The 144179-nt window shown below is 27.2% G+C and overlaps 3 protein-coding genes and 1 non-coding gene across 4 annotated transcripts; 2 read left to right on the forward strand and 2 right to left on the reverse strand.

Moving 5' to 3' along the window:
• The first annotated feature begins 13817 nt into the window (after positions 1 to 13817).
• Positions 13818 to 65121, forward strand: LOC136981349 (lon protease homolog 2, peroxisomal-like). Its single transcript, XM_067277667.1, has 19 exons — positions 13818 to 14077; positions 22998 to 23091; positions 26903 to 27098; positions 27182 to 27294; positions 34536 to 34688; positions 35649 to 35806; positions 38520 to 38571; positions 41251 to 41297; positions 48198 to 48272; positions 52244 to 52429; positions 52499 to 52646; positions 52721 to 52800; positions 57023 to 57119; positions 57189 to 57324; positions 57390 to 57601; positions 62091 to 62303; positions 62552 to 62755; positions 62836 to 62946; positions 64582 to 65121. Exons 1-19 carry the CDS (start codon positions 13920 to 13922, stop codon positions 64690 to 64692), a joined length of 2544 nt encoding a protein of 847 aa, XP_067133768.1. The 5' UTR covers positions 13818 to 13919; the 3' UTR covers positions 64693 to 65121.
• On the forward strand, positions 65115 to 97916 carry LOC136981352 (hepatocyte nuclear factor 4-gamma-like). The gene is made up of 7 exons (XM_067277673.1): positions 65115 to 65477; positions 88414 to 88662; positions 88923 to 89026; positions 90717 to 90863; positions 90937 to 91177; positions 95963 to 96199; positions 97504 to 97916. The coding sequence occupies exons 1-7, from the start codon at positions 65225 to 65227 to the stop codon at positions 97752 to 97754; spliced, it is 1482 nt and encodes a 493-aa protein (XP_067133774.1). The 5' UTR covers positions 65115 to 65224; the 3' UTR covers positions 97755 to 97916.
• TRNAR-UCG (transfer RNA arginine (anticodon UCG)) lies at positions 80174 to 80246 on the reverse strand. The gene has a single exon. It is a non-coding gene; the product is annotated as a tRNA-Arg (tRNA).
• Positions 97917 to 130151: 32235 nt separating the features above from the next.
• On the reverse strand, positions 130152 to 141777 carry LOC136981350 (breast cancer anti-estrogen resistance protein 1-like). Its single transcript, XM_067277668.1, has 4 exons — positions 141214 to 141777; positions 136692 to 136949; positions 132338 to 132461; positions 130152 to 132237 (listed from the first exon to the last, which is right to left on the reverse strand). The coding sequence occupies exons 1-4, from the start codon at positions 141277 to 141279 to the stop codon at positions 130205 to 130207; spliced, it is 2481 nt and encodes an 826-aa protein (XP_067133769.1). The 5' UTR covers positions 141280 to 141777; the 3' UTR covers positions 130152 to 130204.
• Between the last annotated feature and the right edge of the window lie 2402 nt (positions 141778 to 144179).

A 144179-nucleotide genomic window follows, 5' to 3' on the forward strand; every position in this document is an offset into this window, starting at 1 on the left:
ACATAGTTTTAATTTTTGAAAAAAAAAAAAAAATACAGCTTTGTAATAAATAAACAAAATAATTATGTCTTGAAATGTGTATATTTACACAAAATAAAGATTATATATGCATATAATAACTAAAAAATGACAATTAAAAGTACAGTACGTACAGTACAGTACATAAAATAACAATTAAATTAAATTAAATTACAAGTATATGATGTGCGCTTGCGTGACTACGGTTCTAGAGGGCGCGTTTTCGACCTCTGAAATAAATCCACGTCTAGAATGTTATTACAAAATAATTTTGACTAATTAGAAAATTATTTGATATTTGTAATACTTTACACGTATGCTAATTAAAATATCTGCTTACAACATTTTTCTTTAAATAAGCTTAGGGCAAGGTTAAAATTAACGAAAAAAATGTTTGTCTTTCAATAAATTCAAGTACGCAATAACATAATATAGGCTAAGTTAATTATATTTGAGTAATTGAATGAAAATGTTATGAAGGATTTTTAAAGTACTGTATGTGGAATTAACATTTTATATACAGTAATTTATTAATTTTTTTTTCTTTCTGTAGATTTAACCATAATTCTTTACCACTTTAACAATTATAAATTTTACAACTTCATAAACTTCTCCAATTTAAGCCTTTAACAGATTGCTATTATATCAGAGGGAAAGAAATGTATTAATGCTTAATGAAGAAGTATTATGTTTATAATGAAAAGGAACAATTTTATTGAATATAATAAATTTTTAATTCATTAAAAATTATTACGAGTAAATATTTATTCTCGTAAAATTATTACGAGTAAATAAATTAAAAATATATGATCTCCACCTCAAATTAGTATAGAATAGTCATGCCAGTCATCTATCTAGCTCCTTTCAGAGGAAAATTTTTGAATTGAAATAACATGACTTCTGGATTGCTTTAGATGTTCATATATAGTTAATCGGAGCCTCCTTGCCACTAAACTTTCCGACAGACAGACGGACGGACGGACGACAGTGGGAATTTATAGGTCTACAATTTTTTCAAATTGCAACCCAATTAGGTCAATTGTAATCATAGTAAGAATGTAATAGTTCTCACTCTACTATTAAAAAATAAAAATAGTTAATTTGTAAATAAACATTTAAAGTTATTTACAAGTACTACCTTTCAAGCTACATAGCTCGTGCATAACGATATAAAATCTACGTTAGAAGAATGATCTTGTCACGTGGACTATAGTTACTTCAATTCTTAAAATAAATTACCTTACAAAGTACCTTTGATTTATAAAATTTTGTTCCGAAAAAACAAAGAAGAAAAAAGAATAATAAAGTAAATCTCAGAAGAGGCAATTGCCCCTGATGGCCCCTCGCTATGGATGTCCTTAATTCAAAACAAAGTGGAAATTTATATTATTTGAAGTAAATGCGTTATGGGTCATTGAAAATGTTATTCTTTTTCATGATATAAATCATCTTTATTGAAATTTATGATTTCATATATTTTACATTTAATCTATTTTTAAAATATTAAATAGTGTTTTTTATTTAGCAGTACGATAAAATTTCTATTTAACATAATATGTAATAAATACTGCAATAATTTATTTACATTTGTTTCAAAATACTTTTTTAATTGGTTTGACTTATAAATCGTTTAAAAATAAACCTTACCTTATTCTTTCTATTAAAATTGAGAGTAAACCTTTATAAAATGCATTCGTTTTGAAAAAATTTAGCCTATTTATTTAGTTTATAATGTAAAAAATGAAAAATGAAAATGATGATAAATTTAGAACTATCAGGAAAATCATCTGAAGAGCTGTTATTATTATATATATATATAAGGAAATAATTTGACAAAATTATAATTGCCTCGTTACTTCCGGGGATTCTTCATAATAATTTGACGTCAGAATATCCAGAAAGACCGGTGCCGTTCTTAAAATATATAAGATAAAACTGTGTATATAAATAAAATTAGGTTAATAAACAAGGAAACTATCTCATTCACACAGCAGAAACTTTTTGTATTTTCTATTGGAGTATTAAAACAATTTTTAATGTATGTAGGTTTTTCTTTTATTATTTTGGCTCTTGCCTCTCTGTGGACCTTAAGAAGATCATTTTTAATCAGTCTCATCGTGGGTTTCGCAGGTTCACAATGGTGTCAGGATTGGGTTCTCACCGTTGCACGGTGAGAACCCAATCCTGGCGAGCTAGCCCCGGAATATTTGATGGGGCAAGTCCGAATATAGGGCTTGTTCCTCGCCATCTGGTCGTCCTCTGTGGGTCTGACCGGAAATAGGAAAATAGGTTCTCCATGTGCCCATAGACTGAGCCGAACGAGCAAAGATAAAATAAAATAGAGTAAACTAAAACCGTCTCGTGTCTATATAAGTTTATGTCTATTGAAAAATTGAATATTAAAGCAAAATGAAAAAGTAATGGGTCAATGAACGTTAAATTCGGTTTAAAACGAATAATACACTAATAATAATCACATATTGAGTTTTTATTTCGCACCATTAAACATAGCATAACAAATGCTTAAATTTTACTACATTTAGAGACGTTTAGATTCGGAAGAAAACAATTTCAGTTCTGGAAAAGTATGTGAAATAATGTAGTTTAGTTTAGAGAAAAATTTAATTTAGTTTCCATTAATGATAACTCTAAATGTTTCGTGTTAAATTTATACAGAAATATTTCATTTTCAAAAATTTAGTTAAATTTTAAAAGCTTTATATTCTTCTAGATCAGTTCCCAACCTTTTTTCATTAACGTACCCCGTGACATGTGATTTCTCTAGATTGTACCCCTCATTTGAGAAATTTAGTGAGTAACCGTATTGTTAATTTTACATGTTGTAACTTTAAATTTAAAAAAAAAAAGCTAGCTAATTTATAATGTTGATAAAGAGAATTTATTTATGTTCATACATTTAAAAATCAATACATTTACAATACAAATATAATAACAAATATAAAAATTATAATAAAAATAAAATTGCACAAAAAACTAACTTGAAAGTATTTAATTTCGTATTAAAAGAGTTCAGTGTGAGCCTTGTCCTTGTTTTTTGTCGCATAATTTTTTTTATGTTAGGTTCGACTGATGCGAGACATAATCTCAAATCTGGAACTGCCTTCAGCTTATTGCGATACTTATTTTTAATATATAGATAGAAGAAAAAGCTCTTTCCTTTTAACCTCGCTAATAAAAAATACTTTTTTCAAACAACACGTGGGAATACTGTTGAGAGATAATAACACACTCCACCATCAAAAGTCCGTAGCATAATCACTAATCTCGCATAATGGTATCCTCACTACTATTGACCGACTGCGCAACATTTATTGATCTGTTGCATTGTACAATCGGCAGCATAAGATTTTATTTCTATTTTTGCATTTTGAAATGTATAATAAAGTTTGTGGTTGTTGCAAGCAGAGCCGTAACTAGGGTATGGCCAACGTGGCTCCTGCTATAGGCGCCGATTTAATAAAACACAAAAAAACTTTTATAATTATATTTATATAGTGTTTATTATCTATAATTTCTATGAACATATATTTTAGAAATAAACCATCATTTTTATTTTTATTTAATAGCAAAAATTAAAAAGGCGCGCCATTTTTATTCTTTGCCATAGGCGTCCAAAATCCTAGTTACGGCACAGGTTGCAAGGAACATTTTTACCTAATAATTTTTTAATACTATTAATTTGTGATACATAATATATTATTTTTTCTTCCATAATAACTAACTTTTTTCTGTACCCCTAAACAACCTATCGCGTACCCTTAGGGGTACGCGTACCCCGGGTTGGAAACCGCTGTTCTAAATGATAAAATACTTCAATGTATAATTATATTCTTCAATAAAACACATATTTGAATATTATAGTAACAATTGATCATTCATTAATTAAGTATACATAGAGTTAGAAAAATATAATTTGTAAAAACTAAATTTTGGAGTTACCAAACAAAAATATTAACTTTTATATATTATATTATTAACTTTTAACTACGCAAGAATATAAAAATAATTTAGAACAATATATTGCATTGCAACCGGTTGTATTTTTATGTATTATATCGAGATTTAAATGCATGTGCTCTAACTGACTGCTGATAATTTTAAGATTAATTTATTGAATTTCTTTTATTTCATATAACTTTAATTTTAAAAAAATAATTAAATTTTTGCAATAGAACGAAGCAATTGATTGGAAGACTAAATTATTCTTAAGAATTCCGAAAACGTTTGGAAATAATTATTCCTGCAAATTTAGTCAGTTTACATTACATAAATTTCTGAATCTATTTTTAAAATGTTGTTTTTTTTCCTTCTTCTTTCTTTCTTTCTTTCTAAATTGCCACATTAAAACTTTACAGAAATTCGACGATTTCTTTAATAGAATTTCTTAAATTTTTTAAATTTGAAATTTAAAACTTGTTAATATTACATTTCATTACTAATTCCTTCTTTAGATTACTTAAATTTTGTTAAACCATTAAATGAACGAATATATTATATTACAATAAAAAGAATATAAATATTCGAGCTACAATTTTCAAATTACGGACCTATACATTCCCACTGTCGTACGCCTGTTTGTCCTTCGTTAATATCGATAACGAAGTTATATAGCTGAAAATCGAGACCGGATATGAAAAGCTTAGGAGTCGGATTTAATTAGAAGTTAGCCTATTATTTTATTCATTATATACTGAATTTTTAAAATTCCTTAGTAAATTTAAGAATTATAATTGTATTTTGTTTTTTTATAACAAAAATTTGAAGAAATTTCCTTTAATATTGTAATAACAAATTACGAAATGAAAAACAATTAAGGTAATTAATGTTAAAAGGTAGTTAATAATTTTATATTTATTGACACAGAAATTAAAAATAACTCTTTAATTGGAGGAAAACAACATCTACATTCTTATTTTGCAATAATTTCACGTTAAATTATCATTTATTTTAATTTTTAAATGTCTTACGTAAAACTAAGATCTTTATAAATTAAAAATTTGCGTATTTCGATGTATTGTTTAATCTATAAACATAAATTAATTTATTGATATGAGAGATAACTTATAAAATTTTTAATCTTAAGTAAATAATAATATCGTAATTTTAAATTTAAATTTCTAATAACAAGGACAAAATAAATAGGAAAAGTGAATTAAAATATCCTTGATTAAATAGGACACAAATTGAAGATTTTGATGAAAAATTCTAAATTTATTAATAAATTTAAAGTATTTATAAGTTTTTAACTTAAAAAATAAAATATTTTATCCAATTTTTTTTATTAAAGTATTAATTATTTTGAAGTGAAGTGGTGAGTTGAACAGGAAGTTTAAAATTTTAATTTTAGAATCTAATGCCTATTTTTTAAAGGCGATTTAAGATGAAGTGATAGGAAATACATTAGAACTGGTCCTCTTTTGTAAATGTTTAAACTTTAAATTAAACATTTACAGAAGCGCTGATAAAGATTAATCTGTAAATTAATCTTTATCAACGCTTAATACATTATTATTTAAGCTAATATTTGACTTGTTAATTGTAGTCCTCTGGAAAAGAAACAGCATCTCTTTTAAGTGAACGTAAGTTAATTGCTACTTCAACAACTAATTAACTTATTCTTCTTGATCAGTTGAATATACTGATTGACAAAGTCGTCAATTCATTTAGCATAATCAATGCATCAATAGGCCTATAATTTGAGTCACATGTTTTAACAAAGATTACTTATTTCAAATAAACAGCAAAATAGGTAATTATTAGTCTTCTAATTATGTCTTACTTGTTAGTCAATATTATTACAAATTACAAAACTAAAATGATAATATTAAATAAACTAATAATATTTTTTTTTAAATTTTAACTCTTTTCGCTCTGTAAGAAGAAAGAGGGCCTTTTTCCATATCCATCATGTCGGTAAGGCAGACAACGGAAACGGCTTGGTGATATGAGATAGACCTGACATATCGGGGATAGTCCACTCACGGATATTTCTTATGGTATGCTAATGTCTTAACGGTTTTCGTCATCCGGCTTAAATTTGAGGGGTGGTCTGTCTCGGATATGTCGGACCCCGTCCCTTGTCATCTTATAACCCCTATTGCGGACCTGGCCATAATAGCTACGATTAAAACGACCTTCAAAAGTCTCCATTGAGGGGAAAGAGGAAAAAAAGGAATGAAAAAAAAAGATAAAAAAAGACAAGCGACAAAAAATACCTATAGATAAGAATTGAAAGTATTACTAGAGAAGGTACGATGAGAGCAAGAGGGTAGCCAAGGGAAAAAGAGCTAAACTTACTGATTTTACTGATATAGACCATTATTAAATTTTTCCTGAAAAATTCTAACAAATGTACTGTGCTATCCTGCAAGAAAAGAGTTTATTATCCTATTTAAGTCAAGACTGAAAAGTGTTTTGACAATTTGGCGGTCGAGGTTACTACCCGTATTATCCTTCTCAAGCTCTGTCGACAATATTTTCAATAGTGATCGAGTAGAGAGATAAGAAAAGAGTACTTTATTATTCCTTTATATAAATCTGTCAATGAGGACGTATTACAAGTAGTGTCATTATTGTTATTTTTGATGCTTAAATATGTCATATTAATTAAAGAAATTCTTATCTTGAATCATATTGTCATAATGTATTAACTAACTTTTATTTGCAATTATAGAGAAAGTTTTTTTGATTTTAATTTCATAATCACAAATCATTTCTTATACATAATTATATATTTATGATTTATTAATGTATAATTTTAATGATCCTATAGAAAAGACTGGCATTAAGCATGTGAGAGCCCCGAGCCCTGATGACATCATGACCCTCAAAGAAATAAAATAAATATAATAGAATAATAAACATTAAATAAATTAATTTAAATAAGAGCATAATATATAGCACATTATGAAATGATATTTGAGATTTTCAATCGTTATTTGAATATATTTTTAATCTTAACAATAAAACTGCAATATGTGACAATTTCGCTTAAACCCTAACAATACAGAGTACCTGCATTTCGGGAAAATGCCAAAAGAGATACACTTTATAAATCTTAGAAAAAAGAATGTAAATTTGAAATAAAGTGTGAAAAATTTCATATAGATTTATTATTATTGAGTTCGTTTTCATTATATTTTTACGTAAAACGGTGATTTTTTTAACAGAATTATATTATTACTGAATAAATTACTTAATAAAATTTTATGCAATAAATTCTAAAAATACGTAATTTTATTTTAATTTATTAACAGAAATATTTTTTTTAAAAAAGGTATAATTAATATAATTAATATTATAAACATCGTTAAGTATATAACAATTCTTTTACAGTTGACTAAAATTATAGATCTAACAGTAAAATGTTAGATTGATATTTTCTTGTTAGTGTAATAATAAAATATAAAATAATGATAATTTATTATTATATTGGTCTAATTTTAAAATATATATTATTGAAAATTATTTATAACTGACAGTCTTTTAAGCGGTGGTTCTAAATTCTAATGCAGTCAGTCCCTCTCCACCTATCTCCTTTTAAAGGACAGGACTTGTATTTCCCAAAAATGCCTTCAGCCCTTGACTGAGGAAAAAAAAACTCCTCCTCTTATGATCAATAATTATATTTAAAGATCCAATATATTATATTAATCCAATTAATTATATTCAATTTTATATAAAGATTAAATAACGTTAAACAAAAAGATCCATGATCAAAACAATTGTTAAACTGGCGTTAAAATATACGTAATTATACTCATAATTGATATAAAAATATGTAGTTTTTAACTTTAATAAAATTAGAAAATAATTATTTCCTGTTTTTAACATTGGCTTTATTTTAAAGGCATTTATTATTAAAGATTTATTAGAAGTCTTAGCTGTGACATTTTTCATTTAGATTTATATTGTAAGGAAACTAACTTAACTGCTACAATTAATAATGTTTTAGCATTTTCCTGGCAATATATTATATTTTTTGAAGAATTTTCCTAATAATTTTAGTAATATTTAAAAAGGAGCATAAATAACAAGTTTTAAAAAAATCATCCTAAAACAGAAAATATTTACGTTATTTTTATTTAGTTAAATAATAAAATTAATCAAATCAAAAATATTAAATATAATTTTATGAAAACAATGATATATAGCTTTTTCTTTAAGATAACTAATTATATTATTAAATATTTTTCATGCAATAATAAAATCGATGAATTAATTTTAAGAATTAATTTAAATATTTTAAACTAGTAAAATATATACAGTGGACACATTTTATAGCGACTTTCTGGAGAGATTTATAATTTCCGTAAATTACATAACGTTATGTTTATACTTCTCAACTACCATCTCACTCCCCGCTTTCGCACGTATCCACCCCCAAAATTACGTCACGCATAACTTCGATCAACTCTCTTAACTGTACTAAGGAATTATACATAACACAACGTACTGAACGTTACATTATTTTATTAATTAGTTTACTTGTATAACGTACAAAGCGGTGGTATAAACAGTACAGTTCGCTCTGCAACACTTCAGAAACAGAAATGCATCCTTCTATTATCCAAGGGTTGAGACCAGTGCCGTAACTAGGCAGGTGCAACAGGTGCACCCGCCCAGGGCCCACTTGAAAGGAGGGTCCAAAATGCATATATTTGTTTTATTTTCTCAAATCTAATTAATTAAGAGGCCTAAATGCAAATTCTTGCACAGGGCACAGGAATGGAAAGTTACGGTACTGCTCGAGGACTGCTCTAAATTCAGAAAATTTACAAGCATCCATGCTAAAATAACATTATGTTTACGAGAGAACAGTTGAGATCTTTATAGGTCGTTATACCGCGATGAGTCACTAAATCGGGGGTCATAACAAGGTAAATCTATTGTAAGGTTATGTATTTTTTATACGGGTAATAAATATATAATCTACAGTATTAAAATAGATTAGACGGTAAATTTAGATAATGTAAAGTTAAAACAATTAAAATGTTTCTATTAATAAAATATTAAATATTTTCGAATAACTTCATCTAATCAGCTTTTATTTTGTACTAACAATGATTATTTTACATTACATTTTGTTTTCGATAACTTAATAATAGTAAAATGCATGTTAAATTAACTGAATCATGCCAAATATATTCTAATCACAACAAAAATCTCTACAAATTATAACTTATTATATCGATGAATCAAAATATTCGATCTTTATCATCATCGAAAAATATTTTGCTTATCGATGATGATGAAGATAAGGATAATGTTTACCTGGATTGCTAAATCTAACGAGTAACGATACAATTTTATATAAAATTTTTTACTTATTACGAATGATAAGTACTGTTCTTAACTAATTATAGAAATTATTATTATTATTATTATTATTATTTATTTTTGAAGATGACTAAACCAAATATGTTTGGTTTGCTTTGGTTTGATGGACTACGACAACACGACACAATGGCAATCTGTCAATCTGTCAAGGGCGAGTGCCTCCAGGAAAGACTTTCTACGGGAAGCTGGCCCTAATTTAGGTGTTATGTATTAGACACACGAAGAAAACCCGGAAATCAACACGTTGGTCAGGCGCGAACCTGCGATCAACTACCAGTGTTCAGTGGTTTTACTAAAACAATAAGATTTATCAAATAAATTTCATTTCTGTAATTAAACAACTCACCGATTTAAAAAAAAAACAATACCGAAATTAACATTAAACATAGGCTATATAATTTATTATTATGATCAATTAATTTTACTTTTTATAATATTTTTCCTGACTTGTATGTTGACTACTTTCTTCTACAATTGACCTTCTAACGTAAGTAAAATTTCGTGTAATGTTCTAATTTCTTTTCCTCGTTTGAGCGTGCCACTTTTGCGTTCTTTCAAGCGTTATTTTTATTTTTTTTATTTTTTGTAAGTTAGATAAAAATAAGTTCCAGCTATTTAACTAAGAAAACGTATTTTCAGTAGGCTTTTTTCTGTAATAAAAATCACCGTAGGGTTTTTTAAATTAAACTTTTAATACTCGACATCTTACTTAACGATAATTTTTTTTTAAATAAATGAAAACTTCAATTAATTTTAAAGCGTTATAAAAAATTATACCAGCTTTTGCTAAGAATGTTTTAAATAATACCTCGTATTAAATTAATCGAAGCTTTATTTGACAAAACATATCCTATTATCAAATATAATTATTACGTATAGTTTACTCAAAATAATAGAAATAATCAATGAAGTATTATAATTTAATCCTCGATTTACAAAATTAAATTCATTTTCTTAATTTATAATTTATTAGATTTTTATAATCTCGAATTATATATCAAACGTCAATAATGTAATTTACTAGGGTGTGAATAATATACAGCTTCTGTATTAAAAGAAACGTCAAACCTTTTTATTCTAAATATTTTTCTTTCCTTTACTGTAGATTTTACATGCAATATCACGATTAATTTTCGACAAAATCATATAAAGAAAAAGAAAAACACTTTAACTTTGTATTGTAGTTGTGATTTAATTACTTTTAAGTTGAGAATAGAAACCGTTTAATAAAAAGTTACATTAATTTAAGTAAATCAAAATATACTGTAAAATATGTGTAAAATGAAACGAATGCTAATTATCCGGTAAGAAACAAGTGGGTCATATATACTTCTCTTGTCCCTTCCTTGACATGAATTTGAATTAGACTTGGAATTAAAGGATACTCCCTTGACTTGGATTAATCAATTTATTGCAGACTTACATTAAAACCCAGGAAGGGAGGAAAAGTTTGTTTTGCATTTATTGAATGAATGCTTAGTAATTGTTCTTTATTCTTTATTAAATAACAATAATAATTTTTTGAAGTAAAAAGATGAAAAATCCGTATTTGGAGGAATCTTTGTTAAATATACATCTTGCTAAATATAAATAAATGTTTAAAAATGTAGAATATAGTTTTGTTTCATTTACATCCGAAAAATTGTTTTCCTAAGCCCACGATACTCAACCTGAGGCTCGCTGACCTTTTGTGAGTGGCTCGGACGTGAACCGTAAATAATGCAGCAAAAAATAAATTCGGTGACTTCGCCCACACTGCTAAGTCCCTTTTATCCTTTCTGTAAAAAAATGTGTTCAAATTTTACGTTGTTCGCATCAACGTATCTGCGTGAAACGTCATACTCAAAAATGAAATATGCAAAGAACATATATATAGAAATCGGCTTACTGATTCACACCTGGATGCCGTTTTACGAGTAGCATGCAGCAGTTACAAGCCTAATTTAAACAGTCACACTAAATTTCTAGGGTGAGTGAGAAATTATAAAAGTTTTTATTATAATCGTTATGTTGCGGCCCGCGTGTAATAGCTATCATGTGTATGTGGCCCGAGAAAAAAAAAAAGGTTGAGTAACACTGGCCTAAACTCTTAATTTCTATTGTAGAAAAATTATCCATTTGATATTTATATTTTTCTGATATATTTATAATGTTAATTTATATTTTCATAATTTTTTTATTATAAGAAAATACACAAATACTGAATTTAGTATATACTTAATTTTTTTCTCAAATTTTCCTGGCTTATCAAAATTAAACTTCGTCACTTTAAATTAATTCTATAAATACTTTGGCATTTTTCATACGTTTTTTTATTTTTAAATATTAATAAAACTATCACGTTGAATGCTAAGACCGTTATCCATTAACTATTTTAAGTACAATGCCTAGAGCTTAAAAAAAAGAATAAGAATTATGAAAATTATAATTCAAATACAAAAGGCTATAACTCAAAAATTTATTTCAGTGAAGCTAATTTTAGCTTATTATACATTGGCTTATTGAATAAGCCAATGCATAATAAGCTAATATTTTTAAGATAAATTCTTTACTTAGCATTTCTTTGAATTACTACAATTATTAATGTCATCGCATTATTAATTAACAATATGCTTCATAAGTTTTCTCAAATTTTTATGTACATATATATTTTTAATAAATTTATTTTAATGTACACATTATAAAATATATGGCCTTAATCAATATATTATAAGGAGTTAACCAAGAAGATAAACCTATATATATTCTAACTTTCTGTTTATTTAAAGTTTTAGTTATTATATAAATATATATATATATATATATATAGTGTATATATAGTGTATATACAATATTTTTACGAGTCTTTCTATATACATATATATGTAAGAAGACTCCTAAAAATATTGATGGGTTTGGCATGGCAAGTTTATTAGTAATTTAAAAAATTATATGTAATATAAGAGAAATATGAAAATTAAAAATCATTAATAAAAATAAATTTGAGTTTAAGAAAAGCTTAAGATGATCCTGCACGAAACTTTTATCGATAAAAATTCTAGGCAAAATAAAATTATAAAATAAAAGTACGTTTATAAGTAGATATGTATTACTGTACTGTACAGCTCTATAATAACGAATATGTAGCATACAAAATAAAGTAATTAAACAAAAAATATTTTAAAATATTTATATAAAAAAATATATTTTAATAAAAAAAATATTTGCTGAAATCGTCTTATGTACTAAAACAGTAATTTTGTGAATTTAAAAAAGTATTAAACATTCTCAAATCTATTTAAACATGTCTAAGTACACTTCTTGTATATATGATGACATTATTATTATAAAATAATGTAAATCAATTAAAAAACGCTTTAAATAGAAGCTATTTTATCTTGTAGTGATCTTTAAAATGTATTTTTAAAAGTCTTTCTAAGTGGTATAGGTATAATTTAATATGTTATTAAAATAAAATGATAAGAGAATGAGATAAAATTTGAAAAGAAGTCTAACTAGTTCTAGAAGTTCTATAATACACATTACATAGATTAAATATTAGCTTTATTTAACCTAAATATATTAAATTATGACTTCTTTTGTGTTGTTTATCAAAAAATAAATTATAAATTATAATTATATATTGTAAAAATTATTATTATTTTTGTTACATTAACAATATTGTCTATCAAAATACTGAACTTTAAACTATGAAGTTATTTTATTATTAAATTTTTTAAAAAAATATACAATTATCAACACAGTTTAAATACCAGTTTTATTAAATTATCTATCTATTATCTATTTTATTAAATTATCTATCTATAGATTTAAATTAAATATATTTTTTAAAAATAATAAAACTACAATATAATTAATCCTGTAAGATTATTTATTTTAAATCAAGTATTTAATGTGTACACATTTTGTATGTATATTTGTCATAACGCTATTTGAAAAAATAAATAAACAAATAAATAAAACTCCTTAATTCGACAATAAAAGCACCAACTATCATCTAATACAGTTCTATTTAATTTAATTTATTTTATTTTTTTGTGTAAAATTCCATAATCTGAAGATGGCTACTAAAACAGATGAAAACGTTTGTTCTTATAATAAATAAATTTGTCCATTTTAACTTGATTACAGGTGCTTTTATTGTAATCTCATTCAGTTTTGAGGTATCCTTTAACCCTTAATTCGACATTAAGAATAATGGAAACTTTTGTAATGATGTGTTGATTACAAAAATGAATTAACGAAGGTAATAAAAATCAGAGAAACGGAGAAGAAAGAGCCAATAGAACAGTCGCTTTCACTCCAGTCACTTTTTAAATGGGTCAGCACATTCTCTCTTTCTTTATTTCTGTTCCGTTCATTCCAGTTTCGATTCACAGATTTTATAAAGGAATATTCATGTGCCAAAACGGATATTTATTTAAAAATTCCATTTATTTTATAACACAGCAAAAAACTTTATAAAATGGTTTAATGTTTATATCTACAGTGCGTTCAGATATCGGTCATCCGCTCGATCCAGGACATCATAGAACACCGTTATGTTTCTGTGGCCGACGTTAGAGGGCATCGGTGATGTGTTTTTATCGAAGATGGCGATGTCGGAAATTAAACTCCCAAGACGTTTACCCTTACTCGTTATCGAAGGCGTGCTTTTTCCCGGGGCATCTATAAGGATACCCGTTAATTCGTATAAAAAGTAAGTTTATAAGCGATGTTAACGTTGTATGCGTTATGAGAAAAGAAGAAAGGTTTCTTCTGTTACTGTGATCTAAACATGTTCTACGAGGAAGTTTGTGATGATAATAAATCATTTTTATCAAACTACGTAAAAGAAACGTCTTATTGTTGAGTGATTTCGCTGTTAAGAGGATAAACTAGAAAATAACATGGGGCATACACAGTGGCGTTTATGAAAATTTGAATTAGGGAGCCCCATGTACAGTGTTGACTTCAGATATTTCGGGTGAAAGTATTGTCTTATAAAAAATTGATTTATCCTATGGGCTAAAAGGGCAATTGCCTGGGGCCCCCTGTTGGCAGGGACCCAAGGCAATTGCCCTTTTAGCTCATAAAGCACCACTGGGTATACCTAATCATGGGTTTGTTTTTGTATTTTTTTTACAGTGTTTAAACATAGAAAATTGCTACTGAATGATTTATTAGTAAACAGTTTATAAAAATACTACCTTCACTTATAACAGTTTGTATGTTTTATTTATTAAATTAATTATCTAAGTTATAATTTTTTTTTTAAATGAAGTTTATTGACCATTTTCCATTTAAAAATAATGGGTTTGTTTGTAATCTGCATTTAATTAATTGGATGAATCAAACTCTAGTGTTCTACCAGTTTAAAAAATTTTATATTCAATTTAGAACAAAAATGTGTTTTGCCTGATTATTTAAGATCTTTTAAAGGTTAATGTTGCCTATGGTAGCGAACATGGCGGCTTGTCTCTGAAGCAGTGGGGACGCACATTCTAACCTAACCTAACCTATTCTAATAATTTAATTGGCAATAATTATGGTAATTCATTAGAATAGGTTAGGTTAAAACGTGCGTTTTCAGAGACGAGCCACCATGTTTGCTACCATAGGTAACATAAATTGCATTTTATTTTTTAAAAGGGTTAATGTCTTATTTTTCTAAATCACTTATAAATTCACAACTTATATAGATACAGGTAACCCCCATATAACATGGCACTTCTATAGCATGGATTCACTCTAACATGGTTCAAGAATTGAGAACATCCCCTGTATAATACGGTGCTTTTAAAACTCAGGTTCACTCTAACACGGTTCAGAAATTAGGTAAAACCCTCATACAATATGAAATGTAATAAAAACTGTTACCAGTTGATGATGCTCATGCTGAGATTGTCATATAGGATGAATAATCCTCTGGTAAAATATTTACTTAAATAATAAATAAGTATTTTGCCCATGAAAAAAATCTACTATATAAAGCTGAAAAACCGGATTTTATCATGGTATGCCAAAAATGGCCACTAGGGACGCCCCTAGCTATTATTTAAATTAATTTAAATTAACAATATAAATTATTTTATATTTTTACAGTATACTATTCAGTATATTATTACTTTTATTTGTAATCTTGTATGCTCCGATGCCTGCATCGGGCCTTTCAACTTGTGAATAATAAATCCGATTTAAAGAAGGATTTAACAGCATACATTTTTTTTAATTTTTGGAACCTAACCCCCCTTTTCGCACTAGTTCTTTGTTTCGTATAACACGGCAATTTTTTGGAACATAACTCCCATGTTACCTGTAATATAAATAGATAGTTAATATAATAATGTGTTTGTATGAAAAAAGTAGTAACCACTAAAAAGTTTGCCAAGTTTTAAGGTTATAAATATCTAGTCTTGTATTAAAGGATTAAAAAAATGTGGAAATAGACAAGTTAATATATATATATATTTAACTTATATTTCTGTGACCAGTTATTCTATTTTATTAACTATTTAAAAAAATGAATTACACTATAATATATATTTGGAGTTAGAAGTTAGTACAGTAGAAAATAAATTATCTAAAATAATTGGGGCAGGACAATTTTGGATATCTGATCATATTTTATAGGGGAAAGAATAAAAAGATAAATACCTTAAAGTAAAAATATTAATTTTAATTCAAGTACACTACATTAGTATAAAAAAAAATGGTTAAGGCATCGAACTTTGACATGTATAAATGATAAGAAATAAAAGAAATTGTTTAATTATTAAAAACAAACATTAGTCTTTCATTACAGTCTACAATGTACTGATGAAAATTTGAATTCAAAATAAAAGTTACAAAATAGTGTAGTAAAATTAATATTACAAGTACAGTCAAACCTGTTTTTATGCGCTCTTTTTATGTGCGATTTTTATTTGTGCGATTTTTTTAATGTGAATTTTTAATTTGTGCGGTTTTTTTTGTGCGATTTTTTATTTGTGCGGTATAGTTGGCGACTAGTCTCGTGCGATTCGTCATGTCTCACGTTGACTTATTATAGCTAAATAAACTTATTATAGCATAAATGCACTTATTATAGTAATATTATTGCATGAATATGCGAAAAATGAAATAATTTACTTTTTAAGTCAACAAAACACCACCTGGACAAAAATATGTAAAACAGACGATAGACGAGACGATGCAGTCAAGTGCTGACATCTGTTGTCAATAAATTCTATTTCGTATGGTTTTGAGTTATTTTCTATGTGAGACTTTTTTTATGTGGTCCCTGTTGACCGCATAAAAAAAATATTTTTTTAATTGTGTTGCGAAAACTATTTTTTACAGCCATTCGTGAAGTTTCGTGCGATTTTTTTATGCGTTTTTTTTAATGCGGTCCCTATCCACCACATAAAAACAGGTTTGACTGTACAGTAATCATGTAAAAATTATTTATTGCAGAATTTTATATTTGTTTTGCTTTATTTTACACTAGTGTCGATAATGAGATAGCTTAATAATAGAAGATTGTGGACAATCATTATGTAAAAACTTACAAGTACAGGTACATTCTGAAGTCAGTTTCAGTTAATTGATTTTTTAGATAATAGACATTCTACTGTATTATGATTTTATTATTTAAGAGAAATGGATATTTAATGCATTTATGAATTTATTGATTTATAATTAATGAGGAAAATTAATGAAAAAAGCTAATAGCAATAATATTAATTTTATTTATATAAATTTCAATTCCAAGTAAATTCATATATTGATAATTAAAAAAATATATAGTTTCTCTTACTTGGTTCATTCTCTTTACTTTACTTAAAGGAAGTAGAGAGCTATCTGACCTTTATGTCAGACTTTTGCCCTAAAGAAACGGAAAGAAGAAATTAGCAAAGAGAAGAAGTTAGGTGGAAGAGGAAGTAAGGAAGATAGGAAAGTGTGAAGGATAAGAGCAATTGTGGGGCCCCATGGAACCCCACGGGCATTTGCATCGCTTAAGATAATCATTAGAAAAACAGTATAGAGTGATGGAAGCTTTTCCAATAAAATATACAGTAATAATTAGGAAGACTTTCCCGATAACAAAATTGTAGATGATTGCTTTCCATTGTTGGCCATTTGACCTAAAATTACAGAGGTAAACACACATTCTGGTACTTTTGGTTATAGCTGAGAATTGGAACCACTTGTTCCTTACAGAGAAGAGAGTTCTAAGGGTAATACAAACTGAGGCTAAACATTGCTGGGTAAAATAGTAAACAGAATTTTAAATTACAGTAAAATAAAATTATGTACAGAGTGGCAGTACGTTTGTACTGCAATAAAGTTGCAGTTACAACACGGTTGCAGATATGAAAAAATTGGAACAGGAGTCAGCGGAACGTTGCTTATCGTTGACGCGAACTGACAATGGTTACAGAGAATGAACTTAGTTGAAAACACCGAAGAAGGACTATCGTGGGGTCGGGGTCGAAGTCTGGATTTCCCCGAACATTTTCCTGATTTCTTATTGGAAACATAGGCATCTTTTATCCATCGTATTATGGTTCTGGGTTGTACGGTTTCCTCCCACACAATTTACACAGATGGGTTCTTCTTCCTTCTGACATTCCTTAAAAAGGTGTGCCTCACTGCATTGACTACAGATATTGTTTGGTGCCGAACAATCCCTTGCAAAATGTCCAAACCCTAGACATTTGAAACACCTCTTTACTGGGATGTGATCAAATACTGGACATCTCGTCCACTCAATATTAATTTTTTCCTCTTTTCTCAATATCTCTCTCATTACTGGAGACATGTCCATCACCCAGGTTACCACTTTGTTTTTTTGGGGAATACTATATTTAATGTTTATCTGTTCTTTGACGGTTGTCCTGACATATATTCTGAGAAGCAATAATTCTGATCGTAGATTTTGAAGTTTTTCTCTTTTAATTGATTTGGGGACTAAAGCAATCTTTATCATTGGTTCACTTTTTTTCCTAGGTTTTGCTTCTAATTCCTTAATATCCTGAATCGCTTCTGGTTAATGTAATCATATTGTTTGTTGAACATGTATCAATTGCAATTCCTCCACTCTTTAATTTATGTATTCTCTTTACTCCTATTCATTCTCTTTACAAAAATATTTTTGTGGATTTAAGATTTTAATAAATTAATGAAGTAAATGTAAATTTTTAATGATTCAGTAATAAAAATTAAAAACAGGTAAAATACTTTGAAAATTTTATTTTGGTTGCTAATATAATATTTAATCTAAGATTTCTGAAAATATCTTTAAAAAAAATATCAGATATTTAACAGTGGATGAAATTGAAAGAGTATTAACTTTTTTGACTTTGTAATGACAGATGAAAGCAGAATGCCAGTTTCAGTTAGGAATGAAGATGGGATAAAGTCTCTAGAGATAACTCTATTTTATCTTACTTCCTAACTGAAACTGGTATTCCACTTTCATTTGTCCATGCCTGAAAATAGTGTGTAACCAGGTTGAAAACATTAATGATTCTTTAGTTTCACCCATTGTTAAAGGTGCATTGATTAATTTAGCAGAATAACTACAATAGCTAGTTTATAAGAGATAAAACATTCTGACAAATATTAATGTTTCTTAGTCTATATTTAAACTAAATTTATTCATATCTACTGAAGTTCTGTTTAAAATTAAATATATTCTAGAACTTTCTGTAATATTTTTAACTTTTATTCTGTAATTTGCAGATTTTTATTCTAAGCTTTAAGCTGTAATAAACTTGTTTTATAGTTAAAAATATTTAAATTTGTTGTTTATTTAATTGAAGAGTATTAATATTTTTTCAAAATTATTCTTTTTGTGAGCTTTTTCTGGGCATAATTATAGCAATTTGTTTTCTGCTATGTAATATGATTTCCTTGATACTACTACTAGATAACAGTATAGTTTTTACATTTAAAACATATTATATAAGTATAGTAAGTATTTCAATATATTTTGGATAAACTAGATAATGAGAAAACATTAACACATGTAGAAGAAATTTTCAATTATAGATTATGGATTGTATCAAACAGACAGGATGATTATCATAATTAAGACAACCAACATTGAACATATGTTGGAAAGATATTTGGCCAGAATGCATTAAAAGCAAAGATTCTATGCTCTCAAATTAAATTGAATATTCTGACATCACTTTGGTACATGGCATGATGGAGAAGAATTTGATGAATTATTGTTTGCGGATATCAATGAATAGCTGGTCGACAAAATTCTAAGTGAAGATGAAATAATAGTATGTGATGAATGTTTTGAAACTATCATATAAACACAGGATTAAATGAATGAATTAAAAATTTCATTTATTTTTATTAATAAAATACAAAGAAGTGATATTTTAATTATATATAATATATTTTCTTAACATTAGCCTAGTTTATTTACATTTCAAAAATATTAGTTTTTAAAAAATAAACTAATTTCTTAAAACAGTGAATTATTGTTTAAAGTACTAACTGCAGTTTAGTTTTAAATCTGTTACAAAATAATAATAATAAATCTTACCTTATACATCAATTATGATGACTGAATTTACTATGTATATGTTTATGAAAATATACATTAAATACTGTATTTTGTGTATATGCCTTGGGTTATTCGTGTTTAAAAGATAATTTTGAAAGAGATGTGGCTTATGCAGCAGGTGGCTATATACCAATTTTAAATTGCAAATACAAACTTGCATCTATGGAGCAATGACTGCTCCCACAGGTGCAAGGTGTATGGTGGATGGGTTATGCAAAGGTTTTATTTTTGTTCTAGCATTTTTCTGCAGGATAGGTGCTACTTTGAGTTATATGCATCAAAATATTGTAATTAGTCAAGTCAATTAAAAAGAAATGGTATTCAAAAAATTTTTCATTGGCTTAATAAATCATAAATCAAACATTATTAATGAAATTGACATTATCAACAAATTAAATGGTGAGAACATAAGTTTACATTTCAATTTCTTTGAAATACTGAAAACTTTTGATTTTTTTTTTGCTACACAAATACTGTTTTTGATATGTTGTCAAAGTTTACATTTATAAAGTTATATTATTTCTTTAAATTAAAAATTGAACATCTTTATACAAGTTTTATGCTTTATTAACATTATTACAAAATCTGCAATTAGAGTTTTAATTGTAACCACTGTATTATATTTGAAAAAAGTAATAAGATCCAATGATTATTAAAGTTTCATAAAAAGTTTATAGTTGTAAAAAAGTAAAATTTTACGAATATTTATTTTAGACATGTTCAATCATCAGAAATTGAACATTTAGTCAGCCAAGAAGTATTTTAAAATATGAATAGGAAAAAATAATTTTAAATGTTATTTTCCTCATTTTCAGTAGCATGTTTTATTTATTAGTAGCTAATCTTTAAATCAATGTAAAATTACTGAGTAGCAGTAAAATATTATTGGTACTCAGTAATATTTTACTTTAACTTAAATTCAACATATATTATAATGAAATCTATAATATTACAAAAAAATACTGAAAACACTAATATTCTTTGCATCCTTAATGTTATTCTCAGGCCTCTCTATTTTATTCATTTGATTTAATTGATTTTGATCAGTTGATGATAATTTTTAGAATAAATTATATAATGTGAAGTAACGAGACTAAATTTTGTGAAAACTAAATAAATCTTATAATAAGAACATTTTTCAAATTTTACCAAACAACTGATATGATATGAATCACCTGATCAATGATGCAATATACATTATTTTTCAATTTTGTTTTTTTTTTATAACAAATTCAAACTTTTTTCCTGCTTTGCTTATTATATTTTAAATTGAGTGCTTACATATTACTTAAGAATTAAAATAAAATGTAGAGTAAGCATCTAGTAGATTTAATAATCTTAAAACTGTTATTATGTGCCAATTTCTATTTAATCAAATTGGATAATTTAATTTATAATTTTTGAATAAAATCTGTATTTGAAAATCTCTTTATTAAATGGATTATAGATTAATGTTTTAATATAAAGTATTTGTAAGCTATTAAGATTTGTGTGTTAGAGAGAAATATTCTATGAATTTTTTTCATATTTTAAACTCCTTTTTATAAATATATTTTATATATATAAGCTTATCAGCTTAGTTTTAATTTTTATTCTTTATGTCATTGAAGTTTTTTATATATTTATAAAACAAATTTAATTATTATACTGTATTTACTCGCATATAAGATGACCTTGCATATAGGACGAGGTGTGACTTTAAAGATCAAAATAAAGAAAATTAGATTTATTAATACAATTCTAATTTTATTTCATTTAGTCACAAGTAAATTATCAAATGAACATAAATGCACACATTGTCCCGCAAAAATTACTGGCATTTTAAACTTTAAGGAAAAGTCTTGTAAAATTGACAGCATAATTTGTTCATGTAAAGCTGGACAATCGGGAACCCTTTTATGCCAATTCTTAATAGTGAAATCCACTCTCTGTCAATTACACTTATGAGTTTCTCTGAATTCTGATTTCCAAATAATCATCTGTTTTCATGTGGGAATGGATTAAAACTTATATTGCGCTCCTGTGTGATTTTGGAATTTCAATCTGGAATTCAATTCAAAAGCTTTGCTTTTCCTATTGCTATTCATCTTTACTTCTGACAATATACAAGAACAATTGAAATGACCCAGATAATATACTTATGTTTCTAAATACAAGAGGGTGAGCATCTGATAAAAAATGCAAATACATGGTTCAAAAAAATTATTTGCATAAATGCAAAGAATCTTTCGCTCATGCATATAGGACAACCTAGGAATTTGAAGCTGTGATAAATGAATGAAAACCTCATCTTATATGCAAGTAAATTTCTAAATCCCTTCTTAGTGTGCATTCTCATGACATACCTTAACTTTAAGTTTGTACCAAATTTCACCTCTTTAGGTTCAGTGGTTTGCTCCAGGCGATGATGAATCAGTCAGTCAGTCAGGACATGTAATTTTATATATAGCTGGAATAATTGGTAATATATATATATATTACCAATTATTCCAGCTGCCATGTTTTTGTGTCATTTTTACAGTTGTCAAGATTTTATGCATATTTATGAATTTTTTTTTTTTTTTCAGTTGTCAGGTTTTTGTTAAATGTGGGTGGAGGTCCATAGCCAGCCAGCCAAATCTATTTTCGTTGAAATAAATAAATTATTGTTAGTATAATACTGTTTAAAGCACTAGTTATCATTTTAATCATTACTCATTTTAATCCCAGTATAGTAGTTTAAATTGCTGGCATTTCTTCCATTATATACTTGCTGTTTTTAAAGATGGTACTGCAAAAAACAACAAGAAAACAACACTTTATGAGTAACTGTTAATTAATAATTGTAATTAATTAATAAATCTTTATTATTAAGTTAGACTTATTGAAAGAATTAAATGTGTATTTTTTTTTTAATTTGTTTATTGTTATCAATTGGTTATAATCATAAGTATAGGCAAATCCTAAATTGATTATAATAAGCTGATTCTATTGTATATATGTGATTATATTTATGATAATATTTTGAATGTTTAACTATTTTTAAATATTTAACTATTATATATTAAATGTTTGTGTATATATATTTTTGTAGTATGAATATGGTAAAAACTCACCTTCTAAGTAGGAGTACCTTAGCAAGTGCAATTATTGGAGTAGTACCTAGAGAACCAGGATCATCTGGAGAAGTAAGTTATTTAATTAATTAGTTATAAATAACTATGAGCCTTGTTGGCCTTATTGTTATAAGTACAAATTCATCACATACCTTTTAGATTTTTATTTATTATCGCACGATGTCCAAGAATACATTTCAGCTTATTCAAAAGCCCTCTTCTGCTGGGTTACATATATACTTTCAACATCATGGTGTTATAATTAAAACACCTATGAAAAAAAACTAATAAATAAAAACACAATATTCATATAAACCAACAATTACTATAAAACTAACCATGTTCATTATAACCATAACTATTAAAAACATTCATAAAAATTGATGTTAAATCTGTAAACACCAGTTTATGTGAATATTGTATTTTTATTTATTAGATTCTTTTATAGGTGTTTTAATTATAACATTATGATGTTGAAAGTATATATGTAACCCAGCAGAAGAGGGCTATTGAATAAGCTGAAATGCATTCTTGGATATTATGCGTTAATGAATAAAAATCGAAAAGGTGTGTGATGAATATGTACGTATAACAATAAGGCCAATGAGGTTCATAGTTATTTATTACTAATTAATTGATAATACAGATTAGAGGCTTATATCAAATAAGTTATTTAAATGTATGTAATGTAATAAATAGTTTCTATTTTTAAAAATGTTTACAATATTAGATCTATGAATGAAATTCATGAATGAAAAGCATGGAATAGTAAAAAGTAATTAATTACTATTCAATCATACCTATGAGAGTAAAAAGGAATAGTTTTACAACACACCTAAAAAACAATAATAAATAAGATAAAAAATTAAAATAAGAGAATTATTAAAGATCTTTATGTTGAATGAATATTTGAAAAATATTTAATAAATGGATAAAAGATTATAAAGAAAATAATAAATGAAAAATGGATAACTGATTACAGAAACAGACATAAAAAATAGATATGTACCCAATAGTTCATCATCAATGTTTATTTGAAAAAATTTAAAAAATTTTAATATGACAATTATCCTAGAAGGAAAACATAAATTAAAATGAATATAAAAACTAAAAAATCAATACACAAATTATTAACAAAGAAAAATTTAGTTATTCTATTCCTTGTACTGTACATGCCAAGAGACATATTATTACATAGGTGAAACCAGAACTTTGCAAACAAGGTTAAAAGAGCAATAAAGCTAAAATACAAAAATTAGCAATAGAAGAACATTGTAATAACAATAATTGTGATATTGATAAAGAAAATATTAAAATATGAAGATAATATGTTTAAACATAAGATTAAAGATCACATACAAATACTAAATACCAAGAAAAAAATGAATTTAAATGACGGCACAGAGGTCAACACATCTGATAAGAGTATTTAATAATTGGTAATAGAATGGATAAGTGTTTCTCAAGTAAATGGAACAGAAAAAAAGATACTAATTATAACAATTAACCTGTCAATGATATGGGCATTTGTGATGTTAAAAGTTAGTGCTTTAATTATTTATGTTAAAATTTTAATATACTGGGAAACTGAAGAGGAATGTTCCAAAAACATTGGAGTAACATTCAAAATGCATTTTTCTTTAACTGGGTGGTTTTAACACGGATTACATGGATAATTTTAACTAAGAAAACTTGTTTGTTTTTAAATAGAAGATTCCCATTTTGTTGAAAGGTTTTTAATAAATAAACTTAGGTATAATTGAGATTGTAATATCTCATATAACTATGTTTGATTTCAATGATTTATATTTTTCTGTGAAACTCCAGCCATGCTTCTGCACCCTTAGATATCTATTGTTACGAAACTTAAAGATCTATACACCACCAATAGATGTTAGAATTAGTTCATATGATATGCTATTCATCCATTTTTTAGTTTAATAACATTACACATTTACAAAAACATGAACAGATTCTTTTCAAGAGATCTTTGTGAAATGATAATTCATCAGTTAGAACTAAAGGTCTTATGAGAATAGTTACAAGAGGTATGTAGATGACATCCTTATCATCTGGATAACTAAACTTGATATGTTTTTGCATCATATGAACAGTAACGTTTTTAGGCTAATCCTAAAGGGTTACTTGACCAGTTGAGTGAATCTAGAGCCTGTTTCTTAGATCTCAATATTATCTTTCATATAACTGCATACTGATTAGTATATATCACAAACCACTGTTGACACTGGCTAACTCTAATGTCCCTTATTACTATAATATCTTTTCTTTCAAAGCACTCACAAAAAAGGGGCATTATAACACTGTATGAGCTTTGATAATACTTATAAAGAATTGAAACATTTAGAAGCTGTTTTGGTAAAACATGATTATCTGAACAATTTAATCTATCATTTAGAATGCACCTTTAACAATAGACAAAAAAATATCTCCAAAACATCCTGGATAACACTTCCAATTCCAGACACAGGATTGTAGAACACAACCAAGACCTAAATGCTGTATACAAAGAAATAGCTAGTGACAGAAAAGTCAAATTAGCATTCAAGCACACATCTACTATATACAAGTTACTATGCAATGGAAAGGACCCCACCAACAAGTATATGGCTTAAAGTATATATAAGGTTCTGGTAATGGACAATAGATTCAATAAAAACCTAGTGTAAATAGGATCAACTAAAAGGTTTCTCCAAAAAAGACTACAAGAACACCAATATGACATTATAAGTAAAAAACTGAACACCACCTAGTCTGTTTATGCAACCAACAACAACATTCAAGCTGACCTATAGCATGCCACCCTTATAAGATATTCCATGCAAACTGACTTCCTTGAGATCCTATAAATCCTGGAAATCTTCAAGGCCAATCTTAAAGAACAGTATATTAATTTTAAGGACAAATTATATATCTCGTATGCCTGGCTACTCTTTACAATATACAAAGGCCTGAGAACACATCATAAAGCTTCTGTTCCATTTTTTTCTCAACTGTTTGTTTATGTCATTGCTTTGTGAACTCACCCATGTATTGTCATATTTTCTTATTTTATAACCTCATATGTGCTTATCCCATGTATTTTTCTATAATACAGCATTTTTAAGATATTTCCGTACGTTTATTTTTGTTTATTATTTATCTTTATCCATTTTAAAATTCATAATATATCATGTTCCATGATACATTCCATAATGGAATACTGACCTGATTCAGATCTTGAGTAAGATCAAAAACATTTGTTCAATTTAATGTTTTTATTAAAACCTTTTACTGGAATTTCAAGGTTTTTTAGTTGAGTGGTGTTACAAGATAAATGGTTTTAAAATAGACATAATATTAAATCAATGTTAAATATTAGATTCCAAAAGTTTTATTTTAATAGGAATGTTTCCAAAATTCTCAATGTTTTAACTACAGAATCAGTTACAATTGAATAACTTGTAGTAATTGATTTTCTAAAGCTCATTTAACTGCTAAAGAGAGAACATTTATTATAGTTAAAATTAGGAGAACTGCAAGGTGAGGTATTGCATCTAACTAAAATGCATGTGAGTGATTCTTTAAAGATAACTATTAAAATTTTTTCTGTAAAGTATGCCTGTTTTGTGATTTTGGTAAAAATTAATAAAATAATTAAAATAATAGTAAATATAAATCTCTCATTTCAAAAAGTTTTGAATTTTTTTATTACAGAGTAAATCTTAAATTATTTTATTTCATTACTATCAAAAATCAAGTTACACACAATATTTTTTAACAATTGAACATTCCTAAAATTGACTTATTTATCTTTAATGTTTGAATATCTTAATATTTGCTGTTGTTAAGATATTTCCTTTAAAAATATGAAAAATTCTTTCAGGATGATATCAGTGCCATGCATCAAATTGGAACTGCAGGAATTGTTGTTCAAGTTACTGGTACAAATTGGCCACGACCAGCATATACACTACTAGTTACTGGTCTATGTCGCTTTAGATTAGAAGGTCTAGTAAAAGAATCTCCTTATCTTATTGGAAGTGTAAGACAGTTAGATAAACTTTCAGGAGAAGAAACAGGTAAATGAAATTTTTAACTAGAAGGTATTTGAAATTAAAATTATTTTTGTAATTCTTTTATATTTTATATTGTTTCTAAATAGAAAGTATTGAAGTTGAAGCAGAATTAAATGATTTGATGGAACAATTTAGAGAGCAAGCTATTAAATTGATTGATATGCTTGATTTATCAGTTCCTGCTGTAGTTCGACTAAAAGTAAGAACATTTATTTTTACTTTAAATAAATTTGAAGGTAAATATTTTTATTTTTTACAAAATTGCTTTATTTTTGATAATATTAAAGACAATACTAAAAAAGAGATTTTGGTATTAGGGGATATTTAGTAAAAATGTTTAACTTAATTAAATTATAAAAATTACTTTAAATGACTTAATTGTAAATTATTTTAATTTTTTAAATTATATATAAAATATTTATTAATATTTAATAAAACATTATATTATTAATTAGATTGTAAATTGTTTTTCTTAGTTCATTATTAAAATTTAAATTTTCAAAAGATAAATCTTTCCTTTTGAACTAAAACACAAAAAAAATTGCAAGGAAACTGAATTCACTTTATATCATTGTGACATAATGCAAATGGAATTTATTTTATGACTATGCAGTTATTTATGTGTCATCGTCATAATGCCAGGCAGCAATTTTTAATTATATTTTTAATTTAATATATATGCCCCCACCTCAAATTGGTAATGGCTTGCCCCTGTACATCATACTTCTCCTGTTAGCAACAATCATGCCATTCATTATGTAACCCCTTTCAGGGAAAAATTTTTTTAATTGAAATAATATGACTTCCAATTTGCACCAGATGTTCATACATAGTTAATCAGGGCCTCCTACCTCTAAGCTTTCCATATCTGCTCTCGTCTTTTATCTGTTTAATTCCGTTCTCGAGATTAAGGAAGGACAGACTGATAGATAGATGACTGAGAATTTATAGATCTATAATTTTTTCAAATTGCAGCACAATAAATATAATGTCAGTTAGATGAGGAATAATAAATTTTAGTTTTTTTAAATGAAATAATATAAAATAGGACATGTACAGAATAACTGAGATTTAAGTAGAAATTTGTGATGAAAGTTTTCAAATCAAATTGCTGTTGAAATTTACAAAAATATTACTTAAAAAGAACCATTAAAAATATATTTATGATAAGATTTCACAAATTTTATTATACTGTTTCAAGATGCAAAAATAAATTTCTTTCCAGAATTAAACATTATTTCTAAATATTTTCAGAGGTTTTCTTTCAATTCTCTGAATATCTACAGAAAGAAGAAAAATATACCAGAAAATTTTATATGTAGTACAAAATCATCACTAGAATATTATTAAAACATTAAAAGCAAACACATACAGATTTTGAATGGACTTACATTGTTTTCTTAAAAAAGAATTAAAATTTGTGAATTTTATTCAATATTAAGTTGTTTTTTAAATGGGTTTGTTTAACATAAACAATATTTAAATACAGGTAACCCTCGTATAACATGGGAGTTACGTTCAAAAAAATTGCCGTGTTATGCGAATCCGTGTTATACGAAACAAAGAACTAGTACGAAAAGGGGGGTTACGTTCCAAAAATTAAAAAAACATGCTATTATATTTTCATAATTAAGATAAATATCTTTATTAAAATTTTCTTAAGTGATACATAATAATATAAATTAAACAATGTTTTCTTTGTCATCACTAAGCACTTTTAACCAAGAGCATTTTCTTTTTGGGCAAGTTATCCTTATCCTCTGATCATTTTTCTGCATTATCTTCAGATCTGTGCTTTACCTTTTGCAAAAAGTATGTAATTTTAGTTTGCTTGCTTTTAGTTAAAAGATCTTTATAAATTTGTTTATATGGTGCTAAGCACTTATGAAGAAGAAAGCAAGTTTGGAATAAGGGAAAAACATCTGGCAACATGAAAAGCAGAAGCGTCGAGATCTGGCAACATTGAAACAAGTTTCAAGAAGGACCATGTGTATCGACAGAAGGCGAGAAAAGAAAATTTACATACTTAAGTACTAATAGTTTACGAAAATAATAATTTTCGTGAACTATTAGTACTTAAGTATGTAAAAATTTATTATATTTCATGTTGTACGAGGGTTTTACCTAGAGTACCTGATATCTAGGTACTCTAGTTTTACCCAATTCTCTAACCATGTCAGAGTGAATCTGTGCTATAAAAGTACCATGTTATACAGGGGTTACCTGTATAGAGAAAAACTATTAAGTTATCAATATAAATGCCACAAACTTCAGTGTATAAACTGATTTTTCAAAACTACAATTCAATGTATATGTTATGAACTAAGTGATTAATATGGGCATTATGAATAATAATAAGTTTTAGATTTTTTATCATAATTTATCTGATCAGTCACTATGAATACTGCTATCACCTAGTCGGGCAAAGTGATGATAATATCTTGAGGAATGATCATCCAACATACGCTAGCCAATTAGCACTCGTGTCTGACTTGCGCATGCATATTGCATTTAGTATAAAATTTTAAAGTCATACGACCAGTAGTTAATCTTGTGCAACATTTTAGTTTTACTTTTGCCTCTTAAAATAGTGTTTTCTTTTTTAAAAAAGTAATAATTGTGGATCAATCATTAAGTGATATGAATAACCACTTCAACAACTGATTAAACAAGCTAATAGCAGCAAAAGGTCAAAACAGTCGAACTTTTACAAAATTAACATATTTGACAATAATACAAAAAGTGAAAGAGTCAAAAATCAGAGTGACTTCGAAGTTACCAGAAGAATATCAGCATTTACATAGATATGATGTATTTATTATAGAAATAGAAAAATTAATTGTGCCTGTAAAAAAAGGTAATTTGATTACATATTACATTCCCACTGAAGTTATATTTCAGATATTGCATGATGACCATATTGCTATTGACCATGGTGGCAGAAACTGTATGGAAAAAGAATTAAGTATGAAATATAAAAATATTACAAGGGATGTGAGTTATGATCATAATTTACTTAAACTTATATGAAATTTGTCAGAAAAAACAGAATGTTGTTAAGACTTGGTAGTTAAACTAATTTTAATTAACAAAATGAACTTGAGATGTCAGGTTGATCTTATAGATATGCAGTTGTAAGCCAATGAGCAATATAAATTTATACTGGTGTACCAAGACCACCTGACTAAATTTGTTCAACTACGACCATTATAAACCAAAAGGGCTAAAGATGTAGCCTATGTTCTTTTAGACATTTTTACAATTTTTGGTGCACCAAGTATTCTACAAAGTGATAACAGCAAGGAATTTGTCAAATAATGTCATCAAAGAACTGTGTAATATGTGGCCTGAGTTAAAACTGGTGCTTGGAAAACCCAAGCACTCACAAAGTCAGGGTTCAGCAGAAAGATGTAATCAAGATATAGAAAATATGCTTAGTTCTTGGTTGGAGACTAACAACACTAACAAATGGTCAGAACGATTATGTTTTGTACAACTGATGAAAAATCAAGTACATCATACTGGTATAAATTGCATCTCCTATGAGATTATATTTGGAGCAAAGTTAAAAGTTGGACTAAAGGATTTTATATCTGACATCATTGATCAACATTAATACAAATGGTGATTTAGAGACTCTTCTTAAAACTAACAACAATAAACTTTTTTATATAATTTATAGCAAAATAACATTTCAGAAGTTTCCTTTAAGTTGATTTTTTGATTGAAGTATAAATTTTAATAATACTTTTTGTTAATTAACTGTATTAATAACATTACTGTTATTAATACAGTTAATAATACCTACTTTTACAAGACTCGTGTTATTTTTAAAATACTTTGAAATAATTCACAAAATCTCCACTTTTTTCATTAACAATTGTTTGAGTTTTTTTTTTTAAATCAAATTGTCCAAAGGAAATGTAGCCGTATTCATAATGTCTGGTCAATTTGATAAATTAGTCAATATTTATCAGGCTATGTAGCCATTTTAGTCCTCATTCATAATGGCTGGGCATTATAAATAATGCCCTATTAATCACTTGATCCATAGCATATATACTGAGTACAGAATGCTAATGTTTATCAAAGAATGGTAAACAAATGGAATAGCATATTGGATAATTATTATTTACCACTTGATTTCATTAGAATACCACAAGTATTGCCAACTAAGACTCGTGTTTGATGAATTTATTTAACAAAGAGATTAATATAATAAAGTAGATTTTATATAGTTCATACCAGGACTATGGAATCAATACACACAAGCTTCAATTCAGACTGACTTCTCAGTTTATGGTACCATCCACTGACTCTAACTCCTTTATTTATAAATCTATATAAGAAATAAATATATTAATTAAATAGCTTTTATACTGATTGAAAGCATGTACATGGAATTTCATCACTGTCAAAGTGAATCATCAGACTATTTTTTATAACTCCACTAGACTCTCCAAAATCTGAACTACTGTGGATGGAAGTGATCCAGGTACTAGAAAAATCTGGTTAAAAGAGAGTAATTCACTGTGGAATCATCTTAAGTGTCACATGTGTGTCGGTTAGACAGGTTGACTGACTGCTGATAGATGGCACTTAGTTTATTCTACTGTACTATATCATGTACAATATATATCCTTTGTCTCTTTTCCAGCCATGACCACCAAGAATTTTTAAATAAGGCTGTTACATATTTGTCTATTGTATGTATAAAAAAATGTTTATTATAATTTTGACACTTATTTTTGACAATTACAATTATAATTAATTCTGAAAGTATTGTATTGAAGTTGTTTGTTTTGTTTTTCTGGATTCACTGATGAGCTGCTTTATCATTATCACATCAGCACTGAGTGATGTGTTGTGCTCTTCTATAGACTTCAAGGCAACCTTAATAAATAAATAAAAATTAAAAATGACATACTGCAGTGTGGAAAGGTAATATTTGGAGCATGTACAATATCTTTAAAAACTTTTGATTACCTTTGATCAATCCAGATAAAAGAGAGTCCACATATGGAATGACCAGATGTGTGAGAGTTATTGTATAACCTGTTAGTTATGCCATTGTGGCTTTTTTAGTTTAGTTATTAAAGAGATTACAATTATTTAGTAACCTTAAAGCTTAAAGAAAAAATAAAACTTAGAAAATAAAAACAATGAAGTTATATTTTGTTATTAAAACAATATAAAGTAAAATGATATAATAGAAAGAAGCTGTGAAAAAATTGGAAACTTCTGTCTCTACCAGTTCTATATGTTTTTACTATAATTTTATTTTTTTTTGCTTGTTATGGTGGTGTTGGCTACTCCTTTTCTTCTGGTACTAGTACTACATACTTTATGCACTTCAGTTATAGCCTGACACATGTTTGGCAATTGATTTAAATGATGAATATAGATAGACCTGAATCAGGATCAGCTAATAATTTTGAGGTCACTTTATAGCACCAAACTTTTTTGCAGAAGCTCACTGTGTTTCAGATTATCAATGCACCTATTGTTTTAATGTCTTCAAATGCTAGGCATGTCTTTGTGACACAGCCAAAAGACATTATATATAGCTGACAGAATTTGAGAAAGTCCACAGGATGGCTGCTTTGCTGAATTGCCTATCATCTGGGTCATTTTGACCTGAATATGAGGAGATGTTGGGAGCAGTGGTAAAGGAAAGCACATGTACTGTACAGTACATGGCAGATATTTTTGTATGCCCTGGGCAGACCACTAGAGAGATGATCATCTGATTGTGAAATAAGCATTAACAGTTGCAACAGTTTTTGTCTCTCATCTAGAGATGTCATCCAGATCATCTTTCACTACATTGTGGTGTTCTATAAAAGTGAGGCAGTACGGTCCGCAAATGAAACATACAGAAAGGACTCTGCAATGACTACAATAATAGACAATGTCCGTTTATTCCACTTAGAACAAATAAGGTTTTTGTTGTTAAGGAATCCCAACTGACTTACAATTTAGGTGTTTCACACAGGGGACTCTGTCCCTAAACAAAGCACAATGGTGTGTTATTTTTCTAGCGCGTAACAATCAGTCCCTCGTAATCACGTGACTAACCTAGCTTAAATCTAGCTTAAATCTAACTTAATATTAAGGAAAAATAAGAAAGATAGGATAGCGGGAAGGTATAAGAAATGAAGGGATGATTCACCCGAGGTTTTCTCTTTCTTCAGCAGATATGTACTTTCTGTAGGATCTGGGTTCGACGATAGTGGTTTTCTTCACTATCCTTTCTTCTCTCAATTATCGGGGTTCTCCAATATGCCGGTCTCTATATTTCAGTTCCTCACTAGACTATTGCAAACTTCTTTCCTCTCTCAGAAATCATGATTGAGCCTCTCTCTTTTCGTCCGACTCTCTTCGTGTCTAGTCGAAAAGTGACCCCTCTCTTAGCCACTTTTTCTCCAGGCCACACTACCTGCTATTGTCTCTACTGATTCTCAGAACAGCTAATCCAGCCCCACGGCGATAACGGTCATCTTGGAAAGTTTAAGAAAAAATAGACAAAGGAAAAAAGAGGAAATTGCAAAATTAACATAGGATTATAACTATATACAATAAAATATATATATACAATATGGCCGACGGTCACAACATAACCTGTCTCTTTCTGTACCATTGACAGCTAGTTAGAGGCAAATTTTCCTGCACAGCAACTTGCATACAATGTTGGCCTTATTTGTAATGGTGCTATGATAGAGAAGCATAGACTGCTAAGGACTATCAACATATTGACCTTAGTTATAAATCTCAGTTTTCTGTTTAAGAACAAATGACCAACTTGTTAGAGTATGGAGGACCACTGGTGAGAGTTTCAATCCCACCTTTACTGTTGAATAGTGTATTGCCCTCGTTGTTGACATGCTGGTCTGGAGAGTCATCTTGTATGACAGTCTGTCATCTCTGGAAGTAGTATGAGGAGAATTGATGGAACAGCAGTATAATCAGGAAATCCTGCACTCTCACAAGTTGTCTTATATGGCAGAGCTGAAAACAGCCCTCATCTATCATGAAGCTTGATTGCACACAGGTATGGTTTTCCCAGAATGTCTCCATCATGTTGTCACACTTGTCCTACGTTGTCTCCAGATTTGTTGTCTGTCAAGCATTTTTAGGACAAGATGGGATATCAGCTTTGGCTATCTACAAGTGTGAGGGATCTGAAGTGGAGTTGCAACATATAACCAGGGAAGAGGATGTCATACAAGGTTCTCAAAGGCCCTTTAAATTGTATTAGTGTTATACAGGAAATTGTCCCTTTGCTTTGATACTGTAATCAGTTATTACCATTGTCATTACATTTGCACTAATAAAGTTTCATTCCAACTCCCTTTCTTGGTGCATAACTTTTCAATGATTATATATAAATTTACATTGGCAAACATTTTAATAAAACATTATTATTTTTTTCTTCTCTAGAGGTTATTAAATTCTCTACCTATTCAAAGTTTACCTGATGTTTGTGCAGCAATAATTAGAGCATCTCATGCGGAACGTCTTCAGGTATTAGATGCTGTTGATTTAGCCGAAAGGTTAAAAAAAACTTTGCCTCTTTTAGTTAGACAAATTGAGGTAAGCTTTATTTATTAAATAGTTATTCAAATAAAATGAAATATATATTTTAATTAGTGTATTTTATCTTTAATTCAGATTTATGATTAATGTGAAACTAAAATTTCATTAATTATTGGCATTTGTCATTCATTATTTATTTGTCAAAAGCAGCAAGATGCCAGAAAGTGGCCTACCCCAATGCAACAAAACAAAAATTCAAATAAAAAATTATTACCTAAGGCATCCTAACATAATTACTTAATTTTACTGTTAGTTGTCAATATCAGTAGAAAGAATAAAGAATTATCTGCCCAGAATAATTTTTATTAATATATACACTTCACTTAAAAATGATTTTTTATTTTATATTAAATGAATGATAGTGCTGATACCAATCTATTTGAAATAAAATATAGATAGATATAGATATATATACACATATATACAGTGTCGTCTTTAGGGGGCCTACGGGGCTCGGGCCCAGGGCCCCGAGGTTGTAGGGGCCCCTGAATCCGAAAGTAATAGTTACAAAGAAAACAAATAGGTTACTTGAAATGAAGAAACCATTAATAATATGATTGAAATTACTCCTCCAACATGTAGTGTGAAGTGTTGAGTACAGGGTGAAAAACCTCACTGGCTAAAAAAAAAGTCAACAGATTTTCTGGGATATGTTAAAAGGGTGATAGCACGATATCCGCACCGGCGAGACCGGTGCTAGCTACACCAGCGACCCCTAGGTCTGTAATCTAGTATTGATTCTGTTTCTTCATGGGGGCCCCCAACATTCTTCTGGCCCAGGGCCCCTTATGTTCTAAAGACGGCACTGTATATATATAATATCTACACTAAAAAGAAAAATTTTTTGCTTTTTAAAATTTCACTTAGTTTTACTAATATTATTTCCACTTAGTTTTACTAATATTATTTCCACTAATATAAAAATTTTCATAGTTTTGTATTTTTTATTTGAAATAGGGTTTACAGTTATTACAAAAAGCTAGAAAAGATGGAGATATTTCTAGACCTGTTACTTTGGAAAAAATAACACCAAGCAGAGGAAGACAAAGATTAGATATAGATGATGATGATTTTGAAGGTGGTGATGAAATTGCTATTTTAGAAAAAAAAGTCAGGTAAACAGATTTTTGTTTATTGTATTAAATATATATGAATAATAAATATAATTATTTTATATTGAATGCATGCTACAAGATTTAAGCTATATTTTAAAAGTTAAATTATTTAAAAAAAATAATAATAATAATAAATTATTTGTTTTAATGATTTTTTTCTCATCAGAAGAATAAAAGTCAAAACATATAAAATTCAGTTGAACATATAAAATTCAAAAAGTTAATACAGAACAGAACATCAAAAAAAATTTTGTTAATTTTGAATTCTTCTAAAGATGAATCTAAAATACACTATTTCAAAATTCAAAAACAAAGCAATGAATATTTTTAATATATAAAATACTATATAGTCTGAATTATAAGTAATTGAAGTCACTTCATGTTTTAAATTTTTATTTCTTCATACATATCCAACAAATTTATATGAATAAGATGTCAAAATAAAGAGTAATAATTGTCATTTTAGTATATAAAATGCTATATACTGTGCTCATGTTTACATTATTCCATGGCACATGCTATAGAACAGCGGTTCCCAACCAGTTGTCCACAAGAGCTAAAATATGGTCCACGAAAGATTTAAAACTTTTATTCATTTAAATTATTATTCCCACATTGATACAAACTGAATTTAATTTTTACTAAAAATGTTAAAAGTTTTGATCATATTAATTCACCACACTACACCTTTATTTGTTGCTGAGATGGTTTTATTGAAAGAACATTGTTGAGAGACATGCATAAACGCGAGGGACGCAGACAGCCTACCGACAGCTTGGAAATTTGTAGTCAAGAAATTTAGCACTGTAAAGTACTATTTTTTTTTAGTAGCTTAGGAAACCGACTATAATTGCGGTCGGTAAAACTTCCGTTAACCTAACGGGTACTTTACGCGGATTCGAGATTAGTTTGCCAGGCCTGGGCTTTTAAGCGTGCACCGAAAAATTAGTAATAATAACGATAAATATCAAGTCAGATCAAAAGTTCAAATATATTTAATTAGCAACTAGAATGTACTACGTACAAATGTCAATAATCCAAACAAAATTTATTAACGAAAATCAACAAGTCAACCCGACAATAAACTCAGCTACTTAGCTTAACTTAATATTAATTCCCCTTTGAAATTCGACAATCAAATACTTAGAAACTATGAACAAATTCTCTTACTAATTAAACGTCTATCCGTCACCTCACTATACGAAGAAACTATTTCCTCAATCCTTTTGATATCATCAAATCGTCAATCGAACTCCTCTTTAACACCTTGGATCGTCCAATTATCAATCTGGACTTCTATCAGAAAATACTTTGCTTTCGAATTAACCTCGCTCTCAAAGTTGCCTCGATTTGGAATTCACTTCTCCTTCCTCGGTTAACATACGGGTTTTATACTGTGAGGTGACGTCACACTTGAGCTGGGTTACTCCCCTTATTTACATACTTAGTTGCTAACATTAACTTTCTTTTCTGGCAGCTTTAAGTTTCCGACAAAGCTTATAAACTGTTTACAAAATATTTATCATAATTTTCTGGGATGTTTAAGACGGTTTATCAAGTATTTCTCTACTAGTGATTGTGGGGACTCCCCCCTCCATTTTTTTTTCCTGTGGACTGTTACTTCCACCAGGCAGCGCAAGTGCGCAAGATGTTTCCTATGGCGCTTATTTCTCCGTGAGTTGTTTTATCTTCATTTTTTCATTACTAACAAGAGAGTGGTGGGGAACCTTCGTCCTAAATAAACATAAACCCCAAACAAAAGATAATAAAACGGAAATAATAATAAAATAAAAATAACGTTCGGACTCAGTTCCTTACAGCATGACCTCGTAGGCTTGCCTTGGTTTATATTTACATTTTTTATCAATTATTCCTTAACAATTTGCTACTAAGTTTATATAAAGTATCACTAGTAGATTTATTTTTATTTTTATTTTTTTACTTCTTATTATTACTATTTTGATTTTATTGTATATTTATATTTGTATATTTTATCTTGTTCTTCCTTTTTTCCGTTACTGATGCTTTGAATTTTTAAATAAATGTATTCTTTTAATGGAATGCCAACGTTCCGTTTTCAAAAGTTAAGCCTAATGATGGCCTATTGAGTAGGCAGAAAACGTTAGTTCTTTCAATAAAACCATCTCAGCAACAAATAAAGGTGTAGTGTGGTGAATTAAGCTAATTATTTGCTGAGCACATATCTGCTTTATGTTTTGATTACAGTTTATTTTTAGATTGACACAGTTTATTTTTCTTAAACCTTGTGGTCCCTGCTAACAACAATGAAATCAAAGTGGTCCCTGGTCAAAAAAAGGTTGGGAACCGCTGCTATAGAACAATGATTCACAATGTATGGTCAGGACTGCTGGTGTTCTACAAGCACACTTCAGGTTCTGCACAAACTAACATATTCTTTAAAATATAATCATGTGCTGTTTAGCTAGATGAAAGAATATTTTTATTTTCCACTTATCTCTTATGTTAAATTGTTAAATAGACAAAATATTTTGTCTGTTCAGTAATTTAAACTAATGGGTTTAATTTCTGTTGTTAAATGTAAAAAAATATTAACTCATTAATTTTAATTCATATTGCTTTTTGAAATTCTGAAAATATAATAATGATATTTTATAAGTTATTAACATAACTTCACTTAATAAGTATTTTAAAACAGTAAGAATATGAATAATCATTTTTTTATTCAAAACAGAGATACTGAAATGCCAGATCATGCAAAAAAAGTTGCAATGAAAGAATTGCAGGTTTGTACTCTTAATAAGTAAATAAATATTCTTATTAAAATTATCTTTATTCATTAACAGAATGTGCATGATGATTACATTTTAAAGAGCAAATTCTGGATTTGAGATAATAACTTGTAATGCTAAAATTTTCAGCAAAGTATAGACTGACTTATTCTTATATATATCAAATTTTAACATCATGAAAGAATAAATTTTAAATATAGGTAATTCTTGATTTTTGGGAAACTTTTTCTTGGAAAAATACTACATTGTTATTTTTTCACTTTGAGAAGGGATTAGCTGTCCAAGGACAGCTAAAAAAGGAAAGCTAAAAAATATTGCAGTTTATAAATTTATTTTTGGCAGTTTATAAACTTATTTATTGCAGTTTATAAATTCTTAATTTTTGGAAAACTTGCTCTTTTGTACATAATACTCTGACATCTCTTAAGCAGCATCAGATTGCATTTGTATGTTTTAGGTTAACAAACAAAAATATCAAAGTTGTTATGCAGTGGATCTTTCTGACAGTTTTGGTTTTTTAATAATATCAAAATCATTTGTGACAATTGGTTTTTATTGTCTGTTTTTTTATAATCTATAGTTTTAATATTTTTAGATAGTCCCACTGTTCAAACTTCAAACTTTCCTATCTTAAGAAGAAATTTTATAATTATTCTTTAGCTCTCTAAAATGAAACTACTTCTATAATATGCAACTATGACTTTCTCATGTATTCTTTTCAGAAGTTAGGGTACAACTATGCAGACGTGAACGAGCAATAATATGTGGCAAGAAGAGGTGAGACGTGATAAATATCAAACCCTGTCAGATATGCATGAAAACCAGAAATTTGCTCACACCAGCGAGATTTCTCACTTCTTGCTTGTGCATGTTTTTCTTTGCGAGAACTATATTGCTCGCAACCTCTTGCTCGCTACTAAATTTGCATCTGCATAGTCGCACCCTTAGGACTACCTAAAATTATCATGCAAATAGATTTTACTTATCAATGATTGCATTTCATAAAATATTAAATCTTTAAATTACTGTATAATATAATAATTATTAAAAATTACAATCAATTGAGACAATTTTTATTTAAATCAGATGATAATTTTTTTTGACATATATATCATGCACATTTATTATTATATACATGTGTAGCATGAACTGATAATACAATACAAAATTCTTAAACATCTTCAAGAGGTATGAAAATATAAAACATAGTTTTTTACTGTTATAAATTGAGATTAAAGAAGTTTTAACTAGATATAAATTCAATAATTTCTTCGTTTTGAAATTTGGCTCAATTTTTTTTTTATCTATCAGAATTACTATTATAATTTCAAAGGTAAAAAATTCATCTTATGTTTTATGTAATAAAATTCTTTAAAATTGAATGATCAAGGAATAAAAAGTCAAAACAGCATAAAGATTGAATGAAATAGTTATTATACGTTAATTTTATATTCACTATATATTCAGTTATTTCGTTATTTGGAAAATGTATTGGATTTGTTTTTACATTATAACACTATTATCCAATAACAGACAAAGAAAAAAGAAATTTAATTGAAAAGATGATTGGAATTAATGGTATAATAAGTCATTAAGAAAATATCAGAATTTATCTTTGAATTTTATGATTGACAAGTTTAACTCAGTTTAAGTATTAAAAGATGATTAATGTAGGGGCAAAAATAACATTTAATTTTTTACATAAATACTGAGTTAATTGAAAAATCTTTGAAATATATAATTAAGTAGTTTTTATTTTTGTTCCTTTATTATTTATCAGTTTGTAAAGCCAGAATATAATAGATATATGAGTTTAAAATTTTTATATACTCATATACATTCTGTCATTGGTAACTGTTATTGTGTAATTTGATTTCATGTGGTATATTTCTACATGATAAATATTTCAGTTTTTCATACAGATTCTAAAATTTTGAATAAAATTGAAGAATTTTAGTTTTTCTTCAACTTAACAATGTACATTAATAAAAGATTCATTTAATCCTAATGAAATTTAGCCATTACAATTTTTTCATATTGACATAGATTTAGTGTTTTTGAATACATTTTAAGAGAATTTGAATTTTGTTTTCTTTTATTAATTTTTATTTCATATACGATAAATTGTTTTGTTTATGACTGTGAAATATGTTAGTAAGCTTTAAAACTGTAAAATGAAAACAAGCTAAAATCAATATCTTAAAGTTTTGTATTGATATATTGATTGTATTGTTATTAAATGTGAATGCATAAAAGTAAAATCATTAAAATGCTATTTCTATTTGTTACATTAATGTTTAATATTTAACAATCTTAATTTTTTTAATAGGTATTGATTTTATAATAGTATTTAGTTTTTTTTTTTTTTTAGAAACTATTGTAAATGTATATTTTTCAAAGAAAATATTACTTTATATAATCTGTATGTTCTTTATTATTCAATACGATTGATGTCTTTCTATTCAATTCACAGATAAATGATAATACAAAGAATATTTTTAAACAGAACTAGAACTTTGTTTAGTATTTTACCTTAACTAAGTATTATATCTTCTGAAGAATTTTTATTATTTCATATTCCCTTAGATGTATATTGAAATTATGCCATTTTTTTATTAAAAATTTTAATAATAATAATAATAATAATAATAATAATAACATATCTATTAATAGAGATTAAAGAAAATGCTTCCTCATATGCCTGAACATGCTATGACAAGGTAAAATTTTTACTTTTATTTTCTAAAAGGTTTGTGTAAGTTTTTAAAATATACAATGTATAATTATTATATTTAATATATATAAAATATATTTCATGTAATGTAAATATATCAGCCAGCAAAATATTAGAATAAATTGATTTTTATTATTTTTATTTAATTGACATTTTATTAAATAATGCTGTAATAGTGTGTCTACTATTTTAGATAGTAGACAAGAATTTAATTTTTCATCATCATAAATTATAGAGTACTGCATTTGTGGTATTTATATTGAATGAGTTAATTTAATGTTTGAAAAAATTAAACTGAAATTATTTTATATATTGCCATATTTCTTTGATTTTAAGACTGATTGTAAGATGAAGTTTTAAGATTTAAAATTGAAATGGAAAAAATTTTTTTGTTATCTACAATAATATAAATTTATCCAGAAAGCATTTTTACAACTTTTATTTTGATAGAAATGTTAAAATAATGAACATAATTACATTATTTTAATAATTATCTCAATTAACCAGTTGTAGAGATATGAAGCTTATCAAACTGCAATGGAGCTAAGTTATCAAGATCACATTGATTACTTAGCTCCATCGCAGTTTGATAATCTTCATTTCTCTTTATCGAGATAATTATTAAATTAATTTTTTAGATTCAAGAAGCTTACAACTATAATTTCATTATTTTTCCCACATTATTTCCTGCTCTTTTTGAATTTATAATATGCTTTAGTTTCAATGCTGCATCATAGTCTAATGTCTTTAAAAAGTTTATATTATCTGCCAATTGATATTGAAATGACAACAGATTAAGTAGAGATGTTTAAGTTTGCTTGTGTGCAAGTAACAAAAACTTTACTACAACTTAATCTTTCATAGAGTCATTTGACATGGAATATAAATCATTTTTGATTTTAAAGACATTAAAATATGAACAAAGGACAGTTTAAAGTCAAGAAAATACTGCATTGTTATTTTTTCACTTTGAGAAGGGATTAGCTGTCCAAGGAACAGTTATTTATTGCAGTTTATAAAATTCATGCTACTATATTAGCAGTGATATTTCATTGATGAATGAATTGAGTTTTGAAAAGTTTGTTAATTTTCTATTTTACTTTTGATTACTTTATTTTATTACTATTCAGTTATTTATTGTTAAGTCTATATTGTAAATATTTCAGGGTTTTACTTATAAAATACATTTAATTATGCTTTTTTTTCCTATCTCTTAACTTTATTCGAACGACAAAACAACTTTTATTTATTTTATTTATCTATTAGTGTGTATTCAAAGAAAAAGAATTTTATTTTTATTTTTATTTTCTATCAGAGAAAATAATTTTCAATATTTTGCTTGCTGCGTGAACAAGCTACATATTATTGAACATATTTGTGTGTTATTCTGAGGGTGCAATTAAATTAATTAGTAATAACTTAAATTAATCAAGAAAAAGTCAAGTGATGACGAAGTGGAAAACCCCCACACATCCTATTTCTCTCGATTTCTTGATAGATAAAACAGATCAACAATTATTACTCAGGTTGTAACCTAAGACCTGGCCTTAGTTAATATAAACAATTAGTCATGAGGAGAACTATCAAAAAACTGAAATTTATGAGGTAATTCGAGCCACGATGATGGCTAGAAATGGCAATAAATTCATCAATACATCAGATTTTTGACAGCTTGTATCCGCAACACCCAGACCTAAATCAAACTTCAAACGCACAACATCCTGAGTTGCATCAGTCAGTTCTCGCGATTTGCATATAAAAAGGGATTGTACCCAATTATCGAGGTGGATATTCCTTAAGAAAAGCAGGAGAGTAAGCTTCCACTGGCGACACCCTTGCCTCGCTCACTCCCATCTCCAGCGATGATCCCAACATGAACGAAAGTAGGACTATTTGCTGCCCCTGGAAACATTGGTCTATGTGGTATTTTATATGTAGAGAATTGTAAATTTTCTCGCTTTGCACCAAGATTAGGGCCTAGATTAGCAAGCACACGTATCACAAGCTGCATAAGTAATCTTTGTCACTTGGTTTATACTTTGTATAATTGCATATAATTACCATATTTCGCCATATCTTTGTCATCTCATGTATCCTAGCTTTAGATATATATTAAACTGTTGTTGTGTTTATTTTAAATCTGTCTACTTTCCAGAAATGCGAACACCTATCGACTTACTCAGCGTGCCTCCCCACTCAATTGTTTAACGAGCCCTTCTAATGAAAATAGTGTTACAAATCACGAGTTAGGACACTAATTATCCTAACTGGTGTCAGTTCCTGACCGGAAACTGCCATCGTGTGATTTGCACGTTTCCATTAAACTCCCAGCCATCCACTGACAAACAAGAGCGGATTTTGCCAATCCATGCCAATTAAGTGGCATTTAGGGAACAGCCCCTGTGCCCCCAGCTACTCACATTTGCATTTTTCATTGGATGCTTGCTCTGTGGTGTTTAAAAGCAAAACTATTTTATCTGGGCCATTTGAATCATACTTGTGTATTATCAGCAGTAAAGATGAATAACAATAGAAAAAGCTTTCTGTTATGTTCCAAATTGCAATTTCAAAGACATACAGGAGCACAATATAAGTTTTTGTCTATTTCCAAATGAAAAACAGATGCTTATTCAGTAATCAGAATTTGGAGAAGCTCATTAACATAACTGACCGAAAAAGCGGATTAGACTGTTAAGCATTGGCAAAAGTTTCCTGCTTATGCTGGAACAAGTTATGCTGTCAATTTTAAAGAATTTTTTCTTAAAGTTTAAAATGCCAGTAATTTTGTGTGGTACACAGGACTGGATTTAAGAGCCCTAAGCTGAATTCTGTAAGGCCCTTTACTAACCCTTCATAATTTTAGAAGTCAGTCATAAAAAGAAAAAAATTAAATCAGACTATGTCTAGATATTGGAAGAAAAAGACACAAGATTTTAGTAGTATTATGTTTTATAATTGAATTTAATTAAATTTTTATATCTTTCCATTAAAAATCTTTTTTAATTGGTTTTATTAATTTTTGTAAAAAAGACTTTATGTTAATTCTTTTTTAAAAAAAATTAATGAAATACTACACAAAATAAAAAGTAAAGTATATTTTGTTGGTTTGTAAAAAAATTTTATTACAAAATTTGACTTTAATTTTTGTTTTTGTAGAAATTTTTTGAGGCCCTTGAAACTTGAGGCTCTGGTGGGACAGATGTCAAAGTTGATGTTATTTAACACAAAGGACACAAATATGCATAGAACAATCTTGCTCATTTGTTTCAATACCACATAATGACATGTCCTGCTTATGATAATTGTTCTCTTATAAAATTTCTTGATAAACAGCTACATTATATTGGACAGTAATATATGATTAATTTTACATTACTAATTACAAGCAACACAGATAAAGTAGCCATTTTGTAAAAATACAGTGCTCTCTATAGTTTATGAAAAATGCAAATTGCTTCTGTGAAATCGGGGGTGTGTGGTCCAGTCTAACTCTGCTTCACTTTCAAGATGGCAGTGGCATTCTGTGACATTTGATGACAGGGAAGCTGTGTTTCTGTAGAAGCCGACTTCCAGGGGCAATCAGTTAATTGCTTGTCGGTGATGGTCTAGGGTCTATTCGTATTCATTTGTTCGATAAGCCAGTAAAAACTGTAGACTTTTCTAAATGTATTTTTAATATCTCAATTACATTCTGAATCGCTAGCCACGATATAAGGGCTAAAATTAAAAATAAATTATAAAAACTTACTCAGTGAAATAAAATGTACGGTGTTTATACATACCTGGTACAATATATTGTTTAATTGTATTAATATACTTTTAAAGAAAATTATAATTAAATGTAGCTTTGTAAAGAAACGTACATAAAAATAACATAAAATATTCTTTACTTTTTAAATTTTAAAACAATATTTAATTGCTTCTTAAGTAGAAATAAGTCGAAACCAGTTACTTTGTACTTGAATATCTGAAGTCTTGGGAAAACAGTGAAAAGACAAATTTTTATGACAATGGATACATAAATTGTAAATTTAAGGAAAATAAATTCTAAAGCTTTTTTTGTATCTTGTATGTCTCATCTATTAAATTTGGTTGTAAATGATGCTGCCAAAGTAACAGTTAATTTTTTAACATTATACAAGAATTGTACATGTTTTTTCTGCATCCCCTTACAGATGGGACATACTAAATCGTAATATCACTGATTTAACATTGAAATCCGTAAGTAATATAAGATGGGAGAGCAGAATAAACGCAGAATAAATATATCAAATATTTTAATGGATTTTTTTAACTCCTGTCAACTATACAGAACTATCATAAAAACATGCCAGTAAACTCCTATCGGTTGGGTTAAGTTATAAATCTAGTCTACTCATGATTCACATAATCGGGCGAGGGTGGCTGAATATCTAGCAGGCAGGTGGCTAACAGCCCAGAACCGGTCCAGGATATAAAATTGGAAGCGTTATACATGTGTAGCTTTCACTAGCTAAACCGTGTGAGGTTGGTGTTCTGTAAAGCGCAGGTGCCAATGCTTATGATTTGGCTGCTTGGAAGCTGACCCGGTTTTGACATTCCTTCCACCACTGATATTCGAATATACAATAGCAATCTTATCATTTTTTTCACATTTAGTATAGAAATTTCTAATAAGATACATAATGCAGTTATAACAAAAAATTAATTTTAATTAATTCAAAGTACGTTAAAATATGAGAATTTATATTTTTGAAAATACAAGGGAAGGTCATTGGATGGTGGAAGCGCCGCTTCCAATGATGGCACGCCACTGCAAGATCGTAAATATAAAGATTTAGAGGAAGATCAGTAAGATCTCTCTAAGTCAGGGTCCTGACACCAGTTAGGATTAAAATTGATTGCATCCTAACTCGCAATGAGTCTATCCTTTGAGTAGATTAAGATATAGTTCAAGCATAACTGGATTTCTAGGAGGGTATTATATTCGAACGTTTCTACTGTAACATGAGCCGACAATGGAGTTTGGCACTAACTTAATCAAATAAACAGTTTAGAAAATAACTATATATTTATTCTATGAGATTATAATTAAAAGTGAATACAGTGGAACCTTGCTTAACGAACATAATTCATTCTAGAACCTTATTCATAATGCGAAACACTCATTAAGCAAAACAATTTTTTCCATAGAAAGTAACATAAAATATGGTAATGAGTTCCAAACCGAAAAAAAATACTCAAATACCATATTTACTTGTGTATAAGATGAGGTTTTTATTCATTTTTCACTGCTTCAAAAACCTAGATTGTCCTATGTGTGAGTGAAGGATCCTTTGCATTTTTGCAATAATTTTTGTGTACTGTGTATAGTTTATGCTGCCATTATAGCAGAGTGCTGTCAAGGTGAATGTCACTTTTAAAGAGATGATCCGAAAATAGCTGGTCACTTAGCAATGATTATAAATGTAGTTATTTCATATTTGTTAAATTGGTATTTTTAATAAATATTTGTACATTCTGAATCATTAAAAATAAACTTATTTCGGTCATGCACATTATTATCTTTTGGTTTTGCTACATGGGTATCAGGTGCATGGAAAAGCAATCTTCAAAAGCTGATAGCAGTCATTCAGGAAATAATGCATTTTTAATTCACTCGCCAGATCAGAGGATGATGCTTTGTGGAGTAAGAGTGAAAAAGAGGCTAATTGTTGTAATGAAGCTTTGGAGGCTGAGTCCAAGTAGACAAAAGGTGATAGCATCAAGAAAATGTGATTGTTTGCCTTAATACATACATTTGATGATAATTTATTTGTGATTAAACGAAATAAAATTACAATTGTATTAATAAAACTGATTTTCTATATTTTGATCTTTAAAGTCACGCCTCATCCTATGTGCGAGTAAATACAGTATTTTATGTATAACATTTATTTAAAGAAAATTATACAATATACATTGTTAAGGAGCATGAGTCATCATCATCTTTTCTTCTAGCACTAAATGAACCAACCTGGAATGCAAATTCAATTTAGAAAACAAAAAAAAATCACAGATAATAGCATGATGGAGCATGTGCACAATCCAGGACTTCTCCTCTCCTCATCACTTGTTATGCAAAACTTTGCTTGTTAAGCAAGTCATTTTTTTAAAAAATTGATTTGCTCATTATACGAAACACTCATTATGCGAGGTGCTCATTAAGTGAGGTTCCACTGTACATATAAATGATAACTAGATTAACATACAGAATAAGTTTGACAATCAATTATATGAGGATATCAAATCCTAAACATCTAATTCTAATTCCATTCAGAGAGAAAGTTTATATTAAAACTGGTCATATTACTTGACATCCATACATAAACTGATAGGAAGAGTTGATTAGTTCATGGGATCACGTACTTGGAGTCCTAGGAGGATGATTACTAATCCACTCGGCAAAGGGTGCCAAAATGGAAACAATGGCTAAAGCCTTGATGGTACTCCAGAGCAAGACTAGAGCGCATAAAAAGGTGACCTTTACCCTTTTATACAAAATTGACATCCAATAGGATTACTGGGATGTCACGTCATGCTTCTGTCAAGAGAAGGAAGTCAGGTGGTTGTGCAGATAGTTTGAGCAGGTTACCACTCTCAAACTATTGTTTCGGGAGGAACTAAGTATCCTTCTCCCTGAGTCAATGGAAGTCAAAGACAGATGATTTTTTCATCAAGTTTAAATTTTAAAATAATAATTTAACAAATAATTTTCTTAATTCTCATATTCTCATGCTTCAAAAATTTATTTTACAAATTGTTATTTTAAAAAATGTATTCCTGTATTTTATTAATTAATTTTTAAAGGAAAATTACACTTTATGAATATTAATTAATAAATACTTTTTTTAATTTTTAATCTTAGAAATTACATTGAACTTATGACGGATCTTCCATGGTCTAAACAGTCTTCTGAAATGCTTGATATAAATAAGTCAAGGTATATTTTTAATTTACTAACTAAATGATATTTTAATATTTCTGGAAATTTGTATTTAATATATTAATAGTAATAATAACAATAAGTTAGCACATAATATAATAAATTTCAGTTTTATATATTACAATTAAAAAGGTACTGTAATTTCTTGCTTATAATCCACAGTGGCACATACCATAACATACATTACATCACAGAAAATTGCTGTAACAGAAATAAAACCTTTAATTAACTCTTATTGCCATAAACCTTGTTTGTTGGAAGTGGCATTGAAAAACATGACACTTAATTAGGTCACCATAATTTTGGAATGACAGTTGGCATAATTTTAGAATGGAAATGCAGGATAATTATGACCAGAAAAAATAGAATTTTGATGTTTTGAAGATATAAAGTATCCTACAAATTTTGCCATACAAAATTGTAAGGTAAACAAATGAAAATGTAATGTTAAAATACAGATTACAGAAAGTAAATAAATATATATTTAATGTATTAAAGAAAATGATGATATATCAGCATGGATGAAAATTGTATACTTTTACCTATATGACATTATCATTACTATTTTCTCCATTACTACTACATGGAGCAATATTGTCAAACAATTATGTAATTTATATAAATTAATAGCTCCAGTTTAAATCATTCTACAAAATGTTTATTTTAAAAATAATTATCAAAGTAAATGAGATGATATAAAATTTCATTTGTAACAAAAAATATTAAAATTTTATTATTAAGATAAAAAATGTATGTATCTTTGTGATAAATGTAGAGTAATAAGATTGGCATTGCAATTATCAAAATTTAAATAATTTGTTTTCTCTGTTTCTTCCTGCTTAAAAAATTAGACATTCAGTTGTGATGAGACCAAGAATATTAGTGATTCATGGAATAATAATTCCATAGTAATCCTATCTGCTTTCAAATTAACTTTTAAACACAGATAACAGTTTATTTGTAGGAAATTACAATATTTCATTTTGGATTATCAAATTGTAATGATGTTGAAAACCTAATTATGCTATAATGTCATATAATTCTAATGAAGATACTGATACTTTTGTAGTTATAATCATAATATTAAAATGGTAAATTGTTTAATTTATCTAATAAGCTTCATTAGAGATAATTAAGAAATGACTAAAATGTTATAAAAATAGATTAATTCATGATGTGATGACTGTTTTTAAATTATAAATTATAATTAATTTTAAAAAATTAAAATAAACATTCAAAAATAATTTGTTTCACTGTTTTGAAAGACAAAAACAAATTTTTAAGAAGTTAAGTAAAAATTCAAAAGCAAATGTTATTTTTTAATTTATTTTTCATCTTGTATGTATTCTCTCTGTTTATAAAAGGAAAATATAACATTTTTGAAGAACAATCTTAAAACCTTAGTTTTTTTAATTTCAAAAGTTCCATAAAGATATTTTTCATCATTCTTGACTATTCCAAAATTGATGTGACTGAATATGTAATATTAAATACACAAACACACACAGAGTGTTAAAAAAGTTACTATTTAGTGAGAATTTGTAATGACATTAAAGTTATACATGCAGTATTGTATACAAGACCTGTAACTGTATTCAATGCCATATGTATAACTAGTCAACTGGTACTGAAATGGACAACTTACAGGTCTCAAAAGCAATACTGTATGTATAACTTTAATGTCAAATTTCTCACAGAACAGTAACTTTTTGGACACCTTGTATGAGTGACATAATGGAAATACTGTAGTATTATGTGATTTCTGTGCTAAAAAATAAATATCTTACTGATTCATGTTTGGACATATTAAAAAATTCTACAGCCATCTATTATTTATTTTTAAAAATATAATCAGTAAAATTTATATCTTGCTATATTTTTGAATATTGGTTGATTTAATATATTGAATATCTTACTCATTCATTAATAAAGCCAGCAATTATTTATAGAAATAAATAATTGCTGTCTTTATTACAGAAACTAATCAATTTCAGCCTATATACTGTTGATAAGAATCATAGTTTCTTCATCATTGCATTCTAATGCCTAAACATTATTTTGTAATATAGAAAGAGGCTAAAGTAAACTGAATTTACATTAAATGCAACAAATAATAATAAAATAATTCTAATTAGTTACTGTATAATTACAGTAACTAATTATACAAATATAATACTGACCTTCTCTTAAGGAATGTACTGTACATCTCAGGCACTGCAATCCCAAAGAACAGAACAAAAGTATTTTAACATGAACTAATCTGTTATCTAGAAAGAGTATCCACATTCTGTCCTTCAATTTGGAGGAAATTAATTCAAAAATATACTAAATTTAACTAAATTGTATGTGTGAAAGACGTATCCAAAAATTCTCAATGAGAAGAGCCTATCACTGTATCATTAGGTTGACCAAACTGTCAACTTAATCAACACAGGAGATGTAGATGAGCGGGATGTTGGGAGTTACTGCAGGTTTCTGATGAGAGCCTTACCAATGATGACCATCAAGAACTGGCAGAACAAGGAATTCATGTAGAACTAGAAAATAGTGATTCTGAAAACGAAGAACCCAAAAAATTTCTATACAGATTTCCTTAGTAAAAGTTTGGTAACAATAACCAAAATCATTGATCAAATTGTAGTGAACGATCCAGATTTTGAAAGGAGTGCAAAATCAAAACAACGCATTTTGGATGTGATCTTCTGCTACTGACATTTGCTTAACAAAAGGAAAAAAAAAGCAACAAATGAAACTACACAACTTTATTGCAAAAACCAAAAATTTCAGAAAAGCCAGGGCCTTCATCACAAAAACTGAACTTTACATTTCTGTGTGCATATGTTTGTGTGTTATTTAACATATATTATTATGCAAATTAATATAAAAAGTAACTTAAAATTATAGTAAAATTTGCTTATTTTTGGTTGCGTGTTCTCCTGTTTACTCTATGTTAAAATGACCTTGTTTAATGCTGTTTCACTTAGCCCTTTGTCATCTAGGAATGCATCCCTCGCATTAAGCAAGGTCTTACTGTATTTTGGAGTCATGTTACAAAATAATTAGCATTAATGAAACTAAGAGAAGCACTGATATATGGACATGAAGCAAAACTGCAAGCAAAAACTGCAGAAAAAGACTGATCCCCAAGTCCCAGTGTTTAGTGCAAAACAAAGAAACGAGTCACAGTAACACTTTCCCAGAATGAGAATGAATATGACTGAGTGAGATGATGCAAGACTTTATGCATCTAAAAATGGTGCATATTTTGTGCACAATTAAGAATTTTTGTTTTACATATTTTCCACTTTTTTCCTTTGGATTTCCAATATCATAAACCTGAAATTGCATATGGTGGGGTTCTACTGTAAAATATAAGGGGAAAAATGCTATTAAATTTAAGCTAATACAGTAGAGAGTCGAAAATCGGAATCAATTGGGGACTGGGGTTGTTCCGATTAGTCATTTGTTCCGATTACTCATTATGTACGAAAAAATACATTAACCTGTCTGATGTTCAAATTTTTCTCCATTGCGTGTCACTTCATGTTGAATTTTTTTCCATTGCGTGTCGCTTCGTGTTGAATTTTCGTTGATTTTAAGCCTAACGAAAATTTTTATAATAATAATCGAGGCTATTGTATCGTTAAAAATTATTTCTTTATTTTGTACAAACAAAATAAATTTATTGAAGAATATAAAAACATGAAAATTATACTTTAGAAGTAAATCTAGTATCAAAAACGTTCGATTCAGCATGACACAGTCCGACTGAAAATCGTTCCGATTACCGGCGTTCCGATTAATGACTCTCTACTGTATATAGATTTATCAATTCATTTAAGTTTAGTTAAAGAGAAAATAAACCATTTGTTTCAAATCATTTTGTAAATTTATGTATTTTCATTTTATTTATACTGTGTACATCATGTATATCTTAAGGTGTAAAGAATTAATTTATAATTTTTCAGAAAAGATTTAGATGCCGATCATTATGGCATGGAGAAATTGAAGAAAAGAGTTTTAGAATATCTTGCTGTTCGCCAATTGAAAAATACATTGAAAGGTCCCATTTTATGCTTTGTAGGACCTCCTGGAGTAGGTAAAACAAGTGTGGGAAGATCTATTGCACAATCATTGGGAAGAGAATTTCATAGGTTAATAAATTATTATTACATTTTATATTAAAATGAGTTATATTATAATTATAAATTTTGTATGTGCAGGATATCTCTAGGTGGTGTTTGTGATCAAGCTGATATTCGTGGTCACAGACGCACTTATATAGGTTCAATGCCAGGACGTATTATTCAAGGATTAAGAACAGTTGGAGTTAAAAATCCTGTGTTTCTGTTAGATGAAATTGATAAAATGGCAATTAAAATTTTTTTCTCTAATTTAATTGATCAATATTAGATAAATTTTTGAAATTTAATTAAATTTTTCAGAGTGCTGGAATACATGGTGATCCAGCAGCTGCACTTTTAGAAGTTCTTGACCCAGAACAAAATTCTGCATTTATAGACCAGTATCCTTTTAATTAATGTTATAAGTAGATATATATATATTTATATACATACTCTTCTTTCTTGAATTATTTTAGTTATAAAACTGATTATTATTGAAAAAATTGTTTCTTTCTTCACTTTATTGTTAAAATGTTTATTAATCATCATGAAACAAAAGATATTAAATTCAAGATTTAATGAAGTCAATATTCATAAATTATTAAATTTCTGTAATGATTTCAATTTATATATATTCAGGGTTCCTACACACCTGGAAAGTCAGGGATTTTTATTAGTGTTCAAAAAAACTCAAGGAAAGTCAGAGAACTTACCTCCTTGGCTGCCTTGTTGATTTTTTGTTGACAATATGCTTGACTAAGTCAACAAGAAGTAATGTGTTGCAATACAACTTATGAAAAGGGGTGCAGAATATTTTCAGGACCCAAATTTCCCCCAAAAATTTACAAAGTACAAAAAATGATAAATAATTTTAATTTAAATGGTATTATCATTTTTCACTTTAATAATTTTGATTAAAAAATACACTTACGTAAAACCAGATAACCGGAGTGATTAGTATTCTGGTCGCAAACGTTTTCGTAGCCTCTTCTAGGCTCTTCTTCAGGCTTAGTAGTAATAAATTCGAATATATTCCTTTTTGAAAGAAACGAGTTTCGAATTCCGTCACGTGAAAACGTTCCAACATATGTTGGAACGTTTTCACGTGACGGAATTCGAAACTCGTTTCTTTCAAAAAGGAATATATTCGAATTTATTACTACTAAGCCTGAAGAAGAGCCTAGAAGAGGCTACGAAAACGTTTGCGACCTGAATACTAATCACTCCGGTTATCTGGTTTTACGTAAGTGTATTTTTTGATTGAATCACCGGTGTGTAAGGAAGATTGAATAATTTTGATTGCATAACAAAACAATTTTTGATTTTTTTCCCAGTTTATAAATATTTTATAAAGTTAAGGTAAAAGTATTAAGAGATAAATTTAATAAATACTGTATATACTTTTGTACATGGATTACCATGTACAAAAGTATACAAAGTATTTAAGTTGCATAATGCTAATGAGTAATAAATAAATAATTGCTTCTTTTCTTTTTTTTCAAAGTCATGTAGATTTATGTTTGTGAATTAATAAATTTACTAAATTAATTTAATAACAGAATAAACTATTTTAATTTAATAAAACATTTTATTTTTAGTTTTAATAATTTGGCAATTATAAAAAAACACATATATATATATAACTGTTAATTAGAAAAAATAACTACAGTAGAGCGTCGATAAGTGGAACCAATTGGGGACTGGGGTCCTTCCAGTTAATGATTTGTTCCAGTTTCCGACTTTGTACGAAAAAATACATTAACCTGTCCGATGTTCAAATTTTTCTCCGTTGCGTATCACTTCCTGTTGAATTTTCGTCAATTTTAAGCCTAACGAAAATTTTTATAATAATCATCAAGGCTATCGTATCGTTAAAAATTATTTCTGCATTTTGTACAAACAAAATAAATATATTAAAGAATATAAAAAAACATGAAAATTATACTTTAGAAGTAAATTTAGTATCAAAAACATTCGATTCAGCACGACACAGTCCGACTGAAAATCGTTCCACTTACCGACGTTCCACTTATCGACGCTCTACTGTAATTAAAAAATTGGAGAAGCAATAGCATAAGTGCATAGTAAGTCAAACACTGTTTTATTTTGTCAATGTGCCATACTGTATGGAACATGAGGAACATGGAAAGTTGGGGAAAGTTTTGGAATTTAAAACAAAAATTTGAGTAGGAACCATGCATATTATGACATTAATGATGAATTTTTTCTGTGATGATAAAAGTAAAAATAACATAATTTTTATGTGGTGTGTTTTAGTTGCAATTATCATAAAAATTTTCATTCATATAAATAAATTAATTGATTTTGAAAGAAAATTCATTTTTCTGAATTTACAGTAAAAACATGCTATAACAAGTGCTTTTCATCCTAATAGGATATGCTTCAGGTCAAAATGTTGAATAGAATTAGAATGCTGAAAGAGCAATTTCACACTGATCAGATCAAAATTTTGGAAACACTTGAAATTTGTAAAGCCAAACTAAAGGGGAATTAGTTTTAAGGAGGTGAACATCTCACATGCTTGGTGGTTTTATGACGATCCCGACAACATTAATAAGAAATAAATAAAAATCAATTACTTCTGTTAAGATTTGTAACAAATATATTTTTTAAATTTTTATTTTTATTTTTTTAACACACAGATGTGATTTTTACTTGATTTGTGATTTGTTATAATATATAATCATTTCAGCAATGTAAAAAAATTAAAATTGCTCATTTAGCATTCTAATTCTATAAAACATTCAGAATAAAAACAATTGTTTGAATAGTTTTTAATTAGAAAAATAATTTTAAATAGCTGTAACTATTATTAAAAATTTAATTTCGTATTTTGAAATTAAATTTCTATTCTATTTTTTATTTAATCAATAAAAGTAATTACTTGTAATGAGTTTATAAAAGTCTTTTCATAAAACAAACAAACAAAGTACAAATTCCTTTTAGCTAAATTTTATATTATTGTACGAAAACACATAATATTTCAAATAAAACTAATGTTTTATTTGGATACATTCAGAAGTTTATCTGATTTTAAAATTATAATCTAATAATGTTAGAATAAGTAACTTTGATATAGTGTAAATATACTGATTGTACTAGATGTAGTCAAATGCAAACATTTTTTAGATTTAATTGAACAATATCTATAATTATATGAATTCTTACTGAAACAATTCTTCTGTTGGATTTATGAATCTAATAATGGAAGAATTGGTAGAAAGTTCAAATATTCGAATTAAATGAACTAATTATGCCAGCTATTAGAAAATGGATACAAACATGAATAATAGGAAATGAATTTTGTTTTATCTTTGTACAGAAAGGAACTCTTGACTTAAATAGCTTTTTAAACTAAGATGTCTATAGTAAATGATAAATCTACTAACTTAACTTTCAATTAATACCAAGATCTCTGCTGTATTATTGGGCTATAATAAGATTAATTTAATAATTAAAAATAAAGCAATTTGACTAGAGGTAGGCAGTTAGCCATCATCTCTTGATAATTTTAATAAATATAAATTAATTAATTCTAAATTTTAATTTAAAATGTTCTGGAAGAACAGCATTTGTCTGGAGCAGGATTTGACCAGCAACTAGCAACCAGCCATTGAGCCTTAGATGCTAAAGTTGTCCCCAGTCTGGTTATATCTAATAATTCTGGAATCAAAGATTGGATTGAGATATGGGTGTGAAATTGGCAACACATCTGCACAGTAAGTGGAAGTTCTCTGTGCCGATTCTTTTCTTCCAGAACATTTTAAATTAAAATTTTTAATTTATTATGTATTAAAATTTTCATGAGATGGTGGCCTAACAACCTATATCTAGTCAAATTACTTTATATTTAATTATTCAATTTTCTTATTATAGCCCAATAATATGGCAGGTGTTTGGTGTCAATTATAATTTTTCTAAAATAAAATATTAAACAACTTAATAATATAGAACTATTTGAAGATTTTTGGTCTATAGGTTATTCTGCATCTAGTGACATAGTAATAATAAAATGATAAAAATTATAAGTTATATTCTGCTTTTTCTTTTTTTTTATTTAACTCAGTTAAGTGTAAAGTAATTACAGTAGAGCATCGATTATCCGACCCCCGATTAACCAACTTATCGGTTAACTGACTGCGTTCTAGTCGGCAAATTCAAATGTCCGCTAGTGATGTGGCGCTACAATATTTGGTTATGTCTTGGCTACTTTAATATTATTTTTGTTAAATTTTTGCATGTTTTAGCTGGCAGCACTGGCTCGACCATGAAAGGGAGGCTAGTATTTAAACCAGGCCTAATACACTATACTAATAATGTATTTTTTCATACTTTTCAGTTATCCGACCAACCCCAGTCCCCAATTAAGTCGGATAATCGATGCTCTACTGTATTTCATTGTATCCAGTACTGAAATCAGTTCCTTAGCTTTCTTAATTTATCTATGATCTCATTATTTGATTTAAGATATAATTATTACAAATGTCTATGAAAAATTTTTATTATAAAACTTATTGTAAATTTTTAATTATTGTACATAAAAAATTTAAAATTATTGTAAGATTATTTTTGTATATAAGTATTTTCTTAACTTATGCAAAGTTATTTAAATGTACCATTTGATTTATCACAAGTTCTATTCATTGCTACTGCAAATACAATTAAAAGTATTGCTCCAGCTTTGTTAGATAGAATGGAGGTAAATATTGAATATAATTTCTTATTTTAAATGAAACAATAATACAGTAATAAATTGAATTTTTAATAGATTATTCCTGTTCCTGGATATACACACGAAGAAAAGCACCATATTGCTCGAAATCATTTGATTCCCAAAATGCTTAAAGAACATGGACTTACCTCAGAAACAGTTCACATAACTGATGAAGCTGTACAGTTGTTAAGTAGGTATTTTTGTTAATAATGTATATTTTATAGAATAGAATTAAGAATCTTAAAAATTATATAGTTAGAAAATATACTCAGGAAGCTGGAGTGCGTAGCTTGGAACGCAAAGTAGGAGCATTATGTCGAGCTGTAGCAGTAAGAGTTGTAGAAAAACAAGTGATAAAAGAAAAAGTAGCCAATTCTTCTAATGTACAAAATAATGGAAATGCAATATGCCATCCTCCTGAACTTCCAATTGTTTTAGATGAAATAGCTCTAGAAGATATTTTAGGAGTAAGTTGTTTTTATTATTATATAGATTTTAATTTTTACTTAAAAGTTTTAGAACTTTTTAATAACAAAATTTATGAAAATGATATGATTAACAGATCATAAAACCAATTTCAAAGTCATAAAATAATTATTTATTTCACATATATTAAAAAACTTAGTAGTATGTATTTTATTGAGCATCTAATCTACAAGAAATGACTATTTTTTGTGCTTCAATTTTATTTTTACAAGCACTTTTGATAATTCTACACTATCATCTTTAGGCATACAAAACAGTATCGGAATAATAATGATGTATTTTTAAATTTAAAATGTCACATTCATTTTTTCTTTTACAACTAATGCAAAATTTTGAATTTAAAAATATATTATTTGTATTTCAGTATTGTTCCATATGCCTGAAGATGATACAGAATTATCGAAAATACTAGCATCTAATGTATTATTTCATTATAAATATAAAATATAAAAGTAATTTATAATAAATAATTCATAACATACATTATTTTTTAGAAATTTTATTTGTGTTTATTTATTTTACTATAAAATTAAATATAAAAATATATAAAAGATACTGTAAATATTTAGTCTGTTATCTGTAGCTTAATAACAGTTTTACTAAAGATGTGTTACACTTAAGTGTAGATTGAACTTTCATATTACACTATATTCTTTTTAATCCAACCATTTCTTGCACATGCATGCCTGATTACTGAGACTGTACAGCCCTAAGGCCAATGAATGATGCAACCTGTTGCCCTTTCATACTGGTTCTTTTCAGAGGTAGGCAGGCAAATAATATGGCATGCCAACATGCAATATTGTACATAGAAATTGAAACCAGTGCATGTGTGACATGCCTAATGTTTTCATGGAAACTAAAGAACATGCATGATCACATTGGTTGGTATGCTGAATTAGCAAGAGGGTATTGTAATATTTTGAATATTGTATATTTGCTATTATTAATTAAATAAAAGAGTATATATAGAATATCATGATTATTAATCAGTAAGAATACTTAAATACAGAAAGATTATTTACATTAGTAATAGTTTTTTGTTATTTTATTCAATTGATTCCAGTAAAAAAATAATTTGTATAAATTTTAATGTGGATTAACCTACACAAATAAAGTACTAATAATTAATAAAATATTTAATTTGATAAATTTTAAGAAATATACTCTCATTACATTGTTTTCAAATTCAAAAAAACACTGACATTTTCATTGTACAGAACACACTGATTTGTTTGTGATTCATAATGATTGACGGCATTTTCAAATTTGTATAGGTAATAAATAAATTATTGAAATTTATTTATTATATGCTGTTTCAGTATTAATCTATCTAAATGAGGTAAAAAGAAACTATTGAATGAAGATTTTGAACTATTAACTTTTTATCAGGGCCAGATTTACATAAGGACATTTGGGGCCGGTGCCCAGGGCCCCCACAAAACTGTTTAAACATAATTTTTTTTTTTTTTTTCCTATTACTGCGACAGCCTAATGTGGCCTAATCATGAGGGCCACAGGCAAAGAAAACCAAACCCAGGAAAAAACCTATGGAACATCGGAAAATTTCAGGAAAAAATTTTACATGGGTATTTTTCAATTAAATTAAAATAATTAGTTTTACACAATAAAATATATGTATGTTTACAATAACCTTATTTTTAAATGAAATTTACAGCTTCCTAGTTGAAAGTACAGTATTCTGTGTAAATTTTCTAAAGCATCAAATTTGCCTACTCTTAAAGGGGGGCCCCCACCAAATTTGTGCCCAGGGTCCCTGGATTGGTAAATCCGGCCCTGCTTTTTATAATTTTATATTCACACACACTGACATAATAGAATCAGCTTATTGTAATCATTTTGGGACTTGCCTATACTGATAACAATTGGCTGAAAATATTAAATAAGGAAATAAATAAGACTATAATTAATGGAAATTATGGGTGGTAGTGTATCTGGACTTAAAAGGATATAAATAATAATTTATCAATGTATAAAATAATCAAAGCATATATTTGAAATAAAAATAATGCCAGTAATTTAAACTACTGTATTGTTAGCAAATAATAATTAAAATGGTAAACATTTAAAGCAGTAGTTAAGATCGATTACAATAACTGATAACAATTACATGTTATCAGTCACATATTGATACTGATGATTTGAAAAGACAATCTAAAAATAATGATTGATTATTGTAATCAGAGTTTAGTTATTGCTAAGTTTTATGAGAAAATTTTAACATATCAAAATCAGCAGGTCCAAAATGTTACATTAAATGATTATAATAATGTGTGTGTTACCATAAACAGGCCCTATTGCATATAAAATTTTATTTTAAATAATACTGATTATTTAAGAAGTAATGTAAAAATCAATTGCAGAAATTTAATTTCTAAGGTGAAATATTGGAAAAAATTACATAAAATTATATATAAAACAGCTAATGTTTTTTTTTTCGTTTTTAAGAAAAAATGAAAAAAAATTTCATTTTCAGTTTTTGAATTAATCATCATGTTTATCTTACTTTTTATTATCTTATTAAAACATCAAAGATTTACTGTATATTACTTTAACTATATTTAATTTGCAAAACATCTTTTAAACCAGTAATAATTTTTTTTTATACAAACAAGCACTTTTTTGGCTAATTATAGAACAATCATTGGATTTTTGAACAAGAAATCTTAAATAATCAAACAATAATAATTATTATATATATAATTTAAGAACTGATATTCAGGTGATAACTTCTTTAGAATATGTATTAAAATAGAATATACTTCACAGGAATTGTATGAAACCAATTGACATATACATTATTGTACATACTGACATTTTGATTTCTGATACTTGAATGATAATGAAGTTAATATTGAAATAGCTGACATTTTAAAATACTAGAATGACTGTTATGCTGTATCATTTTGGCAGCACTTTATTAATGTACAAATTATAATAAATAGTCATGTAAAGAATAAATTAAAGTATAATTATGAATATTTATTACTTCATTGAAAAATAATTGCATAAAAACAAAATTTTAAATGTCATTATAAATTGGCTATAATTAATGAATCAATTTTAAAAGATATTTGAGTACATAGGTTTGTATATGTAAATGCCATTTTAAATACATTTCAATTGGAGTAAGTTAACACAATTCAGAAAGTAGTGATACAAATACTCCTGAGTACAAATATTAATTGTATTTCAAGCTTTTAAACTTGGCATTAGTACATTTATCAATGCTATGATTTTCAGATGCAACTGAATCACTGTTATAATTTTGGCCTATCTGTAGAATATGTTCATTGAAATTGAAATTTTTTTTTTACTGCTGACTATCAATTATTTCATTTCTCTGCCAGCTGAAGAAAATAATTTTGATAGATACTTTGAATGTTAATTATTTGAAATTATTAAAAATGTTTATTTTTTGACTGATATAAAAAAGCATTTCCTTTAAAACATAATTTGGAAAATATAATCTAAAGCAGGCCTGGCCAACCCAAATTGTTTTGCGGGCCACTTTTATCATGCGTAACATTACGGTGGGCTACAATTTAGGCAATCATGCTTTTAAAAAAGTAAAACAAATACAAAATGAATAAGATTTTATTGTTATACCAAAAGTTTGTACTCGTACTTGCGCATTATAACAATGACATGCAAATTTTCATTTATTTAATTGTTTTGGTATATACATAACGGGAAACGAAAGTTTTAATAGATATATAATATCACTTAGTAGGCCACACAATTTAACATGACGGACCACATGCGGCCCGTGGGCCTCGGGTTGGCCAGGCCTGATCTAAAGCTTGGTTTACACTGTCATAAGAACCCCTACGTAAGCAGTAATTGAAATGAAATATTGTCTGCATCATAAATTTGACACAAACTAAGTTAGAATGTGATTAGTTAAAAAAGGTTTTGAATACTAATCGCAAAAAGATGATTGGTCAAGCAAACTGAAGTTCAGTGAAAGTTGAGATATTCTCAATTCCTAATGAACTGTCTATTCCTAATGAACTATTCCTGATTCCTAATGAACTATTCCTAATGAACTATTAACCAAAAGCAGACATATCCACTTTGTAGCGGTTTATTATATGCCAAGTGAACCTAGTTTAAATTAATGAACATTTCTAATGACTTTGTGTTGAACAATCTTTGTAGCATAATTCTTTACTTTATATTATTAAATATAAATTTAAATCAAATTTATATTTAAATTTTAAAGGTTTTATTAATTAGAAATAGCTAAATCGAATTTGAAATTAATTTATTGCAAATATTAACATATATTGTTTATCATGAATGTTAATAGAATTTAATAGAATCTAGTTAAAATATTCATAAATAAAATAGATGTAATTTATAGTTTGAATATTTTTGTAAAATATCAAATTTTTTTAAATTAGTAATATAATAATAATTTATTTTATATATAAATCTTTTCTATAGCCACCATTATATGATAGTGAACTGACAACCAAGATAGGCCAACCAGGTATAGCTATAGGTTTGGCATGGACTGCAGCTGGTGGAGAAATAATGTTTGTAGAAGCTACAAAAATGGATGGTGATGGGCAGTTAATTCTCACAGGACAGCTAGGAGATGTCATGAAAGAATCGGCTAAATTAGCTTTAAATTGGATTCGTACAAATGCTGAAGAGGTATTATAAAAAATATAATTTTAGTATAATATTGTATATAATATATAATAAAAACTTTTATTAAAATTCACCAAATTAAGAGTAAGATTCTGGGGAAAAAAAAAAAAAACAGATTTTTAAGTATCAATGAATTAGATGAGGTATTAGATGTGTTTAATTATTCTAATTATCCTTATATTTTCATAATGAAGAACTGATATGGTTAATTAATATTTTGATTTATATATGATAAAAATATTCTTTGTTAGTATGGAATTCCTGTTCAGAAGGGTACAGATCTGATGGAGAGAACAGATGTTCATATACATTTTCCTGCTGGTGCTGTTGGTAAAGATGGACCTTCTGCTGGAGTAACTATTGTTACTGCTTTAATATCATTGTTTACAGGAAGATTAGTATCATCTGGTCTTGCTATGACAGGAGAAATAACTTTATCAGGATTAGTTTTACCAGTAAGTTTTACATAATTTAAAGAATTTAAAATATTTTCTTTAACCAATTTAAGATTAAAAACTGTAATGAAATTTTTTAGGTTGGTGGGATTAAAGAAAAAATATTAGCTGCACACAGAACTGGAATGAAGCATGTTATATTACCGAAGAAAAACGAAAAAGACCTTTCAGAAATTCCTTCTGCCACTTTAGTAAGTACTTTAAAAATGTATATTATAATATAAACTTGAATTTAATTATTTTACAGAATTACTAGTAATTTTACTTAATTTAATATTTGACAAATTTAATCATTTTAAATATGTCAAATATTAAACAAATTATTTTTTAAATATTTTATTTTTTACTTTATTATAAAATTAAAATAATTATGAACAAAAGTAGATTAGTGTTTTAGATGCAGATACTGTATTATTTACTTATAATTTGATTGTATTTCAGTAAATTTTTTTGGGCTTCAGAAAATATAAAATGTTATTCAAATTTACTTGTTTATATTTATTCACAACAAGATATCCATTTCAAACCTTCATCACTTGAAACATTAAATGGTTTAGTTTTTGACAATTGTCAAAACTAAACCATTACATTTATAAAATTTAACATATTCTATGAGGTGAATTATTAATAAATACAAGTAATTTTAGAAAGTATATCATTGACAAAACATCAATTAAACAAATAAGTTTTTCAAAAACTTACAAAAATACTTTAACTAAAATATTACCAAATTTTTTAAATAATTAAATACGTTAGACATAGTCTAGACAAAATTGCATTGATCTAACAATTATCTGTTTGTTAATTATATTTATTAAATTTGAGAATAGTTGTATGTCAGTTTGGTCAGAGGTAATAAGAATATTTTGGAGTTGTTTACTCAATAAAGTTATTTGGAATTTAAAATTATTTAAAAAATGATTCTATTAAAGTACATTTGTTGTTTGGAATTCAATCTGTTATTTGTTGTTTTAAATTTTACATTGAATCTTATAATAAAAGTTTATATTATTGCATTATTCAAACAATATAATGTATTCATATTAAGATATTTGTTTTATTTATAATATTCATCAATGTGTATCTAGAATAGCATTTTAAAATAAATTTATATCTTTTTTGTCAAAACATTTAATATATGGATTTCATTATAAAACTAAAAACCTTTTGTCAAAGTACATACATTAATAATTATTTCTATACTTATAATTAATTTACGATAGAAGAAACATATTTTTGTAATCAATCTTTTTAAAATCAATTTTATACTATTACATTAGTATATCAATTTAACAATAATCATAAACTATTTAATTGTTACCTTTTGTGAAAGTTAAAAGAGAATATATTAAAAAGTTACAAATAAATTTCATAAGAAATAGTTTAGTAGAATATAAAAAATGAATAAGAATTTCATATTACTTGATTTGTAAGAGTCATGGATTCCCACATATAGACAATACAAATTTTTACCCTATTACATTCATTTCTTATATTCTACTAAATTACTTCATATGAAATTTGTTTGTAACTTGTAATTTCTTCTCTTTCAACTTTCGTAAAAGGCAACAATTAGTTAGTTTATGATTATTGTTCACATATGTTAAATTCATTATAATTTTTATGCCTAATGATCAATTACTAATAAAATTGATAGTAATGTTCCATATCAAAACACTTCTTTATGTTCTACATTATTTGGCATTTATGTTAAAAGAGAAAATGTTATCTTTTTTCAGTTTTAAATTATAGATTGTTTATCGAAGATGTATAAACATAAAATATGCTTAGTAAACAATATTTCATTCAAATTATATATTTCACAGGCCGACTTAACCATTCATTTCGTCTCTTGCATTGATGATGTCTTGCAAGTAGCTTTCCAAGGAGGACTTCCAGATTTGGGGAAAGTGAGATCTATCACAAGTAAACTTTAAAAATAAAGAGAGAATTCCTGGTTGTACAATGTAAAATAGCATACAAAAACAAACATTCCACAAAATATAAATTATATGTAGAGACGAGAGTTATCAATTTATCATTATTCCTATTACCACGATGATTTTTTTGCCGGGACTGAAGTAAGTGTTAATATCCAAAAAAATAATAAAATAACAAGATAAAACGAAAATTTTATGCCCGATAGATTACACTTTGATACATACTACAAGCCATTTAATGCATACCGCGAGTATGATAATAAATTTAACTTATCCACCAGATAAAGGCAAATAATATCCATTATTTTATATAGGTGATACACAAAACTTCATTAGTTAATCAAATCAACTCTTTTGTGTATACTCAATAAATATAATTAACTGTATAATATAATTGAATAATAAAGAATATTTTTCTATAAAAGATGCAGTCGTAGTCGTCGTATAGAATCAGATATGTAGTCATTTCTACATTACACTGATAACGATCAAATGCAACTGGAAATGTTTTTAGATAAGCAAAGCGTGCATGATGGGATGCTATCACCAGCGTCCCGAGCGCGCTCTGTCCGTTGGTTTATCACGTGGCTGTAACGTAACTACAAAAATCGCCATTCCTGGTCGGAATCGATCGAGCGTTTATGGGAAATCGGATGTTATGATGAATGTGGAGCATTCCCATACGTCGATGGGGATTATGGGTGCAGATTTATTTTTAACACAGGCGCATTTAGAGAGTGTCATAGTAAATAACAACGGTGTTCCCTTATCGCCCAATTCAGGTGAGTCAGATGTAAAAATATATTTTGAAATATATTCGTACGGTCGAGTCGTACTCTTCGCAGTGAGTATCCAATTAATTACACTCGTGTAATTGTTTACTTCGCTCTATATTTGTAACGGTGTATCAATTGGTAAATTCGTAACGCAGTAAGTAATGCACGATTTTTTGACGCGTATAACCACGTGATTTCGTCCTCAACATTGATTTGCTCTAATTGATTGAAGATGGAAATGCATCCTTGGTGTTTTTCTCTACTTTATATAACTTTGTTTACCTAACCAATGACTCAAAACGTACATCATTTATCCGCTTGTCTTGTCAAAATTTATGGGCAAACATTGTAATCTGTTAGTTATTTTACACGTCAAATAAATTTTAATTGAGTGCGTTATTGATTCAGACGGGCCAAATGCTAGTGTAAATTCAACATAAGTTAATAAAAAGACGACATAAATCAGTTTGCACCTCGTAGAAATAATTGGTAGATAACCAAGTTTAAATGCAGTAAAAGTTTCCTCGAGAAAAACCCGCGATAAAAATGAAATAACACTTAAATGTGACGACTGATCGACTGTTTTACTTTCCGCAATTTACAATTAAACGATTATACGATAAGAATAAATATTTGCCATCTAAAAAATAATTGTTTATTGTTCGATCGGCCAAAAAAAATTCGATAAAATAATTTTAATTAAAAAGATTATATGAAAATTAATTTTCGAAGAAGAAAATAATGAGTGAATAATTTCAACTTGTGCCAGTGAAATTGGACTCAATCAAAATATAATCAGCCAAATTTTATACTAATTATAAACTACAGTAATTATTTACATATGTTAGGAAATTGGTTTCATGTCCTTTCAATTTTAAATTAATTTCGTGTTTTCCGAATTAGATTCTGATCAAATGTCATGTTTGTTAGCGCTGTTTAAATTCGTGGGGTAATTTATAAATGGAGTAAAACTTGTGGATTTGATGGAAAGCCTAAAATTAACTCGATAAATCAGTGTGTTTAAGTGCTTAATTCTAATCGTATAGTTTTCTTCGAGCGTAACGATTGTATAGTCACATGACGTAATGTGAGCTATTTGCTGAAGATAAACAGATATACTGTAGCTTCACATAAATCTGTGAGTTGGATGATTTGTTGGCAACTAAGTTTGGGTCAGAACCTTGAACTATTATGCTGTATATCGTCACTATTCTAATTGCATGAACTATCAGCTGATTTTTCTTTTTTTTTTTAATTTAAAATCAAAAATTAATTTTATTTATAGCATTTAATTCAAGAAAACGGTGTTATTTTTTAAAGAAATTTTTGTACGTACCCCTTTTCACAATACCTGTTACGTTTAAATTGATCATTAAAAATTTGTCGTGTTAATAAACCAAGATAAAATTGTTAGTATTATTACGACAGAATAAAAGATTTATAGTCGTAGCACCGTTTATATTATACGTAATTACAGTATCAATTTTATCTCCACTTTGCCAGATAAAAAGTATTAAAAAAAGTTCGTACGTGAATTGATACGTGGAATTTTTGAAGCTACGAGAAGTATGCAAATGAAGAAATACTTTAATTATCATTGTAATTGTCATATCAGTGTAGCCTTGATTGTGATTTCACCCTCTTTGACGTTATCAACAAATTAACGACGTTCCGTAATGTGGAAGCATACAGGAATGATTCACTCATCCCAAGACGAAGATAATCGAAAATATTTGATAAAAATTTTACACGAAGGTCAGGATCTATTCGAGAAAATCTACGACTTTTAATATTGTGCGCGCAATGTTACAATTCTTGTCGGTGTATAATTAATAAAATTAAATTAATGTTTTGGTGAGAAGTAGAATTTTTTTTTAAAAAACGTTTGGTCTTTCGAATAGAACAGTTAATTTGGATTATCTTTTTTCGATCGTATCGTCAAGTCCGGCACATTGCAACATCCGAATATACAAGGTCAGGTGAAGGTTAGCGAACTTCTTTCCACACGAAACTCTATTCAACTCAATTTAATCAGTAATAAGTTATTATAGTTAGAAACATAATCAAATGATGATAACATTTTATTAGAAAAAAATTCAATTTTTTAAAAATACTGTAAATTTTTAATGAAATTCAATAATTATATTAACAATTTTTTTTTAAATTCGAACTTATTTTTTTGCGTCCATAAATTACGTTCGCGTTTTTCTTAAAATTTTTACTCCCCCTCTCCCCAGTGTCCCAGTTTCCGTAACCTCCTCTTCTCTTCGGACGTCCAACAACACTCACCCTTCCCTGAAAACGTTTATCGCTTTATGAATTATAAAATGCGTAAACTGTATAAAATTTAATGAAATAAAACGGTCGTTCATTAAAGTTGAACCCCTCCTCTCCCCTTTGTCTGACTTGTCATACCGCTCTCCCTCCCTTGTAGTGTGGATGTCATTTGTGGGCAACCTTTAATCACTTATCCATGGTTATTTTAAAGTATGTATAAAATTCGTTATAGGTATACAGAAATATTTACGTTTAATTTCTAATAATGTAAGATATCGTAACATTGTACTTACTAGTTGACGTAAATCTGGAAAAAAAAATTAGTACGGATATAAATATAAATAAACATTTTAATGATTTGGTACTCTAGTGATATAGTTTTTATTTAAATATAAATTATTAAATAAAAATTAATGCGCGTGAACAATATAGAGCGAACATATAACGAAATTTGAGTTTAACATTCCTTTTCTATTAGCCTTACAAATCTCGCTTCACTATAACACTTTACCCTCTTCGCTATTATCTTCCATGTGATAAACAACTGTACCCAAGGGAGAATAACGAATCCGGAAGTAATTAACAAGTTGCAAGTGTCGCCTACTAACCTCTGTAGTCGTAGACAAAGCCGTTTAAGCCTCCTAATTTTACTGTATTTAGTCTTTACTCGAGATGCGAGGATAAGATGACACCCAAGGATATCCATAGAATGAATACTTCGCCATCTTCTTCTGGTAAGTCCTCTCTAGTATAAGAAAACAAAGCATAGGAAGCGTATGATTCGGATGCTTAATAGATAATGGTACTTGTATATAGGATTTAATAGTCTGGACACTCTCCAAGACGGCGCTGTGACCGGCAAAACAGATATGATTGTGATTAATACGATAAACTAACCTGTGAACGAAGTGCGACTTTTACTGTACAACAGTACATACATATAAAATCCAGTAATCCGACATCTGCCGGCCCGATATACTGTATGTCGGATTACAGAGACTCTAACGTATATACAATTATATAGGCTAATAAATGTCTTTTGGAAAATTTTAGAATTATGATATATGCCGTTGAAGGCGGATTTAGAAAGTTATGAGGGTATTTTGGGCCGTTTACACTTTTAAAATATATTAGGAATTTAAATTTATTAACACCGACATAGGGCAGTCCATTAATTACGTGTACAATACTTAATGGGCCCCCTGACATTGAAGAAATGTTCTGCAAACATTTTCTGATTATTTGCACCACTAAAATAGTCAACTTAGACATTGCCACGACTTCCTCCCTTCCTCAATTTAAACTGTACACGTAATTAATGGATTACCTAGTAATAGTTGATCTATTCAAAAGATAAATGATTGAATTCTTTAATTTTTTTTTTTGTAAAGAGATTGTAGTAGTATCCACAGAAAACTATTATAGTCATCACACCATAGATATATAATAGAATTATTAAAATTTAAAGCTGAGTTCAGCAGGCACTTCTTGGGTGCAAATACTTTTCGTTTTAGATGGATCGATCTGCAAGATCGGATCAGTCTTTGTCACGTGATACAGATCGCTTCTATCGTGTGTTAGTTGGTGAAAAGCATACAAGTAGGATCGAATCGTATTTACTCCGTGAATAAAATTACTCACATAATGTCAAAATGGGCGAGTGCACGCCACGCATTCCTACCGTACTATCTCGCAACTCTCTTAATAGTTATTTTTTTGTCTCAATTTATTGGATAGAGGCTGTCCATAAATGACGTCCGCACTGGAAGGGGGAGGGGGTAATAACAAGTCGGACATAGTGGGTTGGGGTGGGGTTCAACTTCATTGGACGTTCGTTTTATTTCGTTAAATTTTACACAGTTTATACATTTTATTATGCCTAACGTTATAAAGATTTTGAGGGTGGTTGAGTTTTGCTGGACGTCTGAAGGGGGAGGGAGTTACGAAAACTTGGACAAGATGGGGAGAGAGAGTAAAAATTTCAAGAAAAATGCAGACGTAATTTATGGACAGCCCCATATTTTAATAATGTCTTTATTTACCATTTATAAATTTTAAATACTTTTCATTGCAGACAGTTAAACATATTTCTTTACTTATATAACTATCAGTTTGACTTTAACCATGTAGGTCGCCATCTTGAATCTTTTTTATCCGATCCAAACGATCCTATACCCTCCGCTCTGATTAGTTTAATCGCGATCCAGTTGATCCCAGATAGCGTTTGTATACGCGGATAGAGATTGATCAGATCGCTATAGGGGAAGGTCGTCTAGTACCGGACACCTAAGCTTTTCCTATATTATAAAAAAATTTTACAGCTCAATTGGTCAAGATTACATTCAGGGCCGGATTTACCAATCCAGGGGCCCTGGGCACAAATTCGGTGGGGGTCCCCCTTTAAGAGTAGGCAAATTTGATGATTTAGAAAGTTTACACAAAATACTGTACTTTCAATTAGATTTGAACTAGGAAGTTGTAAATTTCATTTAAAAATAAGGTTATTGTAAACATACATATATTTTATAGCGTAAAACTAATTATTTTAATTTAACTGAAAAATACCTATGTGAAATTTTTTCCCGAAATTTTCCGTTGTTTCATAGGTTTTTTCCCGGGTTTGGTTTTCTCTGCCTGTTGCCCTCATGGTTAGGCCACACTAGGCTGTCGCGGTAATAGAAAAAAAATTATGTTTAAACATAATTTTTTTAGTTTTGTGGGGGCCCTGGGCACAGGCCCCAAATGCCCTTATGTAAATCCGGCCCTGATTACATTCCATACAAAACTTCATTGTCTTATAAAAACACTTGTTAAAACTCATTTTTCTAAGATAAAAATATTAATCATTTTTTTTTTACACTTTTTACAGTCATTAGATTTTTACTAAGTTCAAATGTGGAGGGTTGTATCGGACATGACAAAAATCTGCAAGAAGAGAATTACTTTTGGTTTTTCAAACTACTTTTTATTATTAGGCAGAGTTATTATTGAGAAATTTATAAAAGTACAAATTATAGATTGTAAAACTAAGTTAATATATGAGAAGAAAGTGGTATAAATAAGAAAAATTAAAAAATTATCAGTCTGAAAATTTAACAATTCATTTTAATGAAAAATGTATTTTGTGTTTATTCTTATCAATTTTAAACTGTTTCCGATACAACTCGTAACACCTCTGTCTCATATAAACCGCAACATTATTGTCCGATACAACCCGCAACATATCTTGTCCGATACAACACGAAACATCATAAAACAAAACATAGGTTACCACATACGTATTAGTAAGCTTAAGGAGATTTCCGGCCTACAAGTTAAAGAACAATAAAGGTTGTTTTCTACAGTAAACATAAAAACAACTTATTCTCATTTTCAAGCAAGCTATGACAACCAGAAGTCATCTTCGTTCACTCAAAACACTATTAAAACTACCAAATTTTCTGCCACGTGTCAACAACACAACTGATTGACTAAATATGGCGAGAATCTGAACTTTCTTTATTCACCCAACATGCTGGTATCTTCACAGGTTCTGTCACTTGTAGCAAATATTAGAAACAACGGCTTGTCCGATACTAGACGCTGTCCGGTACTAGACGACCTTCCCCTAATTCGTTTGTATACAGCAGGGGTGGCTAACTTTTGTGCACGTAAGATCTACTTTTTATCGTAAAAATGTGTCGCGATCGACTTGTTGTCATCGGCATAGTCTAAGTGGGGAGGGGAAGTGTGAAATACATACTATGTTTATACACTGTATTTCAGTACGAAGTGCACTCACTGCTTATGAGTCGAGTCATAACTGCATGAATACAGTTGCGTCGGTTACAAATATAATACATTAAGTCAAGATATCGCTAGTGATCGATCAAAATTGGCTTGGCGATCGACCGGTCGATCGCGATCGACTTGTTGGCCACCCCTCGTCTACAGGATTTGAACGAGCAGAGTAATCTTGCATCAATTTGATTCCGAATGTATATGCACTCCTTGCGTTACGTTAAGATCAAATCTCTGTAACATTTTTATAGTCTTTTTCCCCTAGAATTGTATAAAATGGATTTTTTTTTACTTCAATATTACTGTAAGTTTTAATCTTTCAACATATTTTACTCCATTTTTTCCTCTCTTCGCATCGGGCAAGCATGATGGAACGATTTTGATCGGCTTAACGTAAGATTTCTTCGGTCAAAATCGACTTGGAATCGATTCCGACGTAACGACGTTGTTGCCCCCTTTGTTAGAATTAGTTTAGCAAAGCATACGTTCATTGAAAACTATGAAAATAAGATAACACGTGCTGCCAATTTGCCTCGTACGGCATAGTTTGTAATTAACTATCACAGAGTATTCGAGAACATATTTATTAATATTGTTGGTAATGAAAGATTGGAGTTAAAGATTAATTAGAATATTAAAATTCTTCGAGAAGTAAGGTCATAGAATAACGTGTGGTCTCTATTATTATAATTCGATTAGAATTTCGAATGACAGAGCGGGACACTAATTTCTTGGTATTGGAATTGGCTTGAATTTGCTGTGTCAACTCATACAGATAGATATTCGAATTCTTCTCTGATGCGAGCACTTTTACAGGCGAATAGTTTTCAATTTTTGTATTCGAGTACTTCGATCTTTACTTACAGTTAGATTAATTTGGATTAAAACTAGTAATAAAAAGAAAAAAGTATTAAAACCTGTATAAAAACCTTCAAAAAGTGGTAAAAACTGTGTAAACCGGAATCTTTCCAGTTTTAATGTATTATATTTAAGTTTATTACGGATAGCTCACTAGGGAATCAATCATCAGTTGTTAAGCGATTGTAAGTTTGGTCTTAAAGAAAATTAAGATTCAACTGTATAATACAGTAAAAAATTAACCTGTAAATACCACATTAGTATTTAGTAATTACAGTAGTAAATAAATTTAAAAAGACAAAGCTAATTTCCAATATTATTATTAAAAAAAGTTTTTAGCATTCTTTAAAATTGTTCCCAGTTTATTTTGATTTATACTGCGTAATTTCTTTTATTAGTTTTTTAACTCGGATATGATAAGACAAATATGTTTAATCAAAGTCTGTATCATCGTTTTATCAGACACGAGTATATAAAGGACAATAAAGACTAATAGCAATACGTTAACAGTTTGTTTTGTATTATATACTTATGAGAAATATCACATAAATTATAAAATAATTAAATTAGGAACTTTGATTTATATATTTACTCATAATCACTAAAAATTCGCTCTTAGAAATGTTCCTTGCATTCAAGAAATTAAATGTAAGGAACAATTTTAATCATAGATTATATTTTTAGGGAAAAATCCCATTATAATGACTAAAAATCTCTCCGACGCCCTCATATGGGCACTACGAGGGTCTTTTTTAGCAAGTCCATTATGTGTTCGTCCAGGCCCACAATAGAGACGGGGGCCGACATATCCAGACGAACCACCCCCGAAAAATTCCTGTGGCTTTTGGCCCGTCCGGAGATAGTTTTTCATTATTTTTTAAATATATTTTTATGCGTTGATATTCATTCATAAGTGATTAATTTAACTAACAATAATAACAACAATAGAAATGATTTATCAGCGATTTAAATAAAGCTCATTCAACAAATATTAAAGAAATCTTCATTGTAACATTTCTAGATAATTTTTTTTTCTGAAAATAACTTTATAAAACGCTAACTAATTGTTTTCTATCTTCTACTGTATAATCTTATTTTTTAAAGAATATATTTCTGGATTTTATAAGAATATTCTGTTATATAAAAAATAAAGTTTTCATTTTAAATTTTATGTAGCAAAATGAGATAAAATAATAGTGTTTATTCATCTTAAATGCCATTTAAATTCACTTACTCATAACAATTTCATCGGATGATATTACAATTTAACAGAATCATAACTTTAAAGCGTAATATTTATATCATATCAACGTAAAAATAAAAATATTTTTAATTTAAAAAAAAAAAGCTAGATTATCTTGATAGAAATCATTTATAGACTATATACAAGGGCTCCATATTGATAATATCTGTCAGTAAATTACTTCAATGTTTGATTTCTTTACTGCCTGATCATCTATTTTGCTAAATGATTACACCTACCATTGATGATACGAGATATTTATAACTTCTCTTGCAAATTATCTTTCTATTTTAGTATACTTTATCTAAAGTAACATGATAACACACATGACCTACCTCCCATGTAGCTTGCAACATGTAGATATAACTCTTTTATCTTATATTATTTATAGAATTATAAGCAATAATATAAGTTTAATTTAAAATCTATTTTTAATTTGTAAACATATTTTACAATATTTTTAAAAACTCCAACTTATCTCTTTAATTAAAATACTAATGAATTCTATAATTATTGTTTTTGATTTATTTATATTATGTTTTTGTAGTTTTTTTCATAATTTCAGACTTGTATTTGAAATTTTTTGAACAAATATTTAATTTTTTGGTATTTATATAAGAAATATTTCTTTTATCAGCAAGATTTATGGTTAGAGCAAGTAGTTAATTGACATTGAAGTTGGCTTCCTTAAGTTTTTTTATAAAATATTTTTGAAAAAGTAACAAAAATATTTATCCTTTTTTTAAAATTAGTAAATTGTTTATTTAATATTTAATTTATTTCAGAGGAATTCTTTCAAGAATAATTTACTTATAAAATAATTATTTGATTTATTATTTTTGAGAATGAAACCTAAGCATCTATACATTTCATTATTAAGAGACCATTAGTTGTTCAATAGATTACAAATTAAATCTTTTGTAATTTTATTTCGTATAAATTACAGTAAAACCTGTGTAAATCGCACGGTACCGAATATTTTTTCCGGTTTGAATAGGTTTTCTAACGTAGAAAATCAATGCGTTCCGAAGAGTGTCTGTTTAGGCAGGTCCCCGTTTTATTAAGGTTTTACTATATTATTACAGTACATAGTAATAGTTTTTTTTAAATATATATATTAAAAATAAGAGAGAAGACAGAACTCTTTTTCTCTAGATTTTTGTTATTAATAATATAGTGTATTGACACATGATTAATAACAATGTTATCGAGTTCAAAGGAAGAAAGAAGGACGACTGGCGCCACTTTCTCGTCACATGCCGCCTATTAACAGGTGGGAGGGTTTACATTGTTACTATAAACAGTTGTTAATGGTTTGTTTGGTATGTTGCCTTACCTAAATAAGCGGTCGCGTATTTATTTTTATATTGATAAGCATTATCTTTTAATAATCTGCATCAGATACTGTTCAATATCAGATTTAAATACAAACTATTTTAAGTCAATTCGCTTAGTGTTTTGAACGCATTTAGAATAGCTCTGTTTAAGATGTGTCGAATAATATACATTTCAAGGTAATCAATATATTGTGAGCATTAATTATTAATTTAAAAAATATTGTATATAATATAAATGAGCTGCAATTTTCAAATTGCAAACTTATAAATTCCCAATGGCGTCCGTTTGTTTGTCTGTCCTTCCTTCCTTAATTTCATTTATAAAATAGCTTTATAAAACATTCCATGTAACCATTATAATAATTGTATATGTATTATCTAATTGTTTTATACATTTTATTTCGATAATTTCAAAAATTGTTGATTTACAAAGAGTCGTTGTGTATGAAGTTGATAATATATATATATATGCCTATACTGTTATATAAGTTCATCTGGTGTTACTGAACACGTGTTTCTAATTCCACGTGTAATATTTATCCGTAATAAATATCGAATAAATGAAACTTACCGAAATTCTTTTAAATATTAAAATTTCTAAAATTAAAATTGATAGAAACGACAGGATTCACTTTAAGGAGTGTTTAATCTAACTTTATTTAATATTTAATAATGTTTTATAAACAGTATAATTGAGGACAAGTGCAAAACTTAAGGGTGAGTGGCACAGAAATTAATCAGACTTTTAGTAAGAAAACTCAAGACACGATTTCCATTCGAGGTGGTCTCTGATTTTTATGACCCCACTTAGATAAATAAAAAAGATGTGTCACTGATAAATAAAGAACCGGTCTTCTTGCAAACTGATTAGATTTTAGAGATTTAGACAGTAGGTTCAATGAGAAATGTTGCTTAAGCGTTATGCAAAATAATCAATTGCCTAGTCATGGTGTGCATGGCTTATCATAAAAGCACTGTATTCGTCTCACTTGTCTGTATAAGTCGCGTGTTGGTGAGTTGTAAAAAATTGTAATTGAAATTGTAAAAATTAGTTGCAATACATCTAAGTCATAAATAATACGAAAAAATGGGCTTCCCTCTTTTTTTTTTACATTGATTTGCGTAGTCATAAGCCTACTTAACTCATAATTTTATCGTAATTATATTATGATATATAAAAAGCATCATTCAATTATTCGTGTGAATTTGTCGAGTGCATTTGTTTTGTAGCCTATGCTAAAATTTCAGTATTTTTAACGCTGTAACATTGCCCAATGCTACAGACAGTATACAGAGTTAATCATAGATATGCTCTGTATTACAGTGCATTGCCAAGATTACTATTGTATTGCAAAGTTAATCTTGGTGAAGTATTTCCAATCCATTGTTACGTTCACTTCATACAGAAATTCTTACTTTTCCGGTTGTTTTATATAACAGAAGAAAGTATGAAGATCGTTCAAAAAATGAGCTCCCCAAGATTTTTACATTATTAAACTCAGAGGACCTTGAAACGTCGAGAAATGCAAAAACATTTTGGAGGTTTTTTCTGTATGTATAAATGTTAGCGTGTGTGTATGGGGCACGATTTTGTTCACCCTGTTTGAAGCTTAATAACTTCTGAGCTTTTTATCGAAAATTTCTGAAATTTTGCAGTGAGATTTGTGTATTATGGGCATTGATACTATTCAAATTTTGATGGTTAATGGTCGAGGGGTGGGAAGATAGAGAGGGTAGTGTCATAGTCGAGTAGGATCGGATTTAACGATTTTACTCGTTAGTAGCATTTACAACTTTTTTTATAAAACTTTGTCTCTGCCCTAAAAATGAAATTTTTTGCCATTTTTATAATAATTAAAATAAAATTTCATAACAGATGGCGCTACATACAATTTTAAAATTTGGTCGGGAAAGTTACTCAACTCGGTGCTGGTTTTTTCGAACAATGGATTGATTCGAATATATTTTACAAAAAGGTAAAAAAGCTGTAATACCTAAAATAATATACACGTGAATTTTAATTAAAGTTAAACCCATAATGTAAAGTTGAATTTGCAAGTTTCAAAGAAATTTATAGAATAAAATAGGCTTATAGTATTTCATGATACTAAATTACATTATTTATTAACTGAATAATTTCAGTCAAAACTTCAGCTGGTATTTAAAAAAACACACATTTATTATTAATATAATATATATACAGGGGTGTACAAAGTGAAAAATTACATCCCACGCCGATTCGGTATTAGGTACTGAAAATGGTAACAAAGCTGCATAAATAAAACAACTTTTAACACAGCTCGTGAAAGCAAAAGATAAATTCATTTGTGCTTCTATAGTGAACAAAAGGAGGCGTTAACAAACGTGATTCATAAGTGAAAATGTGCGCTGTAATAACATCTGCTGGCACTAACATTTAGTGGGGCCACCCCTGGTCTTGATCACTCCGTCGCTCTTTTATACTACCGAAAAAAATGGTGCAATTACTCGAAATGGTGTAAAACGCAATTTCACCGATAGCTGATGAAAGTTTGTCGAGTTATTAAGCAATTGTAATCAGATTTTCAGAAAATGTTAGGGTAATGCAATTTCTTTTGCACGCCTCTTTAACTTTATTTAGCATATAACTTTTACGGTATTTTTGATTATTTGAGTAAATATATTAATTAATATATTTTTACTTCATGCATGATAAATTTGGTTTTGTAATCTGTTTTTATTTTCTTTAAAATCGTAGGAATGATCCAACAATTGGCATCCTTATGCCATTTTAAAAAAATAAAAAAAATATATATTGCGATAAATAAACTTCTAATAATATAAAATTCGAAATATATTATTAAATAGATTTTAAAAAATTAAAATTTAATTAATAAAATTGAAGAATTTAAGCTTTTTAGATGTTCTTTACACGTGTGCCTAGCAATAAAATCAGCTATGAATATATGCCTTAATTAAGGGCAGTTTTCTTGCAATTTAATAGTGTCTAGAAATTTCTGAGACAAAGAAAAGTATAAAATATTATTATTGGCATATTTAAAAATCTTAATAATCCTTATTTTTACAATAAAACCGGTAATTAAATTAGAAAATAAAACTCTCGATTCCAAAATCCTCTCTGGAAACTTGGTCAATTAATACTGAACGTATCAGAGAAGTAAATTCTCAAAAATCTCAATTTTGCAATAAGTAAAACGTATACAATACAAACATATACAACGTTATCTGAAATTTTATTCGTTGGAAACGAAGAAAATTCCAACATTATTTTCCAGACTTGTCTATAATCTTATAAGCAATGATAGCTTATCCCTTATAGAAATATAGCTAAATAACAATAATAGATTTTTAAATTGTACGACGATATGCCGATTATCATTGTATATAACGAGTTTTTTTCAAAATAGCTGCTTTTGAGAATAATTTATCCCGTCCATTTCTGCAGTTGTGACGATAAAATGCTTTCCAGATGTCCGATTTCTCATGTTTTTTAGGATCATGACGCTTCGATTATTGTAAAAACTTCCTGCGAAACAGCCTTAAAATTCTTCCTTCCCTTCACTTAGATTATTTTCAATTTGTCTTCCCGATTAAAATATTCATCGAACAGTTTATGAGAAAATGTGGAAATGGGTAGATTTAAACAGAAAATGTTAGTTTATTATTATTATTTAATTGAAATTCCTTCAGTTGTAGCACTTCAGTAAAGGTCCTCAACTTTATAAATATAATTTTACTTAAATAAATAAAGTAAAATCATTAATAACTAGAAGATTGGTTCATTGAATTAGAAAACGGTTTGATCAATTAAATATATTAATTACAAAACAATCATTATCGACAAGAATCACGCAATTATTAGATTTGAATTCATGATAATCCATAAGAAATAAGCTGTTTAATTGTCATTTCCTAAATATTGAAATTAAGATGTCTGGGTTGAGATAAATTTTAATGAAATTGTGAAGCCTGTTAAATGATTAATCAAATTTTATTTTGACTGCTCTTATTCTTTTATTCTAGTAGAGTTAATCTACTAGAGAAACAAATACTTGTCTGAAATAACCAGAGAAAAATCATTTCAAACGTTAATTTAACTGTAAATAATTTAAGAGCAGATTTTTTCTTATCTAGTTCAGTATAACGAATAATAAAATGTGATAAAGTAAATCGATTTGTTTTAGGAAAATAAATTTCAAGAAAGAAATACTCCAAAATCGGCCAAACAATGTAATCATCCCATCAATTAAGAAATAATAAAGCTTTATTAAATTAAATCTGAATAACTTATTATTGTATTAACGAATATAAAACGTTAGAAAAAGAATGAGAATTTAATATTAATTTCTGATAAGCTACTTTTCTAGAAAAATATATTCTAATCCATAGAAATAAGAATTCCACGAATCCATAATTATCCATCTTCTTATAATCATCAATGGATCATGGATGATTGTAATATCATAGATGAATCTTACCAGATTTTTAGATCAGAATATACCTGAACGTTATGGAATGCTATTATTTTTTAGTCATTTTGTTTTTTTTTTTTAATAAATTAATTAGCCCCCATAGCTGATACTAATTTAAACACAAGCATAATAATAAACGTGTGCTCTTCGTTCAGGAGTGAGATTATACTCTTCCCGAAAATTTATACAGTAGAGACTCGTAAATCGGAACCCCGGTAATCGGAATGGCCGGTAATCGGCACGATTTTCAGTCGGACTGTGTCGTGCTGAATCGAACGTTTTTGATACTAAATTTACTTCTAAAGTATAATTTTCATGTTTTTATATTCTTCAATATATTTATTTTGATTGTACAAAATGCAGAAATAATTTTTAACGATACGATAGCCTCGATTATTATTATAAAAATTTTCGTTAGGCTTAAAATCGACGAAAATTCAACACGAAGCGACACGCAACGGAGAAAAATTTGAACATCGGACAGGTTAATATATTTTTTCGTACATAATCCGTAATCGGAAGAAATCCCTAATCTGAACAACCCCAGTCCCCAATTGATTCCGATTTTCGGTTCACTACTGTACTTATTTTTTCATTAATAAATACAACGGAATTTTAATTAAACTTAAATTACCGATCTACTTCTTAAGTAAAACATTAAGATAAGAGATTTTTAAAAAATTAAATGTATTAAAGTCTCTCTTTTGTGGAATTAAAAAAAGGGCAAAACGAATTCGTCCGCGACAGGATTCGAACCTGCAATCTTCTGATTCGAAGTCAGACGCCTTATCCGTTAGGCCACGCGGACCACACGAATTCCTCAATTCTCTCCCTAATTACAATATAATGGCCTTTTTTACTTAATCGTTAAGGCTATTAGAAAAAAAAATAGGAGAGAAATGCATTTAGTTTCTGCGTCATTACACTTTTACAAACACGTTTTTTCTTCTCAAGGCGTGATATTCATCCGTATAAATTCTAACTATTTTTACTCTTCCGGCTCAGTTATATATTCGGTCAAAAATGAACTCCCCCCAAGATTTTTGTATTTTTAGACTCGGGACCTTGAAACGTCGAGAAATGCAAAAAAAAATCGGGTTTTTTTTTCTGTATGTATGGATAAACATCCATACATACAGAAAAAAGTTTAGTGTTTAGGACACGATTTTGTTCACCCTCTTTGAAGCTTAATAACTTCTGTGCTTTTTGTCGAAAATTTCTAAAATTTTGCAGGGAAGTTCGTGTATTAGAGGGATTGATGATATTAAATTTTGGCGGTTAAAGGTCGAGGGGGTGAGGAAATAAAGGGGATCGTGTCATATCTGAAATAGGGTCGGACTTGATGACGATTTCACTCGTTATTAGCATTTACAAATTTTTAAAAAAAAACCCATTCCTACCTTCAAAATTAAGCTTTTTACCATTTTATAGTAATTAAAAGTATAAAAATGTTTTTAAATAAAATATCGTAACAGATGAAGCCACCAAAATTTTACATGTTGCCGGGAAAGTTAAGCAACTCGTTGCTGGATTTTTATTCGGTATTATTTGATATATTTTGACAAAAAAAAATATAGAAAATATAAAAGTGTATAGTTTATAAAAGTAAATTTTTATATTGCAAATTATTTAATCTATTTATTATTTTAAGTAGTAGGCCTATAATTACTTTTATATTAGATTACATTACGGAATATTTATATAAATTTTGAATAAATTTTATTACGTTGTTAAATATGTAAAGAATATTTACTTGACTGTTAAATATTATACTGTACATGATTGATAGATTCTATTAAAGTCATTTATAGAATTTAAAATTATTAAAATAAAATCATTTAAAACTTAAAACATTGGATAATAATTAATTAAAATTAGTAACAGATAAGTAATTTTAAATGGAGGAACGTGCATTTAAAGAAGCAATTTTACAATCGTATTTTGGTCAGTAAACAGAGGGTGTATTTGCGTTAGTTTTCGAGATATAGGGAATCAAAAGTAACCAAAGGTAGGTTGCTTTCGCAGCACCAGTCTTCTGCTGGAAAGCCATCTCTAATTTGCAAAGCTTAGTAATGTTAATGCAATTATTAAAATAAATAAATGTAATAGAATAATTAAAAAAATACAGACTCAACAAGAGTTAAGGTGTTGTATAAAACTAAAATAAACGAAGGCACGCGGTACGAAAACTCAATTTTATCAGTATTAAATAAACCACGAGTTAGAGAAATGACAAAGGAAAACATGAATACATTACAGTTGCTTGAAAGTACTGTTTAAAGTTAGAGCTATTTACATTTTGACACAGCTAACAATGATTTAACAGAAATCTTTGTTGGCTGTTGTTGTAAATCATTTCTTGTACATGTTCAAAACTTTGAGATTGTTCTTGAATCATCCTGCTAATTCGACAATTCTAGAGCCTATTTATATTTCTATCCATTGATCCGAACGTGAATTTATGCTGCTCGCGTGCCAATTGTGCAGAATAAGCCGGAGCACCATTTTCTGAAACCACTTTCTTCTCAAATCTAAAAGAAACATTTTCAAGCAGTCCTGATAGCATGTGTTTAAGAAAAATAGCGTAAGTAGTTGCATGCAGCCGAAGAGGCGACAGGTTGGACCCAATCAGAAAAATCAGCCAGAATGCCAGTTTACACGTTGAATGTAAAACATGGTTGATAGTTACGACTAAGTGTGGCTGCTTTGCATTGTATGCTTCCTCTCCAGGGAAAGACTGTTGGTAAACGTCGCCGTTTTAGAAGAAAATTATGGATGTTGTCTGCTTTGGTGAAGAAACCAACGAGTTGATATGAATTTAAAAAATTGTTCTCCTGGTGCTAATAGAGGAATGATTTTCAGGTCGTTGCAACACTTTCGCGAACTGTCAGAGGGCATTCTGTTGTCTACGATCGATTCATTTTCTCTCAATCGTCGATAAATTGAGGTAAAGAAACATTTGTTTAGAAAATCGTTGATAAATTCGCTGTGCTTCTCTAATTTCCCATTAGAACTGTCGTAATAGAAATGTACTGTACATCAGTAAGTTCAGCCAGGCTGCATTGTTCCACAATTAATGAAATGCTAGCAATCTTCGTGTTTTTATTGAAGATAAATTTTCACGCTCGCATAGTTTAATGACAATTACTAGGGCGATACCATTTAATATTCAAAAGGAGAAAAATAGGAACGTCGTTAAAAGTTTGTCTTTCGGGCAGAACACCGGACCTGCGAAAGCAGCCTACTTTCGGTTAACTTTGATTACCTGTACAAATTAACGCAAACTATAAGATCAAAATTGCTTATCATTACTTATTCTAGCTCTGTCTGCATAATTTGTGAGCATCCCGTATAATGTATCGTCCTGTAATTCACTTATTTTAATCTAGTTGTACTGTGTACAGTTAGTTCCTTCTGATTTATTACTGCAATTTCTATCTCAACAAGCACTTTCCCAGTAATAATTCTTGTTTAAAAAACCGATAAAGGTAATCATTCATGTTGAATAGATGGTCATCGTTTGATTATCGTATAACATGGATTGACTCATTCGAAAGTAGATATTCATCACTGGAATCGTGACAAATAATTCTACGTTAGCAAATCAATGATACGTTACAATGATATGTAGTTCGTTTGGAAAATAATTTTTCATTAATTGAAAGTTGTTAAATTGTTTCGAGTACTTGAGAACGTAATTAAAACTAAATCAAGTAGGAACTGTTTAATAAAGATATCATTCAGTATCAAATCATCGCAGCCAAACAATAATAGTTATCAGTAAACGTTAATAACAGCTTAAAAGGATATTAATAAAGATTATACTTATATTAACGTTAGTTTTACGACTATAATTCAATTACTCTTTCGTTACTTTCATATGAATCTAAATAAACATCGCAAATAAACGGCAAAGTTTTTTTATTTGTACTCTTCAAGATAATACATTCATTTTATACATTGAAAATGACTTGCAAATTAAAGGATTTCGATGAAAATATTCTTTTGATAACTAAATAAAAGAGATAAAAGGAAAAAATTCAAGAAAATAAAATTTAAAAAATGTATATTTTAATTTATTTTTGTGAATCTTTCTTAGCTTGAATCAAAACTGATATTAATTCCAAACATTTTTCTTGGTTAATTTATCGAATCCATATTTAAAGTCTATAAGAAAATATAGAAATAATAGGGAAATGAGAGATTGAAGAATTTCTCATTTATGTGTTACATTAAGATATGAAATATATATCACACGAAGCGCCTTTATTTAGGAGAAGATCGTACCTATCGAATTAAAAAGAAATCGATGAATCCACCATATTCCTCCGAATAAAGGGGCCAAGTACTCGCTGCTTGATTACATTTATTCAGATTGTATCCAACTGTAAGAGGAACAAACGAACTTTTGAAAATAAATATTTAGAATAAAAGAGGAAATGTATTTAGACTGAAATATAAATATTGACTTCTATATAAAAGTTGAATATTTTCGTCATATTTCTAAGAAACTGTCTTGCATAATTGGATTTTTTTCTTTTTTTCTTAACTTCAAAATTATCATGCGAATAAATTACATAATTACGAAATCGTCTACATTTGACGATTGAAATATTGAAATTATTAACATTTTTCTTATCTTTATTATACTAACATTGATTTCCTAGAATATTAGATATGTAACGTTGATTTTCTAAAAAAATAAATAAATAAATTCCAGTAAGCTATAATCAATTAAAGTATGCTTACGTCCAACAGTTAATTGTTATTATTTAAAATAAATTATTTGTTTCATCCGGCCAGTAGCGTAGCGAGGGAGTGCAAGGGGGTGTATCATGCACCGGGCGCCACTCTCAGAGGGGCGCCCAAATGGTCTCCAAGACAAACTACATGTGTTTCTGGAGGGGGAAGAGGGGCGCCGATAAAGTGTCGGGCGCCAGTTATGCCCCGGGCGCCAGTTATGTTCGCTACGCCACTGCATCCGGCATTGAAGCTTTGTTTCCAATTGTTTAATCTGATTTTAGATTTAAAAATAGATATCGATAAGGAATTTAGTTCTTTTCGCATAGTTCTTATCGCTAGAAAATAATTCTAACTCGAAACGTGAAAGAAATGCTTCCTAAAGTAAGCAAAGGAAGCTTTTTAGTAAAAATTAATTCCGAAAAGTACTATTAGGAGAAAATATGGCGCTGTAGATGGCAGGAAAAAATTGCTAGTCAAATTAGTTACTGTTTAACTGTTGAACTAAATATTTAATGAGCTAACTTTGTATTTAAGTAAGTAAAAACGTAAAAAAGCTAGTGAGGTCTGGCCGATCTGTCAAACAATATGTGGAAACTCGATTTTCCGAACTTGATGGGGCCAGGGGTCTTTAGCATAAACGAACTTTCGGATAATCTAAAAACTCTTTCTTTGTGTGTTTTGGGTACATCAAGCATTGTGTATTTAAAGTTTCGTGAACTCTAAATACAGTAATGCAATTACTGCATTTGCAAACAAATTAGGTTTTGAGTAAATTAGTGTTACGTATGTGGCCTAGTTTCGCGGCGCTACAATCGAAGGATGACTTAGTAATTTCCAGTCGCGTAGAGAATTTGGTCTGTGTTTATATTCTGTGATATGCATGATATGTTTCGGATAATCGAGTTTCTACTGTAATACCGTAGATAGAAAAGAAGACTCGTGCAAATTATCGCGAGCTAGGCATTACGCCTTTGAAATCTGATATTTACCGGTACTATTTATTTCAAAAATCGGTATTTCGTAATACAATAAAATTATCTATAGTCTTCAATAAGAGAGTAAAGTTTAATAATCTGTTTGAATAATCAAATAAGTTTTAATTTACGTTTAGAAAGTGCAATTATCAATTGTGAGAATAAATTTCTTCTATTTAAAATGTCATATTTCCTCCAATATATACGTACATACAATACATAAAATATATATATATATATATATATTTTTTTTTATTATTTAAATCATAAAATTGCCTTCTTCATATTCCAGATCCCCTCTAAACTCTTGAATATTAGCTTCTTCTTGAGAGAAGTTAATTATTAATCTTTATAAAATTGAGTGAATACAATAAAAATTTAATTATAAAAACAATACAAAATTTTATTAATTATTTAAACAGCTTAATTTCGTAGAATTTAGACAGTTCTTTAAAATTTATCTATAGTACAATTTTCGATATAAATCTGTATTCAATGCAATTGAATAAATTTTACTGTATTACGAAATATTGATTAGAATAAATTGTAAATAAATTATACGATATTACTGAAATTTAAGATAAAATTACAGTACAAAGCATTTGATAAAATAGGTTAGCACTTGGCCTATATTGTTATTAAAACGCCTGATAAATAATTGCATAATGACTTAATAATTTAATTTTTGATTACCTAAGCAATAATTCGATATAGTATGGGTCCAGTTCTAACAGGTAAAGTGCGTTAAACAAATTTACCTTCGAATAATTTATTTGTAACTAAAGTCTAAGAAAAGTATAGGAAGAATTGATTTATTTAAGTAGATTGTCTGTCTGTTCTCTTTATATCTACCTACCTGTACATCTAAACCGTTTGACCGATCTGGACTAAATTCTTCATACTTCTCTCTAGGACCTGCTCAAAATACAACTACCGCAAAACCTGGAAACTTCATTCCTCCTCCGATCTTATCCCTTGACACTTCGTGAAAAACATAACAATGAATGACTAAAGTAACAAACGTTTAATATAGCCTAGTTTTCATTTTAATTTTTGTCTTTATTTAATTAAAAATGGCTCTTAGACTATTTGAGAAAATGCAACAAATAAAATTTTAAAATTATTCCTTATTTATTTTTAATTTACACGTTGCATCTAGATTCGATTGAAAACTGCAGCCAGATTTATCATTTTTTATTTATTTTTTGATAATAAGTTTTTTGTTCTGTATCCATGCAGTCGAAATTATGACGTGATTACCGAGTTTATAATGAATGTAAATAAAACAATTCGGTTCTTGGACACGATTGCCTTTTAGAATAAGTTTGTGTTTAAGGGTTCATTAACCTTGAAAGAGTTTATCATTTTCCTTATAAGTCAATGAACCCATTTTGATAGTGGTAATTCTTATAAGTCATATTAAGTCTTAAAAACAATGTATGATATTAAAGTAAAATTTTAAGAATTTATCCGAAAATAATATAAATGAAAACGTAAAAAAGGTTGAAAATTAGTCTATTTTCAGTTTGTTTTTAAAATTTCTAAACCTAGACAATTTCAAATGAATGATAAAAACCTGAATTTCAGTTCACTTTATAAAAAAGATCACAGATAATATCAGATTTTACGCTTCCATTTTCATAAATTAAGACGTAAAATCGAATTTAATCGTTATTTTCGCCACCTTAAATGATTATATTATTGAAAATTAAATTATTAAAATATTGTTCTTAGTCGACAAAGTTAATTTAATGTAATTTACTCGAAAATCTTTTCAAAGTTTAGAAAATTTTTTAAGTTATTTAAATAAATAATTTCGCTAAAATAATTGAAAAATATCAATTATTAATGATATTTATTTAATTTTATTTATAAATTGAATTTTAAAATAAATCAATATTTATTAAAATTATTTTTGAGTAAATATGATTTTTTAATGTTATATTTGCAATGAAAAGTTAATAACAAATATTGATATTATAATTTAAATAGAAATATTTAAATATTTAATGTTACAGTTTGTATCAGAAAAACATTTTGTTATTGTATTATTTTAATAAAAATTCTTGTTTCGTATAATACAATATATGAAAATAAATAGAAAAACATCAATAATATTAAGTAAATATTTTTTTAAAAATTGATTAGAATTTTGTTTTAATATTTTAACATATAAATTAAAAAATTTATCTTATTAAATTTAAAATAATTTAAATAAATAAATACTTATATATTGTATCACTAGAGGGAGCCACACGATAAACTTTCAAAATTAGCTTCCTTTAACGATATTGTTCAGTACTTTTTTTTAAGAAAAAAGGAGAGAATATTTTTCCTTATTTCTCAATAAAATTATAATTATTTTTTATTATTATTTCTAATTAAAATTTCAATAAGTTAAAAATATGTATATTTTTGAATAACAAAAATTAATTTCTTAATATTCTAAATAACATATTTTAATACATCAATTTTATCTACTTTTAATAAAAATTACGTACACAGTAATTTAATTATAAACTGGGCATATTCTAATCTAAGGAGGTTAAATAATTGACGTATAAAATATCGAATCGTGTCTATTAGTGATTCTGTTTACCTTTATTATTATTTATTAAAAATGAAATTTTATTCAAAATATAATACCGCGACTAATATTTAATATTTGGTTTAAAAAAATCCCCATGTATTTTGCTTCAGAAGATGATCGTTACACGTGATACAGAGTCTACTTCACGTGGTGACACATGCCAAGTACAATCAGATAGTTATCAGTTTCGGTCGCCATGATTAAAAATTATTCGATTTTTTTTTCTTTTAAAGATAAAATAAAATTTTAAAAAAATGTACGTATAAACGAATGATATCATTTTTGCTTCGTTGCAGTGTGATTAAATGTTGAAGTTGCATCAAATTACAAAGTTCAAGAAATATTAACTTCAACATCTTAGCTGAAGTGGATACAACGTGTTTCTTAATACGTGTATGAATGTATTGTATACACGCTATAATAAATAAATATATATACCAATTCTTTTAAAATTATGCAGAGATTTTAAGGAATATTCCACAAAAAAATAAAATTCATAAAATCTCGTAAAAATGAGTGTAGAGTTGAATGGTAACATAAGAATGAGCATAAAATCGTTTCCTTCTTTAGTATGGCCGTGAAGAAAATTGAAATAACTTTTAATATATATTGTTTATCTGGTATTTATTTTATACAGGCCATAATTTAGAAAATTTTATTTTAAATAGAAGGAACAAAGTCAGATTTGGATTCGAAGATTTCTCAGCGATGTGCCATTTGTGGAGATAAAGCTACAGGAAAGCATTACGGTGCCAATAGCTGCGATGGGTGCAAAGGTTTCTTTCGGAGAAGTGTTCGCAAATGTCAGAAGTATAGCTGTCGTTATGGCAAAAATTGTGTGATAGATAAAGATAAAAGGAACCAATGCCGCTATTGTCGGTTCAAAAAGTGCTGTAAAGTTGGTATGAAGAAAGAAGGTAAATTTACTTTTTGTGCAAATTTTACTACTTTTCTTTTTAAATAATTAAATATTTAATTTGATAAACTTAATTTAATATAGTTTACTGGATTTTCACTTTATTTTATAACTTCATTATTCAATATTTTATAATATATTACAGTTTACTTTATAGGAACGATAATAGCGGTTTTGATTTATGGTTAAAATAATAGCTTTTAAGATAAATGAAATCAAAATTTTACTAAGGAAAAAAATAATGCAAATATTTATCGACAGCCGTCCAAAATGAAAGAGATAGAATAAGTAATAGGAGACCTTCCTATGAAGATGCTCAAAATACAGGATTGACTATTTCAGCGTTAATCGCTGCCGAAAATATGGTATGTAAAATTAATTGTTTAATCTTAAATCGTAAACTTTTACCCCATTTTTGCATTAAATCATTTGCAATTGTAAGTTAATTAATTTTTAAAATAAATCGGGACATTAATACTTTAAGCATTAATTAATGTTTTTATTTCATAGCCAAGATCTATATAAATATAACCATTTTGAAACTAAAATACAAGAAAACATCAGTCTGACGTAAAAAATGTATGATATGACAATAGAAGTGACGTATATTACCGATGTGTCGATAATTATAACACGATGCGCTTAGAATGATCCATTCGTATTTGGTAAAATGACATCATTTAAATTCAGGATATGGATTGTCGAAACGATACAAACCTTCCGGGTCATCAAGCGTTGTCAAGCATCCTGATGAGCCAGTGGCTCAATATACTGATGTAAACGCATTGTGTTGTGTGAAATTAACGTTATCGCTAAACAGCAGATCAAGCTTCGGTTATAAGATAGAATATAAATTCAAATACAGATTTAAAAACTTGTTGCATTCGTATTCATATTATTCATTATTCGTGAACAATAGAAAACATGGAATTCAGAAACAATCCAGATTTCTTTACCTGACCTGTTTCTTAATTTAAATTATTTCCTTTTAATGGAGTACAAGTCTTCCACATTTTAATAATTATGTTAGAGTTGTTAGGCCAATTACTCTGCTCTAAATTATTATTCATAAGTTAACACGGTAAAATATTACTAAAATTAACGACTGTCTGAAGTATTAAACTGAATTTTATGTTGGATTGTACCAAATTCCTCACTTAATAAGTATGACATAACTCGTTTAGTATTTTAAAGCGCACGCTGGTACTAGTTATTAAATATACATTATAACATTTAACATCTACAGGAATTATTTCGGATAACTTTCTCATTTAAACTGCGCTGTAAACTATATATTTATGCTCGAAATGCGTGGTCCAATGTTATACAGATAAACGCGTGACCGTGATTACACAGGATAGACAGCCAGTCTGAATTATCTACATTTGAATTAATGGATGTATATTCGTATAATAATTAGTAAATATATACATGATTACGAAATAATATTTTGGATTTTAATGGTGATATTTAACTTTAAATTAGAGATAAAAAGATTTAAATAATCTTTTTCGATAAGCTGAAGTAAGGACTTTTTTTTTTAAATTAATTATGAGAATGTTATTAAACACTCGAGCGTATTTGTAGAGTTTGGTTAAGTTGTAACGCTTTCTGAATGTAAATCCATGAGATTTGGTTAAACTAATTGATTCAGCGTGAGATAATTGCCGAAACAATCCTCGATAGAAAATTAATAGGAAGATTCCACTGCTGGGATTAAACACAAGTGGAAATAGGAGAATACACTCTTAATTATTACTCTCCAACTTACTTGTTAGAGACTGGATTATATTTTATATAATCTTTTTCTAAATGAATTATTTTAATACATTCTTTGAATAATAGTATTAAATTAAATATTCATTGTTTTAAACTCATCTGTATTATATTTAAATATATTAAGAATGTATAAGAATTTCTTAGGTAAATACAGTAAAAACTGTGTTAGCTTATTCAGAATAATAATTAATTAATAGGAATTATAGGATCAATTAACTTTGATAAATAAAATTTAGCAAATTAGTATTAAAAATTTCCTTTACTTTTGTTTTTTAGCAGCCAGAATATACTACAGGAAATGGGCTAACGGAAGCTATGGCCACAGCTGTCGATATATGCAATTCTATAAACGATCAGCTGTATTGTTTAGTAAATTGGGCCAAACAACTCCGACCGTTTATAGAATTATGCATCGAAGATCAGGTGTGTTTTTATTTAAAATCAAATAGACTTTTATGGGAGAATTTCATAATGATTTTAAATACGTTTGCTTTAGACAGCTTTGATGCGATCTCATTCGGGAGAAAATTTGGTACTGGGATTGGCTCGGAGATCTATGAACATGAAAGACGTACTTTTATTTGGAAATCACTTGATCATCACCAGGGATGCAGCTGATCCGGTGGTTAACAGGATCGGATGCAGAGTCATGGACGAATTAGTCAATGTTTTCAGGGAGATAGAGATTGATAATTCGGAATTTGCTTGTTTAAAAGCAATCGTATTTTTCGATCCGAGTAAGTTAAGATTTTAAAGAAAGTTTTTTAAAAAAACTAAACTTTTCTTACTATTTTCTTTTGCTATATATAGTGTGAACCATTAAGAATTTTTATACCTGAATTTTAATAAAATATACACATACAAATATATGTATATACTATATTTAAGTCATCGTAATATTATTCATATAGGCTAATTCTTTATAATAATATTATAAATTTATTAACTACTCGGGAAACATAATTTATACTGACACTTATAATTTTTTTTTATGGATTTTGTGTGTAAAAATATCAGTATAAATGTGTGTTAACAATTTTTTAAGAGATAAAGAATGAACTAGACAATATAAGAAGATAAGAAAATCCATGAAGTAACGAATAATTCTTCAGGTAGAATTCCCTTTTGCGATTTTATTTGATACTACTTATTTACGTATCGAAATGCCAATAAAGCCAAAGTAAATACTAGAAGAAAAAGGAGTTATTTGAAGCAGATTTGCCTATTTCGAAAAAAATTAGTGCTTATTTGTACTGCAAAATATTTATCGTTTATATGGGATTCTAATAAATGCAATTCGAATAATTTCAATATTCGCAAGTACAAGTAGACAAGATAAATATCCTTTCTCTGCATAACGTCAAATTCCGGGATTCCAGTATAAGATAAGATTTTTCGTTGTATCACGAAATGGAGAAAAGTACTGTATTATATTGATGCAAAATATAATCTCTTAACGCAAATAAGCTTGTAAGTCATTTCAAAGTATGCATTAGTTTATTTTAATTAAAAAAACAAAAGAAAAATAATCTTTTGATATTCCTGCATAGTAATATATTATTTAACAAACTAGGGATAAGTTTGTTTAAATTATCATCATCTTATTAGAGTATTTTGTGATTTTTTCAAAACATCCTTTCAAGAAAATGGAAAAAGATTTTATAACTTTTTATCTCCTTTATAAAATCGATAATTTTGTAAATATAAATAAAATTTTAAGCCGCAGAACACGTTACAAATATAGTTTCACGTAAGTAAATCATATTCATGTGTATGATATCTGAGTTTGTGGGTACGTACGATATTAAAATTATACAAAAAAATCGTTTAAAATTATCCAATTATATTTTATATTACAAATAATAAAATAATTTTTAATTAAATTTAAAAATACTTCTAATCTTACTTGAAATCAATCCTCTATCTTCATATCTCTGAACGGAAAATTAAATTTTATAAATTAATTTTTTTTAAAAAATCCTACTAAAATATTTTAAAAATTGAGCTTAGATTAAAGATTAATTATTTAAATGATATGAAAATCTTATTTCACAACTGGAACACCCAATAAACATAAAATTGAAAAGGTATGTGATATACTCCAGAGAATATCGTAATTTTCATGCTAAAATAATTAACTAATTAAGTGTTTATATGGAGTAAGTAATAAAGACTTTTATGAAAGAGATACTTTATTATTGAATTTCTTAATTACCAACAAAAAATAAATCAGATTCTTTTAACTCCTAATTAATTTTCAAATTCATTTCGACGGTGTTATTTCTCATTAATGAGTTTATTTCATTAAATTTTCTAAACAGTGCAGAAAGAATTTCTTTATTTTTTGTCGCATCATTTATAATTTACAATTTGATATCATTTATGGAAGATAATTGAGATAAAATTTAAGAGATGCATTTAAAAATGATTAATAATTAGTTTTAAAATATTATTAATATACTTGATCTTTTAAAGATTGTATAACGTTATAGAAAACTAATAAGTCTATTTGCATCTTAATATTCTTAATCCAACTTTGATTATATGAAACTGAAAGCGTCCATCGTAAGGCTATTAATACAGACATCGATATTAATCAAATCCAATTAGCATGCATCAAATTCTGTTTGAATGCGATTATAATTGTTATGTATACTGACTGTCCACAGAAGTCTTCGTGTACACAAAACTGGTCGAACGTTCCTTAAATATTCACTAATCTTTGCTGTCGAAGGCGATTAGCTTTCGTCTATATTGTTAACTATAAATAATTTTAACATATTTTTAAAAATTTCAAAAAATAACGCTTTTATTGACCATGTTTTTCGAGATTGGTGTGGGAGGATGATGCTTCACCCCCATCGTTACTTTCTTTTTTCTGCTGAATGCGTTATTATATAAAACAGCGAGTAAAAATAATTCATTAATAAAATGCAAATTAGCTCATTTTATTCGTATTTTTAAAAAGAAAATAATTAGCTTTTTCTTAATCGTATTTATTTCTTCTTTATCTCGAATCGCCGAAACAACTTTTTCCTTCAAAATTCCACACGCTTTATATTTCTAGCGTATGATTACATTGTAATATTACTGCTATTTTAAAGAAAGTATCAAAAATAACATTTGGCATAAGACAGATTTGTTTAATTTGACATTGAAAGAACTTTTCGTTAATTGATTAATATATGAATAATTAAAACTATTTAATCCTCTAATGATACCAGAAGTAATTTTTCTCTAATATATTCCTATAAAAATACTTTTAAGAAAAACTTATTTACAGGATCAATTCAATTATATCGAATTTAAACACATCCTAATAAATAAATAAATTGAATTAAATTAAATTACTTATTCTGTGCCAATCGTTTGTATTGGCAATGCTGAAATCATTTTGAATTAAAATAAACCCAAACGTTTTCTGTTTTTCTAAATCTCGTAAATTTATTTTGTTTTCGTTTAAGTGCTTCAACGGTATTTTAAATCGTTAAATATGAAATAATCCTTCGTCTTTCTTGTTGTAGTTCCTTTTGGATTAAATTTTTAATGGAATATCGTTATCGTCAATACCAAGTGTAGACATTAGCTTTTCGAAAATAAAAATTTTAATCGCGTAATTTTGTATGATATATTTATTTTAACTTCTCAATGAAATTTCATTAATATAATTTATTTTTTATTCCGTTGAATATTATCAAGTATACTTACGTTCAAATTTTACTTAGGGTGTTGACATTTATCGTTACGTTAAGAATCTGTAAAACCGAAGGATTTGATAATCTTATGAATTGTTTTATGTTCTTAGAAAATTTTTTTAAATTCAAACGTCATTACTAAAAAATCCAGCAACGAGTTGCTTAACTTTCCCGGCAACATTTAAAACTGCGTGTGTAGAGCCATCTGTTGTGATATTTTATTTTTAAAAGTTTTTATATTTTTAATTATTATAAAATGTCAAACAGCTTAATTTTGAGGGTGGGAATGGGTTTTATAAGAATTGTAAATGCTAAAAAAGAGTAAAGTCGCCTACTCGAGATAATTATCCGCATTATCCGCATTAACCACCAAAATTTAGGAGTATCAATCCCTCTAATACACAAACCTTCCTGCAAAATTTGAGAAATTTTCGACAAAAAGCACGAGTTATTAAGCTTCAAAGAGGGTGAACAAAATCGTGTCATACACACATACACACTAACATTCATATATACAGAAAAAGCCTAGATTTTTTTTGCATTTCTGGACGTTTCAAGGTCTTCTGAGTCCAAAAATGTAAACATTTTGGGTGTTATTTTTTGAACGATCGCCATACTTTCAGAGGGAAAGTAATATTTTTTTTACAAAAATTAAATAAGGTCTATCATTAATTAAATTAATGTCATTAAGTTATTTTTTTGCAACTGCTGTTAAATTCGATTATTGAAAAATGATTTAACAGTTAGTTAATTTTCAAACAAAAATCCAAAATAGACTTTCTCTTCCACTATTTCTGTACTCAGGTGACTTCGAATTTCGCTCATTTGGTGATGTTACTCTGATTTATTAATCCTATATCTTATGTCTGTCTCGAAATTCATAACTCCTCTTAACTGCAAGAGCAACGCTTAAATTAATGACTCTCCTGGGAATTGACCGGAGAATCGTTTTACTTCTATAATTTATCACTTATTAAAAATTCAAAACGTATTTCTGAACTTATGAATAAAAATATAAATAAAACTGGATTTAAGCAACTCCGTAACATAAATTATTCATTTTATTCAATATAAATCAATATTTCAAAAAAATATTTTTAAATTTTTAGTATAATTTATATAATTCTATATTGTTCTTAAACGTCTGCATTAATTACACTAAATTAGTTAAATACAGGGGAGATTTGTGCTTTGAATTCATCGAATTTAAAAAATAAAGTATCATATTTATTTTTCAATTACTTTAGAAATTTTAATTTATAAATTTGCTATAAGGGAAAAATTTAAAAAGTGTGTTCGAGAGTGGAAAAATCTTATTTTTTTTAATGAAAACCATAATTTTTGAGTCGTGTAACAAATAATTTATGCAGGCTTCATGCATTAGTACTTCCTTAAAAGTAGATTAACAGTGTTAACAGCTGGGGAAAAAAAATGCGTTATTTTACACATGTGTGACATTCATAGCTTAAATATTGTATAAAATCCATACATGCATACAAATGGAGGCATGAATTTCAACTATCACTATACTACAGAAAATACTTGGAATTTATGCATCAAATAAATCAGTGGAAATATTACAGCACCTAAAATAATTGAAATAAGTTATAATTCATTTCAATAATCTATTATCTCTCTCCCTTTTTTTTAAAATCAATTCTGAAACTTGGTTGTAAGCTTAAGGAAGCTTAACTTATAATGGATATAACTGGCTTGAGGATTTAACATAAAAATTTAAAAATTTAGATGATTTTACAATTAAAATATGCAGCAAATATTTCAGATCTTCTATTAGAATGCTTTATATTGATTTTTATTTGTATGTAGATGCTAATGGTTTGAATGATATCAAAAAAGTGAAAGTTATAAGACAGCAGATATTATCCAATTTAGAAGATTATATAAATGATCGTCAATATGATTCGAGAGGGCGATTAGGGAAGATTTTGTTGACGTTACCATCTTTACATAGCATAACGATGCAGATGAAAGAACAACTTCAAGCAGTTAAATTAATCGGCTTACCTAATGACGATCGCCTCATTCAAGAATTATTACTTGGAGGTAAGTCATTTATTTTTAAGTTTTTCGGTTATAACTCATCGCTACTTATAATGAACATAAAACAAAACTAATTTTCGCAATTTAATTTACGAAAAATATTTATTTATTATTGTATAATCCGAAAATTTTTTATTTGTGGAAATCTTACTAAAAATAACTTTAAAAAAAAAATTGAATATTTGATAAGAAACTTATTTAATATCAACTTATTTAATAATTAATAATGTTGTATGTAAATATTTATTTTTAATCCGGATATTAAATATTTATTTCATTCAATTATTGATTTTAAAATTGACTTTTATTATAAAACTTTAGTTCAAAAATCTTTAATTTTTATTTTATTTTTGCTAAATTATTTATTTTTAAGGACTATTATTTACTTAAATCTTTATCGATAATAAATTTAATTATGTAACGAGTCACGAGATGATAATCGACATCATCTGATTCGTGAAGAATTTATTATAACAGCTACTTGGTTCACATGAGCCATTAAACAATGATATAGTTACTAAGAGTTCATGATCTATAAAAATTTCATTCATATGGAACAACTGATAAATGAAGACAATCATTGTCATTTCAATTTAGTATTATTAATACTTTTATCAAGCTGACTCCTAGTTGATAGACTAGGGGTCAGCTTACTACTACTACTACTACTACTACTACTACTAGGCAGTAAGATGTTGAGAGAAAGAAATCATAAATTTTGCTATAAATAAACAAGTTTCTTTTAATTTTACAATATATCATTAATTATAATATGTTTATATTGAAAATTTAGTTGACAGGATATAAAATTTCTTAAATAATTGGTTGTTCTGTGCTTTTAATATCTTATTTTAAGTCTATTCCTGGCTTTATAAAAGCATTGTATCGATTATAATTTTATAAAGTCTGCTTGAATAAGTTTGACTAAGATATTAGATTTAAACGGCGATAATTTCGCTTTAATGAAATATTCATAAGTCTATATTAAATAGTTTATTACAGCACTTATAATTATTATTTAAGAGACTAATTTGCACGTCTTAACCCAACTAATATAATTAGATAATAAACTTCATACAATCCAATAGGCGTAAGTGGAATCTCAAATTGTTGATTTTAATTAAAATTTAATTGAATAATTTTTTTAAAAAATAAATTCTTAACGAAACTACTCTCATTTGAAATTGTTTAAAGTTGTATTCACGTTATACACTTGTTAATCCATTTACATTATTCATCTCTCGAGAATTGTATTTAGATTAAATACATTATTGAAATCACAATATTTAAATTTCAACATTTTTCAGGGAACCCAACGTTTTCGTCTACGCAGCCACATCATGCCTTAAGCGGAGCAATTCCGACAGAAGATATGACTTCAATCAAACCAAACGGCTTCTTCATGAATGGCAATTCTACCGAAGTGGATGAAGTATTCTCATTGACTGATGACTCTTATCGTCTACAAACGTTAGGTCAACCGATACAACAATCACAAATAGCATTTAAGCAGGAAATAACGGATAACTTCTCGGAAAAGTGCCAATTCTTGCAATAGAGATCATTCATTGTCAACTGTTGGATGTCCGGAGACATCGTTTTTAAAGAGGCCATATTGGTCATTTTTTTTAATCGTATAATTCTTGCATTCCTGATTCTGCATTTACAAGCACTTAATAAACAATAATAGTACAAAAGAAAGTAGATGAATTACTTAAAATAGGTTCAAATTTATATATTTCTCGAGTATAGTAGAGCATTGATTATCCTATTGACTATGTAATGGATATAAGTTCACAGCAAACTTTTTAATTATCAAATTTCAAATCTTCTTTAGTTAAATTTTTTATATTATTATTATTATTATTTTTATATACTTGCTAATTTTTTTTTAAATTGAATGTTACCTCTATAATGCAGATAATCAATTCTCTATTATACCTTGATTTAAATTCTACATATTAATCTTTGTAAATATATATATTATTTTTTATTATTCATAAAAATGTTTGGAATTGTTATGATAGAGTTAAATTTAAATACGAAAATACTCTAATATTTTATTATTGTTTTATTTTTTGAAATAAAGTTTGAATTCTATTCTTAGTTTTTCAATTTTCTCGGATATATAAATAATTTCGGGTTATCATCATGGCCATAAAAAGTCAAATTTAATAATTTTATATTTAAGTAAAACGTTTAGAAATTGGCTAAATTTATTCGTCAGATTCTCCAAATATTTTTTCGATAATTTATTTTTCGGCTCGTAACTATAAAAAAATGTTCCAAAATTTCGGAAAATTCCAATATTATTTTTCTGTTTTAAATTGCCAACTATTTTAAAAATAATTATAAACAATGCTTATTAAACTTTTAAAAAAACTAATTTTTATTGTTAAGCAATTGATCCGGGTCTAAAAATTTATAAAAAAATAATAAAAATTTTATTGCTAAAAATTATTAAATATAAAACATGTATGGTGACATTTACAACGTCTTATTCTATCGGAGGCACACTTTCTTTAAAGAAAATGTTATATAAAAATAGATAAAAACTTATATTTTAGGCGTAAAATATCTTCATAAATTTTGAAATATGTAAGAAAAACGTTCAATATTTTAATAAAATAAATAATTTTCTTGAGAAAAAATCTTTTATTCTGGATCGGTTCATACGGTAAGTGATTCCAATTATGATTTATATATGAAATATTGTAATAAAAAAAAAAAAAGTATATTAAGTATATATCTCAAAGGAGAATTATTAACTTATTGGATAGTTCATTAATAACAACACAAAATTTGACTTTTTATTTGTTTTTCTAACAATAATGGTCTGAACGCAGATAATTAATAAGAAATAAATCAATAAAAACGTCAAAGAAATAAAGATTATTATTTCTCTTTTAATTATCTTAAGTAATTATATGAGTTTTATTAATTGGAAGATAATTGCAGTAATTTTCTTATTGGAATATGCAAGTATAATTATAAGTTTACTTGTAATTTATTCAGTCATTTTTATATGTAGTAGGAAAACGTGACTTGGATTCATTACTCTAGACTGAATGGTTTATAAATATTTTTTGGCGAAAGAATATAAGTTCTAAATAAAGTATTAAAAAAAGCAATTTTAATAGGAAATCTCAATTTATTTTTCGTTAATTTTGTAAATTATAATTAATTTATAAATTAATTGCGCTAAAACATTATTTTGTGTCCTTTATTCATCTTAAGTTTTATTTCTTCCTTTTCTTTATTTATTCGATGGAATTTTTAAAAAATTAAATTAAAAGATGCTTTGTAAGAAAGTAATATTAAATTAATTTATATAAGCCGTTGAACGCTTTAAAATTGCATTTTTCTACTTGTGTAGAGCACGTTTCGAATTATCAAAAAAATTAAGACATTTATATAATGATGTTAAATTTATAAAATCAACAGACTTGTGCATTTAATAGCATAATATCAAATATCCAAAAATGTCATTCTGTAATATACAATATATATAATCGTGTTAGAGTTGGCTGGACGACGTTCAGGGACTATAAGTGACTCTTCTACTACTACGAGGGATTTTTATTCGAATCGAATTTTCCACGGATACTTAGGGAGAGATGTAGGTAATTCCTCATCTGTCATTTTTACTGGCTAGCAGCATTGAAAGTCGGGTTTTGTTCCTTAATGGACAAAAGCGAACCAACTGTATAAGCCATTGTGAGTTAGTAATTCACGTAACATACCCAGTTGTGTTAAAGGAACTTCAATCAGTTCAGGGGGAAATTACTTCAACATTATATTAAAAAATAAAATAAATAAAAATTATAAACTATATAAAATAACAGAAAATAATTTCTTAATGTTTTATAAATTAGCAAATTTCAGTTAAGGCATTAAAATTTAAAGATTTTAAATTCATTCGTTAGAACAGATAGGCCTATGTTTAACAATACGAGAAATAATTAAGAAAAATATTCTATAAAACAAAAATTTAACGGTTGAAATAATTATTTATTGTTATTCGATTGTGTTAATTACATGCATTAATATACATATACATTATATTGATTGATTTAATTCATAAACAATATTAAGCATAGTCTTTCAACTATGACTGTAAATTTCCCCTGAATAACTGACATAGAATAAATATATTGGAAACTCACATATAATGCCAATATTGTCGATATTTATGTGTTATACTGTCGATACTATTCACGAACAATATCGACAGAATGAGACAAATAGTAAGAAAAATAATGATGTAGGATAAGAAGTAAAATATTTTCTGATTTTTAGCAAAATCAAATAGGCCTATATGTATATAAACATTTGATGAATATTTTTATGTATATTTTTTACATAGTTATGTATACTTTGAATAACTATAAAAGAAAACAAATAGGTCCATATTTAATATTTCCTATTTATAGATAATTTTTAAGTACTAAAATTAAGTAAATAATATAATAAATTTTATTAAAACGAACTTTAGAGAGAACGGAGATCAACAGAAGTTTAAAATACAGCCATTCGAAAACTAAATTTATGTTTTATAAATAGAAACACGTGATGTGTCATCTCTGTTCTCGAGTTCTGACATTGCTATGTCATAATCGATTCGTCTTCTCAAAATAAAAATTTTACGACATAATTTTAAATAAAAGCAAACAATTCCATACGTTAATGTATAAAAATATACAAATTTTGATTGTAAAAACCTTATAAAATAGCCAGAAAAATATTTTATGAAAAATTCTTCAGTTTAATGTTAATCGTTATGTTTTTAGTCTATAGAAACAAATAACACAGAAATAATTTATTTTTCTAATTCAAAATTTATATAGAAATAAAATTTCATAAGTGATATTAAGTATGGGGAATTCTACTGATATGTGTGTATTATTCAGAAGATACTGAATGACCATCTCGAAGTTATGGTAATGAATTGCTGTGATGACAAAAAGATTGTCTTTAAATAAAATGAGTCTGATATCAAAATTATTACTTATTCACAAATAATAAATATACTTTCAATGCCAAAAAACGATTGTAACTGGAGATAGAATTAAATACCAATATTCTGCATTAATTGGTGATGATGGTTAAATTTCAGCCATTGATAGCCCAATAACATGTCAACTTCTAGTGATTTTTACTTTCCCGAAAGTATGGAGATCAGTCAAAGACTGACCCAAGATTTTAATATTTTTGGACTCAGGGGACCTTAAGAAATGCAAAAAAAAAAAAAAAAAAAAAAAAAAATAATTGGAGGTTTGTATTTATAAATGTTAGCGTGGGGCACGATTTTGTTCACTCTGAAGCTCAATAAGTTTTGTGCTTTTTGATAAAAATTTCTGAAATTTTGCAGGAAGGTTTATGTATTACGGGGATTGATGCTATTAAATTTTGGTGGTTAAAGGTCGAGAGGTTAGGAGATAAAGGGGGTCGAGTGTCATATCTCGAGTAGGACTGGATTTAATGACGATTTACTTTTTTTTTTTTTTTTTTAGCATTTACAATTTTTTTTTATAAAATTCATTCCTACTCTCAATATTAAACTGTTTGCTGTTTTTATAATATTTTAAAATATAAAAAATTCTTTTTAATAAAATATCATAACAGATGGCGCCACCAAATGTTACCGGGAAAGTTAAGCAACTCCTTGCTGGATTTTTGTTTTAAGCTGCACAAGGACATCGGTTCAAAAATTAACATTTTTCTTTTTTAAATTATCGTGTAACAACAAAAAGCTTGTGTAGCGATTACATTTAAAATTGTTTTTGTTTTAGAATAAATATTTAAGTTGTTATCATTCTTAATGTGTCAATTATTAGTGCCTTTACCTTATCATTTCACTGTATATCATGTAAACCTAATACACGATTCTAAAAAAAACAGCTTATAATTTTATTATTTTGAACTGAATTCTACGTATTGCTGGTTATTGATGATTGCATTTGATCGAATAGTCTACAAACAGCTTGACCAATACTAAATTGTAAGAGAGTTAATAGTAGAAGTTACATAAAAATGAAACAAGCTTATTGGATATCGATCTCTAGCAAGACTAAACCATTGAAAAATTCTAAATAATATAAAAATAATTTCGATATTTCAATGAAAAATGATTATGTCAATTGCTAATAAGATACTAACGCATATCTTTGTCACTTGTTCGTACGTTAGGCTTCCTATTGTTAAATTTACTTTTGCAAATTAAATCAGTGTTCTCCATTTGTGTTGACTGTGTGGTACCAAACAGTATTTTAAAATGCATTAAAAAATTTCTATAAAATTCTATATGTTCTGAATTTGCTAATTTTATTATCAAATATTTGTATTACCAAAGAATTTTCTTCAACTAAAGTAAAAGGAAATAAAAACTAATAATTACTGTCACTTATCAAGTTGATAAAAAAAAAAAATTAAATGTAAAAAGTCGAAATAATTATCGTGTGATAATATATTTTATGTGATGCAGAATTAAGACAACATTAAAATTGCCGAGAAAGATGATGCAGAAATTCAAACTGTAAATTATTATTATTATTTTTTTTAACTTTCTCGTCTTAAATTACATGTAAATTTGAAGTAGTGAGATAAAAAAAATCACTGTTCTAAGAAGGTGATTTTTTTTATCTCACTACGGTAATGATAGAAATTTGGAAAAATATGTATTTCAAGCACAGTCAATGGTTTGCAACAATGTTCCGGATCTACGCATCAGAGAGCGAATTGATTTTTATGAGTGAAGTTGATCCAATAAATGTCTCTTTTTTTCCGAAGTAAACATTTTTAATTATTTAAATATTTTCATCGAAAAATTATTTTTGAAATGCAAATCACTTTTTTTATGCAAATTACAATGACGGAAGAGCGTTAATTCAATTCGTATTTGTATTTCTTCTTACTGTAAATTTAAAATTAGAAACATGAAAAGATCCTACGAATCTTCAAACGAAAGAAAAAAAAAGCGAACACCGTTAATCAGCTATTTTCAGATCAATGAAAATTACGGATAAGTTATACTGTATTTAGGAAAAAGCCCGGACCCAGTCTAGCTCATATTCTAACGTGTAACGGGGACACACAATGTGTAACGGGAATTTTGAATTGTGCGGTAATTAATTGTCCGATTCTGGGTTTTATAAGTACAGTAGGCCTATTTCTTTTTTCCGGCTATGTTAAAGTTAAAATATTTACCTAAATTACTCAGTGTACAGTAAAATCTGTCCAAAACCAGCCTAAACGGAAAAAAGTTTTTAGGAACGGAGCGTTTTTTTTATGCTAGAAAAAGAACCTGTTTAGAAAAGAAACCTGCCAAACGAGAAAAATATTCGGGACCATGCGATTCCAGTTTACACGTGTTTTACTGTATATTTTATTCGGGAAAGAATGCTGGTAGGATTTACCATTTATATTAAACATATACAATAGATATGCAGATTTCTTATGCAGCCGCAATATCAATATTATCATTTAAACTATAATCCATAATCACAGCGCAATTATCGTATTGTAAATTATAGCCTATCACATGCAGGCGCAGAATGCACACTGCTCATGTCTAACGATTAAGATTGAACAGTGATTGAAATTAATAAATAATTATACAGCTATAAGATTTGTTATTGTCATTATTTTCCATTTATGTCTTTTACAACAGATTATTAATGCTAGGATTTATCGACTTGGCCAAAACAAAACTGATATTTGTGCAGTAGAAAAAAAAAACTTACAATAAGGCCTGATCTAGTCTTGTTACTGGCTGCAACAGAAAGCTCAGATTCCGCAAATGCTCAAAATCAGGTGAGCTAGATCTTGATTCTATTTCTTTAGATAATGTTGGTCTTACCACACCTAAGGTTACGATTTCGGCGCAAGATGATACCCTGATCAGAAGCTAATCAGCAGTCAGATGATCCTGATCAATAGTGTAACGGTAATTAACCGAATATAGATTTGTTCAGATGCTTTGATTTATTTCGTGCCAATTAGACCGACAGGGCATATTTTGCTGCAACAATTACGAAAGAATGCATGGCATAACATAACCTTGTCAACCAGGCTTTTTGAGTGCAACCGTAAGTTATAGAAACAGTCCACATTTCAATGATTCCTTCTATTAATTCTATCCAAAATTTAAAGTCAAAATACATTGGCATCTTAAGCATAGGTAATACTAATAGTTAAGAAGCCATACAGCTATGATCGCTCCGATCCTTTTGAATGGGATTTAATTAATAGCATTAGAGTTTTTAGCCGATATTATGGGCAGAAAATCACAAAAACATGAAAAGTCTAGAGTCCATATTTCTGTAATGCGTATTTATTACTAGTGAAAGAAAAATCAGACAATTGACATAGTAGAAGATGATAAGACACAAGGTAAATTATTAGAGAGAAGTTTTGAAAATATTAGCTACAGTTTTATTTTGACTCTTGTATCTGTGTCCTTGACATTTTCGAGTCAGTGATAGTGAATGTAAAAAAGAAAATTTCTCACCTTGATTGCAATGATGACCACTTATGATCCTATACTTAAATATGGTATAATACATTTATGGTACTTATATATATAATTAAATATGTAAGAAATTGTCACGTCCTTTGCAAAACATGAAAGTAAGAAATAAGGTAAAGATTAAATAGCTAGTAAAAAGTTACACTCAACGTATTGTACTTTTCTAATACTTTACTGTAACGTCAGACTATGTGAATTCATGCATAATTAACCCGAAATTACTTAGTTTTATTATTTTAATTTGAACTATACGTGCATCAAAAAAAAAGAGTTTAGAGATAGAGACAAATTCCAAATGGGGCTATGCCCTATTCTGAAGGATGGGGGGTAGGTTTCCTCTCACATTTAAACTCGTACTACAGAAATCACTTTCTTCTCTGTATTGTTTCATCTTGTGTATCTATATTTTGAAAATAAGGAATTTTATTTAAAATAATAAATTATATTTAAATTCTTAACTAAGATCTATAATCTATTAATTTTCTGTTTTCTAGAAAATGTAAAAAATAGAAACGTGTTATTAGATCTATGAATTATGAAAACAAAAGGAAATTCGTTAAAATAAAAAACATTTTTACAAGTCAATTTTAAATTTTAATAAATCTTGATAAAATTAATTAAAATTCCTTTAATAATTTCCCGTATGTATTATCTGTGGAGGTTTTATAAATGAGCCTTCAAGATGCCTTGTATACAATATTTATATGCCCTTTTCCAACGAAAAAAAAGCATTTAAAAAAGAAATAAATAGAAAAAGCACAGAAACTGTCTTCATTGTCTCAAAACATAATAGGAAATAAATGTCCACTCACCCTTGTTCACCAGTGTATTTCATTATCAAAGTTCAATACTACAAAACTAATAGAACACAACATATACGCAATAGAATCCGCTTGTTGTAATCACGGATATTGTTATCAGTCATTTAATGTTATCAAAATTAGAAAATCCCAAAATATTTCACTTGCTGCAGTAGAGTTTTGATTATAACTGTCATTATCTTCATGTAATTAGGCCTTTTTAAGCTTTTTGTGCTATCAGCCTCACCTAATAATGTGTTTTCGTTATCAGTATTGACCATACTTTAAACATTTAAAGCACTAGTTAAACCTTTATAAATATTAGTAATATATATATTTATTAATGAACTACTGCTAAAAAACAGAAGGTAACCAGTAATAAATGAACTATAATTAATAAATCTCAAGTTATGTATTTTTAACATTCCTTTTAATATCGGAATCAATGAAACCAGAAATTCCATTAACTGTAGTTTTATTTACATTATAATAAGAATATTATTATATTATAGTAATTTTATTAATACTTTAATAAGTTATAGGCCTAATTTAAATCATTTTATTATAACATTAAAGTAATACATAGTTATTAGCTCTTCATTACTAAATTTTAATTTAATCCATATTTATCTTCATTTCAATTAAATTTGCTTATCTATATTTTTTCCCTGGCATTTTATATTCAGGACTACTAGTGGAAAAATATCAATACTGGCTAGCATCTGGAATTTTAAGGTCTTGGTTTATGGCATTTCCCATTTTCTATGTAGCCTATTTCTTTCCCTTTTACATCGCAAACAGATCTGTAAAACCTTTTACATTCCGAACCGCTCAATTGTATTGCTTTTATATAGGGTCCAATAAAAACTTGAAGATATAAAATTTTCGGAATAATTTGATTTGCCGAATAAATATTATCTGGGTTTTCACTGCTCGAAACCTCATTACAATCTTTAAAATGTATATCTTTCTCTATCTTTAAACAAATAAAAGTGAAGTTTTATACTAAAAATATGTAATTAGTTATAAAAGAGGAATATATTTCCATGATAATTATATCGACTTCACATCCTCATGGAATTAAACAAAATTTATTTCTAATAAAATCTGAATTATAAGTCAATGATAGAAAAAACGGGCATTTTCTTAAAATTGACTCAAAGTTTTTCTTTTTTCTAAAGATAAATAACTGTTCGACATTTACCAGAAACCAAATAATTTATTTGAAATTCTATGAAGGTTCTATACAGATTTGTTGAGTTTCTGTTGCTGGATCAATTGAATCTTTAAATTGATTAAATCATTTTATAGATTTAAATGATTTTCTGTGAGTGATATATTTAGAAGTGTGAGATTCTGAATTTTTAGAGAAAATATTCTAGAAAATTAATAGAAATTCTTTTAAAATTTAATATAATAATTCGAAATTTTTATCAAAGTTACACATCAAAGACAACAAGGAACAAATGTTTTTTGTGTTGACAGTCAGTACCTGAGAGAGATCTTTATCTCCCATGACTAAAAGGCTGACTAAACTCAAAAGACTCATCATGACACCCGGTTAGATGATCCTAATTCTTAATCTCTATTGGAGGAGAAAAATAGCATAAATAGGGAATACGCGCTAAACTCGGGGCACTTCAGCAGACCATTGTATCCTCCATAATGAAAAACTAGTGCCATACTTCCTCAGATTGAACTTCTGCCCAGAATACAGAAAATTTAGCAATCACATTATAAATGAGGTAATATACTCAGATTTGTAAACTCTCTCTCTCTCTCTTATCTCACAGTTAGAGATTTAACTTTAAGGTTTGAATCATAGTTAGATTCTAATTAGTTAGTCCATTTGTATTCTTGTTGTTTATTAATTAAAATTATCTGTTAGTTGTTATTTGGACTTGACTCTGGTTTTATCAACGGACTCCTATAGACTTACCTATGCACTCCCATTGTCTAAATCTTAAGCCCTCCTTAATATTAATAGTTTACGCGTGTTAGTTAAATTGACTATCTGGTGTCAGCATCCTGACGATCGTCTAGTCTCAGCATTGATATTATCTATATTTCTAATGTAAATTTGTTTATTTTTACTATTAATTTTATATGTTATTTTCTCAAAAAATAACTTTCTTCAATTTTAAATTTATTCAATAATCTACCAAAATACAAGAATTTTTTTCAATTCTAAGCTTCAATTTTTTAAACAGTTTTAAGAAAATAAAAAAATGAAAGCTGTATTTATTATAAGTATAGTAGTAGCATATATTTTACCAAGAGTTTTTTATTATTTTTAAATAATTTAAACTTACAATACACTTAAACATTACGTATGATATTGTTTTTTTTTTTTTTTTTTGTAAAGTTAGCAGTATAATTTGAGATGAAGGCCACATAATTTACTTCAATTCTAAAACAGTAATTGAATTATAGAGCTGAAGATAAATGCCTCGACCTTGATCAGTTCGTAAAAGTTTTGTAGTAAGTGCACAACAATAACTGTAAGTATGAGAACGGATATATATTTATAGACTTTGTACGTGATTTATTTGGCATACGAACAATTTAATGAGCATACTTTTATATTTTTAAGGTGTTTTTCATCGGGTTTAAGCGCTTAAAATATCAAAAATATATAATCAAAATATCGCTTAAAATATCAAATATAAAATCAAAAATATCGTTAAAAATTGTTATTAGGCTTTTATACTTGTTTTCATTCTTCTCATAATTATCTGTCTCGCCAAACTTAATTATTATATTTCAGTATTTTAAAAGAATTTTTTATTATTATACAGAATTTTTTATTATTATTATTATATATTTTATTTTATTAAATACAGTTAAGTTTCTATGGGGAAAACAAGATTTGGGAATTAATATGTCGTCAAAATGTAATATACTAGACTAGATGACATCACTAAATAATGCTAATAACGATGTAATCAATTTAATGATGTTTAATTGTAAATTTATGTGACTCATTTCTAAATAAACGTTTCTAAATAAATGAGAACGACACGTTAAGTTTAGTATCGATTCGAGTGATAAAAAATTAAAATAATAATCGATTACTTATCATTGATACAAAATTTATTATCTCCCAATTTGAAAGAAATACAATTCATATTTAAACATTTTACTGAATACAAAGTTAAACTGCATTAATCTGTATTCACAGACATTTTAAATAATGCATTAAATGATTTAGCCTTTCTTTCCGCCTCCGCCTCCACCTCCACCTCCTTTTCCGCCTCCTCCACCGCCACCTTTTCCTCCACCGCCGCCTCCTCTACCTCCCCCACCTCCGCCTTTGCCTCCTCCTCCACCACCTCTGCCTCCTCCTCCTCCTCCTCCTCCTCCTTTTCCAGCTCTCTTCACTCTTACATTTTCAACCTGTTCCTCAAAATAATCCGCTTCTCTTTTCAATCGATCATGGGCGCTATCTAATTCATCATGCTGATCAAAAGCTGTAATAAAATTTATGCATATTTTTATATTCTAGTAAAAGTAAACATAGAACTTAACTATATTTACATACCTTCAGCTTGCCAAAACACACAAGCTAAGCAAATAAATGCAAAGATTAAGATGATTTCTATCTTCATCTTGCCACGAACTGTCGAAGTATTGTTGTAGCTCTCCTTATATATTCTTTTAAAATCGGTGAACCCGAACGAATTTCAAAATCGACCACTCGTTTTAGACAAAATTTGTTAGAAAACAAAATCATTTTTAATATTATTACGCCATTGGCTATTCGGAAATTAAGGCCTTCACACAATTTCTCCAAAGTTAAGTGCATTTAATTTTTAATGTTCGTTTTGTAACCTATAAAAGAACAATTTATTATTATTATTAGTTGTTAAGATAACTAAAAATCGAATAAATATAAATATTTAGGTGGTGACGAGGTCATAAATCTTTCGGAAACATTTACAAGAGTCCCGATGACTTGATTCCCGTCTAGACTCGAATTTATTCGAATTGTTTTCAGATAAACTCTCAGTGAACTTCCATGTTTAGTCGTTTAATGTTATCTGAACGGTATCAGAACAGAAGATGAGTGGATATAATATAATTATTATAATTGTAACTAATATTTATTTGTCAGAAAATACACCGAATGAGATAACATATGGCATACGGAACCTGATTTTAAAGGGTATGATGTAATATACTTTTAATTGACAGTTCTACTTATAAAATTAAAGCATATAAATGTGAAGAAATAACTAATTAATCTTGTATCCAGCCCTTCTTTTGTCTACTTCGTTGTCCTCTTTTATCATTAAATATTTTTTTCTACGTTTATGATGTTAATAAGCTTCCGAAAGCGGAGAAATTAACACGAAATGATGTCATAGAAAAAATTTGTTTGCGTTTACTTGTACAAGTCACAGAGAATTTATTGACTAAAAATGCCTTCAAATCTATCGGTGACACCTAAAAAACATTATAATGTTTATATATTTATAGATATTTATTGTTTACTTGACTTCGTTAAGGTTTATTTTTATCGATTTGTAAGGCGAATTATTGTCTTGTTTGTTTATCTGTTTACAGACTAATGCTTGAATGAGCTATAAAATTTGAATTACTATACATGAATATTTGTTTAGATACAATTTATACTAATTCAGAGATAAGGTTATATTATATATTTTTAAATTATTTGGTAGTGAGATTATATTTAAAAGCTTCGTTTTTCAATTTTATCATGACAATTTTTAAAGTAAAAAATGGAACAGTTATGAAAGCGAAATTAAAATAATTAAAGTGCAAATTTTAATTTGCACTTTAATTTAATTTATAAAGAAAATCAATAATAAATCTTTAGAAAAATTTAAAAATAATGTTTTGTTATTTAATTTAAATAGTTTATCGAATACCTTTTTGAAACTGACTTCTATATTCTAGTTTTATATATACAAGTTATAATAATTTTTAAAGAATTGGGGAGTAATATAGGAAAAAAAATATTTGTAAGTAATTTGCTACAGCATTTAATTTCAAAATAAAAATAGAATATGTAAATCTACTTCAAATTAAGTGATATATGTAGATGTGCAGTGAAGCCATCTAATCCGTCAGAGAGTCATGGTAATTACAATTGAGACAGCCAGAACTGTAACGATGTCAACCGTATATTCTGGATAATAAATCGTTGATGTAAACAATAAATATATTTGTTTAACTGGAACAGAGCATTGTGATAAGTGTTACAATTCATTCTTTGGTCTTTCTATTTGGAACATAATAAAATTATGCATTAAATTCAACAAAATTCAAGATTTACTTGAAGACAAACGATGAATTAATTACAAAATTTATCTAACTTTATACATAAAATTTATTTGAATCTTTTACACGATTTTAATTCTGAATTACATTAATATTAGGCTAAGTTTTGTGTGACATTTAACTTGATAATTAATTATAAAAATATTTTTATCAAATAACTTATCTTTAATTTCAACAATAATTAGAGAGTCTCCGTTGTCCCGCACTCATAAATCATTCTATTGTCAGATCTTTTCTGTTGAGAAATAACAATATATTTAAAATAAAATTTATAAAACGTTGATTTTTCTATTTTGTCAATGTATAAAATAATCCAGCAACGCTTAACTTTTGCTTAACTTTGCAGCAATTGCTTAACTTTCCCGGCAACATTTAAAACTGCATGTGGCACCATCCGTTAAAATACCGGTATTTTATTTTTAAGAAACTTTTTATATTTTTAATTATTATAAAATGGCAAACAGCTTAATTTTGAAGTAGGAATGGGTTTTATAAAAAAATTGTAAATGCTAAAAAAAGAGTAAAGTCGTCATTAAGTCCGGTCCTATTCGAGATATGACACACGACCCCCTGTATCTCTTCACCCCCTCTACCTTTAATCACCAAAATTTAATATAATTAATGCCCGTAATACACAAACCTCCCTGCAAAATTTCAGAAATTTTCGTCAAAAAGTACAAGAGTTATTAAGCTTTAAAGATGATGAACAAAAATCGTGCTCCCTATATATACACTAACATTCATACATATAGAAAAAGCTCCCCGAATTTTTTTCATTTCTGGATGTTTCAAGGTCCCCTGAGTCCAAACACGTAAAAATCTTGAGAGATCATTTTTGATCGATCGCCATACTTACTTTCTGTTATATACATGTAACAGAGCCGGGAAAGTAATAAAATGTCTTTGTTCTCTACACACTTCTAAACGCTTTGACCGATCTGGACCAAATTTTTCATATTCTATAGGATCCTATCCAAAATATAGACTATCGGTTTATGATAAACATATCAATGGTAGGCTAGAACAATAAAACTTTGATTTAGTTTTCATTTTTAAATATTTATTCTAATTACTTTTCACCCGGGCAGCGTGCTAGATTGTTTACACTATTTGTAACTAAAATTTAAAATTAAACTTTAGGAATAATGGAAGTTCATTTATAACGTGATAATTAAAGTTAACAAATCCATAATAAGAGTTTTAATTATTAGTATAAAATTACAAAAGGAGATTCTCTTTAATAAATGTTTGGTCTCTCCTATCGTTTATTGCAGCGTTATCTTCAACAGGAAAAAAAAAAAATGTTGTGAGGAAATTAATTTTTTTTTGTGTAATTTGCCCTATAAATATACCTTAACTAATTTTTAAAATTAACGTTCATAATTTTATCAGCAACATACGCGTGTGTAATCTTTATCAGTTGTGACGTTATTCCAGATATTTGTATCCAACGGCTCTAGGCTATCTCCAATGAAGTGTGTTTAATATAATATTTAAATTAACATTTACTGCTACTTACAGTTTATGGTACAGATATTATTAAAAGCGCTAATTATTAATTATTTTAAAATGAATATTGATACAATAGGTCACAAAAAAAACGTTAAAGATATTAAGTCTTATTTATCCTAAGGTTTTTATAATTCTTCCGTTGTTTTATGAATGATTGATATTAAATTTATGTAAAATTTTTTCTTCTGTTTTGTGGCATTGGAATTATAGAAATGTCATTTTATTATTTATGAATCTTTTTGTTTGAAGAAATATTAAAGATGTTTATAAATAAAAAAAAAGTAAATTTTATATTTATTTTATTATTAAATTTCTAACTTTGAAATATATTCTGATGTAACGTTCATAACCTTTCTTTTTATATTTTTTTAAAATATAACTTTATGTTTTTTCCTCTCTTTTAACTTCTTTTATAGTTTAATGCTTGGAATTTATATACAAATTATTTTAAAAACATATTAAGAATATCAATCCGTTTACAAATAGAAATAAAAAAAATTAAAACCACCTTCTTGATTTTTTATTCGAAAAAATATATTAAATATTGATCAAATTTTCATTATAATTTTTTAAAATGTAAACTTAAAAAAAAAGATTTTTAAATTAAAAATACTTTTCTGAATTTTCTTCAGAAAAAATAAGCTCTTTTATAAATTTTTATTTTGAATAAATCATAAGAATTACAGTAGACCCCCTATAACACGGTAGATACGTTCCGTGTTATACGGGGTCTACTGTATATTATTAATAATTAAAACAATATATTAACTTAAAGTTTTAAAGATTTTTAAGATAATAATAATTATTGATACGAATTACTCTCGGACAAAAACTCCTATCAATTTACAAATACAACGATAAGAACAGCTTCAATATTACAGAAAATGATTTGAATAATTTTACATAATAAATATCAAAATATTCAAAATTAATTGAGCAATTAATAAAATTACCTTCATTGCATCTTCTATAAAATTGCTTAAATTGCTTAATAAATCTTTTTATTCAGTTTATGCTATTCTTGAAGATTTATTGAAAAATTCGCTTAAACATAATTTCTTATCATTTTATATAAAAGTGAGATCGACTATCCACTGAAATTGGTAAGATAAAACTATTTTCCTTAGTATTGTTAAAATCCATTGTAATAAATTTAGTCATTTTTTCCCTAATTTTATAAGTACAGTATATATATATATAATGTTCATAAAAAGATTTTATTTTGTGCTCATATATTTCATATACATTTTTTATATAATAAAGCTCAGTAATAATTTGTCATGGAAAGAATGACCTTAACGAAAATTATCCAGCTTTCATTACTTTTCGATTCTCATTTTTTCCTCGTATTCACATGGTCAAATAATTTAATAGATCTGAATAGGATCATTAACGATCATTAATGCAAGAAAAAATATATTTTAGAATTTAGATTTTGTCGATATTTGATTTGTACGGTTTCAAAAACAGTCAAGTACATAATTTCAAAAAAACATAAGTATTTTTTCTGTTATTTTCAATGGTGATTGTTATAAATTTGTAAACTAATCAGAAAACAAATAAGAGATAAAAACTGGACGTTTGTTTCAAGTCAACCATATCCGCAGCCGTTATGTTCCAAACTTGAAAAAAATAGATTTGATCTATACTCCTAATTTATATTATTTTAAGTAATTCAACACCGATTTTAAGAAACACATTACATTTATATATCTATTTTCTGTACATGTTTATATGATAAAAAGCGATCACAAGTTAAAAACAATTTTTATGGTAAATAATTCTAGCTACTGCACTAACTAATCACTTTGATACTAAAGTATCAAAGTAGTTAGATTTGAAAAATTAAACAGTAGACGAATTAGCAAATGGCCACAATATACAGGGTGTTTTTTATTATAAAAATTAATACAAAAGTTGAAGTTGTCTTGCGTACCGGTACATTCGATGAACCTCAACATGTGCTCCTTCAGTTGCAGGAAGAATGTCCAATCGATAACTGATCTGTTGCTAAGTATTGTTTAGCATTTTCTGTGTAACATTGGAGATTGCAAGGGTTATCCTTTCTTTCGAAACAGTAACATTACATCACATAACCACACAAAAAGATGTTATGTCGGGCGATCTAGGGGGGTTCCTCGAGGCCAATTCATGGTCCAGTAAACACTGTACCAAGCAAATTACAAAAGGAAACCGCCTAGTGAGGGGATGCACCGTCCTGTTGAAACAGTACCTGGAGGGAAATCAATTGTGGATTGCGCGTTCTTCATGCAACTAAAGGAGCATACGTTGAGGTTCACTGAATATACGCAAAACAACTTCAGTTCTTGTATTAATTTTTGTAATAAAAAGCTATTTGAGTTAATTTTTCTCTTACCTCAAACCGCATTTCGATAAACCGCTTAAGTTTTTTTTAAATGAAATTTTATAATAATGTAGATCCCTCTCAGACACCCTGTATAATTTTTTCACAAAAAACTTGTTCATAAGAAAACAAATGCATTTAACTCGTTTATTGTTTTAATATTTTGATTTTAATAAGAATGGACACAGTTCTAATATATTTTAGAATTTAATTTAGAAACGATAAGTATTTTGGATTAGCTACAAATTTATACACGGGTCGATAACGGATGCAGTATTAGCACTCCTCGGATTTCAACTTTTAATGCCAACTAAACATATAAATGGAAATATATATCCATCTTTTATAAATTTCTTTAAAAAATATAAACATAAAAGTAAATTTTAAAGTATTTACATTATATATTTTTAATTATTTTTGAGTGAAAAATCATCAATTTTATTTTATTTTTCTAAAAAAAATTAATAAATATATTTGTTTCTGTTATTATAAGTTATTAAAAGCAATATACTGCAGCAATTAAATTATGACGTACAAAATTTAGTATAATTATTATTTAATTAACATTTCGTTTAACATAACTGTACTCGTCTAAAAACTCACTTTAAATTAATGCTTACAATAATCACTAACATTTTCCATAACTATCTCTAATTTAATATCTAAATTAATTTTTTAAATGCAGAAAATTTAATATTTGAATTAATAATTATTACTTTACTTTACTAATAATTATTACTTTTAATTAGAACCGTTACTAGTGCATTTAACACTATGGGCGAACTTAAATATGGCGCCTTTTGGATTAGTCTGTTGTTACAAATTTAAAAATCGTTTTAAAAAACACTTTTTATTAATATAATGCATATTATTTTTCATACTCGTTTTCTACGAATTTATTAATTCGCCCATTTAACAATTTTGGAATTTTGGCTCCCTGGATACCTGCCCCATGTGTCCTGGATCCCTACCTTTCCATGGCCCCGCTTTTAATTATAACTGATCAATAAAACAAAATTTTATTATCTTTATATGATAGAGTTCAAGCAATTAATTTGATAGTTATAATACACTTCTTTATCATAAAACCAAAATTAATAAATACTGTTTTAATTAAATTATTAAATTTCGTCATTTTAGTCATTAAAAAAATTGCATAAGTTTGAATTTCTTTTTTATTTCATACGAACAGTGTAAAATAAGTTTATTGCTTTCGAACAATATACTGTATTGTCATGTGCGTTAAATTGTTTCGCATATTTCTCTAATGAATTCCCTACATCATTGTTTTATCTTTGTATAAAATATTCCATGTATTCCATCATTTCTTCCTTCATCTTCTTTTCTTCTTTCTCCACTTGCTCTCGTCGTTTCCAAATGCTTCATCACCTAAATGTTCAACTTTATGAAACGGATTTAATATATTACTCGCTTCCTCTTCCATTCCTTCCGTTAAATCCGAAATAACTTTTACAGATGCTGTAAAGAATAAATATATAAAATAAGACTTATAAATGTAAAATTTTAAAGTATTATACGATTAATCTACCTTTTACATTGCAAAGAATAGAAGATAAAATCAAGATTATAATCCAAGAAGTCGGCTTCATCATGTAAGACGATCCTTCTCAATACTTCTTTCTGTGACATTTTGCCTTATATATATATATATATTAAACAGTTATAAAAATACATTATACGATTATTAAAGTTACATAAGACAATATTATTCTTTCACATTTTAAAATAGGTTATTCAAGTTTCTTATTTAAGAAATTTTCGAAATTTTATTGTACTGTATTCGTTTCATATTAATTAATAATAAAGTATTTTATTGTTAATGAAACATTTATGAATAAAAACTTAATTTATTAAGGAATGGATAAAGTATTTCATTCATAATATAATATAATACTGTAATAATATAAAAATTTAATAAAATTTTTATATTATTACAGTATTATATTATATTATGTAAACCGGAATGGCACAGTAATGAATTTTTTTCCGTTTTAGACAGATTTCTTCGTATTATTAGTATTGTTAATTTACTTTGACTGCTAAATATCTTCCTTAATATATCTTTATAAAATTATTAAATTTAAAAATATATAAAAATATTTCTATTTTTATACAGACAAAAAAAACAAATTGTCTATTTTAAAATTAAAGATAACCTAAAATAATAAGCGTGAAGTAAATTATTGCGAAAAGTCCAATGAAATCGCTAAGAAAATCTAATTTCAAAATAGCCAAACATTGTTTTATATTATGTAATTACGTTTGTTATTTAGAATGATTAAAGTACTGTAATATAGCTCATCTAATTGTAAGTAAAAATAAAAATATAGTATGAAATATATTGTGGAATCAAGGATTGTTATACGTAGATGTAAACTGTGAAAATTAAACAATAGCTAACTGTAATTCGCTTAATGTTAGCAACACGCAAGAAGTTATTTTTAATAACTTTTTGTTTATTATTTTACATATCTCAAGATACATTCTTCAAACTAAAGAATATCGTAATGCGCTTCACCGATTTAAAAGAAAGATTGAGTATTTCGATGTGAATAAGATTAAAGTGAGTTGGAAAAGATGACGATGAAGGAGGCAAGAAGGTTGAAATGGAAAGGAATGGCAAGAGAGATGAAAGAGGGGAAAAGAAAGGAAGCAGCAGTAATAAAAGGGGTGGAAGATGAAAAAAGTGAAGGTAGGAGAGAAGTGGAGAGATGGAAATAGAATTAATCAGTGTAAATCATATTAAAAAACTATATATAAGTAATGAAATTATTTATGGTATGTTTTAAGTTGAGATTTAAAAAATCTGTAACTCAGGTAATTTCGCCTTAACAGGAGAAATTAAATCAAATATTGAAATAATTTTTGTAACTATAACAATGAAATTTTAAATATGTATATATAAAATAATAATTTATTTTTACGTAATAAATGCTTAAAGAAAACATTAAGACATTCTAATATTAATTTTTCAGAATAAATATTTGATCTGGAACTATATTAAATGTAGTGATAATGTAATTTAGGATATATTTCTTTCTATGAAATGTAATTAATTTAAAATTTTTGATTATAATTTTAAAAATAAATCTTACTAAAGTTAAATTCTTTTTGTATAAATTGCAAGAATTTGAACATTATAAAGTATTCAACACGAGATAGGATGATAGAGAGAAAATATTATCTCGGAATTTATAATAGCAAATATTAGCTACTAAAACATTATTCTATATTTTAAGTTCCATTAATATATTTCTGACATGCTAATTTAATTATTATTAATGTATTGTGCTGCCATCTAACACATTTAACGGTTACTAAATTAATCTCTTCTACTTGGTTACTTGATTTCTGCTTATTCACACCCTTAACAGGCTGTCGTGGAAGAATTTATTTCGAAACAGGCATCAAGAAAATTTAGATAAAATAGTTTTTACTAGGAATAAACAATAATATTCATTTCTAATTTATTATAAAGATCAAATATCCTAAGTATTATCGAAAATTATTATTGTGTTTAATTACATTTACACTGTCTAAAATAGGGGATGCACGACAGCCCGCAGGCCAAATGCGGCCCCCTACCTGATTTTGGAAAAAAATATTTTGGTTATAGGCCCACTAAAATATTCATAAATGCATTAATATTGTCTTAATTTAAATCAATATAATGCATTTGAGTTTAATGTAATTTCGTACTGTTGGATTTTCTCGCGCATAATTGTTTAATGTTTAAATGAGTGCATTTTAATTGTAATATTGCGACCCGAAACAACACTTAAGTTGCGATTCCTGCTCTAAAATAAGCTTATATATTATTAATTTTTTAAAAAAATGATTATTTAATATACGCCTTATATTAAAAGTATGGGATTTCCAAACATTTAAACGTATTTTAAACAATTATTTCTTGTAAAGTAAAATAACGTAAATACAAGAATTTCCTTTTATTTAGTAAGCCGAATTTTTTGTATTCTAAAGAAATATTGTTATAAATATATACTCCAGTTTCTGAATGTGTTGAAAAAATAAGAAATTAACTGAAAACATAAAGGAAAAATAAATGATCCTCTAATAAACACCTTAATTCATTACGCCAGAAAGAAGCATTCAGTAAAAAAATAGAGTAAAGAAAACGTATTTGAAAATTCTAAAGATTTATTACTGAAAAGACCATTTAGATTTAATCTTCCGGAAAAGGGGAATTCTTTATACACATTGGACTGAACTGACCGAGACTTCTTGAAGTGAAAATGTTTTATGGAAGAAAATTTCTTTATGCTTATTAAATATTGTGAAACAAACTTGTTTGAAGTAATTACGTTATTCATCAAAAAATCCAGCATAGACATCTTCGTACCGTTGACATTACATTCTTTATAACTTGACATCATTTCGCTGAATTGGAATAATGTAAAATATATATATATATATATATATATTTTTCATTCGTAAAACTTCTCCTGATAAAAAATAAATAAATAAATAAAGAATTTAATATTGTTTAAAAGAAGAATACGCGTATTGAGTTTACAGTAAACTACATTTTACTTGCGTTTATATTAGTTTACATTGTCGTAAATACAAGTCGTATAAACCGGGTCACATACATTTAAAAAATGGACTATAAATGTAAAAGGCCGTAAATCGAGCGATCAGGTGGAGACAATTTTTAAAAAACATGATTTAAATCGCATTTATTTTTGTAAATAAATAGTTCACGTTTAAAATAACTTTAAAAAAATATATCTGCAACTTTGTTTATATTATAAGTATTCATAAAATTATATGAAAATTGTATAGTTTCTGTTCTAATTTAAATCATTTTCATCATTAATTAATTTTGCTAATTCTAATTAACGAAATGAAAGTTTGATATTTAATTAAAATTTTAATTTAATAATTTTAAATTTTAAATTATTAAAACACGTCTAAACTACAAAAAGAACTATGAATAAGACAGGAGTAATTATCATTAATTATTAAATTTCATTACCACCAAAAACTAATTATCATTAACATTATTACTTAAAACCTAATATTACGAAGTTAAATGAAGCATTTAAATTCCACGTTTTTTACTATTATTATTTTTTAAATCAATATTGGAGTGATCGTTATTAAAATTTTTAATCTCGACGTTGAATATTTTATATAATCTGCTTAAAATATCGTGATAAAGATCAATCATTTAATTACTTTATGAATTGATAAGTAGGTGATTTGCATTTTTCATATAAATATTTGATGCTTCGAATTAAGGATAAAAAAATTTAGTGGAATAAAAATGAAATAAATTTTAATTTTTTTTGTTTAATTAGATTGTTATACATTAACTATAGAAGATTTAACAAATAAATATATATATATATATATATATATATATATTTTATTTAATTAAAATGATACAAATATAATAAATTTTACCATTTATTAAGTTGTAGATAAATTGTTTGTTCACTTTAGAAGAAAAAATAGTAAAATAATGATGGCAAAATTGCAAGTAGGGCAACATATTATGCAAGGAAGAAAGAAGGAAAATTTTAATTTTATTCTTTTTTAGCCACATAAAAATTATTTAATAAAAAAAAATTAGAGTTGTGATAATTTAATGATAATTGAATTGGTATTTTTTCCCTGTTTCAATTAATTCTTCATAGAAATATTATTAAGAAAATGAATTAATTGAAAGCAAAAATTAATTTTTAATTAACGTTTTCTATGTAATTAAAAGCTACTTGCACTAAATTTTCAAAAGTATATAAATTATTGTGAAATAAATAATTTTTAATAATTTTTAAATGTTCTTAAGCAAATTCAATTATTTTACTTTTGAATAATTGTAAGAATAATCAAATAATGTGGTAAAACAGACTAATTTAAATATAGGCCTATATATATATATATTAAGGTTTCTCAAACGGGATCCCGTTAAATTTTTGCTCGTTATGGCATGTCACAAATGGTCAATAATCAATCAATACGTAGCTTATTTGTGACAGGATTGTAAAAATTCTTTACTTGTCAGAACCTGTAATATATGGAACAATTTGCTTATGCTGTCTTAATTTTTAACCATGCCCAGTAGCTTCAATAACTGCGTAACGCCAGGTTTTGCAAATTGGACAAGAATAGAAACGAGTACGAAGTCTGCAAGTATGAAGTTTTTCTTCATAAACCTGATTATTAAAGACAAACGAACTGCCGAATTATCGGGCTATAAGCTTGATGTTTCTATTAAAGCAGCCGAAGTAGACAAATCAAAAATATTAGAGAGCAAAAGAAGTACTACAATCTCGAAAATAAACTAGAAATCTTCTAGGCTACAAGTGAAAAAAACAACATCCGTCTTCTCTTAAATGCATTAAAGACGATTCCACCCACATGAATTGAATCGGAAAGGGCATTCTCGATAGCAGGCTTTTCATTAGTTAAATAAGAGCCAGATCGAATGATTGGAGTATTGATCATCTTTGTTTTTTTAAAATCTTATTATAAAAATTTATAACAATATTTTATATTATGTTTTATTTAAAAACGAAAATTACTTTTTAAGTCAGAAGTTTGATCTAAGTAAAAAGTAATTAATTCTACACCAGGATTTCCCGGGATCCCGGGAAACAGTTCATTTTTATCCCGGAATCATATATAATATACTGTATATTCATTTATATTTGTTTTACAGAATGGTTCAAAGTCAATTAACCGAAATATATTTATATATTTTTAAGATTAATAACGGTTAAAATTTATTTCTTCCAATGGAGTAACTAGACTTTTAGGTTGTGTTTGGGCTCAGTTAATTAATAATTAATGAATTATAATGCATATTTTAATATTTATATTTTATAAAATGATTTAATAATCTTTATTAAAATTATAATCAAGCTTTCTACACTAAAAAAAACATATCAATGTAGAATATATATATATTTTTTTTAAATATTTGTTTCTTTTATCTGACAGCACCGACAAGTTTAGCTATACGAAGGGAGAATAAATCCGATATTTTGTCACTATCAAACGTTATATCCTGATATATAGTCTCATATATTAGTAGTAATACATAAAAACTGCAGCACTTTTCAGTGTAAAGGAAAAGAAAAATGGATAGTTCTCAAGTATTTAGGTCTAAAGATATATACAAATATAAATAAATAAATATATTTGTATTTATGAGAAAAATACAAAGAACAAAAATTTACAATATATGTTATATATTGTGTGTAGAGTGGCCAAAAAGTCGGTTAAATTGTTAACCGTTTTAAAGTTTTATTATAGTTTCTTTAAGAAAGTTAAGAGGGAGAAAAAATATTTCATGACCAATAAACAATTAGTAGCATTGTATATTATATTCAATTTTGTATTATACTGTAATTGCAATCAGTATTGCTATATTATAGCAAATACAGCAATTTATTTCAGCATTTCAGTTAATACATTTTTTGGCTTTCTTGATTTGGTTAACTGAGCTATGAACCATCCTGTTTTTACTCCGAATTAAGCGATTATCTATAAGATTATCCATTTATGATATACCCTGTTTGTTAGAAATTTAAAAAAATATTGCATTAATTAATGAATATATTAATCATTATTAAAAGTCTATAAATGTATTCTCTTTAAAAAATCTATGGCAAGAACCTAATAATCGCTTGACGAGATGTGAGTGATTCATACAGAATGAACTAATTGATATTACCCAATTATTTCATTCGTATTTAATATGAATTTAACTGTTAATTAGGTCTACTCAATTCGTCATCAAAGCATTTATTATTTAATTTTATCTTAAAACTGATCAGAACTACATCTAACTTTTATAGCTTTTACTTTTAATGCAGATATTTATTGAATTTAATCGAACCATAATTAATTAAGTTTATTATTTTTCTCAATTTTTCTGTATTAATTTTTAAAATTAATATATTTTAAATGATTTGGAGAAGAGAATTATATACAAAGTAACTATTTTCAAGGAATCATCACTGGTAGAATGTTCTTATAACTATAATCAGTAAAATTAATAGTTTTAGGAAACGGAAATATACTTGGAAATAGGATTATTACTGCAAAAGGATTAATCACAATCACAAATATTGATTATTTACACAAATATTTTAATTATGTAAATTTTATTGTCAATCATGATGTTTATGTAAATACCTGTATTACAATTTATGATAAAATTCTCTAATAATAAATGCAGATTTAGGTGAAAAACTTTATTAGATATTTCCTTACAAAGAAGAAATTCAATAAAATTTGTGTGAAATTTACAAAACTAAAGTAAGAAGTAACCATCAATTTTGTAATGTATTTAACACATAATTTTTTACTTACATTAGAAATGATGTTTCCTACATAACTGTATCTATCGTAATTTTTCAGTAATTTTGTTCACTTTAGGAAATACGTTTTATGTAAAATGATGACCAAATGATGAAATTGTAATTATTACTACCTTATACCTATATAAAATTAATAAAAATTGAATAATGGCCTGTATATTTCTAAGACAAAGGAAATGAAATAAAATCTATAAGTGAGCCTCATAATTAATTATCTCAAATATCCTTACTAGATTCTTCAGTTGGTAGATACGATGTTGTATTTAAATATATTTGAACTACCTTATTTAGGGTTTTATCCGTATCATTTTCCAAAAATTCACATAAGAAATCTGCACGAATTTCTCCTTTATTTCTATAAAACTGTGACGCGTTTTAGCTTTAAAAAAGCTTTCTTTATATAGAATAAATAACAAAGTCTTTGATTAATTATATATATATTTTTTCCTTTTTCCGCCGTCACAACGTTATCCCTATGTATTATAAATGCTGCTTACGATAGCTAATTAACCTAAAACTTTACTAACATTATATTATGAATATCAAGTATGACAAAAACAGATTATAAACTGTTTAATCTTAAAACGTGAATTTTCTTATATACATAAAACATTTTATGTTTATAAGAAAACTATATTCAAATACAAATTATCTCCTCTGCTATAAAATATCAATACCTTATTAGACTATACTTAGATAAAAGAATTTTTCATTCTAATTTCTAAAAAAAATCTACAGAAAAACAGGAAATATTCTATATTTCCAGTACAATACGTTCTAGATCACTAGAATCGAACAATTTTATATACAGGTAACAATATTCTGAAAAATATGGCCTATAATTTCTAATTTAATTTTTAAATTCCTAAAAATTGTTATTATTACTGTTGTTATTATATAGGCGTGAATATTTGTAATTGGTTTTATAATTGTAGTGGTATTAAATAATTATATAAATAGACATAACGTATTTCTAAAGGAGGGGAAAAAATTGTTGTTATGAGTTTAGAAAACAATAAGGTTTCCTTGACCCGAAGTGAAGTGGTCAAGGAATAATGCAACGCGTGTAAGAGTTTGTGGCGAATATTCTTATCTAAAATATAAATATATTTTTTTTATTTAGTAGAGAAATAAAATTACGCTATTGTTCTTTCAGTTCTATACGACAATTCAAACTATGTTTTTGTGATGTGATATGTAAATACAATCCATTTAAATTCTAACAAGACTCACCGGTTGGAATTGATAATTCTATGTTATTATATATAATCATATATAGTAGTTCTGTAATAGATTTCGAATCATAAATATACGTATACTTATCTTTAAAATATATCTAAACTTAATTCGTAATATAAAACAGGAAACAAATGAAGGTTCAAAAATACAGGTTTTGATATTTACTGTTTTAACCAGAACGAATATAATTTCACTGGATATATCGTGTACAATCTGTAATGAAAGAAATAAAGGAAATGAAAATTGTCTATTTGTAAAAAAAGTTTAAGAGGAAACAGGATTAAAATCGTAGCCATTGTTCGTATATAAAAAGCTTCAAAATCCAATAGAATAATACGTTACTGTACAGTTGTGAAAATGTCATTAATTCGTGAATATTAAAGTATTTTATTGGTTTAGTTCCGTGTCAAATTTTGCAATAAAGAGTTTATTTCATAATATTATAGTGAAGAAGAAAGGAAGAAACAATTGCAGACGAACGATTTTTTATGCTTACATTTTATATGTAAAAATATAATTTTTCTTCGATTTTGCTTTCTAATTCATTATTTGATTAATTTTATAAAACTTTTATTATCCTTATATTTTGCCATTACTATGTAGAATATAAATTCCATACATATTAACTTAATTTTAATAACAGCAAACAATTTATTAACCTGTCTTGAATCTTCTACGCGTTAATTAATTATGAAATAAATTAATTAAAATACTAAAAAAATTATATTTAAAAGAATTAAAATAATATTTACTTTCATGTTGTATTGATCTTGGTTATTTTAGATACACAATTAAAAAATAATAATGATTTAGTGGCCAGAACTGTTGACAAAAGTGAAATTATTTATTAAATAAACAAACTCTTGTTAATTCAAGTAAAATTTATTGCACAAGAAATCATCCAATTATTGTAGTATAAATTGAAATAAATATAACTATAAATAATATAACATAAAGATAGAAAAGTAAAAGTTTTAATCACTTTTAGATTTTACAGGCTATCTAAATTTCATTTAATATATACGTATATAATAAATAAAATAGTATTAAATATATTTAAAACAAACAAATGACCAAACAACGTATACACAATTCATAGTATTATAATTCTTCTACATATAAAAATGTATAGTATTTTGAATTTTATATATAGAATACTTTGCTGCTCAGATGGTTATAATTTTGAACTGAGTTATAAAAAGATGTGAGTAATAGAGTTATCTGTGTAATTTTAACTACTTTTGTAATCTTTTTTCAGTAATTATCCTTATATCTTAATGATATCTGTAGGTGGTAATACGAATATGGGTGGATACGTAGCTAACTAGATCCACACATACAAAACAAAAGATGTACTTTGATTCTTTCAAGTTTTAGAAAATGTAATAAAATAGCCATTTATGACTTATACATATAAATATAAGTTATAAAATATGTAGATATTTTCTTATTTTATTTTTGCAGAGTTTATGGTATAATTTTTACTTTTACATTATAAGATAAGATAGAATATGATTTAGATATTGTAGATATTTTTATATATTTATCAAATTCTTTAATATTTTAAATTTGGCCCATGTATACACATTTTAATTTAGTCTTTTTATATTGATTTAGAAACAAATAATAAATTTTTAACATTTAAAGTATTGAATGTGCATTTGAGATTCCAAAAACCTTGAATTGAATGAATTAAATTTTTTAAAATAGTTTGAAAATTAAATATACTTTGTCATTTAGATTAAAATGAATAAAAAGAAAAGAATTTTATCTGAGAATTGCGAGATTTGGCCACGCCATTCTGTGATTTTCAGTAAAATCCAATGATGAAAAAATATTATGGTATAATTTTTAAATTTATTTTTATAGTGTTTTTAAATAAATTACTAAATAAGAAGATTAATATTCAAACACTTGATATTTTTCTCCTGGAATGACTTAATATGCTATTGGTAATAATATAAGATTTTTAAAATTGTTATAAAATAAATTACTTAGGCATAAGCCCAGTCAATGAAAGATGTTAAAATTATGAATTTAATTATGTTATTTTAATCAATTATAAACCTTGAAATAAGTTTTTTAAAAATTAATAAATATATAATAATTATTTTCCAAATGCATTTATACAATTTATTATAAAAGATATTAGTGGATTATCTTATAAGCAAATTAATATTTAGAACTCTTGACTCATCTTGATTTTAAGAGACTTTACATAGAAGTAAATATATATTAAATTCTATTTATAAATATTTAATGAAACATTCCAGTACTGAATTAGTTGACACTTACAGTTAGTCTCTAGATGTGTTAATTCGCTACTGGTAATAGATTATTAGGTAATATATTAAATTATTATAAATATATTAATGTATGAGATAATAGGTTGTAAATAAAGGATGTATATTATTATAATATGGATTATTGTGTTTATATTGATAAATATGGCAAAATGATTTAATACATTTTTGTTTGCATATTTGTCTTTGAGACATAATTTCATATGATATAAAAATAAACTTAGCAATTTCTGCATAGTTTTTTATCCATAAATTTGAATTGTATGTATTAGTAGTTAAAATTATTTTTATGTATAAGACTGTAACATATGAAAATAAGTCAGTTGATTGCTGGGGTTATAAATTCAACAGAAAGCAACTTTTCGTTTTTTAAAAATTATCAGTCCATGTGTGTTGATTTTCCTATCCAATATAGTAGAAACATGACTTCATTGAACAATTTCAGTATTGTAATTTATACAAATAAGAGTGTACAGAACAAAATTGAATTAAAACTGACATTTAAAGTGAAGAAGATAAGGTAAATTATAAACATTAGGACTGAAAATTTATGCTATTTTTACTTAACTTACATGAATTTTCAATCTTACAATAATATAAATGGTAATAATTAGTTTTAATAAAAACTTGAACTTTTCAATTTAGTATTTCAAGAATATTATATCAAATAAATTATTCATTCAAAACATTTTAAAATAAAAATTTCTTAAATATAATAAATAAATCATTAATGAAAAAAATAATTTTAATTCCAAATAATCAAAATTAAATATATTTTTTAACTATAAATACTTCAAAATTTACATATAATTACTTTACTTAAAATGTTTTCCAATAATTTAACAGAATAATCTCATTTCTATAATATATAAAATTTGAAGATGCTGAAAATTTAATTTCTATAATTGTTGATGTAACTCATTACATTGCATTTCTATTTGTGGCAAAATTGTTATTTCATTCTATTCTGTTCAATTTTATATTGTGAAATATATTGCATTTATGAAAGTATAATGAATATTTAGTGATATCTCTATTTCATGAATCTTAATGCACAAAATAAAGAGCAATTCATACTGAAATAAATAGCCTTGTAGACAATACATGTAATTAATATTTAGAGAAGAAAATTACATACAGATCATTTTGTTCTATAAATACTTATCTTTACTAGCTACAATAACTTGCTTAACTCTTTACAGAAAAAATATCCCATGCAAAAATTATTGAAAGTTTGACAGAGAAATATCATTTATGAATATATATTTATAATTTTTCTAAACAATTTAGCATCTATTTTTCATGTTAAATTATTAAATTTGTAAATTGTTTTAAGATTGATTTCATAACCAGAAGACGGAGACAAATTGCTTACAAGCTATAAATAATAAATAATTTTTAAATTTTGTCATATAGGACAAGGTAAATTTATTTTTTTGTTTTATTTTGAAGTTTTACTCTGAATATAGTATTAATTATCAAATGAAAAAAACTTTTAAAATGTTATAGAACAGATAGTCTTCTACAACTTCTTAGCAAGAGTTTATGTATTATTTTACTAACTTTTTATTCTAAGGTCATTCAGACTTCATTTTTTTAAATACATTTCTGTAAATTGTCTCTAAAATTAAAATCACAGTAATAATATAAAACTAAAATTTCTTTTGCTATCTTAGAAAATGTAAGTAATGTATGACAGACTACATAGTTATTTCATAAACAGAAAAAATTATGATAATACAAATTGTTTATAGGCCTATGCACTTTTAAGTGAATGGAATTTTAAAATATTGATGACAATGTGGAAAAATATCTATTTTAAATTAATTATGTATATTAGAGCAGAATAACGACAAAATTATATTTGATGAAAACTTCTTATGAATTTTGCAAATTTTATTTTTTATATTGTATATCTCTTCTCATTTTCAAAAGCCTTAATTGAGAGTAATATTAGTATTTCACAGTTTCGTATTTTTGAGTTCTTTAACAACTTACGATTATCATTACTAGTAATAGAAATGCTTAGCTTGAGGTTTTTTTGGTATAATAATAATTTTTGTACGAATGTACAATTACATCTTATTTTAAAAAACTTAAATATATATAATTTTTTAAGGTAAAAACTATTTTTATTTTTTTTATATAAACATTTGAAATTCTATATCCTTCTAATTTGTTTTCTAAAACTTTAATATTAACCTTATTCTTTATATTTTTATAATTTTGTGAAAATAAACTTTAAATAAATTTTGTAAACAGAATTTAAAAATCCTGCAATAAAACTTTTGGACAAGTTTTTATATATTTTTTTTCCAAAGTAAAAACAGATCTTTAAATTATGAAAATTCATAAATATAATAAAGAACTGAAAATTATATATAAATCTATTTTTTTTAATAAAAACCATTAATAGATTTAATTAATATAGCAATATTTATTTATACTCAAAGACATTTATACAATAGAAATAATAGTTACAAAATTCACAAATTTTTATTGTAATAAGAAAACTTATTAGCGATTTTTTTTATTTTTTGAGCAAAATTTATTTTGCATCTATGAAAAGATATCACAAAAATAAGAATAAATCGATTTTAATGCTATTTTATTTTATAAATATATTGTTTTTATAGTATATAATTATTGCCTACTGCATATAACAAACATTTTCATCAAGCTAAACAGGAATTATTGCCTATATGTCCCAAAACCATTTAACACTGTTTAAAAATATACAGTACTGTAAATCCATACATTTCAAACCAGTGTTTATCAGAAATAAGTTTACTGTAATGATCAATAAATACTTTTCATAGTTTTGGCACAACAATTCATTTGATATATTTTAAATTAGTTTAAATAATGCTTCTACTAATACAGTTTAACTGAATCCTTATGTGGATTTTTTTATCATTCATTAGTCAATGATATGTTATTTTATTAATTCTGGATTGAACCAGTTCAAAAACTTACATAAAAGTTTTGGAATATACTTGTATATAATTTATTGCATAAAAATTTTATATTATGCATTTTTTTAAACTCAAAATTTTTTCGTGTTTATAAATATTTTAAAATATCAATCGGAATATTTAAAAATATTTTAAAAATTAGTCAGCTTCCAAAAAAATAAATGCTTTCAGCCATTCACTCTAAGAGATGTATTTATGTATCTCTTTTATTGAATATGGTAATACAAAATGTTTTAATTACCAATTTTAGTTGAGGCCATTTTAAGTTTAGAAGAACACCTCATAAATTTTCGAAGTTCTTGGAAATATGATAGATCTTTTCACCTGTGCCAGCAGGCTTCTGGCTATTTATAATAAATTTGGAATTATAAGAACAGACACATTATATATATTTAACTACAGAATTACAGAAATCATCATATTATACATACTTAATACCATTGACATGGCCACATGATAAAAAAATTAAAAATAAGATGATAATTTCAAAAAAGTATAAAATATTCTTATTATAAGCTTATATATATATATATATATATATATATATATATAATATATGAAAACAGTATATACAATAATACAACATCTAGTCCTAAATACTATCTGTAGCATCAAAATTTAGTTGCCTGAACTATAACAAGTTTGAGATCATTAGCAAAATGAGAAACATCCACAACTGAATCCACCATTTCCTGTACAGATACTATACATGGAAACTGTACTGCTGCCTTTTTTGTAGAATTGACTACTTCTTTGAGAGAATCACATAGAGAATTTGCATGTTTCATTACTTGGCTTTTAATATCATTGTTTTGAACATTTCTGTATATGGTATCACCAATATAAACTAATTTGTGTGCACTAATTACAACAAATTTACTATGGCCAATAAAGACCTTAGGTGGTTGGTTGCTTTCTATTGTCATTAAGAAAGCATCTATAGCATTTGTTAAGTAAGATAAATGAATTTCAAATTGTTCTCCATAAAATTCTAATAACTGTTGATCATTAGGATCTAAATTCGTCTGAGATTTTACCGAATAATTTTTTACTTCACTTTCCACAGGAATTTGTGACTGTTTGATTAAATTTTCAAATGATTTTTGTAGTTCTTTTGGAAGTGAAGCTTTAATTTCTTCATTTTCTTTCTCAACGGCTTCTTTAGATTCCAAATTTACATAATCATAATCATTTACTTGGTCCTTTTTGTCTAGTTCCAAATTAACTTCATCTTTAGCAGGATTTTTTGGAGTAGGTGGTAAAGGTCTTGACTGAACGTTTTTGGAAAAATCTGTTTTATTATCATCATTCTTTTTATTATAGTTTGTTTGTACAATATGTGGCGAACGTTTAAAGATTAAAGTGCAATTACCTTGTATAAATGATGCAACCTGTCTCAAATCTTCAACAAGATTACGAGCTGTTACAACTAATTGATCAAGTTCATCATATGAATTATCATCTTCAACTGATAAAGTTATTTTCCAATTTTTTTCATCTAAAGATTTGCATAAAGTTCCTATAAGTTCATTTGAATCTAACAATGGTTTTGTCAATTTTGCTAACTTATGACTAAGACACTTATCAGCAGCATGCATTGAATTTGCTAATGCTCCAAGAACAAAGTTAACGAAATCTTGAAGTGTACTTTTTATCCTATAACAAACTAATTTTATATCTTGCATTTTATTTTCCATATCCTCTTGTTTTTTCCAAGTTGCATTTACAAAACTGAAAAGTTTAATCATTGCACTTTGTACTTCTTGATGGTGTTTAACTAGCATCTCCATAGCGGCATCTAATTCTAATCTTAATTCTGATCCTTCAATATTTGGAAAATCTTTTAAATCAGTGCTACTTGAAGATAATCGTTTAGATGAATCAGATGGAACAGAATTTTCAATCTTCAAAATTTGATTGCTGTCCCTAGTTACTTGTGGAGGTACATCATAAACACCTTCTGGTATTTTTTTATGAGCAGGAAGTGGAGTTGGTGGTATATCATAAAACTGTGCTAGGGCATTATTAGTTGGAACATCATATAATTCTGTTGGAAATAGTTTAGGCAATGAAATTGCAGAATTTATTTTTGATGTAATTTGATCGCTTTCAACAGGACGATGTGGACCCATAGGTGGAACGTCATATAATTCTTGAGGTTGTTGTTCCATACTTGACCGATTTGATTCACATAGACTAGACATTGACAAATTCAAGCTAGTCTGACTGCTTGAAGGTGAGACATTAGATGATGATGTAATAGATAATTCAGAAATTCCACTGGAACATTGTGAAAGAGGAACATCATATGTATACTTTGGATGACTGGAAGGTGGAATATCATAAGCATTTGTAACATTTAAAAGAAAAACTGATGGTACATCATATGATTGCTTATCTTGAACTGGTCTTGGTGCAGGAGGAATGTTATATGAAGAAATATCTGCCTCATCAATACTCTTTGGTACATCATAAGCACTTCCCAAGGAAGAGTTATCTGATAATGGTGTGTGAGATCTCAAACTATTAAAAGGTGAAATACTTGATCTTGGAATATCATATACTGGCTTATTTGACTTTGGTTCATTGTACATTGCTTGTTTCTTTAATAAAGTTGGACTAGGTGGATTATCAAAAGAATTCACTATAATAAAAAAAAATACAATTATAACCATAAAATTCATATATATATATATATATACAATATACTTAAAAAATTAATATAGTTTGTGTTAATTCAGAACCTTTTTGTGCTTGCCAGGTACGAGATATTGTATGAGTTGGAGGAACATCATAATTTTCTGTTAATTTAGCACTTGCTGGAACATCATAAAGATAGACATTACCAATTTTTTGGGGTGTTACAACCTATTTAAAAAATTAAAAAATCATTATTAATTGTATAATTCTATCTTGAAAATTATATACTTTTTTAACATCAATTTTAATATTTAAAAATTGCAAATTATTATCTATATAATTTAATTATTTAATATTGAAAATATTTAAAGAATTGCAATTAAAACATTATTTGTTTATTAAACATTAATTTACAAAGATATTTGTACACTAATTATTAAGTAATTATAAATGATAAAATCAATATAAAATTTGACAATGCATTTCATAATTGATTATTTGAAAAACTTTAATCTATTCAAATTGATAATTATATTAAACAAATTAACTATATTAATAAAGAAAATAAAACTTTGCAGAGCAAAACAAAATATTAAATTATATTATAATATTCTTTTGTAAACATTTACACATGGCGATTAAATCTTTTAATTAAGCAATCTCTAGTAAATTACATTTATAAGAAGTTAAAAACCATTAAGAGTTGTTATAAATAAATCTACATATAAAGTGATTTAAAATAGTTAAGAACATTTTAAGAATTTATTTATTTTTTTAAAATAAAGCATATTATTTTCATTATTTCATATTTAAGAATATTTTTAGTAGTCTATTTAATTTTCATTTTTTTTAATTTTACTGACTTCATTAGACAAAATTTATTATGCAGTATAATATATTTAGGTACAAATCATTTCAGTAATTTCATTCGACTTTCTTAATATATAAATTTATGAACAGTATTTAATTTAAATATGATGTACTGTACTAGGTACGTTTTAAAAATTAGGAACGAAAAATAGCTATAATTTTATAAATCTTACGATTTTTGGTTTAAAATTCTTTGCTATTTTCGATTAATTTTATTAAATTAATGTAGTTCTGAGAAGTTTGTATCTGCTTTCTAATTTCAGTAAAAATGATAGAGAAAAGTTTTTAAAAAAGTTTATCTTAATAGAAATAAAAAGAGCGTTAGTATTGGGGATTTATTACCTCATCACTTACAGGGCACGAAGCGATCATTCAGATAACAAGAACAATTGTATCAATTATTTTTCATGGCTACGTATTGTATTCATTCACAAAAACTGGCGCCAAAGATTCTAAGTTCAAAAAAAACAGTTTGGTTTGGAATGATTCCGACGTAGAACCTAAATATTTTTTCGTTTGTATGACTAATGACCATCAAATAATTGAGAATATAAAAGAATTTTAACGTCAGAATAATACATATGCTCAAATACGATGTACTGCTTAAGGGACAAAGATAGAAAGTAGTTCTTTCAGAATATGGATGATTTTGGGTAGGAAATCAGGGATTCAGATCTACACGTTGCTTTGTATAGGCTCATCATATTCCGCATCTGGATATTTGTTGGTCCTATCTTGGTATTTGTGATGTACTAGATCGAAGGAATAGCGAAAGAAAAGATGTTAAATTACTCGCGATTTTCAGGAAAAGACATCAACTGCTTTCAATACAAAATCGATTTTCAACTGTCATCAAACGGCGGCTTTTGGATTTCGACAATTGACCTATGTGATTTAGCGTCACATTACATTTTCTGTGCAGTAACTTTTCAGTAAATCATACAGATGATAAGAGTAAATCGCATTCTTATAACATTACATATATTGTTACATTAAAAACTTAATAAGATTTATTTAGTATTTGTATTTTATAACATTAAACATTTGATTGCGAAGCGTTAATTATAATGTAACATACGAAGAAAATCTATTAGATATTGTCACCAGATTGTTTTCGTTACTGCATTTCATTGATGCAACATAAATAACTCTATTACAGTAACTTTAAAAATTATTAACACTGTATAGTTTAATAGCCTACTTAGAAAAGATTATGACTTTTTATAATCCATAAAATATTGTAATTAAAATTTTTCTATGAATAAATTATAAATCTTATTGATTTAGTTTTATTCAAGGTAATAAACATAAATACTAAGAATCGCACATAACCAATTTGAATATCATAATTTAAAGACTAATTTTACGTTCTGTAAAGTAAAAGTACTTGAATACTTAAAGTGATGAATGATTCATTTTAGAAATAGTGAAATAGCTTAATTTTCGAAATAGTTTTATGATTTTAAACTATACTAAATTTTTCAACTTATAAGACATACCAAAAAAAAGCATAATTGGAAAGTTATAAGATATCAAAATGTAGTCAACATAATCGAAAATAAATTTATTTCAACAAACGAGAATTACCTTAATCCATCATCTTGATTGCAAAGTCATTTTTTTATGTCACTCAACAAACGATTAATACAGAAAATTCTTTTGACAACCATTCTTAATTGAACTGTCAAGTTGATATATTCAGAAAAACAGATTTAACAATCAAAATCAATCAGACTCAAAGAAGAAACTTGTCTACTTCAATTCAGAAAATCCAAGATACTTAACACAGTATTGGGAATTGACTAACACTGAAGCAACTTTTTCTTAATATAATTTTTAGAGCATGTTATATTTATAATTAAGTTATTCAGAGATGTGAGGTATTGAATAATGGATAACATCTCACATTCAAAAAGAAACCTTGAGTATAAGCTATTTATTTGCTGTTTATAACAAAAAGTGTCTTATTGAGTTAATTGCAGTAAAATAAATACTGTATAAATACAAAATAAGGGTAAAATAATAAAATATCATGAAAAATCATTGATTATTCTTGCTTTCTTGTCTTTTCTTTCATTTTGAATAATTACAGAACATTATTTATAATCTATAAATATTTACTTTAGTCAGTTAAAAAAGAGATTAAAACCATAATATATCATCATATTTTAAAATTTATCCATGAAAATTTAAATTTTCAACAGTATCAAACTTATATGCAATGTTTATAATTGTAATTTCATAAAGAAACTTCTAAGATATACACATTTTTGAAAATAGTTTAAAATTAAAATCACTTTAAATAAAAATACTTTTTAAAAATAAAATTAAAGATTTTTTCATTTTGATCTGATTATTTTAAATGCTCTATATAAACTATTAGTGTATTAACAATACGCAACAAATGAATGTCACAGTTTTAAAGACTGAACAATCTTCTATTTGATAAATCTTAAAAATTATATACAGTTACATTCCTTATATTGTAATCACAGATGACATTAAATCAGTACAATGTAATTCATTGTCTTTCAGGACTGATAATAGACTTTTTGTACTGTTGGCAAAGAACCCAATTAAATATCAAAGTTGTCTGTTTTCTTTCACTTTCATTCATACAGACAGATTGCCAGATATGTAGTCTCTGCTCATAATTTTCCTGACTATGAGGAAGTTAACATTTATTACCAGAACAGTCAACAACGTTAAATATCACACTTCTCTCGTTTTTTTCATTTTATTTATTTTTTAATTATCATCATTTGAATTTAAGGTTTACAATTAATAGTTTTAAAAATATTCAAAATTTTAATGTTAAAAAATAAAATAGTTAAAATTTAAGGAATTTCATAAATATAAAATATAGTTTATGATTAGGAAAGTGACATTATTGACTTTTTTTCTCTTCTGTAAATAATCAATAAAACATTTTCATCTGTACAACGCTTTGCTGTTTACATAAAATTTCATTTTTATAAAAGTTTTATGTCCCGTTATTTTTTTAAATTACTGAATAATTTACCAAATTACAAATTTATAAGGCAAGGCGTATAGCCAACACTTTTTTCAGCTCTCTCTCAACAGCGGACAAGACAACGAGAACACAAATAATATTCCATCTTTTCAAAATTAGATTCTTGTAAACTTCAACTTATATGAAATACTTATTAACATAATAGAATTCTAGCTGACATTTTATGTAGAAACTCAACAATTCTAGTTAACGAAATGAGTGAGTATAGAACAAAAGTAATATTAGACCTTTTAAGTTTCGGAAGGAAACATACAATTAGAAAGTTATAAAAGAATTCTAAACTGAAACGTTAATAAGTTCAACTAATCATTCTATGATTCAATACCTTTCAAACTTCGAGCACAGTCCCTACTTTAGAAAATTTAGGGTCGCGAATAATCGAAGATGAGATAATTGGATGGTGTCAGCGTAATAATGACAGAGCGAAAATATTTCCCATCGTCTAGAAATGAAAAGCATATGTTATGTTTTCTCTTCTTCACTACTACACGTTGCTAAATATTTTTACTCTTAGTTAACAAAACTGCAAAATAAATGATTAGTAATGTACTTACCATGTTGGCATTTGTTTGCCAGCTTCTTCTACGGGAATGACCTTCTGTATAACCCATACCTGTTGGGTCATACATACCAGGAATAAGGCGTAATCTGTTACCTGGTGCAATTCCTTGTCTTCCTCGAAGACAACATAACCACCATCCTTCGAGGTCGTTTGTATTTTGCTCTAAAACAGTTAATATATCTCCTTTACGAAAAGCTAATTCATCTGGGGTTTCAGCAATGTTATCGTACAGTGCCTTAGCCAGACAATTCTGCGAAAAATAAAACAGAAAAATTAAAAGAACAATAATTATTAATTAAAAGAATATTGACCTACTAATCTAAAACATTGAAAATTATTAGTTGCTAGAGGAAAAAAATGTTAATATTGTAGTTCCCACTCTTCAAAAACAAGGTACTGATTGAGCATGTTTCTTGAAAATACATTAACATCAATTTAAATATTTCAATCAAAATGGCAATGCCAAGCACAGCTGGTTAATTCATCTATGTCATATATAATCCATGAGTTAAGTTGTGTATTTAACTTAGGCATTTGTATGTATTTAATGTTTTATTTTATTCAAGCATAAAAATAACTTTTGACAGAAGAGGAGATAATGATGAAAACGTGAGGAAGATACTGAGAATTATTGATTGTTATTAGAAAAACAAAAATAAATTTTCGTCAAATCTCGTTAGTTACAGGAAGCTAAACCATGTATTTATTAAGTAATTTTAAAAAGAAATCTTAAAATTTACAGTTTTATTTTTATAACATATTAAATTAATATTATCTGATTTCAATTTTTATAAAAATGAGTTAAATCGAAAATTTCGTATGCGGAAATTTTATAATACGTAAAAATTTATAAGTAAACTAATTATCATTAATAAAATATAATAGCTATATTACAAATCATAATACATAGTATATATATATACATACATAGTAATATGCTTATATTCATTATTATAAAATAACTGTTCATGACTAATACAATACCGTTTATGATTCAGATTTAAAAACATTCCTAATGTAAAAATTTAATCTATATATATATATAATTCTAATGCTTATAATGTATTATAGTCAACATTATTTAAGCTATATCATAGTAATATGATATATTAAACTGTTTTAAATTTAATTTTTAAAGATAGATAAATTATAATATACAAAATTATTTATAAAATAAAGATATAAAAAAACAGCATTTATGAATTATTATATTGCACATTGTTTAAAAAACTGAAAATTTAATTCTTTAATAAATAGTTATTGTATACCGTTTGTCATTACTTTAATTATTTTATAATTATTCAATTACTTAGGTAATATAAGTGTACGTGTATATGTTTATTTAATATATAAATAACATGTATACAGTAATAATTAAGGGGTTCGATAATAAAAACCTCATTTAATTTATATTGGTTTTACTTTTGAAGTCTGGCATACATAATTTCAGTTCTTACTTTCAAAATCTTCTTTATTAGTCTTTGATTTTGATTAACTTCATATCGAATTTGTTTTGAAAATATTCTAAAAATGTAGAGCTTAAAACACTGACTAATTAACAAAATAAACTGCATACGATTTTGAAATATTCATGTAGAAAATTCCATTTTATATGATTCACGAAGAATAAACTTGCGCGATTAAAGTTTAATGAAACTGGATATAAGCTTTCGGCAGAGTATAAACTAGGCCAAAAGATGGTGGGAACCACCGAACAATTTTAAATCAAGCGAGATCATCTATTATTGGGTCAGTCAACAACGGCTACGATATTATTAAACTGACACCAAAAATTCAAAACATCCAATTCTGTTTAGGTAGGATGCCTCAGCATTTCGACAGCATTACTCGATAATTTATGCTATAAATCTTTTATAAATACGGATAATAAAACTTGCCTTAAGCCATAATTAATGAAAATTTAATACTATATATTTTGAACGTTATGAATAAGAATTTATACTAAAATCTTTTATCTAATCCATTTTAATAACTACTTTTTGGTCTTACACCGCCTTCAACGGTTACTTCACAACCGATAAATTATAATTAATAAATGAGATATTAATGAATTATTGCTCGCATCCATTGCAGCTGATATCGATATACGATGTCGGCATGTAGTAAACTTTAAAGTTAAGGTTTCCTATTTAATATTTACGCGTTGCAACTAAAGTTAAGATCATGCATCATCTAGAAAATTACCTCGACATTCATTCGACAACTGCATATTATGCTTCGATCGACACATTAAATATTCAGTCGATACTTTACTAAGAGCCGAAGATTAATTTGTGAAGAAGAAAAAAATAATACAAAACTAGTTGTTTTTCCCCCCTCACTTAATTTCGACTGAACTGAAAAGATTTTTTTTCTGAAGAGAACAATAGCACCGCAAAGGGGACCAGAAAATAGCCCTTCCAAATCACGTGCCTAACCTGACGTCATATTCTAGGGACTACGCTAAGATGAGTCATTTCATCATATAGCACGTGCCGGAGATCAATTTCGACACAAGTCTGGTCGGGAGTTGATTATTCAAAGCATAATTTCAAGAATGAAACACGAAATAGTTGTTTATACAAGAAGGGAAAACACCTATTATTGTGTGAAAGAAGGCGTTAGTGTTGATGTACACAATTACGATTGTTTTGTTTAAAGACAGCGTGTTTCTCTTTTGCGGCACACCTGATGTTGGAGATTACGAGATTTTTTTTTTAGTTCAAGGTTACGGGGTTCTCCCTTACAGTAAACATTGACCTATGTTGTCTACTGCATTCTTCCGACTGAGACTGGTAGTGTTATTTGTCCCACAGTGATCACGTGTCACCCACTGTTAATGGTTGGTAGCGGGAATTCTATTATGTCAGAATACAGCATTCCCAACTTTTATCTGTTAACAGCAGCCAGGAATTTAACTATAAAAAATATTCTATGTCTCAATTACAGGTTAAAAAAAAACATTCAGAGTACAATATACTATCATTTTGTTTCAGTTCAATGGGTGTTCTGGGAAAATTTAGGTTAAAGACTTTTTTAAAATATTCCAGGAAATAATTCCTTTCATGTTTTATGTTTATTTTCGAAAAAAATTATTAAATTTAAAGCTAAGAAAATAAATTAAAACTCGACTAAAATTTGTCGAGTTCTTATTTAATATAATAAAAAGAGGGGAAAAAATTGATTATCCACTAAAAAGAATGTTTAAGTAGTCTTCAATCCCCAGCTATTTGATCCATTTTATAAATGAGGTCAAACGGCAAGATAATAATTATCCTACTAATAAAATCATATTAACTTTATTAATATGATCAGGAAGAAAAAAACTGCAGCAATCTTCCATTCCTTACCGGTACACTAAATGCATAAGAAAAATAATTGTGTTTTTTAAATTTCGTAACAATATAATCTTATCAAATTGCACATAATAATAAAAGATAACACTTTAAAATTGATAAGGGCTTCTTTCTCGGAATAAATATTGCTATATTTAAATAGGGGTTTACTTTTTCTTTCTTTTTTTTCATTTTACGTGCGAACAATCGACCAAGAACATGTCTTATATTTAGTGATATCATTGAACAAAGTGAAGGAGATAGCATCGAGACGGCATAAAGTGGCAACTTGTCACGTGCTCTGTCGGTCTCTATGGTAACGTCACGTGATATATCTCGCGGAGAATTGAATTGGTTTTGTTCGAATCATTTAACCATATTATAATAATCGCGACCGAAAACACGAAAAAATGTTCTGACCAATGAAATCAATTAGTAAATTTAAAAAATATATATATATATATTTTTCTAAAATTCTAAACGTATTTCTCATTTATATTACGTAAAATCTTACAAAATTATTCTCGGTTTTGATAAAATATCAAATATCATAAAGCTTGTGACATCATCTGCTCTAACGCAATACAGATCTATGGAAAGTGTCGGGTCAACGTCCATTAACAAGAGTAGAGATATGTGAATATAAAAAGTTTTGTTGGCGATTTAATTGGCTAATTGCGGCCAATTATCGATGTTTAGTCAATAGAAACAGCGCGCATACTTTCCTTTTTTATCTCTACTCGACTTCACTTATCGGCAAATTCTCAATGTAGAAAGGAATACCATATGGACGTTTTCCGGTGCAGTGTCACTTTGACATCACAAAAGGCTTATCTACTGTTAATTCTAACCTCTCCACATACCGTGCCTTCTCCAGTAACAAACTTAAGTACATCCTTCGAATGTGTGAAACCTCAAGCACCATTTGCCCGCTGAGAGGAAGATTCACCTCTTAAGTTGTACACCATTTGCCTTAAGCTTAAACGATGTAGAAGGAAAATTTTCCCACTGGTATTACGAAATGTGACGTCAGAGCTTCACGTGCTACATAACGCTTAACGCTTCGCATCTAAATGGATAATAGAACAGCTGTTTTTTTTCTTTTTTTAATGCTCGAACCGACAACACGCAAATATGCATGTACGAGGATTAACAGAAATTCAATTATTTAATTCTTACCAATCTTTCACGCCCCGGTGTAGAATCCTTGGCTAAATTGCAGCAATTCGACGGAGTGGGCAACATGATGTAAACCACAATTTTCGCTGGTTTCAAGTAAACATTATCGTTCGACTTTCAGCTTTTACATGATGGCTCCAAATGCGAAACACACGAGTTAACTGTATTCACGTAACACATGTTAAATTTACATAACTAATACTGTTACTAGTCTTACGTTCTGCCAGCAGAAACGTAGAACCTTAGGTAAATAGGTGTGCACTCCTTCCTGCTTAGGCCACGGCTAACAGCGACGATTTGCTACACCGCGCCTGAATGACGTCATCAATCTCGGGTCACGTGACTGAAAGAAGCGCCATTCGGGTCGTACGTGTGGGAAGACGTGGGATGAAGCCTATGATTGCCAGTTGCACTTCGTCATTGAGGTTGACTTACAAATAATTTTATTGTTCCATTTTATCGTCGAATGTCGGCGGTACTCCACATATGATGATGATAATAATAATAATAATAATAATAATAAAATTACCCTTACACAATTATGTTTTCTGATTATAAAACGAATAATTTATCTCCATTAGTTTAATATTCCGTCTGCGATATAAGAATATGCCTGTTATTCTATCCTTGATTTTGTTTCGATTGTAATACAATATCCGAGTACAAACTGGTTGCTGGAAGGATCAAATTCTGTGAAACGAAACACCGTTGAAAATAAATAACGGTTCATTCCACGTATTCTTTTAAAACTATACTTAATTTTTTTTTTACTTTAAAATTTAAATTTTTATTTTTATTTTGCTTCGAAAAGCGTGTGAAAGATGAAACAGTGATATATTAAGGAATACGAAATGTTTTTAAAACTTGCTGCAAACAATACAGATACGTCCTTCGTGTGTGTAGCTCATAGAAAGTAAAAAGTGCTAACGCATCTTGCATTTTACAGTTAATCATTTGCATTTATGACAATTAATAAAACATTTTCTTAAATGTAGCTGTATTCATTTTCATATATTTTGCAAGCCAAAAGGTGTATAAAGGTGATAAATGAAATAATGTTTTAAACAACATCCGCTCGGTGAAATACGTGGAGTAGAATATATAACTTATTCGAACTAGAAACAGTAACGAATTAATTGTTGCAACAAGAATTAATCGGTTACTACTACTACTACTACTATTAATAGTAGTGGTAGTAGAATAGTATACTTGTATATTTTAAATTAAATTCTGCTTATTTAATACATGATTTATCGTATTACATTTGACACTGAAACTACATGAGGATTATGTAACACGGAAATATTTTAATTTATTTAAAAACTTTAAAAAAATAAATACAAAAAAATGGAGTAAAAATCGTATATATTTTTAAAATCCTTTATTAAATTATTTACTTGTAATTTTAGAATAACTTTTTTGTTTGGAGTGAAAATTCTTATAATATAATAAGCTTTTAAAATAAATAAATAAATTTTAAAAATGTACTGATCAATGCTTGTTTGCATTTAATTCAAATGCTGGATTTTTTAAAAAATAATCGATTATTAAAATCGATAGTTTGGTTTTTTTTAGAAACAACATACTTGCGAAGTAATAAATCAATTGCTGAAACGCTTTCAATTAGGAAATCAAAAGCTTTACTTCTTTGCTTTTAGTTACCATTGAAAAGCATAATTAACGAAATCGATTAAACAGTTTACATGATTTTCAAAACGATTAATCACTAGAATTTAATTAGTTTATACTTAAATGTAATTAGGTACGATCCCGATCAGAGAGTATAAATTGCTGTACTCGGTTATAAAAATGGCATTTTGAAAAGTCTTTTAAAGTTCTTTGTTAGTAACGATTAATCAGTAAATCGAATGAAAATCGATTATAGAAAACGATCATTTCCTGAATTCGATTATTAAAATACGAATTTGCAATTGTCGGATTATAATCTAAATTGATAGCGGAAATTTCTCTTATCAATTCCGTGGAAATGATACGTTGTGCAGGCAATTCCTAATTGATGTTTATGGAAAATAGAACGATTCGGATTCAAGTAAGCCGACAGTGAGGGTGTGGATACCTCCTGTAGAGAGAGTAAAACGTCGGCAAGTGGTCGGAAATGGAGGGATCCATTCGGCTGAAGAGGGTAGACAGAATGATTTATCTGTTTGGAGAACAGCAACAGATGATAACGTTCAACTTCTGTTTGATGTCGGGATGTAACTAAATAGTTTAACAGATCTTTAATTGCTCATTTTCCAGCATTCTTTTAATCTTAATGATTTACATTAAACTTTATAATAGAATCCAGAGATCTGAATTAACCGGAAGAACATATTTACTAGATGTCTGAGTGACAAATACTTCCGGTATACTCTCCTCGGTGTTTAATGTAGCGTGAGAGGGTATTGCTAATATTTATTCCGGAAAAAAACTATAAAAATATTCTTCTTTTTTTTTCTTTAATTCTTAGAAAACAACTTTTTATATGCATTTCAATTATTCATTCGTGAATGATGTTATGCCTTTCACTGACAGCGAGAGAGGATGGAGTTTTGAAAATGATGAATGCTGGATTTATATGTCTAAAATTGGAATTTATAAAGCGAAATTGCTTTCTCTTCGTTGACGGAATAGTTACGCAAATTTATGTATTTTCCCACCAAATGCGATGAATCATCTGACAATTTATACTTAAGTCAATTAAAATCGATTGAGTACAATGCGTCGAATTCATACATTACAGATTGCATAATGGTCGGAGATCATTCACTTTCGGATGCTTGCAATTCAAACCATTCAAATTCGAAAATTGATCCTATTAACCGAAAGCAAAAAGCCACATAAATAGAATTAGTAATAATCATACCAATTTTGAGCATGGAGAAATCAGCGAGAGATTGAAATTGGACTTGTGCAACTTGTATATTTTAAATTAATTCCTTGCATATCTATTACATTTTCTGACG

Source organism: Centruroides vittatus, unplaced genomic scaffold (genome assembly GCF_030686945.1).
Source record: "Centruroides vittatus isolate TY-2023 unplaced genomic scaffold, ASM3068694v2 contig_753, whole genome shotgun sequence".
NCBI classification, from domain to species: Eukaryota; Metazoa; Arthropoda; class Arachnida; order Scorpiones; family Buthidae; genus Centruroides; species Centruroides vittatus.

What these genes read in the sequence shown, in the direction of transcription:
- LOC136981349 (XM_067277667.1), top strand. Translation starts at nt 13,920, where the DNA reads ATGTTTCTGTGGCCGACGTTAGAGGGCATCGGTGATGTGTTTTTATCG. An exon ending in TTTTAGTTAGACAAATTGAG is followed by an intron (nt 34,689 to 35,648) that starts GTAAGCTTTATT and finishes TATTTGAAATAG; the next exon opens with GGTTTACAGTTATTACAAAA. An exon ending in TGAAGCTGTACAGTTGTTAA is followed by an intron (nt 57,325 to 57,389) that starts GTAGGTATTTTT and finishes AAAATTATATAG; the next exon opens with TTAGAAAATATACTCAGGAA.
- LOC136981352 (XM_067277673.1), top strand. Translation starts at nt 65,225, where the DNA reads ATGATGGGATGCTATCACCAGCGTCCCGAGCGCGCTCTGTCCGTTGGT. An exon ending in AGTTGGTATGAAGAAAGAAG is followed by an intron (nt 88,663 to 88,922) that starts GTAAATTTACTT and finishes ATTTATCGACAG; the next exon opens with CCGTCCAAAATGAAAGAGAT. An exon ending in AATCGTATTTTTCGATCCGA is followed by an intron (nt 91,178 to 95,962) that starts GTAAGTTAAGAT and finishes ATTTGTATGTAG; the next exon opens with ATGCTAATGGTTTGAATGAT.
- LOC136981350 (XM_067277668.1), bottom strand. Translation starts at nt 141,279, where the DNA reads ATGTTGCCCACTCCGTCGAATTGCTGCAATTTAGCCAAGGATTCTACA. An exon ending in CACCGGGGCGTGAAAGATTG is followed by an intron (nt 136,950 to 141,213) that starts GTAAGAATTAAA and finishes TATTTTTCGCAG; the next exon opens with AATTGTCTGGCTAAGGCACT. An exon ending in GGCAAACAAATGCCAACATG is followed by an intron (nt 132,462 to 136,691) that starts GTAAGTACATTA and finishes TTTTTTAAATAG; the next exon opens with GTTGTAACACCCCAAAAAAT.